Raw genomic sequence first — 144,179 nt, forward strand, 5'->3', positions numbered from 1 at the left:
GGGTACCCCAAGTCTTCTTGGAACTATTTTTGTTCTGCATATAAACTGTGTAAACTGGGCCCTTTGCCATTTTTCTTTAAGGTGACTCTTTTGCTGTGTTTTATTGTAACAAATAACAGCACCCGTCATAAGCTTTATAGGAAAGGAAATAGCAGTCCTTGACATCAAGAGAGATAGAGCTATAGCTGTGCACACAAGATATGTATATTGAGACTTCCTATGTCTTGACACTTAAATTAACTGAGCCATACTATTTTGGTATCCTCCATTCTTTTTTGGGTTAGCCCTGGCATGTCACTAGCATGATCTATGTGTGATGTATCCTGGCAATCTGTCTTGGCTGCTGTATTTCCTCTAATCAAAATTTTGGAATTCAATGTAGGTGGTTATAGAGATTCTAAACCTCTGTATTCCTTTAATGTAATTGAGGCCTTTTGTGCTTGCCCGATCTGTGTGTTGCTGATCCAAGCAATTTGCATCCCTCTTATATCAAATTTTTTATTTCACTGGAAGATCTTCTGGTGCTTCTATTGTATAACTGTTTTGCACTTTGCTTCATTTGATGAGCCAAGTGCTTTGTAAACCTCAATGGTGACTGAGTTTTTCTATGTGCACAGTTGGTAGAACTGGAACCTAGTGACTTCATTAGTTCGATTGATAAGCAGCAAAGGAACACACCAATTGTCTGCTAATATAAAGTCTTTCAGGGCTCTCAATTTTGAGGCTGCAGAAACTCCTTAATATCTGAATCTCGTAATTCTGCATTGTCTTCTCAAAATTTACTTCTTAACATATTTTTATCAGTTCAATAATGAACTATGTTGGAGATTTATGTAATCATTTTGGCTATAACTGGTACATCCATGGATTGGCTGCTCGAGGAGTACATTACTTGCATCGGCCCTGACCAGTGCTCCAGGACTTGGATTATGGCCCTTCCAGTATGTCATCTGCCTTTATTCAGTTTCATGTTTATAAAATAAGACTGGTTATGGAGCGGTTTAGAGAGCAGAAGAAGGACCTCCACTTGGTTTTCATTGACTTGGAGAAGGCTTATGACAAGATACCAAGAAATGTTATGTTGTGGTCTTTAGACAAACATAAAGTCTCATCAAAGTACGTGACCCCCATCAAGGGCATGTACAACAATGTTGTGACTAGTGTTTGAACAAACGATGATAACATAGATTACTTCCCGATTAAAATTGGACTTCATCAAGGATCCTGATCTGAACCCTTTGGTAGCCTCTTCACGGCCACTTCCCGTCCAGAAAGATCTCCCTACATAGTTTTTATTATCGCCATGAGTTAGTTAAATGAATAGAATATAAAATGATGGAATGTTCCAAAAGCTTCAATGTATTATAAGTCATAATAGTTGAAACTTTTAAAAAAAACATGAGTACAAGTTCATGATTTATATATATGTATACTTCATACTTTGACAATCTGGTATGAACCAAGTATCTCATGTACGTTGTTGTAATCACATAAACTCTTATAATTCTTGCGATAAACTGTTGCAAAGGAACTATTAATGGAGAGGGTGTCATCATACCTTGTAAACAGCACCAAATCCCCCATCACCTAGTTTATTGCTTTCATCAAAGTTATTTGTTACTACATGTAGTGATGACAATGATAACAGTATCGACTTGATGCTTTCGATGTCCTCGGCCATATAAGCTAGTAAATTTGCACCGATTTAGTTTTGAGTGCTTAAAGACCAAAAGTTATTGAAGCTTGATACCAAACTATACAAATAAGGACTTACTTCGGTGGGGAAGATTTGTTCCTTGAGATGTTCTCTTCTTACAGACAATCCATATGCAGTGGGCTATTACAACAACAAATACTATTGGCAATATAATTCTAAGAAGTTTGCCAACTGAATTCTTTTTACTTGTGATTTTGCCAAAAAGAAAATTTCAACTCCAGGTTTGTCTAGCAATTGATGTGTAGGCTTTCATTTAATTTGTTTGCTCACCATTGTGATGATGTTGTTCAATGTTACTATTACTAATTATATACCCCAACAAAACCTCCATGTTAATGTCATGAGACACTCTAGGGAAAAAGATACATTATAGAAATACTCACAATAATCACAAACATCCAACGTTTAATTTGTACACTCGAATCATCATGACAAACAATAGACATTGGATCTATTTTGTTGTATTATCAATTATTCATCTCTGCAACTATAAAAAATACATAAAGTAACCCTTAAATTTGCATCCACATCTGTCATTATGAAAGATATTTAAAATGACACTCTAAATTTGTATCTAAATTACTTACTTCTGTCATTATAAAAGATATCAAGGGTAGTTTGTAAAAATATCAGGGACTATTTTAAATTATCTTTTTAGAAACAAATTTAGGTATCTTTTGATAATGAAAGAGGTAGGTAATTTAGATATAAATTTTGGAGGCTTATTTTGAATTATCTTTTATAATGATAAAGGTGGATAATTTGAATATAAAATTAAGGGTTACTTATATATTTATTATAATAAAGACAAAGGTGGTTTATAAACAGAATAGATATAATGATTATTATGACGATGAACGATGATGAGTAGATCAGTATATACCAAATTAAATATCACGTGTTTCTAATTATTGTGGGAACTACTGGTATTTGTTGTCTTGTTTACATAGTGTCCAGTGTGCGTCCGGTGAGAATTAAGTAATCGAGTTATTCTAGAGGAATAAGCAATTAAGCACTCACCTCCGATGGTGCCAGGTACAACATCCGTCGAAGGAGCCGGCGCTGGATCGGCCCCCTCGCCGTTCATCTGCAGCTTCACCGTCGGGCTGCCGGTGTAGAAGTTCCCCGTTTCGAACCTCAGGTTGCATCGCGAACCGTCGAGCCTCAGGCCGATCTCCGTGCGGTCGATCTGCAGCACATCCAAACTTTCGGCCGCCAGCAAGTCGTCCAGGCAGCTCCGGCACTACACCGGCGATATGTCCCCCCGCGCACTGCGCCATGGACCAGATGCCGGCCGGGAGCTGCGGGTCGACCCCCACCATCTGCCCCGTAGCGAAGTACTTCCTCGGAGACGACGACGACGGGGCAGAGCTGTCCACCGCGTACCGCACGGTGGCGTTGAGCAGCCTGATGATGGCGCCGTCGTAGGCCGCGACGTCGATGCCCGCGGGGACGCTGTTGCCGTTCAAGAGGGGCACCATTCCGGTGTTGTTGGTGGTGGCGAGGAAGTCCGTGGGGGCGAGGCGGACGTAGCACTGGTTATACACGAGCGCGGCGTCCCGGGTGCCGTTGCACACCCGGTACACGTCCTGGACGGCGTTGGTGCCGCAGTCGAAGCAGTCGGTGGGGCTGAGGTCGCCGCGGCAGAGTATGAGCCCGTAGACGGTGTCCGGTCCTGCGCCGGCGGAGCCCGTCGCGAAGAGGGCGGGCGTGTTGGACGCGTTCGTCTGGAGCTTGTGGATGAGCTGCTTGATGTTGTTGGCGTAGGCGCTGCCGGCCGAGTAGTTGCCCGTCGGTGTCCTCGCACGTCCGCCACGAGCCCACCCACGCCTGCGCGGCGGCGGAGGGAAGAAGCGTGAGCGTGACGGCCGCCGCCAGCAGCGCGGATGCTGCTGCTGCTAGCAGGAAGGGGGTGCGAAGGGCGCGGCCGTGCATGGTGCACGCTAAAGGAGGAGCCAGAGCCAGCGCGGAGGATCGGTGAGCTGGATTGACGGATGCAGAGGAACTTACTGTAGCACGGAGAGGAGCTCAGAGAAGATGCACCATCATCAGCGATGCATGCGTGGCAATGGCAGCAGGCAGCTGGGTGGGTCTCCCTGTAATAGCGAATTGCTGGCGACCCTTGCGGATGCGTTCTCTTAGCGAGTTGGAGGACGACGATGAAATGGAAGCGAATTCCAAAATGCAAAAGCTGACGGAAAGAGGAGCTGCGAGTTGCTTGGCCAGTTTCGCAGAAACCTGACCAGAGCAGCTGCATGTGGCTGTAGCTTGCGGGGAAGAGAAGACAGCGGCGCGGCCGCTGGTGGTTTCTTTGGTCGCGGAGGCTGCTGCAGGTGGCACAAAGCAAAGAGAGGTCAAGTCGTAGCAACTGCTAGTCTGTATACACGTACGCACTCGTATAGCACGTAGAAATTCTTGTAAATAATGTCGTTGCGGGCGGACTTTGCAGTAGATCGAGTACTATGTTCAGAGTTGAAGCTCCACATCCACACCGTCAATGCAAGTCCGATCCGCGCCACCGTCGAATCGTCACCTTGAACCGGATCAAAGGCGCGCATGCATTCCCGCGACGCGATGCGACCCGAGCACCTGCGAACACGATACGTATACCTGACGCCATGGATGCTACTCACGTTTCTTCTTTCTTCCCCATTTGTTTGGCAGCGGAATCGTGTCTCTTATCACTATTACAAGAGTAACTGATACAATATTTGAAGAATCAGAGGGAGTTTAGACAGGGAATAGCAAGGAATCGGAGGTAGAGAGCAAGAACAGCAAGGGGGTCTCGGACGAGAACAGAGGTAGAAGACAAGTTCAGGGCTCAGGAGTTCAATTCATCGAATCATCGATAGCTATTACAGGAGTCGCCTTCACCCACATCTACTGACTTGGACTCAACCCAATGTGACACAAGGAGGCCGGAGATGTGCGTGCGGAGGGAGCCACCAACCCACCACTCCCGTAAGCGTTCGATTTAATCCTCCGCCACGCGTAGGCAATCGAGGCTAGGGGCGCATCGGCCGCCGAATGGACCCAGGGTCCATGTAATTTTTTTCCCGCCGAGGCACACCAATACTACAACACAAAGAGCCCCAAGGCCACCGTTGACTGAGACTTCAGTCCGACTCCTCTGCAGCGAGAAAAAGAAAAAAACGAGTAAATAGGGAACTGCTTGGCCATTTGCTCGAAATCAAATCCTGTGTTTTTTCTTCTTTCTTTTTTCAGAAATCCTATACAACACTCGAGTATTTTAGAGCAATCCAACACTCTGATTCGATCTCCTCTCTTTCCCCCCTCTTCTTCTCTAAATCCGGTGGCCTTAGAAGAATTTTTTTGGAAGGCTGGCTAGCCAGGCGGTGGCGCGGGAGAGACGGGCGAGGCAGAGGCAACGGTGGCGCCGCCGGAGCGGGCAGCGGGGGAGGCGGCCAGGCCAGGTTAGGGCGGGGGTGGCCATGGCCACGACAACGGTGGGGGGAGAAGGAAGAAGGTCACCGTAGGCGGTAGGGTCTCGTCGGAGCTCCGTGGCCATGGCTACGGAGCTCCATCGAGACCGTACCGCGTCGTGGTTGGGCGGTGGGAGGTGAGCGGCGGCGGCGTATCAGGAGGGAGGAAGAAGATATAGAAAAGATCGAGTGTGTGAAGAGCTCAAAACACTCGAGTGACAAGTAGACATATTCTTCTTTTTGGGTACCATTATGTGATTTTGCAACACATATATAGACATTAGAACAACGTACAAAAGGATGCGTTGTCTTACCAGAGCCAAACACTTACCATGAAGTTAGTGAGCTTATTAGAGTATCTGAGAATGGATAGCCGTCAAAAGATCTAGTTTCACAATACATGTTCAGCTTCTTATAGAATTACCATACCATGCAAATAATTATGACGAATGGAGCAACAATAGTAGCCGAATAAGCACCGTAAAGTATTGCCTAAAAAGAAACTCACAAATTGATGGTAAACATTGTACATACAAAGTACAAACATGTGACCAACAAACATTTTGGGAACTGGACAAAATTTGTCTATCCATTTCGGAATAAAAGAACACAGGTCATCATACTGAAAAGATGTATGTGGACTTCAACACCACTTCCTCTCTATATTGTACTTAATTGGTCTCCAGTATAAACCATTCAATCTCTGATATTCTGTAACAATACACAATGGACTCCCTCTAATCACGAGAACACAGTGGCACAAAATGTATGTGGACTTGTGGAGTTATTCTTTACTATTTTCAAATCAATTATTACAACAATGTGCTCTTCTTGATTATATAGCCGTGACCTTGACCCCTTGCATAAGGAATAAGTTCAGTAAGTTTCCACATGACCAACACACTAGCCTGTTTGTTTGGTCGTAAACGATCATGGATTATAAGCCAGAATAGTATTTTTCTCTCACACCAAACCAGCCAGCAGTAATAATCCACGATCGTTAAGTTTCAGCCGAAACGAACAGGCTGTAGGATAGGAATCATCTCCCTCCTTTTGCTTGCCCGGATGGCCGGTTCTAGAAACTAGACAAGACAAAGTTCAGTAAGTTGCTCCCCTTGATTACAACGATGGCATCCATTGTTTGAGTTTCATATTAATCACATTTAAAGAAAACTAGTACTGCTAGGAAAACGATGAACTATGAATTTCTTGCAGTATACATCTTGCATGTTTAATCCATCTAATAACATGAAAGGAACTACAAGATATGAATGTGCGGTTGGGAATTAAGATGTGCGACGACCGAGGAGAAAGGTATTGATCGAGAAAGAATAGCCTTGTGTGGGAAGACGTGAGAGAGAATAATCTGCGATCACATATTTGTAAGCAATGTTATGCATAACATGAAACAGTGGCTTTGCCGTGTGCCATAGACACTCGGCAAAGCCCACAAAACACTCAATAAAGATTTTGCCGAGTGTAACACTCGACAAACAGCACACTGCATCTACAGTGCCGGCAAACAACTCTTTGCCGAGTGTTTTTTTATCGGGCACTAGGCAAATACTTTGCCGAGAGCGACGACACGGAGACGGTCATGGCGCGTTTGCCGAGTGTCCCGGACCTGACACTCGGCAAACCTGCCTTCTTTGCCGAGTGTTAAATAATTGACACTCGGCAAACACTGGCCCAGAACGTACAAATATTGGCTTCTTTGCCGAGTGTCAAATCTCGGGCACTCGGCAAACCTGTCTTCTTTGCCGAGTGTCAAATACTGGACACTCGGCAAAGACTGGCCCAGAGCGTACAAATATTGCCTTTTTTGCCTAGTGTCACAGCACAGGCACTCGACAAAGAAGTCATTTTATTCCCATAATGCATAGAAATTTGCCACAGCGCATACACCAAATCTTAACATGGAGTATCACATGGTGTATGTGGAGAGTAGAAAAAGTTTCAAGGTGAGAAGAGAAAAAAAAATTATTATTTCATACAGTTATAGCTCAAATTCAATTTATATCAATTAAAATTCTATAATTGCACTTAATAAATTAAAATTATCAAACAGATCCAAAAAATTATCAAAATTACACATAAATCAATCTATGTTTTCTATTGTCTATACAAAAAGTTTTGAAGTCAAACCCCAATTTGATCGTCACTTTGACTTCAAATCTTACCGAATCTTTCTCAACGCTACGATTCTTCTTGTGAGATACCTCGGTTTGTAAACATCTACATGACAAATTGTGCGAAACCTTCTCAATATTTTACCACAGCCTCCATGTATGATATCATGTGATCTAGATAAATCTCATGATTTTCCGACTTCGTTTGTTTTTTTTAGAATTTAAAAACCATTCGGCCACACGTTCATGGTCGTGTTTCCTGAACAAGATGTTCAAAATTTCATTTCATTTCCCGGATAAGGCCTCACACTGTACTCAATAACATGAATATCATTTTTCTACTCATTTTATTATATTATTTGAATCACTTGCAGTTCAAATTTGACTTATACCAAAAAAATTCCTTGAAATACAATAAATTAATTAAATATAGCAAACAGATTCAGAAATATATCAAATCTTAACATGAAGTACCACATGTTGTATGTAGAGAGTAGAAAAAGTTTTCAGGCCAAAAGTGGGAAAAAACTTATTTATTTGCCGAGTGCAAAAAAAAACACTCGGTAAACTTATTTCTTTGCCGAGTGCTAGAAAAAACACTCGGCAAACTTAGTTTTTTGCCGAGTGCCACTAACGGACACTCGGCAAACTCCTAACGGCCGACACACTAACTGAAGGATGTCCACGTGGCGGTTTTTTTACCGAGTGTCTCTGTTTTGCCGAGTGTTGTTTTTTAGTTTGCCGAGTGTTTTTTTCCAGCACTCGGCAAAGAGTTTGTTTGCTGAGTGCCATTATTTTGTCGAGTGTATTTTTTTCAGCACTCGACAAAGAGCTTGTTTGTCGAGTGCCCGATAGAATGCACACGACAAATATTTTTACACTCGGCAAATCTGCTCTTTCCAGGTAGTGATGATTTCCCCATGTGGGTCATGCCTACTGCCTTCTACTTTGCCTCCATAAAGGACGATAGCTATTAGACTGGTTAGATGGATGGGAAAGATCTGTGTGAGACTGGTGTTAGAATGGCCAAACATATTAGTAACCATAATTGCAATTGGTATCTACTATAATCACACTTTGTGATGAATTGGACTAGTTGATCTAAACTACTATACATCAAGAAGCAAACAAGTAACAATGTGCTATTATCCACAAATACCGGTGATGTCTAGCAGACACATGCGCTGTAGTACATGAATTATAGGAGTAACATATGCTTCTATCCACCAAAAATGTGGGCCTCGAGAACTAGTATCATTGCCATTGAGCATCACCATGACATCAGACATCATTGGTTGGTCCACTACCCGAAACAACAGGTAAGCCGAGTGCAATAGGGTTTGCCGAGTGCAATCTATCAGGCACTCGGCTAACAAGCTCTTTGCCGAGTGCTGCAAAAAAAAACACTCGGCAAAATAATTGCACTCGACAAATGAGGAAAAAAACACTCAGCAAAGTTCAACACTCGGCAAACTAGAAACAAAACACTTGGCAAAACTAGGCACTCGACAAAGAAATATGTTTGCCGGAGTGTAATTATCTGGCACTCGGCAAAGAAATATGTTTGCCGAGTGTCCCCGATCTGGCACTCGGCAAAGATGTGGCTTTGCCGAGTGTCCCGATCTGGCACTCGGCAAACTCGCAACCTTATAAACTCAGAGCAGTGGCCGCACCGAACCCCGCCATAGACACTACTACAGATATCATTTGTAGGGGCGGCTCAAGACCATTTGTAGGGGCGGTTTGGCCAGCCGCCCTTAGCAAACCGTCTCTACAAATCATGTATTTGTAGGGACGGTTCCCAGACCGCCCCTATAATTTGATTTGTAGGGGTGGCTGTAGTACCAACCGCCCCTATAATACCTATTTGTAGGGACGGTTCAGTCTTCCCAGACAGCACATTTTTCCGCAAAAAAATCAAATTTATAATTCAATTTCGACTAGAACATTGTTTGTTTCCGCGTATTCCATCCAGCGCTCGCGTTGCCGAATGCCCCACGACCAATGTTCTGCTGAACGCCCCGCGACCAACGTGAGCGAGGAAAGTGAGATAATCCCGCCGAACGCCCCACGACCAACATTCTGAACCGTGTTCACTCAAGAGTATTATATATACTACAAGGACAAGAGTATTATATAAACTACAATTATATGTCCAATTCACAAGAATATATACAATCCATCATTAAATAGACATAATTCACAAGGTAAAACCAATGTCAAATTCCATACACATTGTTATCAACGTCCTAGAGCTAGCATTTCAGTCTCACGAAGGTGTTGGTACTGAGGATTTCTACCTAAGTCAGACTCTCGGTCATGGTAGGTGCCTTTGACGTGTACAATCTGGTCCAATATGAAGTTGCAAAGGTTGCCAACGAGCTCTAAGAGTTGGTCATCCTTGTATGGGTCTCTTTTCTTTTCTTTCTCTTGTTTCCACTATAAGAGAACAAGTTTTGGTTTAGTATTTCATACCATGTACGAAGTTTTTATACTACGGGTGAAGAGGTTTAAACTTACCCTTAAGGGGTGTCTCCTGTAGGCACCGGTGTTACTCATCATAGAACATATATAGTATCCACAATGTACACTCCCAGGCTTCTGCTTGGGGCACTGTGTGTTTTGCATATGAAAATGTTAAGTAATGCTTTTGACAGCCATGTAATGGAGTACTGAAGAAGTAAGTTACACTTACCGCACATAGTGTTTTTATAGCCAACTTTTCCTTCCTTGCTGGATCATGCCTTCCGTGATGTTTAGTGACATATAACCTAAATGCCATGTTCGAATTATTTTAGCAAATACAACTTGTTAGTATCCAAAAGTGAACGTTACAAGTATGTATACAAACATATAAGCTAATGAGGATTGTCGATACGTATACGTCTTGAGAATCGATATGAAGTCTTTGTATGTCACCGGGTCCCTATCTATTGAATCAAAGACCCATGCCATGCTCCTCCCAACATCGACGCCTATACAAATCCAGTGGTTGCTGCATAAATTTAATCATAGAACTAGATAAGCTCTTTTATATCGAATAAAATATATCGAACAAAGCTTTAAGTATAGAGTTAAACTTACTCGAAGTTGTATGGTAGCCATATAGTAGAGTGTTGTTGGAGAATTTTGAAAGCTAGGGCAATGTATGCCGCAACGTTAAGGGACTCTTCCCTTAGTTTTGTCGTACGGATGTGCTCTTTCTCCCGAAGAGTCTTTCCAGCAGCTAGCTCTTTGGCATCCAGTAGCCACTGTTTAGGGTAATTAAAATTTGTTTGTGCTATAGCTTGAGGGTCTATATACCCGGCTTTCACACTTGGCATTTGTTTGACAATGTGCACTTGCATTCTACAAATCACGGCGTGGGTTAGTTACAACAAAATTCAAAGATTACATTTATATCATATCGGGAGGACAAGGACTTACAAGCACCATGTGCGAATTAGATTCATCTCCATTGCTCCAAGATGAAAGCATGTCTGCATGTCATTGAAGTCAAAGACAATTTTCCCGGCTAGACTTCCAAATGTGCCGGTGGGGAAGCATGCTTGTATAAGGTCTATGCTCGTTGGGAGAACACGCAAGTACCAATCATGGAACCTTCTCATTCCAAGTGGTAGGCGCTGGATGTCCCAGTTTGGTAGGAAGGGCTTGCCTCTTTCATATGTTTTTGGGCAATCCTTTGACCATTTGATGGCATCAACATTTGGATACTGCTTTGCTGTTTGGTGAACCCCGTGATGTGACTTTTTTTTAACTTGGTTCTCAGGCTTGAACTAGTCATGGGAATACCACTTGGACACCGACGAGCCGTCTTTCATCAGAACATAAATTGGTCTTATGGTAATTGGATGCTTCTTTCGAAGTTCCCATTTAGGCACATCCTCATCTTCTTGTGCATCACCTTCTTTAGGAGGCACTCGTTGTTCATGTATCGGTTGTGCTTGTTGAGAAGACTGTGGCATCTCATCATGCACTTGCTCGGTATGAGCTGGAGAAGGCACATACTCGCTAGGAGGCGGGGAAAAATGTGGCATCTCAGGAATGTGGTGGTCGCGAGATGGTGAAAATATCTCCCCGACCTCGACAACTCGCTCCAAATTTGGGACAGGGGAGGCGGTGAAGAAGCAGTCAATATAATGTCCCATTTGTGCCAGAGGATGAACTGCCTCATTACGTCTCCGAGTAACACCAGCCCCTTGGGAGTTGCGTAGTCTATCCTCCACTGCATGAACTCGGGCTTCACGGTATACACCTCGACCCTAGTGTAGTCCGGTGGTATCTTATTATTGTGGTGTAAGCCACTGGGAGGATGTGCCACACCCATTGCCACCTCCATCACAATGTTTTGCTGGCCGCTGAGAAACACCAAGGTGCAACTAGTTGGTTTCCGTATGCGATCAATGGGGGTTGTGGCTGCAGTGGAACCTTGGCTGCTAGGAACTTTCAGAGGGCTACCAACTAATGCCAGTTCTCCTGGCGACGTCATTAATGTCTGTGACTTCGTAGATAGTCCTTGCTCCTCCAACGCCTTCACAACTAGAGCCTTTACTTCGAGCTCAAGATTAGTATCCCAGTCTCTGCCATGTTTCTTGTATATGTGCCTGTCCTCTTCAAATCCTTGCTTCCAGGTCATCCTTTTCCCTAGCCCCCTGGTGCGGCCTATGTGCTCCTTGTTTCCCAAGCCAAAGCTAAGCTCGTCCCTCTCTCTAGAAGGATTGAATGAGCCATTCTCCTTGTCTTCAGCATATTTCAGTATCCTTGATACTGCCTCTTGGGTCTCTGGCTTATCAAACTTAAGATTACCGCCAGATGATTTTGTACTCCTCGCATATATCCGATTCCTTGAGCGTACCTTCAAATTCGTCACATCGATATTCCCAGCAGCTGCGGCCTCTTCGTCCATCTTCCTAAACTGCTCTTCCTTGGCATAGTAGCCACCAAAGCCTAGATGATGGTGGTGTTTGTTCCCCTTCGCCAGCTCGGTGTTACAGGCACTGAGCTCCTATGCCTCTAGTGAAGTCTTCTGAGCCACGAGCTCCTCCCATTGACTAGGAGTTATTTTGCCAAACTCATTGAATGGGGTTAACCCCTTTTGGATATACTTCTTGTTGAGCTCCGACCTCTAATATCAGAATGACTCTCCCATCATCCTGAAAGCATTTTTTTACCAGTTCGTGCTTACCCTCCGGAAATTTATAATTGAGCTTCAGTTGTCTATCCCATAGTTCATCCTTTTTCTTCTCTGGTACCTCTTTCCAGTTAGGGATTGCTGGGTTTAATTTATCTCTTAGTAGGGCCCTGATCATATTACGAAATCGTCCTCTTAATTCCTTTGGCTCATGGATCTCCCCTGCTGGCCCGACCTCCGTTATCATATAGCATGCCTTATCTAGATATATATTTGCTTTTCTATCCCCTCGTTTCCTCTTAGGCTTGGTAGTCGTGGTTGTGTCTTGAGGTTGTGGAGCAGAGGCCTCAATGTCCGTCTCTATGGTTGTTGCCTCTGCTCTCCTTTCCTCTACTCCATCTTGTCCAGCGAGATGTCGCGGATGTCGACGTCGTCTTTTCTGAGTTTCAAGAGGGGCCTGTGTATACGATAGGTCAAAGTGTTAGCAGAGGTAACATAGCCAAAGCTTTAGCAAAATTTACAAGCTAAGGCTTTATCCCTACCTCCTCATTCGAGTCAAAATCCTTGTCCAAATCTTCCTCCGTTGGCCTCCTTCTGGCTTCACGTGGGAAAGGATCCTCGGGACTTACATATCCCTCTTCTGAGTCATCATCAGCATCATCCTCTTCTTCTTCGCCTTCAGCAGCCTCTCCTGCTTTCCTTCTGCCCCCCCTTCCTCCTCGTCACACTGCTCCTGAGTAAGCATCACTTCTAGATCCTTTTCTAACTCGTTATTGAACTGCTCCTAAGTAAGCTGGTCCTCTAGTGCTTGCTCCTCATAGGTTGGCTGCTCATCATGCTCGGGGCATCGGGCTACACTGTCTGGTGTCCACGACATTATTTCACGCTTTGTTCTAATAGATGCAAGAAAGTATGTTTTAGGTACACGAGAATGTATAAGAAATAAAAAAGGTCCATAAACCAAAGTAGTCCTATAAAACAACAATATATCAAAAAAATGAGTAGTAGCAGTAGAGGCCTCAGAAACATGTCAAACATCATTTGATCATAAACTTGGAGCATCAAGGCATCATAACAGAGAAGAAAGGAGAAGGTAATGTAGGAGCGGCTGCTAATGATGCCAAGTTTCTCATAAGTTCTTGATCATCAGCCCATATTCCATATAATGTATGGACTTGGACAATTTCATCATCGGCAAAATAAAGGAGAGGAGAGGAGATGGGAGATTTGGCAAAAAAAGCAACAGCTGCTTAACAAACATAGAGAGAAAAAAATGTAAAAAAAGCAGTTGCTGCTTCTCAAACATAGAGGATAGGAAATGTGGCAAAAATAGAGGAGAGGAGGGTAGAACAGGGGAGGAGCCGAGGAGGGTAGCAAGTTAGCAACTAGCGTGCGTCTGTATTTGCATGCCGTCTCTATAATCCCACCAAAACCTGCTTTGAACCAAAACAAACATGTGGTCTGTGGTATTTGCACCAGCAGCTCTAGAGAGGGAGAGAGGAAGCACAGCAAGCACCAGACAGCACCAGCAGCACCAAAGATGGAGAGAGCAGGCACAACAAAGCACCAGACAGCAGCAGAGAGGGAGCGAGCAAGCATAGCAAGCACCTGCCTTGCCCTATGGTAAGTCCTTCGGCTATTTCAAATCGACCCCGGAGGGCTGCCCGAAGCATAGAAGAGTAGCCAGAAAAGAGCAGTTCAGTTGAGCCAGAAAAGAGTGAGATAGAGACATAGCAGAGTAGTAAATATAGGAAAGTAGAGTAGTAGTAGTTAGGTAGTAGTAGCTGCACAGTAAAGCAAGCAAAAGAGAGGAATTGAGTATAGTAAGAGAGCAGTAGCAGTAGTAAGAGAGCAACAGCAGCATTGTAAACTGACCATAACTGGAGATTTACAAATCCAAATGACATGCAACAAGACAATTTAGAAAGCTTATGAAATTGGCTAAAATTCATTTTCAGACCTCAAGGCCTGATTCCAACTTTTACCAAGTCAAAATCACTTAACAACAGAAATATGTCTTCACAAGACAGAGAGCAACAAAACTGGACTCAAACTGAGAACAGCCATATCTCCTAAACTACTTAGCCAAATGCCACCAAATTTTAACACAAACTAGCTTAGTAAGTTAACTACAACTTTGGTACTCAAATGATTCCCAGTAAACACCATTATCAAAGCCTAATTCACCAAGTGCTAGAAATTGTCCAGAATTATAAAAATGCTAAAATTAAATATTTACTTATGTGCCAAATAAGATTTCTGACCAAACCAAGTGCATCACAAGTTCACACATGATATAAGATCACCAGAAAGTAAGGTGTTCACCACCAATTCATTTCTTTTAATGCCTTTCTTAATTTATTTAGTTATTTAAGTGGAATAATGAACATATATGAAAACTGCATAGTTTAATCTATAAAAATTACAGTTCATACTAATTAGGTATGGTCTCCTAATTAAGTACATAGCAGAGTTGTAAATATAGAAAAGCAGAGTAGTAGTAGTTAGGTAGTAGTAGCTGCACAGCAAAGCAAGCAAAAGAGAGAAATGGAGTATAGTACAGAGTAGTAGCAGTAGTAAAAGAGCAGTAGCATGGGTAAGAGAGCAACAATAGCATAGTAAGCTGACCATAACTGGAGATTTACAAATCCAAATGATATGCAACAAGACAATTTGAAAAGCTTATGAAATTGCCTAAAATTAATTTTTAGACCTCAAGGAATGATTTCAACTTTTACCAGGTCAAAATCATTTAACAACAAAAAAATATCTTCACAAGACAGAGAGCAGCCAAAATTGGATTCAAACTGAGAACGGCCATATCTCCTAAACTACTTGGTCAAATGCCACCAAAGTTTAACACAAGCTAGTTTAGTAAGTTAACTACGACTTTGGTATTCACATGATTCCCAGCAAACACCACTATCAAAGCCTAATTCACCAAGTGCTAGAAACTGTCCAGAATTATAAAAATACTAAAATTAAATATTTACTTATGTGCCAAACATAATTTCTGACCAAACCAAGTGCATCACAAGTTCACACATGATATAAGATCACCAGAAAGTAAGGTGTTCACCACCAATTCATTTCTTTTAATGCATTTCTTAATTTATTTAGTTATTTAAGTGGAATAATGAATATATATGAAAACTGCACAGTTTAATCTACAAAAATTACAGTTCATGCTAATTAGGTATGGTCTCCTAATTAGGTACATAGCAGAGTAGTAGTAGTTAGGTAGTAGTAGCTGCACAGCAAAGCAAGCAAAAGATAAACATATGTATCTTTATTTTTAAATGCACAAATAGATATTTTGCACAATTTTCTTGTATGATATATATGGTTCATTTGAGAATTCTTTGCACCGTATACAAGACCCGCGCCAGTCCCTTTGGGGTGACACAGGGCCGCCGCTAACCCCCTCCATCCCCATCCTTCTCTTCACAGCCGCCCGAGCACGTGGCCGGAAGGCCTCTTCTCTCCCTCACGTGAGCTTTTCCCATAGGCGGCGCAGGGATTGGACATTTCTACAGGCTAGCTACAGCTAGGTTAATAATATCCTTGGCCATTTCTTGCTTGGGAATAGAAGGCTGTGTTGCTCAAATATCTAAAGATAGTAAAGGGAAGTAGAATTTTATGTTGAGTTTGGCCTAGTGCAGGCCTTCTTTTGAACCCAGTTAAAAAATCATACCAGTCATTCACCAGCTGAAACAACCCTTTCACTAGGTCCTAGTGGCGCTCAAAATGTCGAACCAAAATATTATTATGAAAGTTTGTAGAGTATTGTACCCCAAACATAATGTATGTGGATAGTGAGTAGGCAAAATTAGATTCTGATTTAATACATTTGAAGTATGGGTTGCTAAATTTGTTTCTGTTGGCACATCTGGCCAAAAAAATGCTAGGAATTAGTGGCTGTGTGAAATTAAAATCCCATTTTATAGAACCTGTGGTCTGAGTTTTGATCATCACATAGGCCACTACAGTGTCTATTAATTTCTCTCTGTCAAAAAAACTAGAATTTCATTGCAGTAACTTTCAACGCAAACTAGTGTCTCCCATCCAAGATTTAGAAGAATTCTTTTTTCACATGAAGGTGTCCAATAGCAAATCACAGACTCTTACTACTCCCATCCAAGATTCCAATCATGAGAGGAAGGAGCCAAGTGAGCCTACCTACGGGGGGTACTCAATGGGGATGGGAGGAGCGACGGCAATGGCAATAGCGACAGGGAGGTTCGAGCCGCGGGGCGCACCGTGGGGAGTAAGGAGCCGCGCCGCGGGGGGACTCGATGGGGACGGGAGGAGTGGCGGCAGAGGGGGATCTTGACGGCGCCGACGACAGCGACGGGGAGGTTCGAGCCATGGGGCGCACCGCGGGGAGTAAGGAGCCACGTCGTGGGGCGCGCTGCAGGGAGGGAGGAGCCACGCCACGAGGCTGCCTCAACTTGTGGCGGTGGAGGGCCAAGGAGCCCCAAGGATGGGAGGGTCGAATGGGTGGCGGCATTGTGGAGGTGCCCTAGCCGCCATGGAGATGGGGCGCGGAGCGAGGCGTGGAGGATCAGGAACCCAAGCGGGAGCACCATGGGCGCCGAGGAAAAGGTTGGGCAGCCTAACGGCATCGGGAGGAAGAAGAGAGTGCCCAACACATTTTCACCCGTGCGCCCGTGGTTATATACCCTAGACGATTTGTAGGGGCGGTTCCTGATCCAGCCGCCCCTACAAATATTTTCTATTTTATTAAATTATTAATTCTGTATTTTTTAAATCATAAAAACACAAAGTAAATGTATATACTATCTTGTATTATTCTATATATGCACAAATATATATATAAAAATAATTGTAGTCATAAAAGTTGTAAACATAACTCAATCTTGTCATGTGACTACAATTTGAATTTTAAAACTTCAACTACAATTTTAGGACATTAAATGACCTAAAATGAAAATATTGTAAACATAAAAGTTGTATAACTCATCAACATATATAACTTTTATTTTGGTCATCTTGTCATGTGACTTTGTTTAAACGATTCAAAATTTAAAATTTAAAATTTTCAACTTGAAATAATATTTTGAAAGAGAAAATGATTTCAGCTGAAAAACTCATGAATACCAAAGTTGTAGAACTCATCAATATGTACAACTTTTATTTTGATCATCTTTTCATTTTACCAAATTTGAACAGTTGAAATTTTGAATTTCAATAAATGACAACTTCAAACAAGATTTTGAAACCTTAAATGATTTCAATAATAAAAGTCATGAACATAAAAGTTGTTGAACTCATCACTATCTATAACTTTTATTTTTGTCACTTCTTCATGTGCCAAAGCATTAGTAAACATTGTTCATAAATTCACATATGATTCATAGTTTCATAAACTATACGAGAGACATGTTGATTTATGAACAATGTTTACTATCACTTTATCAGATGAAGAAATGACCAAAATAAAAGTTGTAGATCTTGATGAGTTATATAATTTTGGTATTCATCACTTTTTCAGCTGAAATCATTTAATGGTTGAAAATCTCGTTAGAACTTATTATTTTTTAAAATTTGAAAATTTAAATTGCACAAACTTTGTCGAATGAAAAGAATGACCAAATCTACACAGTAACTTGATAGGGTATGATTTTAGAAAATTTTAGGAAAAAAATCATCACATTTAGAGCTAGTATGAGGGAGAAAGACTAGTTACAAATTTTACCCAGGGATTAAAAAGAAAAATCACAGTTGTTCATGATGATCAATGATGAACAAGTGTGATTTCTCTTTTTAATCTGTGGCTGAAACTTGTAACTAGTTTTTCTTCCTCATACTAACTCCAAATGTGATAGGTTTTTTTCCTAAAATTTTCTAAAATCATGCTCTATCATTTTAATATAGTCATCTATCTTTGTCACTAATTTTGAACAATTCAAATTTTGAATTTCAGAAAATGATAGCTTCAAATATGATTTCCAACCACTAAATGATTTTAGCTGTAAAGGTGATGAATATAAAAGTTGTTGAACACATCACTATCTACAACTTTTATTTTAGTCATCTTTTTATTTGACAAAATTTGAACAGTTCAAATTTTGAATTTCAGAAAATGACAGCTTTAAACCTGATTTTCAACCACTAAATGATTTCAGCTGTAAAGGTGATGAATATAAAAGTTGTTGAACACATCACTATCTTATACTTTTATTTTGGCTATTTCTTCATTTCATAAAGTGTTAAGTAATTTCATAAAGTTTTAGTAGTAATAGAGTAGATGTTGAAATAGATTCATCTGGATGTTGCAAAGGGTAGCCTCACACATATGCATAAATGCAGTCTCACACACATACATAAATATATAGTCTTATACACATACATAAAATATATAGTCTCACACACATGCATAAATGAAGTCTTACAAACACACACTTGCACAAACACTCCATGTTCAACAACTAGCTAGCCCGTTGTAACGATTTTTCCCTTGACACATTTTCGTTCCCATGGCAATATATCTTTGGGTAGGTTCTTTTTCACAACACTGATCTTTTTAGAAATGTCCGTGAATAGCGGCATCTCATCGTAGTTATTGTAAGCTTCAACATCGTCCACGCCATCAACTCCGATAATGTGTTGTTTCCCAGAGGCAATGACGTGCTTTGTCTTCTTCTTCGGGGGGAGGTTACTTTGTGGGTTAGACATATAGAAAACTTGTGCGACACGTGAAGCGAGCACCCAAGGATCTTCTTGGTAGCCTAGATTCTCGAGGTCTAGGACTCTCAATCTGATCTCGTTCAGTTGGTGTTGTTTGATCTAGCGGCATCAAAATAGGGTCACCGTTATATCTCTTCCATAGTCAAGTTCTCATATCTCTTCAATGATGCCAGAGTATTGGATCTTTCGCCCCAATCCATCGAGAGCCTCTATTTGAAAGTCGTTGTTTTGGTTCACATATTTATTATCCTTTGTGTGGGTATAGTACGTATACCCATTGATGTCATAAGCATTCCAAGATGTCACTTGTCTCGATGGCCCCTCCGCCAACCTACTGATGGTAATAGAGTCTATGGTTTCTCCAGGCGGTATGTTTTGGTCCTCCAACCATGTAGTTAGTCGTTGCTTATGTTGTTTCATGACCCAATCATCCAACTGACCATTTCTCTCTGCCATACTGATAGCCAAGTGTTCATCAATATACGGTTGCATCAGTTATGTACTCTGCAAGACACTGTAATACACCCGACTCACATCTCTGTAATCATGGTCGATGAACACTTTTCTACCACTGGTGCCCTTCCTAGCTAGCCTACCCTTGTGACAAAAATCAGGTTTACCAATCCCTTTCTGTACTTTTAGGTACTCATGACAGCACTCGATGACTTTTTCAGTACTGTAACCCTCTATCATAGAGCCCTCTAGGTATGCTCAATTATGCATGTATCGACTTAGAACCAACATGAACCGCTCGTAGGACCACATTTCATGCAAGTAGCAAGGGCCCAACGCCTGTATCTGATGAACCATGTGAATCATGAGATGTGGCATTATATCAAAAAAAGCAGGAGGTAAACACATCTCTAGTTGGTTTTGTGTCTCCATCACAAATTCATGTAGGTCACTCAGCTCTTGCTTACCAATCGTCTTCTGTGAGATCTTCAAAAAGAAGTAGCACATGCGGGTGATGGCTATTTTCAAGAACTCTAGCTTTATAGCCCTAATTGCAATAGGTAGAAACACTGTCAGCATCACATGACAATCGTGAGCCTTGCAGTGTGTTATTAACAAGTCCTTCATCGACACTAGCTTCTTCACATTTGTTGAAAACCCAGTCAGGGACTTTGACCCCCTTAGGAAAGTGCATATAGCTCTCTTCTCATCTGGTGTTAGGTTGAAGCACGCCAGTGGGCAGAGTGTATTTTCCATTAGCCTCAGGTATCGGGTGAAGCTGTGGCATCATGTTTAGCGGCACCATGTCTTTCTGTGCTTTTAGACCATACTTTGACTTGCCTATGTCCATCAAGGTAGCAATGAGACTCTCAAAGACATTCTTCTGTACGTGCATAGCATCAATGGCATGGGGGACCTCCAAGTTTGGCCAATAAGGCAGATACTAAAAGAAGATCGATTGTTTCTTGAAAGGTACGCCTTCGATAGGAAGGTGTGCTTCTATCTCTGTTCGTCCCATCTGGATTCTTCTTTCATAGACGACGCGTATGTTTTTCACCATTCTGTACATGTGTTCTCCGTTATGATGTCTCTCCAGAGGAGGTTCAATCTCTGGGGTGTTGTCATAAAATATAAAGAACAATTTGCTGTGGTACTTGTAACTTGTTTTTAAGAAGCGTCGGTTCCTTAGGTAAACTATCTTCTTGGATGCATCCAGGTACACCCATGTAGTACCATCCAAGCAAACCAAGCATCCCGTCTTCCCTTTGATCTGTTCAGACAAAGCAAACAATGCGGGGTAATCATTGGTAGTAACAAATATTATTGCTCTACATATGAAGTCCTTTCGGAATGCATCATACATCGGCTCCCCATGCCTCCATAGCCTCTTCATTTCTTACATCAAAGGCTCGAGGAACACGTCTATATCAATGCCTAGTTGTTTAGGGGCAGAAATAAGAATAGTGAGGAGAAGGTACTTTCTCTTCTGACACAACCACGTTGGGATGTTGTACATGGTCAAGATCACTGGCCAAGTGTTGTGGTCGCTCATCCTCTCATTGAAGGGATTCATTCCATTGGTGCTCAAGCCAAATCGTATATTCCTTGGGTCATCGCTGAATTCTTTGTGCTTCTCATCGAACCTTTGCCACTGACTACAATCAGCCGGGTGTGCAATCTTATCATCATCCACCTTGCGCTCATCATCCCACCATGTCATGAGTGCGGCTTCTTTAGGGTTTAGGAAGATACGTCTCAAGCGGTCAGTCACTGGCAGGTATCACATTAACAAGGCAGGAATTCTTCTCTTCTTTGCATCCTTGCCTAATGGAGTGTCCTCTGGGGGCTGAGATTCTTGAACTACCTTTTTTGTACCCTTCTTATTCCTCTTTTTCCCCCGTGGAGGCTTTGTCCCCACCGTAAAGGTCATTGTTCTTGTACCGGCTGGCCCCATACCAAGGATATTTATCCAATGACTTGAACGTTTTGCCATGAAAAAGTATACAGTGGTTGGGGCATGCATGGATTTTTTTCAACCCCCATTGTCAATGGACTTATGACCTTCTTCGCTTGGTATGTGTTGGCGGGAACTAAGTTTGGTTGTGGCAGCACCCATGACAAAGATGTAATTGATCATTGAAACTACAGTCTGACCAGCCGTACTTAGCCTTTAGGATTAGTAGCTCAAGCACAAAACATAGCAATGTCCAATGTGTCGGACAACCCTTTTCAACACCATACACAGTCTCCTTCGATGCTTTTGTTACCCTTTACAAATTTTCTAGATCCTTTTGGGCTATTTAGTAAAATCTCTGATCCAAGGGCTCGAATTATATCCTCCAAATTATCTTCATCCCCGACATGTGCTCCACCATCATTATTGGCACCATCTTCGTCGTTACCATCCCACCCACCAGCATCACCACCGTGGTCATTGCCAAACTCGGAATCCATTCGTGCATCAAGCTCTGCTGAATATTAGGATAGGGATTCTATGGTTTCGTCGTCATATTCCTCATCATCCTCGTCGTTAACAATAACCATTTCACCATGATGAATCTACATTGTGTAGTCCTTAACAAATCCTTGCATAATCAAATGTGATATGATGATAGTCACATCTGTCCATGACATACGGTTCTTGCAATCTTTACAGAGACAAAAATTGTATCATTATTCTCTGTCAATGTCGTTGCATGCTTCTTTGCGACTTCAATAAATTTATCCACCTCTTCACGAAAACCTGCCTTGAACCTTAACAACCATACAACCAAGAGTTCTTGTACTCCATCTTTTACAACAACAACAAAACAAACATTAAATGGCTACTTATTCAGATATATATAAAAATAAATCAAATTAATAATTACTTAAGAATAATTGTATATACTTCAGATATATATAAATATAAATCAAATATAATTACATGAAGCATACAAACACACCATGGTAGAGGAAAATTAATTAATGGTCCATTTATCCATAAATAATTAAAATACATATTCACTAATTTGCTTCATAAGTAGCTCAAGCACCATAGAAGAGAGAGAAAAACAAAACTCTAATTACTCACTAACCAACCATTAAAACTTAAAAAAAAGTGTGGAATAGCATTTTTTTACCTTCTACAACCTCTCCACCAAAGGATTTGAGACCAAAACCTTCCCCCCATTAGTAGAGCAATTTTTGGAAGGTGCCCAAGGCCTCCCCACCTTTCTTTCACGGGTTGGAGTGAGTGACCCGAGGAGGAAGAAGGTGCTGTAATTTTTTTATATGTGGGTCATTTGTAGGGGCGGCTGGTGATTGAGCCGCCCCTATAAATAGTAGGTGTTTATACGCGGAGCATTTGTAGGAGCGGTTCAATCACCAGCCGTCCCTACAAATACCAACACCGGGGCAGCTGGTGAGTGAGCCGCCCCTACAAATCAGACCCATTTGTAGGGGCGGCTCGTATCACCAGCCGCCCCTGATGTTCTATTTATAGGGACGGCTGGTCTCTGGGCTCCCGAGCATGCCACTATAGGGGCGGCTCCATCACCAGTCGCCCTTACAAAAAATTTGCCCCGTTGCTACAAACCGTCTTTCACGTAGTGAGAAGCAAGCGAAAGCGAGCCCGGGAACTCAGTTCGGACTTCGGAGTGGGAGGAGACTCACTGTACCTACAACAGCAGCACACAGCTGGTGAGAAAGAGAGAGGGAGGAGACCCAAGATTTCCAAGAAGAAGCGAGCGACAGGCAGAGGCAGAGGCAGAGGTGAGCACTCAGCAGCGTCCTTCAATCCCGTTCCTCTTCCTTCCTCGTGGAAAAATGCAGGTTGTTCTTGTTTGTTGTTGCCCTCTCCGCTCGCCGCATCGAGTGCTATCTAGTCTAGGATGGGAGCTCAAGAACTGGCCCGCTCGTTCTCCATGCCTGCTTCTGTTTATCCTCTGCCCCATTTTCTCCCTCTTTCTTGCTCTGTCTATCTGAATGGTTTGGTTTGATGCTTGTCATGTTTTTTTGGGTGCGCTTTGGTTTCAGATTCAAAGTTTGGGTTTTCTTTTCTCTTACTGCTCAGCTCAGTTTCATCTGCCATTCGTCCTGTGTTCTTGCTGCCCACACCCACCCCCTGCTGGAACAAGCGAGTAGCGAGTCCTTCCAGTCGAGGAAGGGGTTGTGTTCCGGCAACTAAAACCTTGCAATGCTACGGCAGCAGCGTGGTGGTGGTGGCGACAGGCGTGGTGGCGGCGGCGTGGTGGTGGCGGCGTGGTGGCAGCGGCGGGGGAGCCGTGGGCGGGCAGCGGTGGTTTTTTTATATTTTTCGAAAAGTCTTTATCGAGTGTCGATTTTAGCACTCAGCAAAGTCTTTGCCCAGTGCTCGACAAAAAACACTCGGCAAAGACAACTTTGCCGAGTCTTTTTTTGACGAGTGCGGTTGGCCGAGTGTAACACTCGGCAAAGGCTTTGCCGAGTGTTTTTTAGGCTTTGCCGTGCCGTGTGCCCAGGGCACACGGCAAAGCTACTGTTTCCTGTAGTGGTCCATGGGACTCTGTTGGAGGCACAAGAAACCAATGTTAACGCATATTAACTTGATAGTGATGATAGTGGTAACAATATTGACTGATTTCAAAGTCCTCGGACATATAAGCTAGTAAATTTGAGCCGGTTCAGTTCCGAGTGCTACCAAAAGATATTATAGCTTGATACCAAACTATACAAAGGACTTACTTTCGTGGGGAAGATTTATTCCTTGAGATGTTCTCTTCTTACAACCAATCCATATACAGAGGGCTATGGCAGCTACTATAGCAACAAATAATATTGGCAATATAATTCCAAGAAGTCTGCCAACTGACCTGTGATTTTACCAAAAATAAAAGTCAATTCAAGTTTGTCTGGAATTGATGTGTCAACTTCCTTTTGTCTTAGCTCACCATTGTGATGATGTTGTTCAATCTTACTACTAATAATTATGTGCCCAGAGGAACCTCCACATTACTCATTATGACACTGCGCTAGGAAAAAAAGATAAATCCTAGAAACTCTCACAATGACCGGAAAACATTCATCATTTAATTTGTACTCTAATCATCATCGCTGAAAATAGTCATGGGATGTATTTTGTTGTATTAAAAAATACCCACATATGTAATTATAAAAAGTACATAAAGTAACCCTTAAATTTGCATCTAAAGTACCCGCATCTGGCATTGTGGAAGATATTTAAAATAACACCTTAAATTTATACCTAAATTGCCCACTTATGCCATTATGAAAGATAACTTTAAAATAACCCTCTATCTAAATTACCCACATCTATCATTGTGAAACATAATTTAAAATAACCCTTAAAATTTATATCTAAACTGCTAATGCCATTATGAAAGGTAATGCAAAACCACTAATGTTAAAATCTAAATTACACACATATGTTATCATGAAATATAATTTAAAGTGAAGCATTTAATTTCTCTCTAAATTATCCACATAGGCCATATAAAACTAACTAAAATATCTTTTAAATCTACATATTAATACTAACATAAGTTATTGTGCAAAATAGTTCAATAGCCACAAAATACGTCAAATATATTTCTAAATTACACACTTCTACCACTATTAAACATCAGTAATTTAATTTTAAGTACTTTTGCCCAGTCTGGGCTTCATCTACTTTTTAATATAGTCGGCAGCTCTCCTGCCTGATTCGTTTCAAAAAAAATTAAGTGCTTTATGTTTTATAAAACAATACTACTACACATACTTCAATATAGCAAATTCAACATCTTGAGTGCCACAGGTCTAAGCTAGAATGGTTGTTTTATGCTATTGTACGTAGTAATTAGGAGTGTAGCCTAGTACCTAGAATCCTTTAATAAAAGCACAAATGGAAAAATGAATAAAATAGCACTAGAGTTCCAGCTTAATACGTTGATAAAAAATTGCAACTAACTAATAAGAGAAAAGGTTAAAAGCTAATATACAAATTCATAATCTAACATAAAGGGATGAAACAAGTGCTTATATAACTAGGTTTCAACTAAATACATATTACGCTAGAAGAAAAAAAGACCTAGAAATTCTAAATAGAGGACCATAAGGGAGCCTCCACATTAGTTCCCATGAGACGCCGTACTAGGAAAAAAACGAGATGAATGCTAAAAGTTCTCAAAAAATTTAGAAAGATACTCGAGCTAGTTAGTTAGAGCCACGCATGTCCAGATACGATACAAAGTGATGTGATCACTGAATAAATTGAGTCACAAGTGGTTCTGGTAACCATGTAATAAGTTGTATGTCACGTTGTAAGTGGTCACAATGTTGAAACAAGGAGATAAGAAATAGAAAGAGTTAGAAGAAAATACCCGCGCGTTGTTGAAGGATTTTCTTATAAATAAAATGATTGTATCGTTGCATGTAAGAGATATGTTGTCAAAACAAGGTAAGCTAATGGAAGAATCAAATAAAATGTTTATAGGAGATGTGATGGACATGTCTTATATGTTGATAGGCTGAAAATAGTAATTGCATTTAGTGGAAGATGTTGTAGCACTTTTAATGTGATGATGTGACACTTAGTGAGGTATGACATGTGGATAGATCGCATGTAGAGATTGAAAGATAATAGTGGGGTTTGTTTTTACAAAAGAACTAGAAAAATACCAGATGGTACCCTGGTTACGGTATGTATATGTATGAGCTTGCTTTGCATTTTATTTTATTGCATTAGATCTCATAAAAATCGGTAAGATAATAGAAGAAAAGCCAATAGAGTATTAAATCACATTATAGAATGATAGGATGATGAAATAAATAGCATATGTAGATGACTTATACATTAGATGGCACCCTTGGATGTTTCTAACCCTTTTGTCCACCAGTCACCTGCAACTCGGAGCTCACACCCAACAATTAGATCGGGTTAGAACCTAAAAGTCAACAAGCACAAGGTCGAAACAAATTCAAACACAACAAAGATGAAGACACAAAAGTGTTTGTTCCATGGTTTTGCTTCATTACCAAGGTTTAGCCTACCTACATCCTCATTGTTGAGAAAACCATAAATTATTATGTTTCGTCCAACCCTATCTCTTCTTCGAGTGATTGACAAAGATCGGGTTTGAGGGTTTTTGCTAGAGATGTCAGAGCAATACAAAATTTCCTAATCACTCTATAGAGCTTTGGTGCTTTAATGGGCGATGCCTAGCCATCTAGGAGCCAAGCTCTAAGGGTAACAAATTCGGTGTCTTAATTAACAAAGTAACGAGTGCTCAATGATGGAGATCTTGCTCACAACATTTTTCATTCACCATAGAGCATAATTTCTCAAATAATCACTCAAGAAACCAATGGGAATAGTTGGGGGAGAATGATATATAGTAAGCACAACCTTTTCCAATTTTCCAATGAGTAAGCATTTAAATACTTTTAAATTTGAAAGCCTGCGGGGCCTCTAGTAAGAGAAACTTTATAATTGAGAATTTAGTAAGAAACTATAGTGATTAGTGAGCACATTACACATCGTGGTGAATTCCATATTTATTTTGCAACTAATATACAACAAGCAATAGGTGTGCATTAGGCCTCAGCCAACACTACATGGCAGAAGGGTGTGAAATAGTACCCGAAGTGTAAGAGTAACCAGAGCTTGCATCTAAGAAAAAAGTTGGTCTTGCAGCAGCAGGCAGAGAACTAGTATCAACATCGTTGAGCATCACCATGACATCCGACATCTTAGGTCGATCCATGGGATTCTGTTGAAGGCACTGCAGGCCAATGTTAACGCATTTTAGCACCTCAGTCTCTGAGTAGTTTCTCCCTAGAGAATCATCTATAATCTCTACAAGCGTTCCCTCCGTCCAGTGCTTCCATACCTAGCATTGATTTCATGTGTTCACAATCAGCAACAATAATATATTGCAAGTAGTCTTACAGGCAAGATAGTGTGTTTATGGGCAAACACTCACAATGCTTATAATATCCTCATTTTGCTCGTCGAAGTAATGCCCAACATTTTTCTGTCCTGTTACAATCTCTATAACAAGGATGCCGAAACTAAATACATCTGATTTTGTGGAGTATTGTCCACGCATCACGTACTCGGGAGACATGTAGCCACTGCAACAAGAAGAATTAGCAACATGGTCAATTAGATTGCATTATGTATTTAAAGCAAACATTGAACGATTAACTACTAGATGATAATTATTGATTACAATGTCCCGACGATGTTGTTTGTGACGTCTCGAGTCTGATCTTGCCCAAAGAGCCTGGCTAGGCCAAAGTCACCAATCTTAGGGTTCATGTGTGAATCCAACAAAATGTTGCTCGCTTTCAAGTCACGGTGGACTATCTTCTTCTGAGAGTCTTCATGAAGATATTGCAATCCACGTGCAACACCTTCAATTATGTTGAATCGTTTCCTCCAATCTAGTCGTCTTTTCTCCTCATGATCTATATGGCAACCAAAATTTAAGGTTACTACAAGTACAGAAATGTTGTGTATATTCTTTGGGAAGAATATTTTTAGTACCAAAAAGAATATTGTCGAGGCTTTTGTTGGGCATGTACTCATAGACGAGCAACCTCTCTCCGTCTTCTAAGCAGAAACCCTCCAATCGAACAAGGTTCTTGTGATGAAGTTTGGCCACCAAAACTAGCTCGTTTTTTAGTTCTTCTAGTCCTTGGTCTGAACCCTTTGGTAGCCTCTTCACAGCCACTTCCCGTCCGGAAAGATGTCCCTACGTCGTAGATTTTATTATGGCCATGAGTTCATTAATGAACATAATATAAAATGCTAAAATGTTCCATAAGTTTTAAGTATTATAAGTCATAATACTTGATATAACTTTAAAAAAAACATGAGTACAAAGCCCATGATTTATATATTTGTTTGTTTCATATTTGGACAATCTGGTATGAACCAACTATCTCATCTACATTGTACAGCAATCACACGGACTCTTTTACAGAAATCTTGCTATAAACTTGCAAAGGAACTATTAATGGAGAGGGTGTCATCATACCTTGTAAACTGCACCGAATCCCCCTTCACCTAGTTTATTGCTTTCATCAAATTTATTTGTTGCTACTTGTAGCGATGACAGCGATAACAATATCGACTTGATGCTTTCAAAGTCCTCAGCCATATAAGCTACTAAATTTGCACCGATTTAGTTTGAGTGCTTAAAGACCAAAATGTATTATACTTGATACCAAACTATACAAAGGACTTACTTGGGTGGGGAATATTTGTTCCTTGAGATGTTCTCTTCTTACAAACAATCCATATGTAGAGGACTACGACGGCTATTACAGCAACAAATACTATTGGCAATATAATTCCGAGAAGTTTGCCAACTGAAAATTTTTTACCTGTGATTTTGCAAAAAAAAAATCAATTTAGGTTTGTCTAGCAATTGATGTGTCAACTTCGTTTTGTCTTGCTCACCAGTGTGATGATGTCGTTCAATCTTACTATTACTAATTTTATGCTCCAATAGAGCCTCCAAGTTAATGTCATGGGAAAAAAATACTTCCTAGAAATGCTCATGATAGCCATTGAATCTATTTTGTTGTATTAAAAATTACACATCTCTGTCACTATAAAAAATACATAAAGTAGCACCTAAATTTGCATCTAAATTGCCCATATCTAAACACCCTAAATTTATATTCTATTACCCACTTATGTGATTATGAAAGATATCAGGGGTAGTTTATAAAAATACCAGGGAAATTATCTTTCATAATGACATATTGTGAGTAATTTAGATACAAATTTAGGTAGTTATTTAAAAAAAATCATAATGGAAGAGGTAGGTAATTTTGGTATAATTTTTTTTTAGACAAGGAGGTTTGTTTTGAATTATCTTTCCTAATGGTAAAGGTGGATAATTAGGAGTTACATATGTAAAATTGGTGAGAATTAAGTAGTCGAGTTAATCTAGATGAATAAGCAATTAAGCACTCACCTCCGATGGTGCCCGGTACAACATCCGTGGAAGGCGCCGGCGCTGGAGCGGCCACCTCGCCGTTCATCTGCAGCCTCACCATCGGGCTGCCGGTGTAGAAGTTTGCTCCTTCGATCCTCAGGTTGCAGCGCGAACCGTCGAGCCTGGCGCCCACCTGCCTGCGGTCGAACTGGACGTCCCACCACTGCGCCAACAGGTCGTCCAGGCAGCTCCGGCACTGAGCTGGAGATATGTCCCCCGCGCACTGCGCCATGGACCAGATGCCCGTCGGGAGCTGCAGCTGCGGGTCGAGCCCCACCATCTGCCCCGTGGCGAAGTACTTCCTCGGAGACGACGACGACGACGACGGGGCGGAGCCGCTGTCCACCGCGTATTGCAGGGTGGCGTTGAGCAGCCTGGTGACGGCGCCGTCGTAGGCCGCGACGTCGACGCCCGCGGGGACGGTGTCGCCGATGAGGCCCACGAAACCGGTGTTGTTGGTGGAGGCGAGGAAGTCCGTGGGGGCTATGCGGACGTAGCACTGGTTGTAGACGAGCGCGGCGTCCCGGGTGTGGTTGCAGACGCGGTACACGTCCTGGCCGGCGTTGGTGCCGCAGTCGAAACAGTCGGTGGGGCTGAGGTCGCCGCGGCAGAGTATGAGCCCGTAGACGGCGTCCGCGCCACCCACGCCGACGGAGCCCGTCGCGAAGAGGGCGGGCGTGTTGGACGCGTTCGTCTGGAGGGTGTGGATGAGCTGCTTGATGTTGTTGGCGTAGGCGCTGCCGGCCGAGTAGTTGCCCGTGGTGTCGTCGCACGTCGGCCACGGGCCCACCCACGGCTGCGCGGCGGCGGAGGGGAGAAGCGTGAGCGTGACGGCCGACGCCAGCAGCGCTGCTGCTGCTAGCAGGGCGCGGCCGTGCATGGCGCACGCGAAGGGAGGAGCCAGAGCCAGCGCAGCGCGGCGCAGGAGGGAGGATCGGTGAGCTGGAGCGATGGATGCAGAGAAACTTGGCAACTTGGCACGGAGAGGGGAGCTCAGAGAGGATGCAGCATCACCAGCGATGCATGCGTGGCAATGGCATCGGTAGCCGGTACTAGTATATGATAGCAGGCAGCTGGGTGGGTCTCCATATAACAGCCACTTGCACTTTCTGACGACACTTGCCGATGCGTTCTCTTTGCAAGTTGAGGACGATCAAATGGTGAATTCCAAAAGGCAGAAGCTGACGGAAAGAGGAGCTGCAAATTGCTTGGCCGGTTTCGCAGAAACCTGACCAGAGCAGCTGCATGCACGTACGTGTTTCAACTTGCTAGTCCAGCCGTACTTTTTCAGCCAAAAAAATGGTATTTTTCAACAAATAAGCAATTCTTTTCAGCGCAACATGGCCCAGTCTCCGGTGACCAGAAGAGCTGCACTTGAAGCTGCTATCACGTACGGACATTAAAAAAAGGGTATAGCTTGCCGGAAGAGAAGACAGCGGCGCGGCTGGTGACTGGTGAGTGGTGGTTTCTTCGGTCGCGGAGACTGCTACTGGTCGCACAAAACAAAGAGAGGTCAAGTCGTCGCAACTGCTTGTCTGTATACACGTAGAGTATGTTCAGAGTGTCCGCGCCATCTTCGAATCGTCACCTTGAACACGAGCCCCTTGGGTTGGGCGGGGCAGCGGACGATCAACACGGCGCGCGGCGGCGTCAATGCGGACTGCGGACAGGATCAAGGCGCGCATGCATTCCCGCGACGCGACGCAACCTGAGCACCTGCGAACACGATACGCACTTGACGCCACACAGGCAGGCTGCAGCACACTGCACACTGCACTGCCTTGTGTTTGGAATTGGATGCTACTCACAGGCTACAGCGTTTCTTCCCCTTTAATTGGCAGCGGAATCGCGTCTCTAATTCCCCCGCATGGGCGGCCAAATCTTTTTAGTTTTTCCTTTTGGATGGAAGTCCCCCAGAACCGAACGGAACGCAACTTGTGAGAAGACGTGAGAGGGAATAATCTGTGATCACATATTTGCAAGCACATCAGCTACAATTTCCCCCTTTGGATGATGCCAACTGCCTTCTACTTTGCTTCAATAGAGGAAGATAGCCATCAAATTCAAAAGGCTGGATGTCTGAGAAAGATCTGTGTGAGATTGGTGTTAGAATGGCCAAACTTTTTAGTAACCACAATTACAATTGGTAACTACAGATCACACTGTGATGAATTGAACTAGTTGATCTGAACTACTACACATCAAGAAGCAAACAAGTAACAATGTGCAACTATAGCTCGTGCTATCTGGCAGACAGATGCGTAATATTACATGAATTATAGGAGTAACCTGTGCTTCTATCCAAGAAAAATGTGGGTCTCGCAGCAGGTGGGCAGAGAACTAGTATCATCACCACTGAGCATCACCATGACATCAGACATCGTAGGTCGGTCCATGGGACTGTACTGAAGGCACAACAAACCAATGTTAACGCATTTTAGCACCTCGGTCTCTGAGTAATTTCTCCCCAGAGAATCATCTATCATCTCTGCAATTGTTCCCTCGGTCCAGTGCCTCCATACCTAGCATCAGTTTCATGGGTTCACAATGAGAAACAATATAATCTAGCAACATACAAGTACTATTACATGTACGATATACAGTGTGTTTGTTGGCACTCACCAGGCTTATAATATCTTCATTTTGCTCATCATAGAAGTAATGCCCTGTGTTTCTCCGCCCTGTTACGATCTCTATAACAAGGATCCCGAAACTGAACACATCTAATTTTGTGGAAAACTGCCCACGCATCACGTACTCAGGAGACATGTAGCCACTGCGACGAGAAGAATTAGCGACATGGTTAGTTAGAGAGAATTATGTGTCAGAAAAGGGAGACTTAAATAATAGCTACTAGATAATAAAGATTGATTACAATGTCCCGACAATGTGTTTTGTGACATCTCTAGTCTGATCTTGCTCAAAGAGCCTAGCCAGGCCAAAGTCTCCAATCTTAGGATTCATGTCTGCATCCAACAAAACATTGCTCGCTTTCACGTCACTATGTATTATCTTCTTTTGAGATTCCTCATGGAGATATTGTAATCCTCTAGCAACTCCTTCTATTATGTTGAACCGTTTCCTCCAGTCTAGCTGCATTTTTTCCTCGGGGTCTAACAAACAATCAATTTTTTTATGTTATAAGTAGAGATGCTTAAAAATTATAAATTCTTTTGTAAATATTATTTCTAGTACCAAAAAGAATAGTATCGAGGCTTTTGTTGGGCATGTACACATAGACAAGCAATCTTTCTCCATCTTCTAAGCAGAAACCTTCTACGCGAACGAGGTTCTTGTGGTGAAGTTTGGCAACCAGAACTAGTTCGTTTTTTAGTTCTTCTAGCCCCTGACCCGAACCCTTTGACATCCTCTTCACAGCCACTTCCTGTCCGGAAAGATCTCCCTACAAAAAATTATTATCGTCCATGAAGTTGATTAAACGATACAATATAAATGCTAAAAAGTTCTAAAAGCTTCATGTATTACAATTCACAATAATTGAGTATGATTACTTTTTAATGAACTTGAGTTCTAAGTTGATGCTTTATAGTCATACTCTGACAATCCTTTGTATAAACCAATTGATGTATGTTGTCCAGTAATCATGCATATTCTTTTACATAAAAGCTTGCTACAAACTTGCACATGAGCAACTATTGAAAGGGTGTCATCATACCTTATAAACTACACCGAATCCCCCTTCACCAAGTTTATTGCTTTCATCAAAGTTATTTGTTGCAACTTGTAGTGATGATAATGATAATAATGTTGACTTGATGCTTCCGAAGTCCTCAACCGTATGAGCTGGTAAATTTGCGTCATTTCAAATGTCAGTGCTAAATAATAAAAGTTATTATACGGTCATACCAAGCAGCATATAGGACTTACTTCCATGGGTAGCTTTATTCCTCGAGATCTTCTCTTTTTACAAACATACAGGGCTATGGCAGTTACTACAACAACAAACACTGGCCCCGTTCGCTGGTCTGAAACTTGGCTGAAACTGGCTGAAAAACACTGTTCCGGCTGAATTGTTGTGAGAGAAAAACACTGTTCCGGCTGAAAAAAAGAAGCCGAACAAACCAAATATGGGGTAAGCCAAACAGGGCCATATGCAATATGATTCCAAAAAGCTTGCCCTCTGAATTATTTTTACCTGTGATTTTCCCAAAAAGAAACTCAGTTCAATGGAGCTCGATATTGTATCCAAAAGTGTAAAGGAATCTAGACAGAACAATGGAGCTAATACTAGTTGTTTCCACAATAGTGATCAACATACTTTGCATTCAATCCCTTACAAGATGAATACTAGGATTTTTTTTAAAAAAAAAGACAGGAAAATTATCAAAAGGAGAGTTTTGGCAAAATCAAGAGCACTACAATTTTATCGGGACACTTAAGTGAGAACACCAAAAAACTACTTCCTCAAGTCAATCTAGGTTTTAAGTCAAACTTTTTACCATAAGTATATAAATATCTTGAATTTATAGATTGACAAACGTCGATATTTACTTGTTTCATTGTAAAATATAGTTATAATAACATATGCATGTCTCTTTGTTTATAATATAATATACTTTTATATATGTTGTAAGTCAAAATTTCATATTACAGAGTATACGAAAAGCAAAGTACTTTCTCCAACAGAAGAGGAATTCAACAATCAAGTATACTAATACGAGTATGTAGTTTGAGTAGTTGTTTTTTCAGATGATTATCCAAAATTGAAGGCAATTGTCCTCTTTTTACCTGTGATTTTGCAAAAAAAAAGAAAATTTCAATTTAGGTTTGTCTAGCAATTGATGTGTCAACTTCCTTTTGTCTTGCTCACCAGTGTGATGATGTTGTTCAATCTTACTATTACTAATTTTATGCTCCAATTGAGCCTCCAAGTTAATGTCATGGGAAAAAATACATCCTAGAAATGCTCATGATAGCCATTGAATCTATTTTGTTGTATTAAAAATTACATACATAAAGTAGCACATAAATTTGCATCTAAATTGCCCATATCTAAACACCCTAAATTTATATTCTATTACCCACTTATGTGATTATGAAAGATATCAGGGGTAGTTTATGAAAATACCAGGGAAATTATCTTTCATAATGACATATTGTGAGTAATTTAGATACAAATTTAGGTAGTTATTTCAATTTTTTTCATAATGGAAGAGGTAGGTAATTTTGGTATAATTTTTTTTTTTTTGAGACAAGGAGGTTTGCTTTGAATTATTTTTTCTAATGGTAAAGGTGGATAATTAGGAGTTACTTATGTAAAATTGGTGAGAATTAAGTAGTCGAGTTAATCTAGAGGAATAAGCAATTAAGCACTCACCTCCGGTGGTGCCTGGTGACGGCGCCGTCGTAGGCCGCGACGTCGACGCCCGCGGGGACGGTGCCGCCGATGAGGCCCTTGAAGCCGGTGTTGTTGGTGGAGGCGAGGAAGTCCGTGGGGGCTATGCGGACGTAGCACTGGTTGTAGACGAGCGCGGCGTCCCGGGTGTGGTTGCAGACGCGGTACACGTCCTGGCCGGCGTTGGTGCCGCAGTCGAAGCAGTCGTTGGTGCTGACGTCGCCGCGGCAGATCATGAGCCCGTAGACGACGGCGGTGCCCGCGCCCGCGCCGATGAAGCCCGACGCGAAGTAGGCGGGTGAGGCGGATGCGTTCGTCTGGGGTCCAGGATGAGCTGCTGGGTGTTGTTGCCGTAGGCGCTGCAGGCCGCGTAGTTGCCGCTGGCGCCGTCGCAGCTCGGCCACGGCTGCGCTGCGGCGAACACTACGGGATACAGTAGCTCTGTGGAGTGCCAGGGGCACTCAGCAAAGGCCCAAAGACACTCGGCAAACGCTTTGCCGAGTGTAATACTCGGTATACAACAAACGGCATTATTTTGTCGGCAAACAGTAGTTTGCCAAGTGTTATTTATCGCGCACTCGGCAAATAGTTTGCGAGTGTCAATAAACACTCGGCAAAAGTAAACTCCCGGCACAAAAATGATAACGGGATGGCACGATGACGACGATTTTGCCGAGTGCACGACGGAAAAACACTCGGTAAAGCTTCTCAAGTTTGCCGAGTGTCATCTCCAAAACACTCGGTGTCAAGGCCAAAACACTCGGCAACGTTTACGCATTTTGCCGAGTGTCACGCCCAATATGCAGTAGCTGTGTAAACTGATATGAGAAGAGAGCATCAAAATGACACATAACAATTCACCAAATTTGGTAAACCCCTAAATTAATTTAATTTAGATCTACAAAATACTAATTCAACCTAGATTTTGGAGTTGGAGCTATGGCAAACGGGTCTGAAACTCTGAATTTACCAAGACAATGGCCGCCAGCTCCTCCGAACGAACCGATGGCCACGTCACCCAAAATGTGCCCTTCCGTTGGATCTCGATCTGTGTGGCCACGATTTGCTGAATCAGCTTCCAGCGAAATCAGCTTTTTGCATAAATCTTATTTACTTTCTACTCCTCCTCTGTAAAAAAAATTCTACTATAGTTTCCGTTGGAATCTAGCTTCCGCTCCACATTTTACTGCCCAGATATTTACATCGGCACCTCGGCTTCTGCCCGATCCGGCCTCACCAACCTTCTCTTCCGCACGTCTTCCTCCTCTTCGATCCCTCTCTCCCGACGCCGTCGGTGCCACGCCTGGAGCGGCCCGACCACGTCGGTCGCCGGCCCTCGGCGCCGCGGTGCCCAACCTCCTCCTCCTCCACGCTCCTCTCCTCCTTGCGGACCGGGGCGGCATGGCTCCATCTCCTGATGCTAACGGCTGCCTAGGGTTTGGCCTCTCCGCCGCCGCCCATCCGTACGCGGCCACGCATGGCCGCAGCGGCGTGGACGGCCATCTGCACGGCAGTCCACGGCACAGCCGATACCGGCGCAGCGGTCCACGGCGGCGGCACCACGTCCTCCAGCCTCCTCGTCGGCCGCCGCTCTCCACCTCCGATGCCCCATGGACGGGGACGGGAGGCCCCAGCCGAGGGCTTCGCGGGGTCCATGGCTGTTAGCAACAACCGCCCCCACAGGTACGCCGACATTTATAGAAACCCATACAAGTCTTTAGGCTTGTGCTTTGATCTATGGTTTTGTACAGATGAATACTGCTGTGAGTTTTGCCCTACCTTTCCTTGTTATGATCACTAGAATTATGCATCTTGCTGTATGATGAGTGCTGCGAGTTTTAGCACTACCTTTTCTTCTTTTGATCACTGGAACTATACAACCTGTTGTGGGGTGACATTTTTTAGATAGCGTTTCCTTTGTTGTGTGTTCACTTACTCTCAGAACATTTCACAAAAAAAAATGCCACCCCATACAAGTGCTTTTCTTCTCTATGAATCTGGTAATCCTTCCCCTCTATTTCGTACCTATGTTCATACTACCGAAGTTCTCATCATTAATTATTTTTTATGATAACATCAGGAGGCCATGACCTTGCTTCCTTGCTATGGATTGAGTATAGCAATGGATGAAGAGGAGATGGTCATTGGAATGAAAATAGTTGACAGAGTCTCTCAGATATCAGAATACCGTTCTGGTACTGCACTGCATGTTCGACCATCACCGGTGGGTTTTAGTTAGTGAAATGTTGTTTGTACCAATTGTTTTTTTTTGGATATGTCATGTAATGAGGCAAGTGGAGTTCTAGGTGCAATTCCAGAGAGTGGATGTGGGCATGGCGGTTGTTAGGTCTTTCAGATTTAAGTTGCTATATTCTCTACCTTGAATTCTGTTGGAAGTCAGGTGCAGTAATGTGGTGAGACTCTCACTGCATGCTTATTAGGTCTATTTTGCATGGTACAAGTTAATAAAAAAATAAGCTCCATCAAAGCCTTACCTTTACCGCTCAGAAAAATCACAAATCTGCATGATTTGTTGCTCTAAATTTTGGGGAAACATGCTAATGCCGTATGAGGTTTTGATTATGATAGTTTGCAATAATATGCATACTGTATTAAGATTGCTTATTTAAAGATTCAGGTTTCAGTAAGTTTGTCATATTGAACAAATTCCAGACACAAAAAATTGTTATTTAGCCTTCTCCAAAAAAAAAGGCTCCTGCCTATAGACCTACGCTGTTTTGCTACTTGCTTTGGTTTGCTATTCACTTTGGTCATTGCTGGACCTAGCAAGACAATGTGTTGCCCATTTGTTTGCAGAGGAAGCTCCTACCTGACATGACCTCTCATGTCAGGTTGTAGGTGAGTTTTCTCTCTATAGGAAATTAGTACCTTTTCTAACAAGACAACACGTTCCAGCCTATAACTTTCAGTTCGATATGTTTGGCACCATATTTCTGTTGCTGTCACTTAAATCGATGAAACCTATCTCAGTGAAAGAACTCTTCTAACATGTTCAATATAATGTCGTGTCCAAGATATTTCGGCATCATTCCCCTTCTATCTGGAATATCTAGATTTTTCTGTTTCTCTTCAGATGTATTTACAATTGGGTTCACATTGATTTCCTCTCTTACTACATTTGACACTCTTTGCACAGAATCCATTGTGTTGCACAAAATGGGCGAGCGACGAAGAGCAGGTACATGTTCCCCACTCTAGCAACTCTCTTTCTCTATCTATGTAGGTTGATGCTCTGTAAATCTCGCTTAACATTGATTTGATTTTTATCCAAAGACGAAAATATTAGCACGGTTTTGTCAGTACTTTTGATCTCTAATTCTTTGTGTACATAAGTAAATAATTTTAGTAATTGACACCTCGGTTTTGTCAGTATGGTAGCTTTTGCAAGTTGTAACTGTATGATTTTTTAGATATCAAATTTAGATGGAGCTCATCACGTGAACTTGAACATCAGCGTGACCATAACAATGTATTTTCCATTACTGTTGATTATTCTATCTTTCATTTCATTTGTATCTCTTTTATTCGAATGAGTATTTACTTATTTTTTGAAAGAATTTCTCTCTGCTGCACATGTAAAGCTGATGGTGGAATTGTTGCTACACGTGAGGAGGTCGCATATTTGATTAGATCCATTCACTCTTTATTGTTTTATTTTTCTGTAAAATCTGGGTGTAATTGCCTGATACCGCTGCACGGGCGCGCGAAGTTACAAGGTGAAAATACACTAGAGAACTTTTACTATGCTATACTATATCCTTCTTCTGTAGTTTCCTGATCATAGAGACCACACAAATGCAAATTATCTTGCTTTGTTCTCCGCATCTACGCCCACTTTTTTAAAAAACAATATAGCCTATATATAAATGCTTCCAGATAATTAACTTAACAAGCCAACGATCTCCTTTTCCGATTATTAGAGCAGCGACCCTTTGTGCAGTTCTGGCCCGTTCTTCTAACCGTTCGGCGCCCTTTTTCCTTAAGTGATGGTGCAAAGGATTAATGAGAGGATGGGGGATGCACTGGCATCAGTCCCCGTATATGATAGGTGCACTTCCTTGGCTCATGCTTCAGATGATGCCTTGGTTAACTTTGACAACAAAGATTTGCACGTGCAGGTTTTAGCTTTTAAAAACAGGATGGTGGTGGAGGATTTGACAGCAACACTGTGAAAATCCTGAAATGGAAGGTGTGCGCTTCTCTCCATTGATTTGCATTTATATGTTAGTTCTCGTTTTACCTAATTATAGTTCAAGGTGTTCACATAGAATCGTAGAGTAATTGAAAATGTGCTACTAAAGTACTGAGTATGCATCCTTTGTATATAATCCTTTACCTTTTTTTTGGGTCATCTTTCATTTTGCTGGCTACACATTTCAGTTTGTACAACCTAAAAGAAAAAAAAATGTATGAATCAAAAGACTTGAGGACACTAGCTACTAGATTATGAGAACATTCATATATGTAATAGTTTCATTAAGACTTAAGCAGATGGCTCGAGGGATCTTTTGTTTTCTGCATGAATGTAGTTATAGTTTTTGCTGGCTTTTGTCTTCTATAAAGGACTTAGGGCTTTCTATTTTTTAAAATCTTAGTTTAGGTGCTTCCAATTATGAATAAAATAAGAGCAGCAGACAAAGCAATTAGTATGTGGTGAGTGGATACATACAAAACTCATACGAACCTATCCTAGACCTCCGATTCTAGAAACCAAGTTTTTTTTTACTTTCTGCACTATGGTTCATTGACACTCGACTTTACTAAAAAGGTGCTTGTGCCCACCTGCTGGCCTGCCGAGCTCTCGGTTTAGATTTAGCCTCAGTGGATATAGAATGTGATCACATTATTTGTCTTTCAGATAAGCTAGAATTCAGCTTTATTCCTTGCTATTTCCTTTGCTCATTTCTGATGCTTTATATAATTTCTTTTCCTGGTTTTCCTTCAAAGATTCTTGGCACTGAGATGGCTTATCCTTCTGCACAACAAAATTGTTTTTTATTCCATGATTACGTTTTACAAATAGGTTTTACATCTAGCAACTTATATAGCATAGAAGTCATATGCAGCCTTGATACATACTGCCTTACTCTAAAACTAATCAAGGGCCTCAACAAAGGATATTTTCCTGTCACTTCTGTAAAGGGGTTGCTAAATGCAGCTACATAGTTAAAACATCTTTGTCTTGTGCCCTCCCCTTTGCATTGCCTTTGCTTGTGATGGACCTGTGTATTTTTTGGGCACTGCTTGTGATTAAATGTAACTTATGTCCAATTGCGCCTCTAATATAATGTTTTTATCCAAATTTATCTGTGATTTCTTTTATGCAGTTCTTCCCCGTTGTTCGAACCACTCAACGCCCTTTTTCCTTACATGAGAATGCAAGGATTAATGAGAGGATGGGGGATGCACAAGCATTAGTCCCTGTGTATGATAACGTAAACTTCATTGGCTCATGCTTGAGATGATGCCTTGATTAACTTTGGCAACAAAGATTCCTACGTGCAGGTTCTAGCTTTTGAAAATATATAGGATGCTGGTGGAGGATTTCACAGCACCAATGTGAAAATCCTGAAATGGAAGGTGTGTGCTTCTCTCCATTAATATACGTAGATATTGTATATGTAACCCCTTTTATTAGGATGGCAAAAGAAAACAAATCTCCAATTGAGTTTCAGTTTTATACGCTTTTACCTTTTGTAACCGGTTCATACGGAAGAATGAGCCATTTGCCAGTATAAAATAGGTGTATTTTTTACTCTGCTTTAGTTACATGAAGCTTCCATTACAGTATGCAAGAAACTGTTAGCAATGAATGTTGTATTCATATTTGGCTACTTTATATCACATGGAATAGTTTTTTGTGGTTCTGCTGTTAGTATCTTAATAGGCCGTGAAAATTTAGAGAACCTTCATGTCGCTATAGATAACATAGATCTCAAATGCCCATGCATTCTTACCTGTTCTTTTGAGCAGTCTTTGCTTGTTTCTCTTTTACTGAGTAAAATCTTGATGTACGACGCAGCTGTTTGTGTTATATTATGTCATCTATGCAACTCAGTTTACAATGTGGCCAATTGAACAATGTTATCGATTACAGGTAGATGAAGTGAACTATATATATGCCAATAAAAAAGGGTTATGCTATGGATACTACGAAACCAACAAGGTACGCTTCCAGCTAAGTGTCCCATCTACTACCGCTACCTCACATATTCAGAAACAATGGATGCCTATGCCTTCAGCAAAAATACATCTCAACCAGACTGCAGACAGAAACGCCGAGCCTAGAAGGCAACCGCTGGGATTGGATGAATGCAACAGAAGAATGATGTACATCAGCATCATCATGCATCGCCTATCACCAGACCTTCACCAGCACCACCACACATCGGCAGCGCTACTACCACCGAAGACAACTATTTGTGTACACCGGCTTAGAGATCAGCTACCGTGTATAGCTTTCCCACTATAAAATACTTATCCCTGTAATATATTTCAATAGACCTGTATAACCTCTTAACGTGCTACCGCGCGAGCGCGCGGAATCGCGCGCCAATCCACTAGTATATGTATATGGTCGTAGAACATCTATGCCTGCCAACCATCTACCACTACCAGTTCTGAACTGGAGTAGTGTTGTTCATTCTTTGCTATCTGTTGGAGTAGTCCACTAATTGCTATCTTAGGGACGTAGTAGAGTTTGTGGTTCTGTGGTTGATTGGGTTGACCAGAAACACATCGAGTCCGGATTTCCAAATCAAGAAAAGCAAACAAGACCAAGGTAGTGTGACCTGATACTAGTAGCTTAGCACACATGCATGTACTAACTGCTGCTCTCTGTCTGTCGCACTGCCAAACCACTTTGGCCGTCCTCGTCTAGAATAAACAGACTTTGACTTTCTCGGTACTACGGAGCTCGTATCCTACTGGCATTTGAAAAAAGGGAAAAGGAAGGAAAATGATACTTGCATGATGAAGGAACATGTATACTCCTGTACAGCGGCGGATCCAGAAAATATTTTAGAGGGGACTGAACAACACTGCTGCTCGATCTTAAGTCTCAGCCCCTCCTACACCATAGAACACTGCCTAAAAATTCATAGGGACTCTACAGTAATTTGCACTGATTCGGTTTGGGTAGGGGGGGGGCTTGAGCCCCCCCGCCCCACCGCTGGATCCGCCCCTGCTCCTGTAATTATATCAGATCCGAATACAAATAGGTTAAGCTAGGGTTTGGATGCTCAGTTTCGCGTAGCAGGAAGGGAAGGGAAGGGGTGGGCGTACTCGTCGCCGGCGAAGGGCCCGAAGAAGACCTGGCGAAGGGCGGCGGCGGCGGTCATCCAGTCGTCGCCACGAGAGAGAGCTTCGCACGCGGGGCGCCGGGGGCGAGCGGCGCCGGTGGCGGGGCGGGGCACCGAGGGCGGGCGGCGCTGGGGGCGGGACGCGCCAGGGGCGGGCGGCGCCAAGGGTGGGCGGCGCTGGGGGCGGGAAGCGCCAGGGCGGGAGGCGCCGGGGGCAGGGCAGCGATGCCGCGCCGGTGGCGGGGCGGGGAGGCGGCGGGGCGCGGTGGGGCTGGGGTTGGCGGCGTGCGGTTGTGTGCGGTGCGCGAGGGTGAAGGCCGGGGGTGTTAACCGATGGGGTTTTTTTGAAGGAGAATGCCGAGTGCCAAGATCTGGGGCACTCGGCATTATTTTTTTAAATGTTTCATTACGGCTAAATACTGGGCAGTGGGGCCAGTCGACGGATTTGCCGAGTGTCCCCTATATGACACTCGGCAACTGTTCTTTCGCCGAGTGGCAGGTACAAAACACTCGGCAAAATAAATCGATATTTCATGCTCCACCATCCTCCTTCTTCGTAGCGTGTTCTACTAAATTTGTTACGATGTAACTTAAAAATACCTTATCAAATTCACTCAACAATGCATATTTAATTTTTCTACGAATATTAATTCATTATTTCATGCAGTTATAGCTCAAATTCAATATATATCAATTAAAATTCTATAATTACAGTTAATAAATTAAAATTATCAAACGGATCTGAAAATTTACCAAAATTTGACGTGAACCCATCTATGTTGTCTATTACCTATACAAAAAGTTTTGAAGTCAAAACCCGATTCGACCATCACTTTGACTCCAAATCTTATCGAATCCTTCTAAACGCTACGATTCTTGTACGGAGATGGTTCTGTTTGTAAAGGTCATACATGACAAATTGTGCGAAACCTTCTCAAATTTTTTTCACGGTCTCCACGTATGATATCAGGAGATCTTGACAAATCTCGTCATTTTCAGACTTCGTTTGCTTTTTTTAGAATTTAAAAATCATTTGGCCACACGTTCGTGGACGTGTTTCCTGAATAAAATGTTCGAAAATTCTTTTTCATTTCCCGAGTAAGGCCCCAAAATGGACTCAATAACATGAATATGATTTCTCCACTCAATTTATTCCATTATTTGTATCACTTGCAGTTCAAATTTGACTTAAACCAAAAAATTCCTCTAAATGCAATAAATTACTTAAATATAGCAAACAGATGGAGAAATATATCAAATTTTAACATGTAGTACCACATGTTGTATGTGGAGAGTAGAAAAAGTTTGGAGGACATGAGAGAAAAAAAATTATTATTTTGCCGAGTGCCACTAAAAACACTCGGCAAAAACATTACTTTGCCGAAGTTTGGAGGGCATGAGAGAAAAATTATTATTATTTTGCCGAGTGCCACTAAAAAACACTCGGCAAAAACATTACTTTGCCGAGTGTAAACAAAAAACACTCGGCAAAAGTATTAATTTGCCGAGTGTCCAGAAAAAACACACGGCATACGTTGTCTTTGCCGAGTGTGTCTAACGGACACTCGGCAAAGTTCTAACGGCAGGGCGGCGCACCCAACGGTCGTCAGATGGCCGCTGCACGCCCAGCGCACGTGACTCCATTTTGCCGAGTGTCCGTGGTTGCCGAGAGTTTTTTTTGTATTTTGCCGAGTGTTTTATATTAGGCACTCGGCAAAGTTTGTTTTTGCCGAGTGCTATGTGTTTACCGAGTGTTTCATTAAATACACTCGGTAAAGTGGATGTTTGCCGAGTGTCCGATGGAATGCACTCGGCAAACCCTCAGGCACTCGGCAATTCTACTGTTTCCGGTAGCGGAGGGGGGGGGGGGGGGGGGGGGGGGGGAGCGTGGCGGCCGACGACGCGAGCAGCACTGCTGCTAGCAGGACAGTGACGCGAGCGACGCGGCCGTGCATGGCCGCGGGCGAAGGGAGGAAGGATGTGTGAGCTGGACTAGTGGTGCAGACAAACTTAGCAGCTTGGCACGGAGGAGCTCAAGGCAAGAGGACGACGCACCAGCGCGACGCATTGCGATTGTCAATGGCAGTAGCCACTAGGATATGGATATGATTGTTGATTGCAGGTGGGTTGGTGGTGTCCATGGCAACGTGATGTTGACGGTGACTTGCCGACGTTTCTTTTCCCTTTGGAACACCATGAGCGGCGAATTCCACCAAAAGATGACGGGCCAGGAGGAGCTGCACCTGCACTGCGTGCAATTTGCTTGGCCATCAGTTTCGCGGAAGCCAGACCAGAGCAGACCACGTGTTTCAGGTCGGTAATATTTTGATCGATTCTTGAGTGAGGCTGATGATAAGTTAGCTGGATGGATTAAACTAAACAAAGCCTGGGCCGTCGACGTCACCGGACATGATAGGGCAGTAAAGCAAAACGATAGCTTGCGGGAACAGAAGACAGCGGCGTGGCTGGTGGTTTTCTTCAGTCGCGGATCGGAGACGGCTGCGAGTTGTGCACAGAATAAGGCTTCGTTCGGTTGTTCCGGATTCATTCCGGCTATTCAATCACTGTATAAATTAGCCTATCGTTCCATGTGGAAATCTTCCATGCCACGATTCCGAGAAAAACGAGACCGGAGTACATGAAAATGTTGTACAGCACGTTCAATGTTCAAAGGTCCACATCCACATGAGCACATACCTCAAGAGTGCCGCGCCGTCGCCATGAATCCTGTACAGTGTTTGCAGCGCCCACACGAGACGAACCGCGGTGGTCCAATCGGGATCTGCCCTACGTGTTTGGATGCTACTACATCGTTTCGGAACCATGGCAAGAATGACACCCCTTGGTTGTCGTCTTCTCCCGCCACTTGGGCTCCGGGAGCGATCTTCCACTGTAGGAGTAGCAGCCAAGAGCATCGGGGAGACGAACAAGGCAGGCAGGCACGGCCACTCGCCACTGGCCACACTGCTAGTGCTCTCTCTGCCGTCTGTCTTTCATGGAGCCTTTCGCGTTGCGCTTGCGCACACCGCATATTTTCGACCTTTTGGCCCACTCCAGCCCAGTGCTGTCACGCCGCCGACCCGCCTCGGTTACTACTCCCCACTTCGGCCCACGAGCTATGGGTTGCTGCTTGCGAAGGTGTCCGCGCAGTGGCCCGGGCGACTCGAGGCCCACTTGTTTTTTTTTTTTTGCACAACAGAGGCCCACTTGTTGACTGCCACTCATCAGTGCAGCAAAACCATTTCGGTGTTGCTCAAAAACAAAAACAAAAAAAAATCGGAGAAATTAAAGGGAGTTGCAGGCTGCAGCAGAGGCAGGACGACGGCTTTATCTGCACGGTAGCTTCGCATCGCATGCATGATCATCGAACCACAACAAGTTTAATTTGCAAGTGCCAACACTGAAGTCGGCCTGCAGGGCATTCCATGCATATGCGGGCGCTGAACAGATTGAAAATAGATATAGTAAGAAACTTTTCGAGGATCATGCGAAGCACAACCTCGATCGAGAGTTCCACGCGATCTGCTGGTCCGGGAGGAACCAGTCACAATCAGTGGACCTGTGTAGTCGTGCTCACGTAGTGCAGCACCGAATCAAAGGCGAGGCGGGGAACCGAAATCACACTTGTGGCTCTCCAAGGTCAAACCATAAACATACCATCTTCCATTGACCTTGCAGCCTCAATGCAAAGATGGTTCACGCCTGGCACTAAACGTCTCAGGTTCAGTGTACAGTTAATCATTTCGATTCCGAAAATCATTTGAAAATTGAACAGAGCGTGAATACCCACCACATTCTCCAACTGGTAGTGTCTTCTCCCTGCTATAGGCATGTGTTTCATGGTCGGCCACAAACGCTACTCCGTTTGGCAAAGAAACGGAATTTCTTTCAGTAGGGGCTCCTGAGCCCCTCCTGTTCCCTCAAAAAAAAAAGAAAAAAAAGAAAGGGGATTTCTTTGCTGCATGTTCTCTGCCTCCCTATATATATGGTCCTATCAGCTTTGCTGTGGCAATATATCGCAGCACACGCTATATATCCAAAGGCATATATACCGACCCGACGCCGAAGCAATTCGGTCGACCACTCGAGGACACGGGGAACATGAAGATCATCTCCGGAACAGTACTGCTCGCCGCAGTGGCGGCTGCGGCGTTGGCCGCGACGGCGTCGGCCAAGGACTACACGGTGGGCGGCTCCGACCAGTGGGACACCTACATCGACTACGACAAGTGGACCGCCGGCAAGAAGTTCATGGTCGGCGACACCATAAGTGCGTAGACTACTCCGATCGATGCTCTCTTCATTCGCTTATCTGTACATTCCGATCCTTCCCATCTTGTGGCTGATGTGCTGGTGTGTAATACGTACGTACATTTGCAGCGTTCAAGTACATGCCGTACCACAACGTGCTGGAGGTGACGGCGGCGGACTACGCCAGCTGCAACGCGGACAGCCCCATCTCCACCCACTCCGGCGGCAACACCGTCTTCAAGCTCACCGCCACGGGCACCCGCTACTTCATCTGCGGCATCCCGCGCCACTGCCTCAACGGCACCATGCACGTCACGATCACCACCGTCCCCTACGACGCCGCCGCCGCGGCGGCGGCAGCTGACGACGCCCCCGCAAGCGGCCCCGCGCAGGCTCCGCTCCAGTCGCCTCCAGCCGACGCCTACGCGCCAGGGCCGGCGGGACACAAGCAGGGGGTGTTCCTGGGCGGCGGCGCTGCCGGGAAGTCGCCGGCGGGCGCGCCCAGCAACGCGCCGCGGTATGGGCAGCCCGTGGCCGCGGTGGTCGGGCTGGCGTTGGCTGCTCTGGTGGCCTTGGTCGCCTAAGCTAGCAACGTGCGCGTACCGGCACGCACGTCGTTGTAGTTTTGAGTTACTACTGTACCTGAAACTGGACATTTGTTACTGCGTACGTACACGCGGTATCTAAGTTGTATTTACCTTTAATATTCATTTCTGCTTCTTCTTTTTACTTTTGTCGTGTATTTACCAAGGTTTTAAATCTCCAGCTATATCCTCCGCTATCTCCGGCTATAGCTAAGTTTTTCTATATACAAGTTAGCCCTTAGTTGCTGTTATAGCCCGCTATAGCCGGTTATAGCCTGTTTTCGGATATAGAAAGCTAAATGGCTTAGCCGGCTATTTAAAACCTTGGTATTTACATTTGATATATGGGTGTACATTGTGACATTTACTTCTTATTATAATTCCATTTTGAGGCCCGCATTGCGGCATTGGTTATGCCGTCAGTGAATCCATTTCAGAAATATGTTGCAAGGCAGAACAGTATTTCCGAGTTCGAGTCAGATATAATATCTTCTTGCTATGTACAAGAAAACGATCTAATGTTTTCCAAACAGTTCAGCGATATGGATTTGGCTTTACAAAATCCAATGATCTTTCTTAAGCAGAAGAGAAGACTGATACCCAATATCATTTCAGGCAGAGGAACATGGTTAATGGCGGGCACGTCTAGCTTGCTAACAGGCGATCACGTTATACCAAGCACACAGCTAGCATGTAATGCGCATCCACGATGCTTCCACTTTCTACCAACACCCGCCATCAGTTTTCACATGTGAGGAACACGATACCAGCTCAGGTCCAAGAAACATATAGCCATAACCTAGTTAGAGCCACACCGTGGGTTATACGACAAACAGGCAAGAATAGGCATAAGCTAATCGACTAATCCTCATTTGCTTCTGGTCACGGAATTTATTCATTTATTATACCATATAATATACAAAGGGGCCATCAGACGACCCCATGTCACCATCCGACACATATAACCTTCCCTTCAGTTCTGGAGTCAACTACACCAACAACACTGCGTACCGATCTAGGTTTGAATCAATGGAGGGCAGCATCGCCTCTTTCCACCAGGATTTTGCTTGCTTACGCCACAGGAGGGCAAGACTTGGGGTCGTCAGAGGTGTCAACATCAGAAGGCGGCATGAACTGCCACATCGGGAATCCAGGGTAGCCAAGCACAGGCATCATCAGCTTGTGCCCGGCCGCTGCCGGCCCCTGGGGAGCAGCGAAGGCAGAGGCTGGGATCACCGGGTGGTGTGGTACCAGGCTTGGGCGGGCATTCAGGAACTTGATCTGCTGCTCCAGGCTCTCCTTCTCGGCCTTCAGCCTTTGCTTCTCGTCTCTCAGCTCATTCTTCTCAGCCTGCAAAAGCAAAGTACTTCAGGGTGAGATTGTTTTTCCTGATGAACAACCAGCAAAATCAAATGCCAAAACCTTGTGCAGTAAACGATATGCTGAATCATAAACCTCTATATATTTTATGAACACATATCCAAGCAAAGAAGTGTATACAGTAGAGCAAAGACTTAGCAAATTGACGTGTTGTCCATATTGTATATACAGCTGCAGGGTTTAGCCATTTAAGAAAAATGCATTATGTGGATATAAACTTGATACTGCAAGCAACCCAAAAGAAGTTAAACCACAAACTGCAGGGAGAATAAGAGGTGTACAAATAACTATTCCCTTTTTATTTGACTGGATGAATTAAATATAGATAAGAAAAAATGACCAAATGGGAAAAGGGGATCATAAATCAAGAAAATGAAACAGTATGAAGTGTGTAAACAACATCGCGTGCCATCTCCCATCTGAACAGCACCATTAATAACTTGGCCATATGAAATAGTATAGACCTTCAGCTCTTTAATCTTCTCCTGCAAACTCTCATTTGAGTCCTTCAGCTTTTTTGCTTCGCTACGCAATTCACCTACTACACGAATAGCATCATTCAACATAGCTGATTTGTCCATTTTAGGAGTTTTCCCTGGCTCCAAAATGGCACCCAATTCCAGGAATCTAACAAAAAGAACATCATAAGTACAGTTATAGTAACTAATACAATAATGCGACAAGAAAAAAAGATTAAACTATGAACTGAAATGCAATCATTGTCTAGCCAGGGAACATACCTCTCGTTCAGCTTGTCCCTTCTAATTTTCTCCCTGGATGCTTTTGTGCTTGGTTCTGCAGTACTTTCTGACCTAGGACTGGAATATTAAACATTCAATGATAATAGGAACACAAACTTAAAAATATATGGCTGCAATACGCGATACAAACTACAAAGAATAAAGATACAAACCGTTTATTTGTTGGTTGTTGTTTTCCCTGGCCACAATCCACAGAGCTACTGATTTCCACACTGCTAAAATAGAAGCCAATGTTAGGATGCCAAATATCAAGATAATGCACCATAATAAGCAGCAAGAAAACAAATAACATGGCATGGTAAACAAAATATTTATGCAAGAAAATCTAAGATAATAATGAGTAAATAAAAAATCACTGCTTGATGCATTTCAACTTTGATAATAGCAAGTCATAACCCTACAAACTACATCAAACGAAATATCCGTGGCTAGAAATAGAAGAAGAATTTACCATAGATAGCACACAATACAACTGTTTAAAGCAGCCAACCTAATACCTCCAAATTTCTCCAACTTAACATCAAAGATGAGCTTGTATGTACTAAAGAGCAAGCTCAATCAGACAGAATGTCAGTTCACAAAAGAAACAGAGTTGTCAAAACTCCAGCACAATATGGTAATCCTCTTCACACAAATCATGAAGGATTCAATTACAACAACTTGAGTGCAGATTCCATGTCTGCAATCCTTTTCAATCCAGATTATATTGACCAAAAAAAAGACAAAAAATCTATTCTTCCCTGTGAACAAGGGTAGTAACTAGCCATATAAAGATCCAACAATAGAGCAGCCAAGAGTTGATGGCAGAATGGGGACTGTATGTTTCTAACAGATTCTGCAAACTACTATCTCTGGTCAAGAATATTTGACACATTTGACTTAGAGTGGTCTTCCATACGTATCCTTGACCACTATTTTTTTTACAAAATAAATTCTTCAAATTTAAGAGATTTTGCAAGTATTTCCAAATAAATAATGTAATAGTTATCAATGTTTGTAGTTTCTAAGGTTTGACTAAATATTTTCACTAGCGACATGTTTTTTGTGACGGGGGTGAGTATAGATGACACAAAAGTGTGCACAAAGGCAACCATCTAGGCTAGATGAGGAGCCTTATAACACTACCTATATGCACCTACCCAGCAGCTGAACACAATAAGATGTGAACAGTCCTTTCCACCATGCTACTTAGAACTTAGGTGGGGTTTGGATAGGTGTTAGGATAGGGATAGGGAAATATAGCTGGGTAAGAAAGAGGGGGTATGGGATAGGGTTGTGATGTTTTATACCCATACCCATGTTTGGTTTGTCCAGGTTTGGGTTAAGGAAATGTTGTGGGGCAAAAAGAAGAAGAACAACAACAACAACATAGCCTTTCAGTCCCAAGCAAGTTGGGGTAGGCTAGAGTTAAAACTCACCAAGAGCCCCTAGTCACGGTTCAGGCACTTCAATAGCTGTTTTTCAAGCACTCATATTCAAACATAGATCTCTAGGTATATCCTAAGCTTTCAAATCTCTTTATTATTGCCTCCCCCATGTCAATTTCGGTCTTCCTCTATCTCTCCTCATATTATTAGCTTGGCTTAGGACTCCACAGTGCACTGGTGTCCCTAGAGGTCTCATTTGGACATGGCCAAACTACCTCAACCGATGTTGGATAGGCTTTTTTTCAATTGGAGCTATCTCTAGGCGATCATGTATATCATCGTTTTGAACTTGGTCTATTCTTTTGTGACCACAAATCCATCGTAATATACGTATTTCTGCAACACTCGGTTATTGAACATGTCGAATCTTTGTAGGCCAACATTCTGCTCCATACAACATAGCCGGTCTAATCGCTGTTCTATAAAACTTGCCTTTTAGTTTTTGTGGTAACCTCTTATCACAGAGAATGCCAGAAGCTTGTCGCCACTTGATCCACCCTGCTTTGATTCTATGGCTAACGTCCGCATCAATATCTCCATCCCTCTGTAGCATCGATCCCAGATACCGAAAGATATCCTTCTTAGGCACTACTTGACCTTTCAAACTCACATCTCCCTCCTCCTGTGCAGCTCCGCCAAAGTCGTATCTCATATATTCGGCTTTAGTTCTGCTCAATCTAAAACCTTTAGACTCAAGGGTCTACCGCCATAACTCTAGTTTCCTATTTACTCCTGCCTGGCTTTCGTCCACTAACATTACATCATCAGCGAATAACATACACCAAGGGATATCCCCTTATATGTTCCTGGTAACCTCATCCATTACCAAGGCAAAGAGATATGGGCTTAAGGCTGACCCTTGATGAAGTCCAATTTTAATCGAGAAGTAATCTATGTTACCATCGTTTGTTCGAACACTAGTCACAACATTGTTGTCCATATCCTTGATGAGGGTCACGTACTTTGATGGGACTTTATGTTTGTCCAAAGCCCACCACATAACATTTCTTGGTATCTTGTCATAAGCCTTCTCCAAGTCAATGAAAACCATGTGAAGGTCCTTCTTCTGCTCTCTAAACCACTCCATAACTTATCTTATTAAGAAGATTGCTTCTGTGGTTGACCTTCCGGGCATGAAACCAAATCGATTTGTTGATATCTACGTCGTTCCTCGCAGGCGTTGCTCGATGACTCTCTCCCATAACTTCATAGTGTGGCTCATCAACTTAATTCCCCGATAATTAGTACAACTTTGGATATCTCCCTTGTTCTTGTAGATTGGTACCAATATGCTTCTTCTCCACTCCTCAGTCATCTTGTTCGATCGAAAGATATTGTTAAACATCTTGGTTAGCCATACTATAGCTATATCCCTGAGACATATCCACACCTTGATTGGGATACCATCAGGGCCCATCGCTTTGCCCCCTTTCATCTTTTTTAAGGCTTCTCTGACCTCTGATTCTTGAATCCTCCGCACAAAGCGCCTGTTAGTGTCATCAAACGAGTCGTCCAGCTGAACGATGGTGTTCTCGTTCTCACCATTGAACAATTTATCAAAATACTCTTGCCATCTATATCTGATCTCATCCTCCTTCACCAAGAGCTGCCCCTCTCATCCTTTATGCACTTGACTTGGTTAAAGTCCCTTGTCTTCCTATCGTGAGCCCTAACCATCCTATAAATGTCCTTCTCTCCTGCCTTCGTACTCAAATATTGGTAACGGTCCTCATAGGCCCGCCCCTTTGCCTCACTCACCGCTCATTTTACAGTCTTCTTTGCCACCTTGTACTTCTCTATGTTGTCTGTATACCTGTTGTCGGTGCAGAAAGTGACCAACTAGTGAATATTTATAGTTTTACCGTACGTTGTGATCGGAGGTGGCCTAGCACTCAATGACACAGGATTTATACTGGTTCAGGTAACGTGGCATACGTCTAGTTTGGGTCGGTTAGTGACTTTATTCCTGAGCCCAGGTGCTCGAAGTTTGCTGTGGGGTTACAAACGAGAAGGAGGAAGAAGGGGTGCACAGGAGGTCCGATCAGCTCTGGTCGGAAGGGCCAGGGGCGACGGGAGCTACGCTATGAGTAAGTGTTCAAGTGTGTGCTTGGAGTCCGAACCCGGTGGTTCTGTGGTCGTGAGCTAGTGAATTTGATCGGTGCTTGTTATCCTCAAGAAGGGCTCTCCCTTTGTTGGAGGGGGCGCGTCCCCTTTTATAGATAAAGTGGATGGCTTTACAAGTGAGAGGGTGAGGGTACGTATGCTACCGAGCCTTGTTGCCCACGCCTACCGAGCCTTGTTGCCCACGTCGGTGGATATAAGATAATAGTAGGCGCCTACAACACTGTTGATGTCACTGTTGAATATCAGATGCATAAGGGAGGTCATGTTGCCTTTTTTAGGGATGGTGGACGTCGGTACCTGCAAATACTATTTGATGCCTAGAGGCATGTGAGAAGTCTCGCTATGTTCACCCGGTATGGTAAATCCTGGCGCCCATACCGCTATCGATGCCCAGAGGACATGGGGGGCCTTACCGTATGGGAGTTTTAGTAGCCCCTACAATACTGTAGAGGGAGATGTCGGTGCCTACAATACTGTTTGTGTCAGGGTGGCTGCAGAGTACTGTTCCGTATAGGGTATGGTCCCTGGTACAGTGATTTTAACTTGTGAGCCTTGCCTTGCTTTTCTCCGCACGTCTTCTGGTTCCCACTGAGCGGGCGTCCCTGGTCGGATGGCTCCAGTCAGCTCTGAGTGCGCCGGTCGGAGAAGAGCGGTGAGCAGGGTTCCTGTGAACCTGGGTCGGAGACGCAGGGTCAGAGTCAGAAGTAGTGTTTCGGGCCAAGCCTTTCGATCGGAGAGGCCGTCCGGAGGCGGCTGGAGTCGAAGCGAACGCTCTGGTCGGAGAGGTGGGCCAAAGTAGCCGACGAGCGGGTGTTGTTCCTCTTCGGCCAGACCTTCTAGTCGGTGACTGGACCGTTCTTCCGGCCTGTCGTTTTAGACTCTTAGGCCGAGCCTTGGCATGGAAGCCGATCCCCGAGGAACCCTAGGTTTTATGAACCCAACACCTGTCATGATACAAGCGCTTATAGCACTCCTTCTTTTTTTTAATAGCCTTTTGCACATCTTCATTCCACCACCAAGTGTCTTTTGAGTCGCATCCGCTCCCTTTGGTCACTCCAAGCACCTCTGAAGCAATCTTCTAAACGCATGTTGCCATCTTCTCCCACATGTTGTTTGTATCACCTTCATCCTTCCAAGAGCCCTCTTCAATGACTTTTTTCTTAAAGACCTTTGATGCCTCTCCTAATTTCCACCACTTCGTTCTAGCAACGCTAGCTTGTTTGTTCCCACGAGCTTTCACCAGAAAGCAGAAGTTAGCCACCACCAGCTTGTGTTGAGCAACCACACATTCTTCAGGTATCACCTTACAGTCCACGCATGTTCGTTTATCCCTCCTTCTTGTAAGGGCAGAGTCAATTTGACTAGAGTACTGGCCACTACTAAAGATCACTAAATGGGACTATCGCTTACGAAAAAAAGTGTTAGCTATCATCAGATCAAAAGCTATGACGAAGTCTAAGACTTCGTCTCCCTCCTAGTTCCTACTATCATATCCAAAACCCTCATGAACCACCTCGAAACCTGCACTTGATGTACCTACATGGCCATTAAGATCACCTCCTATAAAGAGCTTCTCGCTACTAGGGACAACTCTAACCAAGCGATCTAAGTCTTCCTAGAAAAGCTGCTTAGCACTCTCATCATGACCTACTTGGGGGGCATACGCACTAATTACATTTAAGACCATATCACTAATGACAAGTTTAACTAAGATAATCTTATCCCTTACCTTCTCACCTCCACCACACCATCCTTGAGGCTCTTATCAATCAAAACTCCTACTCCATTTTTATTTGAAGTTATCAATGTGTACCAGAGCTTGAAGCCGGTATTGTCCACCTCATTCGCCTTCTGCCCCTTCCATTTAGTCTCTTGGACGCATAAGATATTTACACGCCTCCTAACCATTGTGTCCACTAACTCTCTTAACTTACCCGTAAGAGACCCTACATTCTAGCTGCCTAAACAGATCCTAGTTGGCTCGAAAGAAAGAAAAAAAACAAAATTGACACCTCCTCGCTCGTGGACCCTTATCTTCTCGTCATCCCTTCCACTGGTGGAGCGGACATCATCGTCAACTCTGGCCTCCTACCTGGTGGACCGCGTGGCTGCTCTGGCTAGGGGTCCCGCAGCACCGGTGGCCGAGGCTCCCGCGGTGCTAGCAGCGAGGGCGGCTGGCCTCCTGTGCTGAGGGCAGATGGGGCTCTCGCTCCTCTGGTGGCGAGGCACTGCGGCTGGGCTTCATGCACCGTCAGTGGTGGGGGATGTACGTTCGATGATGACCATGCCCTCCTCCCCATCGACAGCAACAGCAAGTGCGCAGCGCATCGATTCTTCTCCTTCTCTTTTCTGAGCTATAACCCACCCCTCCTGCTGGGTATGGATCGATGGGATATGAACTCATCCTATCCCTAACCCATACCCAGTTCGTATCCCTTTTCTTATATCTAAACAAGGGTTAAGGTATCCATCTTCCATCATTTCCCATACCCACTATTGTTTTCCCACAATCCAAACGCCACCTTACAGTAAAGGTCCACTAACCCATCCAGTGTGAACCAATTCCTCAGTCCTCCCACAAGGCACCACTAGCAGAACCAACATAGAGTCCACACCTTCCACACTTCCACAGGGCCATGCTGATATAGTAAATTTGAAACAGAGAGGGCCCATGTATCTGGTTCTACTTGTTCTGTTGCACATACATGATTCATAATACACGGTCCAAAATCCCACCGTTCAGCCGCTTCATCGAACTCCAATTAAGCCATGGTCCATACAACAAACTACTATAAATACATAAAGAATCTACACATTTCTTGGCAACAAACCCGACCAAATGTAACCCAAAGCCATGAAATACATCACGGCCGAGGCCGAGCCCAAATCGGGACCATACTCCAGCAATTACCATGGGTTGGGAGCTGACGCGGCAATGATAGGCTGCATCGGCGCCTGCAGCGCCGCCGCCGCCTAGAAGAATCCCCCCGCGGGGGCTGCCGCGAAGGCGACGGCCACCGCAAGGTCGTCCATGAGGGGACAGTCGAAGACCCACGTGGTTCCCTCGAGGGAGGCCATGGCGGGGGATCGCCGGGGCCAGCGGCAGATGGTCGGCGTAGGCTAGGGTTCAGCGGTTGCGTCAGCCTTCAGGGATTGGGGGATTCGGGGTAGAGGGCGGTGGGGATTGGGGTGGAAGCGGTCGTGGGCTCCGACGCCGAGATAATGATTGAGCTCAACGGAGTTTCGAGTGATTGTGTGTGAGCACGAGGTTCACGAGTACGGATTATGGGCCGTGGGCTGTGGGCTAAATGGTTGGAAGGATATTTTATGGGAAAGGTTGCTTTCTTTAGGTCTGTTTGGGTCCTAGGGCTAAAAAAATAGCTCATCATGTAAAAATGGATTAAACATGGACTAATTTTAGACTAATAAGGGCTAATTTCATTAGTTATTATTAGTCCAGAATTAGCCAATATATATCTTTTCTAATTGCTATGCTAAACAATGGCTAATTATTAGCCTCCTATCCAAACACCCCCTTTATCTCCTCATAATTACTCCTTCCGACCAAAAGAATATACAATTCTCACATCATAACAAGTCACACAATTTTAAATTGAATCAGATCAATAAAAAAATATTAACATCTATGATAACAGATAAGTATTGTTAGAATAATTATAGAATATATGTTAATAGTAAATCTAATTAGACATAACTGTTGATATTTTTCCTATAAATTTGATCAAATTTTAAAAGGTTTAACCTGTCTAAAACCTAGAATTATTATTTTTGGATGGAGAGAGTATATGTGTGGTTTTATTTTTAGTCTATAACTTTAAAATCAAACATTTTACAATGTCAAGTTACAAACCGTTTAAATTATCTCCATATCTAGGATAAAGATGGTTTTAAAGAATGTTTTATTCTTTTAGTTAAAAATGGTAAATATCTAATAAGATATTTAAACTGCATAAAAATCTCTAAACTTACAAAAATGTTGATCAAATTCTAAAGATATATTGGGATATTAAAAACTCAAATAAAATATTTAAATCTCATGAAAGTAAACCTTCCAAAAAAATTATTTAGCTCTGGTAAAAACTGAAAATTTCCGAAAAACATTTCTAGTTGATGTCTAAATATGTTTTAAAAATTTTTATGACAAAAAAATGAGGTACAACAAACAAGAATGCAATATAGACTTAATGCTTAATACATTCATGTGGGTTCGATCTTGTGTTTTTGTTATGAGGTTTTCAAAGCATTTTCATACGTCTATTAGAATATTTTGAAAAATAAAATATGTTTTTTTAATGTCATAATCTACCTCTAGGATTTTCTTGGAAGTTTTAGAAGCTAGAGACATTTTTCATGGTTCAAAATACTAACTAGCTATACGGAAAAATGAACAAAAGAATGATGAAACCGCTTCTAACTTAGGGAGGAAGTTAATTTAAATAGTTCTAAGAATTAAGATGATAAGATGTCTAGTTTTAGAGTTTGAGAAGAAAAATCAGATCTGAAGGTAAGAAGAGGTTTTTCCTCTTTTATGGGCCTAATGTGCTACGCCTAGACTTTCTTTGTAATCTCATATGTAAAACGTTAGCCCCATAACGATCGTGATTGTTGAACCTTATAGAGAATGAAATGCATCAAGGTCAGTTCTTCATTGTACACAATGGGGGACGAGAAAAAGTATTTCTGATTAGAAATCATCTAAAACCTTTACATATATTGGGGGCATAAACATTTGCAACTACATAGGTACTTAGTCATTTTTGTTAAAACATAGTAAAGCATGCGGTCATAATCACACCTATCAACGATTATGGGGGGGGGGGCTAGGTTGAGAGATATTGGTATCAGCGATGTGCCTACCATGTCTCATACATTAAAATGAGCAATATAGGCATATATGGGTGGCGATTTAGTCTTAGGGTTGAATATCACTAGAGTATGCTCAGAACTTTTGTTTCTTAAGCTATGTGCCTATCACTTAGGCAGGGGCTGGGAGTTTGTTCAAGGGTGTGTATCAACTCGATATATTGCTTTCAGGATGTAGTAAAATCTTCTTTTTTCCAAAAAAAAAAAGTTTAATGAGACATGCAAGAGGTATAACCTTCTCCACTAAATATCTAAGCAATGCTTGGTTTTAGTTGGATATTAACTAAATATTCTCTCCATCCCAAAAATTAATACACATCTCACTTACTGATAAGTCAAATAATTTTAATTTTTACTTTTTATATAAAAGAGTACTCCCACCGTTCTAAAGTAAAAGACATTTTGACTTTTCTAGATATATTATTTTAACTATGTATCTAGGCATAGCGTATATCTAAGTGCACAACAAAAGCTATGCATCTAAAAAGTCAAAACGTCTTATAATTTGAAATGGATGGAGTATCAACTTTTGTATCTCCAAATTGGCTTGGTATGAAAATATTCCCTCCGTCCCTGTTTAAATCAACTTCTAGAAAGTTTAGGACAGATCAGTGCTATAAAAGAGAAGGCCACAATGCCGTTCATTACTCCAAGTTCCATCTTTTAATTGCACGTAAATCGGTGATGCCTCTTAAGTGTGGCACTAGTTTTTAATTTAAAAAATTACTACTCTACTCAACTGACCGCCACCAATTTGCTTCATGAGTTAGGTGTTGTTTCGAGGAGTATGTTGATCAACCTCTGGCGACTTCAAGGGAAAATATAAAAAGGCCATACTCTGGAAATGGATTTAATCTGAGATAAATCCTCAGCCTATAAATTAGTTTACTCAAGGGCGAAGTGGGTATATTGCATGATTGATTTAATGATACATGTTTGGTACCATAAATAGCAATATTTTTCTATATATTTAGTTAACTTTGGCATTGATTTGATTTATTGAAAAATGAGATGTGTATTCTTTTTGAACCAAAGGAGTAGTTCAAAAGGTGAGTCCGATGTAACAAATTTTCAATCATTGAGCTTGAGCCCGTCCTTGTTAAAGATGGCAACGGACAGAAAAAACCCGCGTACTTGCGGGCACCCGACCCGACGGGCGCGGATACGGTCATAAATCTGTGCCCGTGGGCACGGGCACGGGCACAGGTTGCTGCCCGTGGCGGGTGGTGGGCGTGGGTGCGGACATGAGATTTTTCTCGTGGGCGCGGGCGTGCGAAGCCACTATCCGCGTAGATATTACTAAAGATGGTAACGGGCAGAAAAAAACCCGCGTACCCGCGGGCACCCGACCCCACGGCGCACGGATACGGGCATGAATCTGCGCCCGCGGGCACGGGCACGGGCACAGGTTGCTGCCCGTGGCGGGTGGTGGGCACGGGTGCGGGCATGAGATTTTTATCGCGGGCGCGGGCGTGCGAAGTCACTATCCGCGCGGATATTACCCGTTGCCATCTTTAGTCCTTGTCCTCTGGGTCCTGCGTTTCCTTGCTCACCTAGTGTAAAATGTTACTATGTTCTTGTAGTGCCAGCATTTAAAAAAAAGGTTTAGCCTCAACAATACGACTTGAAACATACACATTTTGGTTTCCCGTTGAATCCACACCGTTGCTGGCGCTATCATCGCACAGAGCCAAAAGAAAATGAAAGAACAGACAACCACCGCAATAGTCACGGCCTCACTGGCACGTTCTCCGCGGCGGGACCCAAAGTTATATTATTACACACGAAAAGAGAATGCATGCGAAAATGTACGGGAAGAGCAAGGAAGACCTCTGATGAGAAACCAGAGGCACACGGCCTTTTAGAATTCTGTAGTCTAAAGTTTATTGAGCTAATGTTGAGGACAAAAACTTTAAACTACTTTAATTTACTTTTATAGTCTAAAGTTTTTGTGATATTGTCTAAACTTTAGACAACACTTTAAATTTTCTGTTTGGAGCCTCAAGAGCTAAATTAGCCTAACATAAACATAAGCTTAATTAGATATGTTTTAAGACACACGCACACTGCACATGCGGTTCACACGAACCACACCCTTCTGAAGGTCGCAACCACCAGCAGATCGCCGGGCTCTCATCTCTTCTCCGGCAGCGTATCATCGCCGACACGTCCCGTTCGTTGGTCTGAAATTTGGTTGAAACTGACTGGTTGTGTAAGAGAAATACTGTTCGGCTGGTTTGATGAATAGTAAATTGTGAGGGGGAACAGCCGGCTGGTCAGCGAACGTGTGTGTGTGAAAGAGAGAGTGAGTGTGTCACGCAGATGCCATGGGCCCGTGGCGCACCAAGCTAAGGACCGCCACTCATATATATGTATTAAATAAATTAATTCCAAACTCGCCAAAGCGACAAGGCATCCATTTCGAACTACGGCCACGTTTAGTTGGTCCCCAATTCGGCGCCGCCGGATTTCATGGAGGTACTGTAGGTACAGTAGCTTTTCATTTTTATTTGGTGATAATTGTCCAAACATTGACTAATTAGGCTCAAAACGTTCGCCTCGTAAAGTACAACCAAACTGTACAATTAGTTTTTTATTTCGTCAACATTTAGTACTCCATGCATGTACCATAAGTTTGATGTGATGGTGAATCTTCTTTTTGCATAGTGCCAAAATTTAGATTTTTGGTGAACTAAACCGGGCCTACTCTGAATTTGGCAGCTGAACATTTGGACGAGACAGAATTTCTAAGTACATCATGCTGACGGCCTCGCCGTCGTCTCAGGTGAAGCCGCAACAATGGGCTACGTGCCGGATCAGCGTGGCATCGTCCACGGCGCTTCTTCCGCCGTCACCGGCCGCCGGACGGCTTGTCGCCGTCGAGTCTAGGAGGAGGACGACGACGGTTGCCTCCGCCGCGCTTGGGCCTGTGGCCACCGAGCCCGCGGAAAGGTCTCCCGTGCCACGGGTGCGTGTGCGTTCGTGCATGCGCAGTTACTGCAATGTTTAATGCTTCGAGCTTGTTCACGGATCGCCTTGTTCCTCGTGGCAGCCTCCGCCACTGTTCAGCGACGAGGAGGAGGCGATGCTCCGCAACTACGTCCCGGTCTACGTCAGGCTCCCAGTAAGCTAAAAATTCCGTCAGAGACGCCTGCCAAAATCGATCAAGTTGCTTCACTGTGACACTGTCCAATGTCCATGACCACAACACGATGCATGCGCGTGTCAGCTGGAGGTGGTGACCACGGAGAACGAGCTGGAGGACGCGGGGAAGCTCCGGCCGCAGCTGCGGCGGCTGCGGGAGGCCGGCGTCGACGGCGTGATGGTGGACGTGTGGTGGGGCATCGTGGAGGGCGCTGGGCCGGCGCTGTACGAGCGGCGCGCGTACCGGGAGCTGTTCCGGATCGTGCAGGCGCAGGGGCTCAAGCTGCAGGCCATCATGTCGTTCCACGCGTGCGGCGGCAACGTCGGCGACGCCGTCAACATCCCGATCCCACGGTGGGTAAGGGAGGTCGGCGAGGGCGACCCCGACGTGTTCTACACGAGCCCGGGCGGGGCGCGGAACCAGGAGTACCTCACCATTGGCGTCGATGACGAGCCGCTGTTCTATGGCAGGACGGCCATCCAGGTCGGTCGGGCATTCACAGTGCTGATGGAAGCAAATTCATGTCGCTGACACTAGCTAACCAATCAAGTTGTGCATTGTTTACATGGCGACGACAGTTGTATGCCGATTTCATGAAGAGCTTCAGGGAGAACATGGCGGATTTCCTGGATTCCGGCCTGATCGTGGACATCGAGGTCGGGCTTGGCCCATACAGGGGAGCTGAGGTACCCGTCCTACCCGGAGACGCAGGGGTGGGTGTTCCCCGGCATCGAACAGTTCCAGGTAAACTCATCGTTCAATCTCTCTGACCGTCTGCAGCAGTTGCACTTGCACCAGTGATTCAGGCGCAATTACACTCCTGCGCAGTGTTACGACAAGTACCTGGAGGCAGATTTCAAGGCGGCAGCGGCGGCGGCCGGGCACCCAGACTGGGAGCTCCCCGACGACGCTGGGGAGATCAACGACACGCCGGAGGACACGGGGTTCTTCGCGGCATAGAATGATTCGGTACAAATAGAAAAGAAAGAAAAGAATCAAATAAATGAGATGAACCGAAACGAACAGAAACCCTAACCCTAGATCTGGATTCGGATGAACTCCGAAAAGAAAAGAAATCAAAAGAAAAGTGAAACCCTAACCCTAGAACGAATCCCCAACCCAAATCGGTTCAATCCGAGCACCAAAAGAGAACCAGAGAAGAAAACCAAAGAAAGAAGAAGAACAGTCCAAACCCTAATCCCTATCACCGGTTCGGATAAGAGAAAAAGAAAACCAAATTGGAGAAGGGAAAAGGGGGAACGGACCTACCTCGCCGTGCGTCGGGATGACCCTTCGCCGGCGCGGGAGAAGAAGGGCCGAGCCAGGGGCAGCTGCTCGCCGGGCTCGGCCAAGGGGGCGCCGCGGCCAGGCCGCTCGACGGCGACGTGCTCATCCGTTGGGGAGCACGCGCGCCGGCGAGGGGGCCGGCGACGGCGCCATGGCTGCCTCGCTCCACCGCCTTCGTCGCTCTCGGTTCGCTCGCTCGGTTGTGCTCGCTGTGCCGAGGAGAGAAGAAAGAGCGGCGTAGAGAGAAGAGGGAGCGGCGAATGACGCTAGGGTTACGGTGGCTCCGACGCGGTGCTGGTTTTGACCGGCCAAAACGACCGCTCGACCGTCCGATTGAATTCAACGGCGTAGGATGCACGGGCCGCATCACGGCCCAGGCGGGCGAGCGCGCCGCGGCGCTTTGCCGGCCCAGGCCCACGTTGCGGCCTGGTAAGGCAGCGCGCGAGAGAGAGAGACTGGGCCGGGCCACTGTGCCAGTTTTGGCCCAAGATCTGCATTTTCTTTTTTATTTTCCAGTAATTGCTTATTTCTAGAAAATGAAAAATAGCTCAAAGAAAATAGAAAAAGTAATTTTTCCCTATGGGTAAAATTCAAGAAATTGAGTATACGTTTTCCGCTGTTAAAGAAATTGTTGATTCTCCAGTTATTTTGAATCAACGTGATATTTAATTGGAGAAAAAGAGAGTTTTTCCGCTGCTAAAGAAATTGTTTATTCTCCAGTTATTTTGAACAAACGTGATATTTAATTGGAGAAAAAGAGAGTTTTTCCGCTGCTAAACAAATTGTTTATTCTTCAGTTATTTTAAACCAATGTGATATTTAATTGGAGAAAAAGAGATTTTGACATGATTATGATGTTGTTATTTTTTGACCAACGTTGTTAATAACAATATCGTAATTTTAAAGATTTTAAGCATTAATTCTATTTCTGCCCAACGGTGATGTATAATTAGTGTATAAGAACAATATCGTGATTTTAATGATTCATGCATTAATTATATTTCTGTCCAACGGTGATGTAGAATTAGTGTATACGAACAGTTGTATGTTTTGATTTTGACCAACGTTGGAATCAAGGCATGCAAATGGTGTTATTTTTATGTTAAGAAAAGGTTTGACCTGGTTTTCATCTTATCTAAGGTGGACTGGGTAGTCACCTCGCCGTGTTCCATAGAGTCTGTGGCACCGGTGAGGGAGACAAACGAGGATAATACCGTTTGGGCAACTAAAGAGAGAGATTTTGAAATCCTAAAAGATGTCATATGCCCTTGTGCATAGGAAGTAGGTCACTACCAACAAGAAATGTTTGGCTGTGATAAAGAACATGATTGAGTCTGCAATTGTGGGCTCAATCTCAAAGTGTGATATGGTCACTGAGTACCACGATAGAATAAAGAGTCAGTTCACTGGCTCTTCAAAGACATATGCTACCCAGCTGATAAAGCAGTTGGTGACAGAAAGTTAATCTAGAAATTATGGTATAAGAGAGCTCACGATGCGTCATCGAAATTATGGCACTATCATTTAGGCCATATTTTGAGGGGGGGAATAAAAGACTAGTTAAGAATAATATTCTTTCTCCATTAGAGCTCTCATATTTAGAACAATGCAGAGAATGCATAAAAGAAAAGTGTGTAAAGAAAATTAAGAAAGATACCAAACGAAGCGTAGGAATTTTACAGATTATTTACACAGATATCTGTGGTTAGTTTCCTATAAAGAGTGTGGATGGTAATGATTCATTCATAACATTCACAGATGATTACTCCCGTTATAGCTAAATTTATCCAATCAAAGAAAGAAAAGAATCATTGGATAAATTTACGATGTTTAAGGCAAAAGCTAAAAGCCAACACAATTTAAAGATTAAGATAGTCAGATCTGACCGTGGGGGAGTACTACGGTCGGCATACCCCATATGGCCAAGTTCGTGGACCTTTTGTAAGGTTCTTACAGGAGAATGGCATAGTAGCCCAGTATTCTATACCAGGCGAACCTCAGCAGAATGGAGTAGCTGAAAGACGCAATTGTACCCTGATGCATATGGTGCGCAGTATGATAAGTTACTCCACCTTACAGTTGAGTCTATGGATGGAGGTGTTAAAAACCGCCATTCATATTCTCAATAGAGTATCAAGTAAGTCGATGTCCAAAACACCGTATGAGTTATGGACAAGAAGAGTACCCTCACTAAACCACTTACGTGTGTGGGGGAGCCCTGCTGAGGCTAAAGTATTTAACCCAAATATTGGGAAGCTAGATCCCAAAACAGTGAGTTGTCATTTCATTGGCTACCCAGAAAAGTCAAAAGTTTTTCGTTTCTACTGTCCAGAGAGACATACAAAGTTTGTGGAAACGAGACACGCTATCTTCCTAGATGATGAATTGATGAGGGGGAGCATGGTAGCTCGAGAAATTGACCTTGAAGAGAAGCGGGTGTATGCTCCCACTCCAATCATTCATGAGCCAATTTTCTCACTATCTGCTGTCGTTGCACTGACAGTGCAAGATACTGTGGTGCCAGCACCTGTTGTTATTCCACCTGTAGCAACAATAAATGACGATGAGGAACCTGTTCTTTAGGATCCTATAGAGCCAATCGCCACAAATGAGGGGGGGCAACAACAGCCTCTAACAAAAGATGTGCCAAATGTGGAGGCCCCTAGAAGGTCTCAGAAAGTTAGAAAATCAGTTATTCCTGCTGATTATGAAGTGTACAACACTGAGGAATTTCAAATAGAGGATGATCCCACCTCATTTGAATAAGCCATAAAAAGTGATCATTCATCAAAGTGGCTTGAGGCCATGGAAGATGAAATAAAATCTATGAATGCCAATAAAGTTTAGGACTTGAAGATAATTCCTAAAGGAGCCAAAACAGTAGGCTATAAATGGGTCTACAAAATAAAACTTGACTCCCAAGAGAATATAGAGAGATATAAAGTGCAACTTGTGGCAAAAGACTTTATGCAAAGAGAAGGGATTGATTACAATAAGCCTTTTCTCTAGTCTCATGTAAGGATTCCTTCAAAATTATAATGGCATTAGTGGCACATTACGATTTAGAATTACATTAGATGGATGTAAAGACGGCATTTCTCAACGGAGACTTGAAGAAAAATGTTTACATGGCACAGCCGAAGGATTTTGTCATGGAAGGAAAAGAACGAATGGGATGCCGCCTAAAGAAATCCATTTATGGATTAAAACAAGCTTCAAGACAGTGGTACTTGAAGTTTGATAAGACAATAAGGAATTTTGAGTTTTAAAGAAAATATTGAGGACAATTATGTCTATGCAAAGTTTAAGAATGGGAAGTTTATCTTCCATGTCCTGTATGTGGATAATATTTTACTTGCTAGTAGTGATGCCAGTCTACTGCTGGAGACAAAAAAAAATTATCCTCAAAATTTGATATGAAAGATCTTGGTGAACCTTCGTTCGTTCTAGGGATCGAGAGTCACCGAGATAAAAGGCATAAATAGAAAAGATCTTAAAGAAATTCTGTATGCACAAATATAGTCCATCACCTGCTCTTATAGTCAAGGGCGACATATATGGGGATTTTAAATACCACAGGAACCAATATGAGATCGATCAAATGAAAGTGGTTCCATATGCTTTAGCTGTCGGAAGCTTGCAATATGCTCAAGTATGTACGCGCCTTGACTTGGCATTTGTTACCAGGTTATTTGGCAGATTCCAAAGCAATCCTAGAACAGAACACTAGAAATTGGTAAAGAAAGTTTTGCATTATTTGCAAGGAATGAAGGGCCTTATGATGACGTATAGAAGATCTAATTCACTCCATATAGTGGGATATTCAGATTCTGATTATGCGGGAGATGATATAAAATCCACGTCGGGATATGTATTCACTCTCGCAAAGGGGAGCTATTTCATAGAAAAGCTCAAAGCAAACCGTCACTACATCGTCCACAATGTATGATAGTTTGTAGCGTGTTATAAGGCAACGGGATAGGTGAACTGGCTAAAGAAGTTCATACCCGGTTTGAAGGTGGTTGACGACATCTATAGACCACTTAAGTTATACTGCGATAATAATCCGACAGTACAGTATGCTCACAACATAAGTCAAGTGATGCTACCAAACACATTGACATAGAGTATTATGTTGGGAAAGATAAAGTCCGAGATCAAGTCATAAGTCTTGAGCATATAAGTACAGAAAAGATGCTCGTGGATCCGATTACAAAAGGCTTACCACCCAACGTGTTCAGAGAACATGGTGTTCAGAGAACATGTAGCTAGCATGGGTTTAAGGGAAAGCCTAAAATTCCTGGACAAAAGAAGGCACAAAGATAAGTATCTATTTCAGAACAGAGTAGTGTGTTGTAGCTGTTAAATCTATCGGCAATGGACCGTGACGATGAGACATGCTCTATGCGCTAATCTGTAATAGAATGAACAAAAGTAAATGATATGAAATTGAAAGTAATGAGATCAAGGGGGAGAATGTTAGTTGATCTCCACCAATAGGCCCAACGGCCTATTGGGCCCTTGTCACTGTGCCCTGATCGGGGGCGCCCAACCCTAATACGGTTGATGGGTCCCTGTCGCACAGCACATATAAAAGAGAGGTGGGGATCACGGCTCTAACTACGAGGTTGGTCTGAGCCGTCGTGATCCACCACAGTAAACCTAATCCGATCAAAGGAGTGCTGCCAGCGACGGGAAGCCCACCGGCTCCGCCGTCGCCCCTGCAGGGTCACCACCGTCGCCACTGGACCTCGCCTGCATCGTCACCACGACGCCTACAACGCCATGGTACCGACGTCTACATTGCTACGACGAAACTACGCAAGGACGATGAGGCTTACCCTAGATCTACGGTTACATAAAGGTACGCTATGATCCTAACAGTACTTTCTCCGGCTCGCTCTGTTCATCGAGCGTCAGCACGGCACCATAGTCCATAGCTTCCAAAAAGTAGCAGCGCGGGCCTAGAATTTCCACTGCCCGATAATTGCGACCCAACAGTGCGTCAGGTATAATTGCATTTGCCTCCGCGCGAGGCTTGCCTGCCTGCCTGCTCGCGAACTGCAGTCGACAGGTGTCGTGATCCCAGCGATGGAGTTTCCGCCGGTGCCTGGCGGTGGTGTGCGCTTTCATGTGAGATGGTGCATAGACAATGCGGAGCCGTGTGGTTGTGGCCGCACAAGTGTCGCCGACGGAACGGCGGGGCCGCCGGGGCCGTATGTTGACTTGCAAGCTACACCCATGGCCCCAAGTGGCGAGCGGTGATATGGCCACCGCACCGGCCGGAAAATATCTCGGCGCAGATGTGGATGACAGGCTAGAACAGTATTTCATTTTGTTTTTTCACGCAAGCGAACGGCCCAGCGGTGTCGCCCTGTAACCTGTAGAAGTAGAACAAACGACGCTAGCCCCTAGCCTCATACTTTTTTTCTTCTTCTTATCTTAAGTACGGCCGTAGAATCTATTCGGATACAGACACACACCACCATACATGCACACCTCACACACACGGTATACGAATAAACCTATAACTATACCTAGACAACGAACGCAGCTGAAAGGTACTCGAAGATCATCAGACTCCGAGCGTGGCGGGCGCGTCACTTACCATTGTGGCACATCTACGCGAGAGGCAACTGAAATTAATTAGGAAACTACTGTTCCTGGGTGAGACACCGACGTCGAAGCCAGGCTTCGAACGCGGGCAGGCAGCGTGCTCAACTGCACCGCTTACCAACCGAGCCAGAGCTCGTTCTCCCCTAGCCTCATACTCATCATACCTAGCGATGGCAATGAGTCTCTAGTCAGTGAGTATCATCTAACCATATGGGTAGTGTTTGGATCTAGTGACTAAAATTTAGAAGGTGTATTGAAAAAATGTTTTATAGGGTGTTCGGATACTAATAAAAAAATAAATTACATAATCCGTCAGTACTCTACGAGACGAATTTTTTAAGCATAATTAATCTGTCATTAGCACATGTTTACTGTAACACCACATTGTTAAATCATGGACTAATTAGGCTTAAAAGATTCGTCTAGCAAATTAGTCGCAAACTATGTAATTAGTTTCGTAATTAGTCTATATTTAATACTCCATACATATGACCAAACATTTGATGGAACAACAACTAAAAGTTAAACCAAACACCACCTCATATGCGCGCAGGGGCGGATCTAGAACTAGGAAGATTTGATGTTACTAGCATTGTTATTATATATGATGGTTATATGTGTCGGTGCTTCTTATGTGTACAGTAATTTTCCACTCAGTTTGCAAAAGTTACTGTAACATTGTGAAACTGCTCCTCGTATCCATCATAAATTTTTTTACCTACACGGATACACTACACAAACAAATCCATGCTTATGAGCAGATGCAATTTTGTGTATATACTCATGCCCACACGGGTATAGTGGGTACCTACGAGTTGTTCGTGCCCAAGAAAAAAATTCAACGCATGTATTAAACTGTGATATATATATATATGGAAAAAAATTTCTACTCCCTAGGAGTAGTTACTCATTCCTCCTACCACTGTACTCCTGTCCATGCGCTACTACCCTTAGCGGGTCACAACCAATTAAACCCGATATAGCGTATCCAGTCATCCACCGAGTAACCGAGTAACCGAGTAAATAGTTTTTAATCATTATCTGTCCCTCCGTTGGACTCGCTAGATGAGACAGGTACGATCGACTTCTGTAAGGAAAATGGACCCTAGGCTCATTTACTTTGGATTTTGAAGTTTAATGACCAACACAACTAAATTGGATTAATAAATTTGCAAGTAATTGTTCTGTAGTTCAATAGGGTGCACGACGAGACTTGGACGAATGCGATGTGATAATCCGATGATCAACACCATAAGCAAGATATGAACCAAGATATCAAGCAAAGTCATCAGCAGCAGCGACCGGACGAAGATATGGACCAAGCAGGAAGCAAGATGCGAAGAAATGAGCTCACAAAGGTGACTGGATGCTGGACCGGACGCTGGTATAGCGACCGGACGCTTCGATCAAGAGGCTCGGCAACAGAAGGCGTCAGCAGCAGCGACCGGACACTAAACAGTAAAGCGACCGGATGCACCGATGGTACTGTTCATCATCACCGGCAACACATCTAATACTGACCGGACGCTGGCGGCAAATCGCTCGGACGTAGGACTACAACGTCCTATCGAGTACAGAAAGGTTCCAGAGCGACGAAATTACGATCGGACGTGTCTGGTGGCATGTGACTGGACGCTGGCAGCGTCCGATCAGTTGATCACGGCTTAACGGTCGGGACGACCGGACACGTCCGATCAGGATGACCTGAGCGTCCGGTCAGTAGCAGAAAAGCAGAATTTCGTCCCCAACGGCTACTTTCTCAGTGGAACTTATAAATAGACCCTCCAACCGGTCATTTAAGATGTGTGGAGCTGAGAAAACATACCAAGGGTGTTGATATACCATTTTAGTGATCTCCACTTGCATAATGGTTAGTGATTCATTAGGTGATTAGTGTAGGTGCTTTGCGAAGTGCTTAGGTTGATTAGACCACCGCTTATGCGCTTGCTCTAGGTTTGGGCCTAGTGTTTAGTGAGGTTTGCATACATCTTATCACTCGGTGCTTGCGCGCACCATTGTTGTACATTGGAGGGGCTTATAGTCTTGTGAGATCATATCAACCGTGTTTTTAGTGTGGTCGTCACCGTGTACCGGAGAGAATAAGGCCCGCGGCGTTTCGGTCGGAAGCTTGATAGTGAAGACGGTGGGGAGCATCCGGGAGATGCTTACCGGAAGGCACATCAGAGACCCACTTGCGCGTGGGGAAGGCCCAAGGCTATCCACGGAGTTACCCGATCGGGAGCTTGGCCTTTGTGAAGGATTTCTTGCGAGAGGCTCCAACGAGGACTAGGGGAAAGCTTGTGTGCTTCTCGATACCTCGGTAAAAATACTAGAGTCGTCAACGAGAGTTTGCATATCTCTACCTTGCTCTTTAGCTTCTGCATTTATATTGATTATATTACTCCTTTTGTGGTAGAGATAACAACACACTAGAAAAACCGTAGTTGCACATTTAGATAGTTTATCTTTTATATAGATTTTGCTAAGGTTAGAAAAGGAGGCCATAGTTTAGAAGTAGAATTTTAAGTTGCCTAATTAACCACCCTCTCTTAGGTGTCACGGTCCCCTATAAGTGGTATTGGAGCCGGTTGGCTCATTTTGGACCTTTGACTTAACCGTCGTTGAGCCGACGCTATTTAGAGTGGTTGAGATAGATACCTCTAGGTCTCCGCACTTTGTCAGCACTAACTTCTCCTACTATAAAGCTAGAATGGCTTGTCATCTTGAGGCAATAGATTTAGGTGTTTGGAGAGTCACTCGTGATGGGATGAAACCCATTAAGAATCCCGATAAACCCACAAAGAGTGAAGAAAAGGAAATGCATTTTAATGCTAGAGCTAAAAATTACTTGTTTAAATCTTTTAGCATGGATATGTTTAACCAAGTGTTCACTTTAAATACGGCATATGAAATTTGGTTAAAACTCCAAGAGCTCCATGACGGCACATCTAATGTTTGTGAGCAAAAATATTGTCTAGCTAAACAAAATTATGATTTATTTACAATGAATGATGATGAGCTTGTTCGTGATATGTATTCTTGTTTGAATCTAATTATCAATAAGCTCCATTCAATAAGATTAACAAAGCTAGATGATGCAGATATCATGAGGAAGATTATCTTTGTGCTATCACAAAAGAAATATGCAAGCATCATCACCATCCTTCACAACATGGAGGACTTGAGCACCATGACCCCGACCATAGTCATTGGTAAGATAGTGGCATTTGAAATATCATACAAGATGGGTCAAGAAGAAGCCTCTTCATCAAGCAAAGGCAAAGCTCTCGCATGTAGTGAGAAAAAAAAGATGAAGGGCAAGAAAGTTAAGACGAGCTCAAACTCCTCAAGTGAAGATGAAGTAGAAGATGATGATGATGATGATTTAAGTAATGATGATCAATCTTCCTCCTCCACCTCCGACCTTGATGAAGAATCAATCAAACTAATCAACAAGGTAAAGAAGATGATCCAAAAGCTCAATGTCAAGGGTGTGCCCATCCAAATTTAAGATATCATTTTCACCAATAAAAGAAATGAGCAAAGAAAGAGAGAATGCTATGGATGCGGCGAGTTGGGGCACTTTGTGGAAGTTTGGCCAAACAAGCCTACACCCAAGACAAAGAAGAAGGCGTGCAAGAACCAAGCCCTCGCATCAATAAGGTCATAGGATGATTCTTCAAGTGAAGAAGATCATCACAAGAGGCGAGGGTGCAAGCACTCATTATCAAAATCTTCTCGTGTGCGCCTTATGGCACGGGGTAATAAAAGTTCATCTTCTAGTGAGAGTGATAGTGATGATGAAATGCTTTCTTATGATAAAATTGTACAATAAAATCTTAATTATGCTAAAGTTTGAACTAGTCAACAAAAGAAGCTCGAAAAATTAAAACAAAAGCTAGATAGTTCACAAGAAGCATATAAAACCTTCCTTGAATAATATGAGACATTTGCTAATCTTAAAATTGAATTATCTACTAAAATTGAGCAACTTGAGGCTAGTGCAACAATAAATGCATGCACAATCAATGATGAGCAACTTGTAAAGAAAAATAAAAATTAAAGGAAAAGTTAGCTAGCTCACAAGATGTTTATAAAAATTTGCTTGCTAAAATGAAAACCATGCGCAAACATTGTGATGAGCTAACTAATAAAGTTACTAATCTTGAAGCCGTCGCTACAACCCTCACTAAGGCACCTAAAAAAAGTTCTATCTTTAACATGTCTAAAAATGATGCCTCTACTTCTTGTAATGATTTAAGTTTAGACTTACCCTTGTGCAACCAAATTTGTGTTGAAAAAGTTACGGTAGATACATGCACACAAGAAGTTGCAAAGGAGAATGAGCAACTTAAGCAAGAAGTGGCTTGCCTCACCAAGGACTTGACTCAAGTAAAAGGCAAGGCGAAGCAAGCCCAACTTCATCAAGATAACACTGTCAAAGGAGTGAAGAAGCTTGATGAAGAACAAACCATGGTTTACTACGTGTGCCACAAGGATGGTCATAAGTCCTATGAGTGCAAGGTGAAGAATGGGGGAGGAGCAAAGAAGAAAGAGAAAAAGCGAACAAGCAAGCTCTCCAACGCCTACACCAAAAAGGTGGACAAGAAGGCCTCCACACCTTATCTCTTGAAGAAGATGAAAAATGACAAGGTGGTGGCCATCAAGGTGAACAAGAAAGTCAATAATGGGGTCAAACGCTTTTGGGTGCCAAAGGAGATCATTTCCAATATGAAGAGCACCAAGAAGGTTTGGATCCTAAAAGGGAAGTAAGAAGTCTAATAGACTTTGGAGAATTTGGAGACTTGGCAAAGTATGGGTGTATTTCATGGGGTACATCATGATGGACAAGATCATTGCCAAGTGGGTTAGTGAATACTATAGACCCAAATTCCCCTTCCTATGTTAGGTAACTAGATTCAATTTTCTTCAAGTGGTACTAGATTTAATTTCCTACAAGTGGTATCTTTAAGTATCTAGTTACTTTTCATGCCTAGGTTTGTATTTGCATGCTTATATCTTTTGTCATGCATATACTAGGTATATCTTATGGTATGCTTGCTCAGTTTCATTCTTAACCCTTGGAGCAAACCTACATGGTTTAAAATTATTTAGGAGCACGGCACATGGCCTGTCTTTTGATTGTTCATCTAATATGTGCCAAAGTCCAAATTATAGATAATTTCTCCCGAATATCGCATTCGAAAATGACTCTCACATTCATGTGATGTCATCTTTCAAGTGGTATTTTTTATTCTAAAATCAATGTGCATGTTTCCTACAAGTATTTTATACTTGTGTGCACAAATTTAGAAAGAGGTTACTCTACAAGTTGAATGATTTGAGACTAACACCTTTTCAAGCTTATCATGTATGTAGTAGTCTTATTGCAAGGAAAATGGAGTCCTCGGAGTTAAGCATCATACTTCAAATATCCACCACCTTTTGTAAGTGGTAGAAATTAAATTGGTTTCCACAAGTGGTATTTCTAAACCGATATCATCATGTTGATTTCATTTTGATATTTATGTCTTCTCCATGCATTATATAGATTAAATTCCCTTGAGTAATAATTTACCAATTATGCATATGCTTTGCCTTCTACCATATGTATGCATATATTTAGGGGGAGCTTAGTCTATATAATGTGAGAGTCAAATTTTGTGACCTATTCCACTCTACATATAAAGGATCATAAAGTTTGATCCTCCCTTATGTTAATAATGTCTTTCTTTTCGGTGTTTGATTCCAAAGGAAGAGAATTGGTAGGATCAAAAGCAAGGCTTAAATCCATAATACCACATGTGATGATCCGATAATCAACACCATAAGAAAGATCTTCGAAGCACAAGAGAAGACTCAAGATATCAAGCAAAGTCCAAGCACGAAGATAGGAACCAAGCCGGATATAAGATCGTGAAGAAACGAGCTCACAGATGTGACTGGACGCTGGACCGGACGCTGGTATAGCGACCGGACGCTCTAATCAAAAGACTCGGCAACAGAAGGCGTCGGCAGCAGTGACCGGACGCTCAACAGTAAAGTGACCGGACGCACCGATGGTACTGTTCATCATCGTCGGCAACACATCTAGTACTGACCGGATGCTGGCGGCAAATCGACTGGACGCAGGACTGCAACGTCCGATCGAGTACAGATAGGTTTCAGAGCGACGAAATTACGACCGGACGCGTCTGATGGCATGTGACCGAACGCTAGCTAGTAATGTACACATACTTCTCTTACGAAGAAAAGTATATGCATATACTCTAAGTATAAATGCATACGTGCTTCTAATAGTATAAATACATACTCTAATTAATCTAGTGATACGTGGCTACATGCATGCATACTAATTAATCTAGTATGCCTATATACTCACTGTTAGTTTCGATGGATCTACTAAATTTTAGTTGGCTGTTACGATAAAAAAAAAAACTAACCACCGTGAGTCCGTGAGTCAAGGACACAGGACAGAGAAAAGCTAATTTATTAATAATTAATTAAATCACTTAACTCCGTGGGTCCGTGAGTCAAGGACACAGGACAGAGAAAAGCGAATTTATTAATAATTAATTAAATCACTCAAGGACACAGGAAAGAGAAAAGCTAATTTATTAATAATTAATTAAATCACTTAACTCCGTGAGTCCGTGAGTCAAGGACACAGGGCAGAGAAAAGCTAATTTATTAATAATTAATTAAATCACTTAACTAACTAGCGGATCCGTTTCTGTCCACAGTGACCCACTAATACAAAGGGAGTAACTGTTCCTGGGAGTATAAAAAATGCACCATATATATATATATATATGAAAATTATTTCCTACTCCTAAGGAGTAGTTACTCCCAAGTGTATATCTCTAGATTTATGGTGTATATAGCTCGACGAAGTGTATGTAGATAGAGTATATCATCATACTAGACAATCTAGGATACTATGTATAATAAGTATGTATGTATACTTAGAGTATATGGTTATACTTATTTTTATATGCTACTATCATAGTATTATATAATATATTAAAAAATATGTGCTCTTTTGAAAAAAAAATCACATAGTAAAGATCTAGAGTATCTTAATATTAGTATGTCAACATACTCAAACTGATAAATGAGTATGTACACATACGCAAAGTGATTTATTGATTATGTGAGTGATTACTCCCGGGAATATATAAAATGCACCATATATATAGGAAGAGTATATTCAGTAGGCAGCTACAAAATAAGTTATTTCATACCCACCTCCATTTACGATATTTTTATATACTAATTTACGATAATGTCAATACATATTTACGATAGTTGGGTTACTATAACACATGGAGATATTTACCATAACGTTACAGTAAACCACTTAGTATGGAGTTATTATAATATCGCAAATTAACATAGTAATTATCGTAACTCAACGTGGCTACAGAATAAGTTATTTTGTAGTCAGTTGCAGAATAGTAGTTCTATATGGGTAAGGCTATTCTGTGGCTGGCCATAGAATAACTTATTTTATAGCCACCTTGATTTACGATAATGTTTGTACTAATTTACGATAACATGAATATGCATTTACGATACTCGTGTTACTACAATTCACGGTGATATTTACCATAATGTTATAGTAAATTACTTAGTAAGGAGTTACTGTAGTCTAGTAAATTAGCATAGTAACTATCGTAACTCAAAGTGGCCACAGAATAAGTTATTCTATGGTCAGCTGCAAAACAGTAGTTCTCTCTCTCTCTATATATATATATATATGAGAAAATAATAGAACACTAAATATACAACGAATGTAATAGAAAAATTATATATATGCTGAGTATATATATTAGGTTGGAAGATGGCTTTATTAAATTATATAGTTGCATATCTGGTACATACATACCCATATGGGTCCAAGTAACCCATTAACCCAATAAATATGAAGTTTTGTCCATTAATATATTCATGAGTACGTAAATTAGCCCGCACTCATACCTTAATAATAGAGTAAAAAATCATCAGATTTCAGGTTACAGATAGACATCGAACCCTAACTCCGATATTTTCGGTGTGCGGGTGCGCGATTTGCGGCGATCCCAATCCAACACCAACCGCACTCAATGCGCGGACATCAATGTCGCGCCATTGGTGAACCCCAGGCGGCTGTCAGGATCACGCGCCTGATCAACAGATATGTGACCAATGTAATAGAAAAAATTAGATATAGGCCGCGTTTAGTTGCCGTTCGAAGCTAGCGCCGCCGGAGAGAGATCACTGTGGCGCACTGTAGCATTCGTTTGTATTTGGTAATAATTATCTAATCGTTGACTAATTATGCTCAAAACGTTCGTCTCGCAAAGTACAACCAAACTGTGCAATTAGTTTTTGATTTCGTCAACATTTAGTACTCTTTGCATGTACCACAAGTTTAATGTGACGGGAAATCATCTTTTTGCATAGTGCCAAAGTTTAAATTTTGGTGGAACTAAACACGGCTATATAAGAAAATAATAGAACAACAGGTGTGTAACGAATGTAATAGAAAAATTATATATATATATGTGTGTGTGTGTGTGTGTTGCCCCTTTTATAGCACTATATAGGTGTGCTGGTTGGACCATGTTTTGCAATATATTATGTTGAAATATGGCTTTAAATTATAGTTGCATATCAGGTACATATATAACCATTGGTTTATCGCCCTGTTCGTTTCAACTTATCAGCCTGGCCATGCTACAATGTTTTTCTCTCACAACAAACAGCATCAGCCGGCTTATCATCCGTAAAAACCATCAGCCGAACAACTTCGTAAGTTCAAGTAGAGCATAACCATACTCAATACTATGAACTTTTATCCATTAATATACTCATGGGTATGTAAATTAGTCCACACCCATATGCGCTAGTAATAGAGTGAAAACTCCCGTATACGCTAGTAATAGAGTAAAAGCTCATAGGATTTCAAGTCGCTTCAAGCTGAAGGTATATGCATTGGCATCATCCTAAGCCCTACCTCCGACATGGTCGGTGTCCGGGTACGCGATTTGCTGGCGATCCCAGTCCCACACCAGCCGCACTCAATGCGCGGACAGCAATGCCGCGCCACTGGACACTGATGAAGCCCCGGCGGTCGAGGTCGAGGTCGAGGATCACGCGCCCGTTACGATTTCGCCGTCGTACGCCTCGGCCGCGGCGTGGCGGGGGCGCTCTCCGTCCGTCCACACCGGCAGCCTCGCTTTCGCACGTTAATGCCCCCGCCGATTAGAAGATGCGACAGATTTAAATACGCGCATGCATGTGGAAAAACGATCCCGAGGTCGGTGACGGGAAACCACCTGGACCCGAGGCAAAAAGAGAGAGAGAGAAGCAGCTGCCCGAGGCCGAGGTTGAAGCCCAAAAGGCCTAACAAGAAATTGACGCCAATTTTCAGAACGGATATAGAGCTTCTGGTGCGCCCGAACAAACTTCTGTTGCGCCCCCTCACGCGGCAGGTACGTAAACGTAACAGATTCCGTTCCATGGCTAGCCGCAAGAGAAACCGCATGATCGTCAAACCGTCGGCTGCGAACCGCATGACATGGAGATACGAAACACAAAGAGAAGAGTACGTGCACGCATGGTTATTTTGTGGTTAGCTAGCATGCCAAAACTCGAGATAGAAAAGTAATAATTAAATAAACAGACATATAAGCTTAGCCTATATATAAACAACAATACACGGGACATTAAAAAAGCATGAAGTCAGTATTATATATGTATAAACATGCCATGCACATGGTATATACAGCAGCCCTTGTAATGTTCTTATAAGCCATGCAATATATTTGCAACCCCACTTTACTTTACAGGTGCCACTTTTACTACTCTGAATTTTTTTACTCGCTGCTGACCTGCTGTTACATCAGACAGCATTCATTCACATGTGGCAAACGAGGACAGAAAAAATGTGCGGAACGGATCCGATCTCCAAACCAAACACGCTGTAAATTTCTCACCTGTCTTCATCAGTTCAGCCCAATCAGGACTGCAGTCCGGACGAATGGCAGGCTCACGTACTGTACATAGCTTGCCAGCTCGGGATGGTATCCAAAAAAATCATCAGCTCACCCTGCACATGCGCTTTTCCCTGGGCGGCTCAACGGAAAGGATCGGTTTGCATCGCTGGAGAAGCGCTGCACGTCGCCGTCCAGATCGATCTCCCCTGCCTCCACTGTATAAATAGACCCCCCAAGCTCACCGCAGCATTCATCAAGCCCAAGCTCAGTGACCACTCACTAAGCAGAGAGCAAGCCAGTGAGGTCCCTGAGAGTGAGAGCGTAGCCAGCCAGCCACAATGGCGGGGAACGCGCTAGCCAACTATGTCCAGGTCTACGTCATGCTCCCGGTAAGCTGCTTAAGAATCATGCGATGCAACTGCAGCATTGTTAGCATACCGCTACCAGTATATATAACGAACAAACGAAGAGATCGACCTAAACGAATCATGACAATCCGAAAAAGGAAAGATTAAGCTGAATGATTTACCTTTTTTTTTTCCAACTCTTGGCTTCCGGACATGCAGCTGGATGTCATCACTGTGGACAACACGTTCGAGAAGGAGGACGAGACGAGGGCGCAGCTGAAGAAGCTGACGGAGGCGGGCGTCGACGGGGTCATGATCGACGTCTGGTGGGGGCTGGTGGAGGGGAAGGAGCCGGGGGTCTACGACTGGAGCGCCTACAAGCAGGTCTTCAAGCTGGTGCAGGAGGCCGGGCTCAAGCTGCAGGCCATCATGTCGTGCCACCAGTGCGGCGGCAACGTCGGCGACGTCGTCAACATCCCGATCCCACAGTGGGTGCGGGACGTCGGCAAGGACAACCCCGACATCTTCTACACCAACCGGGAAGGGCTGAGGAACATCGAGTATCTCACGCTTGGGGTGGACGACCAGCCTCTCTTCCATGGGAGAACTGCCATTCAGGTCAGCTCACTTGAAACTCTTCTCACCTCTTGGTGTAGCTAGCACATGCGGAAGGGAAGAAACATGGTAAATCAGGCCAACTTCTCTGATCTTGACGTGTGAGTGTGACCTGGGGTCGGTCTCTTCTCTGTCTGTGGCAGCTGTATGCTGATTACATGAAGAGCTTCAGGGAGAACATGGCAGATTTCTTGGATGCTGGTGTCATTGTGGACATTGAGGTGGGACTTGGCCCTGCTGGTGAGATGAGGTACCCCTCATATCCCCAAAGTCAGGGATGGGTGTACCCAGGCATTGGAGAATTCATAGTGAGTTCTCTTTCCAAAAACACATATTCTTCCGGGGTTTTTTTTTGTTACAAAACAAAAGGGGATTCGTCTCCATGTGATGAACAAAGACACTCTTAATCTTGGTCCCTGCGTTGATTTACAAAAAAAATGAAGAAAAAAGGGTATAAAAGTGATTAAATCAAAGAGACACTTGAATAAAGTAACAATTTGACTGATCAGGCCAGGGATGCCTTAAAAGTCGTACTGTGCTTGAAGCAAAGCCAAGACCACAATTAAGAACAAAACCGGATGAAATCAAATGCTTGATAAACTGATGACAAGGAATAAATAAAACGGGCTTCCTTTGAAGAAAATGAAATAAAACACGTGCCAACTAATATAAATATGTCATTACCAGCAGAGGACTACACTTTAAAGGCTACAATTGTTAATAAAGCAATAAAATAAAACTGCAGTGCTATGATAAGTACCTGCAAGCAGACTTCAAAGCAGCAGCAACAGAGGCTGGGCATCCTGAGTGGGATTTGCCTGATGATGCTGGGGAGTACAATGACACTCCTGAGAAGACCCAGTTCTTTGCGGATAATGGAACATACCAGACCGACAAGGGGAAGTTCTTCCTCACATGGTACTCCAACAAACTGATCAAGCACGGTGATAAGATCTTGGATGAAGCAAACAAGGTCTTCCTGGGATGCACGGTGCAGCTGGCAATCAAAGTAAGTACCATGATGAATAACACCTGGCTTTAATTTTTCCCATGATTTTAAAGTTGAACAAGTCTTTGCATGTAACAATAATAAAGGTACAAGGTTTACTAGAGGCTACAACACAAACTAAGAACTAACCTATGGGTGATTGAAACATAGACATCACATGTGCTAATATTTGTTTGCAGGTCTCTGGCATACACTGGTGGTACACGGTTCCAAACCATGCGGCTGAGCTCACTGCCGGATACTACAACTTAGATGACAGAGATGGCTACAGAACCATAGCACACATGCTAACAAGGCATCCTGCTAGCATGAACTTCACTTGTGCTGAGATGAGGGACAGTGAGCAGAGTTCAGAGGCGAAAAGTGCACCAGAGGAACTGGTTCAACAGGTTTTAGCCATCGGTCACTTGTCTGTATTCTCCTTTAACGGATCACAAAAGGCACTTCTCAATTATTAACAAAAAATTCTGGTGCAAACTATAAAAAATGGCAGGTGCTGAGTGCCGGATGGAGAGAGGGCCTAAATCTGGCATGTGAAAATGCACTCAGTCGATACGATGCAACAGCTTACAACACCATCCTCAGGAATGCAAGACCCCAAGGCATCAACAAGAATGGCTCTCCAGAACACAAGCTGTATGGATTCACCTACCTCCGAGTATCTGATGAACTGTTCGAGGGAGACAACTACACCACTTTCAAAACTTTTGTCAGGAGAATGCATGCTAACCTGGTGAGTAACACCCTTGAAAATCTAGACGTTCATAATTGGTTTGAGCTACACACTGACAGAGTATATAAAAATTATTTCAGGATTATAATTCAAATGTCGATCCTGTTGCACCATTGAAAAGATCAAAGCCAGAGATACCAATTGAAGAAATCCTAGAAGTAGCACAGCCAAGATTGGAGCCATTTCCCTTCCAGAAGAACACAGACCTACCAGTATAAACATGAAGTAAGCCTATTGTCGAGCAGTAGGCTAGTAACTAAATAAAATGCTGTGCGGAGCATATTATGGTCACGTATTGCACCAATAATCTTGTGTTGTTAAACATGAGGCTTGATGATTTTCTGATGAACTGTAATACCCTTGGCCTTCCTGTTGTTGTATGTATTTGGGCCAATGAATAAAAAATGTGGCTTTGTGGGTTATTTACTGTGTCCAAGTGTTTCAAATAGTTCTACATGCACAATCTGCTCACCATAAAAATAAATCATTGCACAGCATCAAGAGAATAACAATGGTTCACAAAAAATAATCAAAACAAGTAGTTGGCTGTACAAAGTGATGTGTAACCGAAATGATGTTATCATGAAAGAATAAATAAAATGTGCTGCGAAACTAAGAGAGCACCATGGTTGTAGATTATTTGGACCATCTATTTCCTATGTGTCAGTTTTATGTACACAAAGAGACAACAATCCGGAATGCAATATCTACATTGGAAAGAATACAAACCTTTCATGTAACTGAAAAGATTAGTTTGCTTCACCTCAACACCAAAGCCAAAGATGTCTCAAATTTGCAGAAAACGTGTTGTGGAATCATGCAACCGGTGCTCGAACTTGAAGTAAAAAAAAAAGGATCGAACTAGAGGATTGACGGATCGACCGCTTGGTTAGTGGGGGGGGGGGGGGGGGGGGGGGGGGCGGCATTGAACACCCTGCCAATCCAGTGCTCAAACTTAGACACACAAAGCCTTAAATAAAAGCCAGATGACCTGACATTATTTGTTGGAAAAAATACTACCAGGCCCGCTCTCCTAGAAAATGCTACCAGATTTGTCAGCAGACTCGTCAAGAGAAGTACGTACAGGAGTTGTCTTTCGAGTGAAGAGAGAAACAAAGTAGCAGAGCAACAATAACAACCTGTTTTCATCCAGATCGGTGAGCTCGCTAGGGCCATACATGATACATGCTATTTGATTACTGATAGGGCAACCAAATTTAGGCTACATGAATCATCCTTGTAGGTATTTAACCAAATGGAAGGAAGAGTGCCAGGGAGGAACACCTGTAGCTAGAGCAGAAAATGGGTCTATCAGAACATGTTATATGGCTGATCCCACCCAAGTTCAGCAAATCACAGAAGTACAACATGGAGAAAATAAAAATCCCTACATATTGTGGCTCACACATATCCGTGCCAGATATCCGATTGCTTTTGATACTGAAAATCTCATATAGCAACTTGAGCGTCACAAACAATACGCAATACGGTGTGTGGTATGCTGTGACTGAAGGTTAACGCTACTGCTTCAGTTAAGCGCCAGCAGGCCACAGTGGTCAGTGCGGCCACGCACGGGCCTTGACTTGGATTTAATTGATTGATGGATGGAACTACTCGCAACTCATGATTCAGTTAAGCGCTAGCAGATTGAGCCTGGGACCAGCGCGGCCGACTAACCTGCGTGACTGGCGTGGGCTCGGTAGCGACTCGCGAGCCCGCCTGCGCCTTCGCCCTTCCAGCTCCGCGCCCACCACTGTACGCGGCGCTCAGCGCTCGAGCCGAGCATCGGAGGCGGCGCTGCCGCCGCAACCCGCCACTGCGAGAAGGCAGTGGAATAGAGGATTGTTCGTCAGGCTCAGCCGCTCAGGCGGCCGGGGCCTGCGGTCTGCCGTCTGCCTCGCCACTCGCCGGGCCCGATCGAACGGTCCGGGCACCAAAGGGGAGCATCGGCAAATCATCCGACGGCTCCAGCCGTGTGTCGTTTCTCAAGTACTCGTAATATTCTTTTGCTAAAACTATTTTGGCGCATGTGCTGCACAAAAGGTTGATGACAATTGACACCAGGGCCTTGCTTTAGATTGCAATTTTTTACAATCTGGATACTGTAGCATGTTTCGTTTGTATTTGACAAACTTTGTCCAATTATAGACTAACTAGACTCAAAAGATTCGTCTCATGATTTACAACTAAACTGTGCAATTAGTTATTTTTTTTACCTACATTTAATGCTCTATGCATGCGTCAAAAAATTGATGTAATGGAGAGAAAGTGAAAAAAACTTAGAATTTTGAGGTCATCTAAATAAGACCCTGATGCCTATTTGTAAACCTACCTATTTTGACGAGTCGCATAAAACAATATTTTCCTCACTAGAACGTGTTTCATTGACGCCATGTATACTCCCATCCATCAATCTGCGTGGTATATGAAAACTCAGCATGTAGACTTAGAGTAACGAAATCAGTAGGGCTTGTGCTTGTAATTAGTTCAATCCACATGACCACATGTGTCAGGGGTAGATTGAGGCGAAAATTAAACTAACTTACATCCCGATACATATGAACTAAGTTGAATACGATGGATTAAAAACAAATCATAATGAGTTTTGGGCTTGAGATGCTCAATCATATGCTTAGGGCTTTGGCAAGACTAAGCCCGAATTTGTAAGTATACATCATTCATCCCAAATTGTAAGTCATTTTGTTTTTTTATATATAATTTTATTTTGCACCTAGATATACTCCCTCCGTTCCAGAAAGAATGTAATTCTAGCACAGTGTCATGTTTTAGTATCTTAAGTTTGACCAATTATAGATAAAAAAAGTATCAATATTTATGATATCAAATAACTATCATTAGATTAGTTACGAAATGAATTTTCATCATAAATTGATTTGGAGTAATAAATGTGAATATCATTTACTAGAAACTTGGTCAAACGTAAATCACTTTAACTGGCACGTAACACGTAGTTGTATTCTTTTTGGGACAGAGGTTGTACATTATATCTATATACGTATTTTTTATGTATCTAAAAACGTCAAAATAATTTATAATTTGAAACAGAGAGAGTAGCAACTAGTGATCTAACTTAGGCCGTGGCTTGACATTCAGCTCCAATATAAAAACATAATATACTCCATTCATTTTTAATATAACATTTGCTTTATTTTTGAACTAATTCATTTTTCTCTAAACGTTACATACTACTCCCTCTCTCCATATAAATAGATATAACTATGGGATTTGTGCAAGTTAAACATGTTTAACTTTTATCAAAGTTATGAATAGTATTAATATTTATGTCTCTATTTTACTATAAAAGTGTATTTCATAATTGATTTAATGGTACTTATCTTGTATCATAACTAAATGTTAGTACTTTTAAATATAATTTTGTCAAACTTCAAGTCGTTTAACTCATCATTTTGCAAAAAAAAAAAAAGTTGTTTAACTCATGAAAATAGTGAGAACTGTTTTTTTTTTTGGAGTAAAAAACCGAAGGGAGTATGTCCTTTGGGAATTGGAAGCATGGGGATTTCCTTTTTCTCGCGGAGGAAACTAGTTGAACTCCCGTCCTTATTGCAAGAAAGACAATGGGATGTGGAGATTGGAGATGAGGGGTCCTACATCTGGGGATCAAACACTTATAACACAAAGAAAGCATACTCTCAGCTTCAGGGATCTTTAGAAGCCTCCCCCTTTTCAACTGGCCCTGGTCCTCCTACAGTTGTGTGCTATCTGCTATGCAACAGAGGGACTGAGGAAACATGTCTATTTGTTTTTTTGAATGTCCCTTCAGTAGTGATTGTTGGAGTTCTCTATCAATACATTGGGACCTTACTCTCCAATCACTGGATACGTTGATAGAAGCAAGAACATCTTTTGGTAGTTGCATCTTCATCAAAATAATGATCACTGCCTGTTGGGTGATATGGACCATCAGAAATAGAGCTTTATTCGGCAATAGGACCCCCAACATGCATTCTTGAAAGGCAAACTTCGAAGAACTTGGCCTGGTTTATATCAAGGCCAAGCAAAAGTTGAGAGGAGCTCTAAATCTGTGGAGAGAGATAATTTTACATAGCTTTGGTCTTTCTTTTTTCCTTTTGGCTCTTTGAGCCCTGTAACCTGTGTATTTTGTACATTCTTTCTGTACATACTTTCTTTTGTATATATGCAAAAATATAAGTAGGGGCATCTCCTACTGACCCGTAAAAACAAGGGAACGGAGAGCGCTTCATATGAAATTTGTATGTTCCAGTTCTACAAGCATGCTCTAAACTAGGTTTAGTACTAAGGCACTTGAGTTGCAACTTTTTTGTCCAAATATGCGAAAACGTTCCTTGTGTTATTTTTTTTAAGTCATTCCTTGTGTTATTGACTGCTGCGACCGAGGGCATGCAGAGAGTGATCGCGAGCACTGGCTGACACGTGTCGGCGCCCCATTGGCAGTGGCGCAATCCTGAATGGAGGCCGCAAGTGATTCACGCGGCCACATGGCGGTCACACAGTGGCCATCAACTTATCCAGTCAGATAAGGTGGCGCCTGCAACTGCGGGCGACATATATCTTTGCCACGCATGACTGCTCGACCGACGAAGCGCACTCACGCAGAGAAAAAGCTCGGAGAGCTGAGATGGCACAAGCCTGCATGGCGTCGATGACGGGCCTCTCGCAGGGCGTTCTGCCCAGCAGGCGCGCTGTCAGCAGGGCCAGGGCGGCCGTCGTTGCCAGGGCGTCCGCCGAGGGCGAGGCCGCAGCGCAGGCGGGCCGCCGCGCCGTGCTCGGGCTGGTGGCCGCCGGCATCGTCGGCGGCGCCTTGTCGCAGGTGGTGCACGCCGCGCCTGTCAGTCCCATCAAGATCGGAGCCCCGCCGCCGCCCTCCGGTGGACTCCGTGAGTGCCTGCCTGCCCGCGCCTCATATAGCTTTCTTCTTTCTTTGATACTATTATATACGTAGATGCTTTCCACCAAACCCTTTTATTTATATATATATATATATATATATATATATACATCTCTCGAATCTTGATCGCGAGTTCAGAATCGTTTGGAGCTGTTCTGTAAGGCTTAGGGTTTAATTTTCAGCATAAAAACATTTAAATTTCCTCCACGATCGACAACCACATGTTTGCCCCCAAAAGATTTCATCTGACGTGTCCACTGCTATGGCGCACAGCCGGGACTGAAAACTCTGACCAGGCGAGGGACTTCGACCTCCCCTTGTCGGAGCGGTTCTACCTGCAGCCGCAGACACCGGCTTTGGCGGCGGCGAGGGTGAAGACGTCGGTGCAGGACATCATCAACCTCAAGCCGCTCATCGACAAGAAGGCGTGGCCGTACGTCCAGAACGACCTCCGCCTCCGGGCCTCCTACCTGCGCTATGACCTCAAGACCGTCATCGCATCCAAGCCCAAGGAGGAGAAGAAGGTCCTCAAGGAGCTCACCGGCAAGCTCTTCAGCATCATCGACGGTGTAAGCTAAACCCCATTGATCACTGATCTATCTGGGAGCAATTCAATTTTTGACAAGAACTGTGGAAATAACACGGCAGCTTCTCTTCCCGTTTTGGCAGCTTGACCATGCCGCGAAGATCAAGAGCACCCTAGAGGCCGAGAAATACTTCGCAGCAACCAAAGATGTGCTCGGCGATGTTCTCGCCAAGATAGGCTAGATGGAAGATAACAAATGGGCTAATAATGGCCATGTAATTTCGGACTTGTGTTTGTTCACATGGAGCCGGCAATGTACCATTTTCTGTTGATATTATATCAGCATTCAGCAAGCACTTAACTATGATGCTATCCTGAGTTCTTGACAAGTACCGTTGCGAGCTAATGCAACAACCAGAAACAGATACCAACAGCCTTAATCAGAAACAGATACCAACAGCCTTAATTCGTGATCCCGTACATTGAAAGTTCGGCATCTGAGGTACAAATTGGTCATGAGATGAGTCTCAGCATAACAACAAGCGTGTCATAGTTATCCCAAAAAGAACACCAGATCACTCGACCCTACAAACTAAACTATCGATGAATTCATTTTGGTATTTTGCTAATCTTCAAGAAAAATAGGAATGGAACAGAAATGAGCTAGGATGTCAGGCCTCTAGCCAATTTAGCATTGATGGTGCATTCATGTCAAGCATTATTATTTCTGACAATTCAGTTAAGCTGCAGAAAATAGATAGATTCTACAAGACAAACTATCTCTTGGGTTTTCAATAATTGTACAAAATTTCCACCACATAACAAGTGCTTACAACAGCAAGATGTATTGATATAGAAATAGAACATACGCTGGCTTAACATACACTGCTGCTCTCGAAAATGGGGGTATAGTTAGTGCACAAGGAACTTTCCCCAGTTTATATCAAGTAGTAAGCCTTCCGTTATTTGCCCAGGGACATCCAATGATTTGCTGCCTCCTTTGATCTGCAAGAAAACCAAGTCACCTACATTCAACTTCGTGCTAAAAAGGGATTACCACAAGCATATAGGATGCCTGAACTCTTATATATATATATATATATATATATATATATAGATAGATAGATAGATAGATAACTGGACCTACGAGGGTATGACCACCCCCAAGCATTGCATTAAGAAGAAGACCTTCTCACGCAGGCCCAGAAAACCCCCGAACCCCTGCCCCACCCTTACACAGCGGCACCGTCGCCCTGTGAGAACGGGCCGGCCCTTAGACCTGTGCTTTGGCGTGGGACAGACGAGTGGATTTTTTTAACCCCAGCCTGAAATTCGCTCCCACGGGGAGTCGAAACCAGGACATGAGGAGTGCCGCCGGGACGCTCTAACCAGTCGGACTAGAGGCCCTTTGGCATATATATAGATAACTACAACCAGGCCTGCAGCAAAAGAGCAAAACTAAAATCAGAGTGAATAGTAATCAGCAGAAATAGTCATTGTGAAGACGCATTATTTACTATCACAGAAGAAAGGCTTCAAATATCAAGGGGCAAAACAGCTGCAGTAGTGAAGGAACATCCTATCTGGATCAACAAGGAAAGTGAACACAGTATAAATCAAATGGACTTAACTTCGTAATTATGATTAGTCTTCCAAGAAAATACATATGATTAAAATGCACCAGGAGTCCCTAAACCTGTTTAGGGGTGTCAACTAGGTCACTAAAGTATTAATTTGCATATCTGGGCACCTAAACTTGCTAAGGGCTTCATTCGAGATCACATCTCTAGTTAGTGTTGATCAGCCTACTTGGCATCCAAACATCTCCCTCTCCATGTTAGCATGCCACACGAGCAAGTATATGCTGATTAATGATATTTGGACATTGAGTGACATAAATAACAAGTTTAGGGAACCATATCTGGTAACATGGACCTATGTTACACCCCCAAACAAGTTTGACAATCATTGCTGCACTTTACTCAATCCATATCTTAGGTACTGAACAAGTGATGATAATTTCAGAGAAAAAAGGTCCAGAATCATATTTACCTTTCAAGAAAGGCACATAGGTTTAGGCTCAGACTTTAGCAGCAGCATCAGATACCTCTTCCTTTGTATCTGTGGCTTCACTCGTTTGGTCATCACCAGCACTAATTGCTTCTAGCTGCCTTTGCTTTGCCAAAGCTCGTCTTGCTTCCCTACGAAAGTCCCTCTTGGCAGCACGAACCTCGTCAAAGCCCTCTTTAATCTTAGCCTCTTCCTCAGGAGGGAAGAAGCCTACTTCCATTTCGGCCAAATCTGAATACATCTTTTCAATCTTTGCTTTCCACACTATCCCCATCTCAGTATCCATTTTATTGTAAGGTGTCTTCAGGAGGTATTCATCTATCCCACCAGCTTTGTCAATGCACCGAAGTGCATGTGTGGTAACCTTGACTCTAATGTGCCGGTCATGAATATAGCTGAAAAGACGCTTCTCCTGAACATTTGGCTTCCATGATCGCCTTGATCTAAATAAGCAAAAGATAATCCAATAAGATGATTATAAAAACAATATCATAGCCTCAGATTTGCAAGGTATAAATAAATTCCGTCACTACCAAGAAATTCTTAGTGAATGTTATTGTCGTGGAAATTCAACTAAAAAGGAATCATTTTAATGTCATACTGCAGAAGTTCATATTCCAGCCTAAGATTTAAGAATCTGCCACTTTAAATAGATAAGGCAACAATGCAGGTCTTAACATTATCTCTATTAAGAGATGGAAGTGTAGAGGCCAGAATAATCCCCAGATATATCTAGTGTAGAATGGGCCCACAGACCCAAACCTATGTGCTTCAGTGATTGGGTCAATCAACCAGCTGAGTATGGATACTGATTTAATATATCCTATCAAGACATATTCCTCCGAAAAACTATTGAATTACATGTGGAGACAAAAGGCAACAGATACAAATGGGACATATTATTTATTTATTTATACGTGATGAAAAGCAGATGAAAAATAATGTTGCACTGGATGTTTGGGTGTGTTGTAACTCTCTTCTTTAATGCAATGAATGTTGCACCGGATGTGTTAAGACTGATGGCAAGATCATGTCATCGTGAGATAATGAGTTGCAAGGTTATGGGATTATTATTCTCAAGATGGCTGATGGTTTTAACTTAATTGGAGGAATCTATGAAATATAATCAAGTCGTGTGGTGTGGCATTAGGGCATGTTTGGTCCCTGGGCAATCCCCTTGCCACGCCTCACTAAGCAAGGATCACTGTTTGGTACCAAGCGTGAGACTCACTTTGCCTGGCAACCTCACCCAGCCGGGCAAGGAAATCCTTGCCCGTGCAGAAGAGCCAAATCCGCTCTCCTGCACAAGCAAGGTTGTGCCACGCATCATATGCTCTCTCGCAGCGGTGGAGCTCAGCCTGAGCTTGAAATACCAAAACAACAAAATTGAACTGTTACACAAAAGGAAGCAAAAAACGATGCCATGTGGCCTAGATTGAAACACAAATCAATGATCAAGTGGACAAATTGTAGAGATTGGAGAAGATCGCTGCCCTGCTAACATTATCGGGAATCAGAGTCTTCAGAGGGATGCGCAAGAGCCAGTGAAGCACATGGGAAAGTTGAGGCGGCGCGGATAACGGAGGCACGCCGGTGTCATGCTGCTGGCCATGCTTGTCGTCATTCCCGTGCTCACGTAACCATGGTCAGGTTTTGGTGCTGCATTTCATTTGGGATTTGATTTGGTGGGAGGTTGAAGAAACGGGAAAGAGGAGAAAGGGGGGTGAACAAGGTTAGGAACCAAACATGACAACGTTTTTTGCCACACCTTGCTCAGCTAGGTTGGGCAAAGGTTGCCTACAGTCTGCCTAGCCTACACTAGCAAAAGATCCAAACACGCCCTAAACGGCAGGAAAAAACATGCTGGCACAGTGCCACCTCATTCACCCTTTCAAGAATTTACACTAACAGAAGGGAGTACAAAGTAGGCCCATTTTCTCTTGTGAAACAAGCTTGGAATTGTAGCTCCCTATGTTAACATCAATGGCAACGACTAGCAATTTTGTTGCATTGGACAGACCAGAAATTATGTTGGTTTGGACATTCGAATCATCAAGAATATATGATCCAAACTACCAATGACAAATGTTCCCAAAAGTGCCTGAATCGCTATCAATTCTTCCATTTCTCCAGGAAGTAATAAGGAAATTGTTTTGGCCAGACAAGTAAAACTTCCAAAAATGGTAGGACAGATGGGAGGGGGAAATGCATCCCTGCTCTCCCAGATAGTGGTCACCTTCTATGAAATTTGAGCATTTATCTTGAAGGACCAATTCTTTCGGTTATTTGCTCCAGCCTCGCATCCAGATCGATGCATCCTAAGTTTCCCAAAACACTGAAACCGGAGTCTTCACCATCCAACCCGCTAACTCTAAACGCAAATCACAAAATCTGAACCATTGTTTCGGAAACCGAGCATCTTAATTTCTCCAGACAGCGTCTGGATCAGGACAAGGGGGCAATGGATTACGGAAGTGACGAGGAGAGATGGCTGGCTCACTTATTGCCGCCGTCCTCGGAGACCTTGTTCCCGAACCGGATGTGTCTCCCGGCGAAGATGCCGCGCTTGGCCCGCCCCATGACGACATTGCTGTCGGGCAGCATGTCCTTCACCGACTTCATCAGCTCCGCCGGCAGCTTCCCCTCGACGCCGACGCGCCGCACCACCTTCTTGTACATCTCCCGCGCCCGGAACGACATCTTCCCCTTCTCTAGTCCTCAGCTCACCCTCTTGCTACGACGGCGGCGCCGGCGGGCGGTTGCCTCGCGAGGTTTTGGTGCCTAGGGCGGCAGGGGGCGATGGAGTGCTGGACGAGGGACGGAGAGAGAAGATTCCACTCGGCTGGCCGGTATTGGGCTTTGGGCCGTTTGTATCAGTGTTGGCTGGGCCACGGATGTAAAGAAAAATGGTGAATGGGGCCTAATAAGTTCCCGGCTATATGAAAATTGTTTTTAAAAATGTCCAAGAGAAACAAACTGAGATAATGCCCAGGAGAATTTGGTGATATAAAAAGACATAAACCAATTATTTCCAACCTACACAGAATAATATTTTACCTCGAATATCCATAAAACGATCATTACTTTATCAGGTTCGATAAAAAAAGAAGAAGAGAGAGTAGTATTCAAGTAACCGAAGGAAAATCAGAAAGGATCATGATATGCCTTACAAAGAGAAATCGATATGGTGCCTTTTTTGTCCATCACGAGGGAGAGGGTTACGTTCCATATCTGTAGCCAAATTTAGCTATTTTAACAAATAAGTGGGGTGAGCCTAATAAACACTATGGACCTATTTGGATCATGATTAGATTATTATACTCTGGTTTATGCATAGGATTACCATAATCAAGATCATGGATTATAGTAATCAGTGTATTTGGGTCCCTCTGGATTACGGTGATTGATTATGGTTGGTTGAAATGAGAAATTTACATCTTATCCTTTAGTTTGGCAAGTTGGAGAATTGGTTGGAAGCAAGTTAAACTTTTGGCACTCATATTCCCCTATAACATGGTCTCTCTTGGATCATGGGATTATGGTAATCAAGGGTTTTAATTCTAAAAATCCTTTATATAATCAATATTTTTTATCAAAATTAATTATATAATCTGATTATAATCACATGGTATAAAACAGGGCTTAAGTCCACAATGTGTCGGCAAATGCAAAGGTTGGACCACTTCCGATAAAAGGGTAAATTGAAGCAATGGTAATAACAAAATAAATTTCCCTCCAACCAACTTAGCCGTCAGTCGATCCACTTTAGACAAGTGTCGGTAAATGCACTAACCTTGGTTTCAAAATGGAAGTTGTTTTTGTTTTGTCCCGGACTAAACCATTTTAATTTTGACCTACTTTATTTAAAGAAAAAACACAAGCACTTACAAAATCAAATTGGTTTCACTAAATCCACATAAAACATGGTATTCATTTGTTACTGTAAATATCAATGTGTTTTTTTTACATAAAAAGCATGCCATATATGTTCAAGTTTGGGACAAAAACAAAGAAGGCTTATATAGGTCCAAACATAATCCTTGTGACCCTGTGCGAGCATGTAAGGATATTAAAGCATTTAAAATTTGTTTAGATTATAAGGTATTCTAGGTGAATTAACTCTCTCAAGCCATCAATCATATGTGTACCTACCATTTGTGTCTATCATCCGACTCAAAATACGGTGAGAACAAGATCTATCTTCAGTGAAAGGAGGGACATATGTCATTTGTTTTATCCTATAGCCTGTCCTAAAATTGGTAGGATGGGATGGAGCACGAGAAAGGGCATCGCGTCAATGTGTCAATGCGTGGTGAATTGTGAGCCCAGGTGACATGTGTTAGCAATATGTGTAGCATGCGGCACGTGTGCAGCTGTCTCCACCTGTGTGTAACACCAAGTGGTTTTACACTGTTTGTATGAGGACCGTATGAAAATCAGGTGGAGGCCTTGTTTATTTCCAAAAAGTTTTCTCAAAAAGTGCTATAGTAGTCATTACATCGAATCTTGTGATACGTACATGGAGCATTAAATGTAGACGAAAAAAAACTAATTGCACAGTTTGATTAAAAATCGTAAGACGGACGTTTTGAGCCTAATTAGCCCATGATTAAATACTAATTGCTAAATAAAAACGAAAGTGCTACAATAATTAATTCCTAAATTTCACCCAACTAAACAAGGCCGAAATATGAATTAAGCACCTGTGATCGGCAAAAGTTTGAGAGTACTGCTTATGGCACCCGGTGGTAGTTTTCTGCACTGCTCGTGACACGGAATGTGTAAAGAAAAAACCAACAGCCTTTTTTATTGACGGGTTCATATCGTTACTTGTTCGTAAAGAAATACTACTGACTAATTTATATCAAAGAAAAATACTATTCTAATTAAAAATTTACGATCAATTACGATAAGCCACACCCAAACCAACGAACCCAGAACACACAGCGGAGCGGAGGGATAAATAAAGAACACCAAAAGCATTAAAGCAGAGACCGGACACGGGAGGCATCTCTCTCAAGTCACAACAGTTCATTTCAGTCTCAGCACTGTCACACTGCGCCTCTGTTATCACTTCTCGGCATCCCAAGGCACAGCACAGGGCCGGAGAAGCTAACTAATTTATCAGCTAAATTTTTCTCTCATAACAAAACAGTTTCAGTCAATTTATCAGTCGACTCGGTGGTCATCTGCCTCCTGGTCGACGTCGCCGCCGGCGTGCTCGGAGTCCATGCTTGCGATGAGCGCCACATATTCTTGCATGCATCCTCCACTCCAACACGCGGAAAGGAAATAAAGGGGAACCTTGCTCTTCAAACAAATAACGCTCGATTTTTGCTTTACTGACAAGCGATTCCTGTCGTGCCTCTTGTGTTGAGCAGGATGGTCCTCGTCGTCGCGCTCGCGCTGCTGGTCCGCGGCACCGGTTCCTCTCCATCGGCGGCGTCCTCTGCTTCGTGCACGCGCTCTTCTGCGCCGTCTACTACGCCTCCGCTACGCACGCGTAGTTCGTTTCTTACCCCTCCATGAGTGTATCGTGCGTGCTCTTGATGATGCTTGCACACAAGACATATACGCCTGTATTGCGCAACTAATCCACATATCTTCCCCACCGTGGGATCAGATGGGCATGGGATGTAATTTTGCTCGTTTCTCGAACGATCATGCATGGTTGGTACTTGGTCGCTCGTCATTGCAGGCATGCAGTGTGCAGTATGTATAACATCTCGCCATCGTGTTCGCGAACTGGTATGCTCGCCGTACGTGTCAGTGAGATCTTTCAGGAACTCGATAGCACGATGCTTCCACTGCTCCACAATGGTCTGGACCAGCACGATCAAAGAGTGGGTCGAGTTGACACAACATTCACGAAAAGTTCAGGTAGCTCCGTGTGACTTTTCCGTCCGGGATCGCCATAGGTATAGGATGGAGGCGGCCAAACGGGAGGTATAGGATGCACCACTGTCTAACCGTGTGTGGAGGAGAAAGGAGGTAGGTGTTGATGCCTTGATGGTGGTGTAGGAAACAAGCACCCGCTGGCATGATAATTACCACTGGTGAAGGGGCGGGAGAAGAGGGAGCTAGGGGACACCGAGAGGGGAGCAGTGGTGAAGATAGGTGACAGCTACGGCGTTGGGAGATCCTAATGATATGGAACATGTCGGCGAGTGAATAACATATGGACTAGGACTCCTTGGAAGACAACGTAAGTGAAACAATTATGATTTGTGGATGTTATCATTTAAGTCATGCATTTTTCCTTTGACTGCCTAGTTTGGGGCTAATGAGGATATGTACACATGCAGGTGAAGTAATTGCCGACATGGTGCACTGGGAGCAGATCCTAATGATGTGCAATAGGTCTACTTCTAATAATTTGTTTATGGTATTACTAAGAAAATCTTCAACCAATCTCTGTGTTTCCTTAACCTTTTTTTTAATATGATAACTGGATGGATAAGTCATGATGCACATTGACACACTTAAACCATCTGCAACTCTTTTTAGCATTAATACCAGTGAAAATTGATGTCATAGTTGTCATAAGCTAACTTAAGTTTGTTGTTGCTGTAATGTGAAGGTACCTATCTGTGGACATAAATACCTAGCAAAATTGTGTTAAGCTTTGTGCAGGACAATTCGAACCCAAGAACGGCCCCTTAGTCCCAATAGCTTCCTTTGTCACCAAACTGCTCATATCTGTTCCACCTAATCAAGAGACCAGAGTCCACCTAGATAAGTTCCTTCTACTATTTGGCATGTACAGAAAATGAGGACATGTTTGAATTCTTAGTTTTTACGTTAGTCATCAAGAAATTGAAGGGAAATATGCAGCTTATTTGATTTGTCTATAAGAATACATGCAGAATTTGAGTAGTAAAGACTAGTCAATACAAATTGTTGTATTTATGAATAAATGGATGGCCAGTGACTCAGTTGGTTTGAAATTGGCCGCCATTGTTATGTCCAGCTGAGTTCTTCGTTCTAATGTGCATAGAGCAAGTGGGAGTGAGTGACTGATGATGACAAATGTTAGTTATTTCTATCTAACAACAATTGATGCACACATATGCAGGAATGCATGCAAACAGCTAAAACACGACGGTTGTTGATCCATCCGTAACATGGAGTTTTTTTTGACCTCAAGGTCGCTCATCCATCTGTAAGCTATTGTTGAGTCGAATTTGATCTCTTTTTACACATTCTGGTGGCCAATATATCAGAGTTCTTATAGCTATTGTTGTGTCGAATTTGTACACGAGTTATCGTCTTGCTTGGAGCGAATAGGGGGGAGCTCAGTCAGCTCTGAAACGCCAAGGCATAAACTGCCTGAGAGGCTCATAAGCTGATTTGATGCCATTGGTTGCAGACTTAACACGGGCTTTGGTTTAGCTAAATTGGTTATTTGTGTTCATGTATCTGATGGGTTTGGGTGAAATTATGCCCAGCAGCAGTATGATCCATGGTTAGGAAATTTCTTTAATTCAGCATGTATTGACTGGTGTTGTAAACTGTTTCATTGATACGTAGCACAATCAGCCAGCAACTGGTGGTGTTTGAATTTAAACTCGAATTACATTTAATGCTAGTGTGGGGTCATTTTTTTTTAATTGGATTGGTTGCTGATTCAGTTGGCTGATACTGCTGCTGTTGGCTGGTGTTCGCACCGTTCCAGGTTCAGCACCAGCCAAAAAATAACAGCCAGCCGAACGGGGCAGATCTATGCATTACGGGAAAAGATCTTACTGCATCGATAATATGTAGAAGGGAACTGCTAATGGTTACCGCAGAAGTTATAATTTGTTTTCCAAAAATTTGTAAACCAGAAAAACAAATACCACACCTACCACGTATTGTAGCACATCATAGCGCGGGATCAGGACAGTTGCAGCTTGCCTCGTGTCCCACTCCACGGCGTGACTCCTGTCGGCCTACCGTGAGCCGACAGGCCAGCGACGGTGACCGCACGGCACTCTTTCTCCAACTCCCATCGGACGGACGGTCAGGATCGATCCCCCAACGCAACCCCCACCCAGCCACGTCACCGATCCGCGCCCTCCCGCCCCATTGGCTACCCGCACCTATATAAGACAACCACCCACCGCTTGCCGTCCTTGCTCCCACCGCCGCTCCCTCCGCGCTTTCGCTTTTTCCCGTCCTCCCAAGCCTTCGCTTCGCTTCTCGCTGTGGGCGGATTCCCTCTGCTCCTTCCTCGTCGATCCACTAACGAGGGAAGCCATGGCCGGGAGAGGTAAGGCGATCGGCTCGGGCGCCGCTAAGAAGGCCATGTCCAGGAGCTCCAAGGCCGGGCTACAGTTCCCCGTGGGAAGGATCGCCAGGTTCCTCAAGGCCGGCAAGTACGCCGAGAGGGTCGGCGCCGGCGCCCCCGTCTACCTCGCTGCCGTGCTCGAGTATCTCGCTGCTGAGGTAAAGAAGAGTTCCAATTTTGCGGCTATAGTCTTCGATTTGGTTTTGAGCACTGGAAAATTTGGGTCCTGGGGTTTCCCTCTTTTTAATATATATACATAAATTGGGGTTAATTGCCGAAATTACCTGGATTTGAAGTACAATAATTGGGGGATTTCGGCTGACGATTCAAATTTGGGCGGTCTATTTGCTAGTATCAGTGGAACCAGTGAGAATTTTGACTAATCGTTGGGGGTTCTCTCTCTGTTCGTGCAGGTTCTCGAGCTTGCCGGGAATGCGGCTCGTGACAACAAGAAGACCCGCATCGTGCCGCGCCACATCCAGCTCGCCGTCCGCAACGACGAGGAGCTCTCCCGCCTGCTGGGCACGGTGACCATCGCTAGCGGTGGTGTCATGCCTAACATCCATAACTTGCTGCTCCCCAAGAAGTCCGGCGGCGGCAGCGCCAAGGCCGCGGCTGGGGATGAGGACTAGATCCCTGACCACGCCTTTCTTCCGGTGGTGGCACCTCCTGTGGATGCTGCCGTATCTACTTGTGCTTGTGAAGTAGTACGTTCTAGACTCGCCTTAGGTGTTGCGTTGCAGTTGGGGGATGTGTGTTCCAGTGTAACACTGCGAAACTAGGTTACTCTTGTGCTTGCTAAGGATTAGTTCTGTATTTGTTGCTATAAACGGTGCATCCTTTGGATGGCTGGTTGATCAAACCTGGTATTCCAATTTACATTTCGTGTTTGGATCGATTCAAAATTTTAGTCTGTCCAGCTGAAATTCTGAAATGTTATGCTGTGCAGTTTTGAATTTATTTCTGAGATTGGCATAGAATCAATCGAAGAATATGGTGTCCTCTGTTATGGGGATTTGAGGTCTCAGCAAGTGGTGATTGCTGTGCATATGAATGTGCGAGCATTCAGTCATTGCCAATATCAGACGTGAAACATTGCCTATCTCAGACGTGAATTTCAGGACTGCAGCAAAGATTTCAGTAATCTGAGTATAGTGCTTTGACATGAAAATGAAGACTGATTTGAAAGGAAGCTGTTAGATTGTTGGTTGCATTCTTTAAGTTCTAAAGTTTCAGTGGATCTAGTGCAGGTTTCATGATGCGCAATAGTTTTATACGGGCAGTTCTGAATTTTTGCTCGAGATTTCAATTACCTCGAGAATTTGAAACAGTGCTATGCCGGGAGACATTTTGATATTTGACATCCAATTTGCGAAGAACACTTGGTTATGGTTATGGCCTGAGCTAACATGGGCATATTTGCACTCCTCTAGTCTCGTAGATGGATAAAGCCAACAACAAACTACTCTGAAGTTTTTCACCAAGAGAAGGCTCTCAAGTTCCGTATTTCCCATGAGAACAAGGCTAATAAGAGGATTATCACAGTTCGTTTTTCACCAAGAGAAGGCTCTCAAGTTCCCTATTTCTGCTGAGAACAAGGCTAATAAGAGGATTATCACAGTTCTTGGCTTGAGTTAGCCGAGGACCATTCAGCTGCAGCAACAGCATAAATGATGGACCAAACTTCTTGTTACACTCTGTGTCGGTCTGTTTGGAAGGGTATTGTGAAATCACAAACAAAGCCATCGGATTCACAAGTCTGCGCTGCATTTCTCTGTGTTTGGTACATGTGTACAGTGAACAGAAGAACAGTATTAGTCAGACTACCTCCTGCATTTACACCGGCTCTAAACTAGAGTCAGTTTTCTTCCGTTTCCTCTCAATTGCCCATTTTCCTCCAGTCACACCTTTCAGATAGATGCTGTCTCGACCATGAGCATCCTTCTTGCTCGATGGGATAGAGTGCCAAACAACCCCCTTGGCCAAGAATGCCAGATCAGGTTTGATGATTTGCCGCAACCAACACAACAGTGTAAAGTCAAGCCAGGTGCCCAGGTTTCCCAATTTGATTGTCGATTAGTGAATGGCCAAAATAGCGTTGATTTATCATTCCCCCATCATTTTTCATTTATTTTGTATCACCACACTATTGTTTGGAAAGGGTCAATTCAGTGCACTTCGAAGGGGAAGACAACGGGTTCCTTGATTTGATATACAGTTAATCATCTTCATCAGAGCTTGAGCTTGAACTATATGCCCTTTGGTCTTGAATTGCTGGGAATAGGTGGCGCCTGGGATCATTGAAAGATGCTTGGGATGGCTGAGGGGTCTTTGTTTTCTTTGGAGCCACTTTTGATGTTTCTTTCACCTCTTTGCAAACCTTGTCCAGCATTGCAAGGAAATCTCGAACTACCACAAATAACCGCAGGCCCTCGTCCTTCCCTGTACTCCCATGGAAATAATCAACAGTGCCCCGGACCAAGGACCGTATTTTTTTCTCTTCCTCTAGCAACAAAGCAACATCCGTCTGAGACTGCTCTGCGAAATGCTTCAGCTTGTGGTGAAACCCACTGTCTTCATCCAGACTTTTCATGCTCGTGTTAAGGAATTCATTGGTTTTGACAAGCTTGTGGCCAAGGCTTGCTACTGACATTGTCAATTGATCTGCATCCAGGATTGCTGCCTTCCTGACATTTTGTAGCTCATCACCTAAATTGGATACAACTTTCAGCCCAAGTTGTTTGTAATCATCTTCAGTTTGCATATTATTACCGTCAGTATCATTGGCATCCACACTGGATACACTGCAATCCTGCTTTTTTGCAGCCCTTGTAGCACGGATACCTTCAGAACGAATGATTTCTTGAACTACAAAATGTAAAAGTGTTGTCTTCCCATCAGTTCCTTTGACATCAGATAGCTTAAGGAGCGTGTCAAGTTTAAAAGCCTGAGCTCCTCCACGGAATGTGCCGACATTCATCCGGTTTCCTGTTTTAAGGACCGCTTCAAGCAGCTTCAAGAAAAGTCGGCTGTTTTTAAGCTCTTGGCAAGCCACCTGATCAGGAAATGCCAAGAAAGCACCGATAAGAACATTGATCAATACAAACAGTAGAGTTTGGAAGGAGCTTATGCAAGTTGTCTCAACTACATATTAGCTACAGGAAAAAAATTCAATATCCACTCCTACAGGTGTGCACAAATAGTGAGCAAAAGAATCAGTCTAAGAAAACAAAAATAAAATTAATACATCAGTGTCATATATAATGTATAAATTGAGAGGTTACAATGAATGTGTTATTACCTCTAAAGTAGCAAAAGAATGTTTCACATTTGAAGCTTCCTCTGGTAGATTGGACATGAAAAGTAATGCATCCAGGCGTTGGAAAATATATGGAATATCAATAATTGCTTTTAGGAATTGTTCTGCAGGACCAAGCTGAGACAGTTCCCCAGTGTACAGTCGGAGCCTAAGCTCCTCATCATTGCTTGGGGTCCACTTTAGTAGGGTGTCTATCAAGTCCGGTGGAAGTTCATTTCCTACAAATTAGCAAGGGCAGTGGGTGAAATAAAATACAGCGACGGGAACAGTATATCTCAGAGGAACCATTTTGGTTGGTTGCATATGAAAAGATCAATGTTCGATATTTGGAAAAATGCGTTAACACCTTAGCTCAGAAAAAAAAGAGTAGTCTCTAATATTTATATTTAGGTTATGGAGGTGAGGTCAAATTAATATAGTCATGTAGCAACGTCACTATATCCAATATTACAAGAGAAGTTCTAAACCAGAAGATGGAGAAATTAAACATCATTGCAGCATAAGTGAATACTATTACTTAAAAAAAAAACTGTAGAGTTACAAGACTATATGCATTAAGAGACCTATGCATGTAAATGATCAGTAATGGCAGAAAACCTGATTTTACCTTCCTTAACTGCACTACATACTTCCTCTGGTGAAACACTCAGAGCCCTTAATGATATCGCAAGGTTCTGTGCCTTCTTAGGGTCAAGTATCCTCACAAATTGAGGAACATCCTTAGATAATAAATCTTTCTTGCCATCACCGCCTGTTTTGTCCACAGAGTTAAAACCAAAAAGGCTTTCCATCTTACCCTCATTAAACCTGCGAACCATTATAGGTAACTGGTGTGATCTTGCAACATTGAGCTAGCTGAGGTAAATAACTGTAAAGGCATCGATAAACTTACTGGAACGATCCAGACTTGAGGTGATCCCACACCATAGACTGATTAGCATTTGCTGTTACTTTATCCCAAAAGAAGGGCTTTAGCTTTGTTTTAGCTTCATGAGAATTTGCGCCATCGTCCACCTTATTGCCTGATTTCTTCATAAGCGGTGGTGGACGTGTTTTCGATGAACCAGGCATTGCTGGTGGTGGTGGGCCGGTAGATTTTGGTGGCGGTGGAGGTGCAGCTTTTGGCTGCGGTGCGTCTTTTGGTGGAGGTGCAGCTTTTGGAGCAGATGGTGATGAGGGTTCTGGGTGAAGAACTGGAGTAGGTTTTGAATGTGGTGCAGGTGCTTGAGGAGTTGATGAGAGAGGAGCCTTCAGAGAGGTGCAGGTGCTTGAGGAGTTGATGAGGGAGGAGCCTTCAGAGGTGCAGGTGCTTGTGGAGTTGATGAGGGAGGAGCCTTCGGAGGTGCAGGGGCTGGAGGTGGCATAGCTGGTGGAGCTGTTGGTCTTGATCCTGGGACAGAACCAGTAGAAGCAGCCATTGGTTCAGCCAAACTGTTGTAGACTGCTGGGGTAACCTCAGTTTTAGAGATTTCAGATGAGCTTAGTTTGACATTGCCATTTTGGCCAGCCTCTGACTTCAGCGGCAGTGCTCCCAGCTTGTTGATATCAATTGGGTTTCCTTGGGAAAACTTAAGAGAAGCAGCTACAAAATAAAGCATGTAAATCAATACTAGAAGACAATGGCACATTACTCCCTACACTTTTTACAAGGCTTTGACCAACAGTTACACCATCAATATTTCAATTATGTGATACAAAATTATAATTGTAAATATTTAGTACAAAACTAACAGCATCAATTTTGTGGTTGGCCAAAGGATTGTCCTAATGAAACGAAATGAGCATCATAATTGCAAACAGTACACTGGAGAAAGGTGGGTGGGTGTATTTCATACCAGACAAATTACTCAGGTTCAGAATCAGAGGCGGTTTATTATCCCTTACATCAGATGAAGAGGCCTGGTTTGCACTGGTAAACACAGCAGCATAAGCAGAGAAGAGCTAACAACGCTATAGCAGACACAGCCAAACCAATGACAGCAATGGTTGGCATGCCACTGTTATCTTCCTTTTTGGCCACTGTTTTTTCAGTTTGGGGCACCGTCTTTTCTTTGGGTGTTGTTTCTGACGGAGGATCTGGATTTTTGTCAGGTTTTGTTGAGAAAGGTTCCCCCAAAGAATGTGATGGATTTGATTTCACAGCTGCCGGTGGTGCAGGAGTTGCCGCTGCACCTGGAGATCCTTGAGCCACATCTCTTCTTAACATGGCAAAAAGCATTTTAATATAATCAATAGGCAAGTTTTTTGCACTCTCCTGAGCAGCAACGACAAGTGGATGCTTGCTCAAGCAGTTCAGCAAAGTGTTCTTAATTTCTGGAGACAGTGCTTTGCTGACATCTACAGTTTCAGGAGAGCTGTCCTTAGTATCTTTCCCAGAGAGCGTACAGAGAATGTCGAATACGTGGTTGTAATTGAAATGTTTTCTAACGTCTTCAAGAGATCCCCTGTCTAGCCCGCATGAGGTCCATATATGCTCCACCTGTATGTAAAGTAAAATGTCACTATGTCAGTATATGCAAACTATGCAGTACTAGATCTATTGATATAACAGGCAAGCCGTCCACAGAGTGACAGAAGTAGCACGAATTACCATAAAACACGACCCTTTAGAAACTAACAATATTTATACCTTTAAATTTCAGGTGGACAGTTTGTCCCGTTGTAAATTATTCCGTCCATTTTCATTTTACAAGGCGTATTAGGATTTGGGGAAGTCTTTCAAGGAATGCTTTCACCATTAATTTATCTTGGAATCATTCTCAATTACTACAAAACCATGTGAAATATGAATCTAAGGATGTATCTTTCGTGCACTAAACATACATTTATTTTTACTAATTGATGGTCAAAGTTTATAAAATGTATTTAAAAAAAGAAAACCTAATATGCCCTACATTATGAAATGGAGGGAACATTTATAAGTTAATCAAACATTAGTACAATAATTACTTATAATAATCACAATTTTGCTAAGAAACAACAGACACAAAATATATCTAGCATTATGAAACAAAAATACTGAAGCAGCATTCTGCTGAACCAATGCAGTGATGCACAATATTAGCACAGTAGCACAAAAAATAAATGGTACTGTTCTTTTTATTGAAACTTCATCTTATCGACAGTTAAAATCAAGGTGCTACAGGTGTCCAACGGCAATATGAAACAAGAATCAGCGAAATCATGGACAGGTTTGAAAATACCCATCAAACTTCAGCGATCTGATAGCTCCTCTTTCAGGCACCATGCATGCCCTAGATAAGGAAACTGCACGTATATATACTCTGTGACGAATTAATCCTAGGCTCATCTATATACTCCATAAAACGTAGGTTCCATTGAGCAGCCTTGACACCCTCTGCATTCCTACCAACAGGGTATCTGATGCATGCCTTGCTGTGAATTTTCATTTTGTAACAGAATTAAAGAACTACTTTGTGCACATCACTAACACGTGTCACCACTACCGTGCCAACACCTCCACCAAAAATACGCCACTGTAGTGAGTATAACTAAAATATAGGAACCTATAAAAGTTCAATAAAATAGAAAGAAATAACCTTACCAAATCGTCTACTTCTTTGACAAGGGGCGGTGTCAAGGCTGGCGGTGACAAGTTCTGTGCTGCAACGAGGAGCTGAACGGAGACGAGGCACAGGGCCAGGAGCCATGCGCTCCAACAGTGCCTCATCTTTTCTGCCTCCTACACTACCGTGACCATGTCAATGCAGCTGCCCTGGGAAATGCAACATCAATTCTTCTCCCCCCTCAGAAATTTCTCGGGATGGGATGGGACCACAATCCAGTGTTTTGCAACAGCCCCAGAATGCCACCTCCTTTGGGGAATGCATGCATGCAGAACGCGTGAAATTGGAGCAACAAGAGAGCTTGTGCAACGGACACCTAGAGATGCTCGGAGAAATGCGCGAGCTCAGGCGAGGAAGCTCAGAAGGAATCACAATCGTGGGGGAGTTTCGGGGGCGACCAAGGCAAAGATCGGCATGCAAAGCCGCAATGCGCCCGCGAAATCGAGCGAAGCCGGCAATGCAGAGCCCCCTTAGCTGCAATGCAGAGCCCCTAGCCTCGATTCCCAAATCCGTTAAGAAATTGAGCTGAACAAATTGGGGGAAACAAAAATGCAGATAATCCAAGCCCAGGAGACCGCGCCAACGTCCCCCTAACCAAAAACAAAAAAATTCTAGAAAAGTTGCAGCACCAAATCCGCGGCAAAACAAGGAATTTGGCGCGCGATCCGGCGCCACCGGGGACGTGGAGGCGATTTCTTTCGCTGCCTGCTCCCTCTTTTCTCGTGGCGTCTCTCCCCGAAACGGGGGGAGGAAGAATGGAAGAGGGAGAAGGTGGAGGACGGTGGAGGTCCCCTTGGAAAATGGGACGAACTTTTGCTACTTATATATTGAGGCTTTTACACGTACGTCGTTAAAAAAGTTTATAACTACACATGGAAGTCATTAAAAAAATGTGACTGCACATAGATGTCACTGCTCTAAATTTCTTTTGTCTTACACTGCTATTCCGTCCTTATTCTGTTTGTTTTTCGCCATTTGGTAGCCCTTAAAGGTAAGATCGACCAGTAAAATTGTCCATGTTGCCCTTGGACGGTGGCCGTCCATCCTCTGCCTGCCTGCTCCGCTTGCGCGGCGCGTCTGCTCTAGGGGAGATCCGCCAGAGATTGAGGAGAGGTACGGAGGCGTCGAGGCCGGGGAGCGGCGATAACGAGGGATGGACGGCCACGGCGGCGGGGCTGGGGGCCAGCAAGCTAACGCGGACGCTGTCCTCGCTGCTACGCTCGCCCACGGTGCCAACTGCTCCTCGTTTCCAGGCTGTGGTTGTCGAGGACCCGGAGCTCGACGACAAGAAGGCCTAGGCGCACCCCAAGGCCCCGCCGCACCGCTTCCACCCCGGCGGAGGTGGCTTCGACGGCCCCGACCACCCGATGCTAGTCCTCGCGCTCCCGCTCGCCTTCCTGCTCCTGCTCCTGCTCCTCCTCCGCGGCGGCGGCGACAGCCACCACCTCGCCCTCCTCGCATCGTCCGCGACCGCCGTCGCCGAGGGTGCAGGGTGGTGCCAGGTCCGGGAGCGTGGGGCTAGGCCACCGGGGTCGCCTTAACAAAGCCAACGACGAGCACGCGGGGCAGCGCCTGAAGCCAGTCGTCGCGGCCGATGTCCGGCGGCAGCGCACTCATGACGTGCTCGAGCAGATGCTTCTTGCTATAGACTGTCGTCGACACGCCGTTGTGACCATCGAACACCTGGCGCGCCAGATCCAAGCAGTGGAGGGGCGTCAGATCAGGGCACAACAGCAAGAAAAGAGAGAGGAAGATAGAGAGCAGCAGCGGAGAGGGAGGGGCGGGCGGTTGGTATGTACCGTGAAGACGGAGAACGCCGATGCGGGGTCCCCAGGGACGCGGAGGTAGTCGGGCTTGACGAGGAAGTTGTCCTTGCCGCGCTTGGTGAAGCTGGTGTGGCCGTAGCGTAGGGCCGGGCGCTCAGAGCCCCCCGCGTGGAGCTCGTGGTCGATGAGTGTGGCTAGGGGCAAGCGCCGGCAGCAAGCGCCTCTCCCTCGTGGCGGTCGCCATTGCCACCCAGTCTCAGTGGTCACCTTCAGACTTTAGCTGGCACCTACCGCCTTGGGTTCGGTTAGGTCCTTGGAAGAAGACAATAGGCAGAGGCCACCATTCATGGCGCGAAGGAAGGCCGCGACGAGGTGCGGACGGCTGGGATCCTAGATTGCGCAGCTAGCGGTGCAAATCAGAGGGGATTGGTGTGCTCTCGATAGCGGCCGGGGTTCCTTCCTAGGAGAAGAGGAGAGGAGCAGAAGAGAGCGAGAGACAAGAAAACTAACGTGGCGGTGAATCGTAGTCAACACGATCTCCACCATTCAAGGGCAACATCGACAATTTCACTGGCCGATCCCACCTGTAAGGGCTACCAAACAGTGAAAAACAAATAGAACAAGGACGGAATGGCATATAAGGTAAAGAAGTTTAGAGCAGTGGCACCTGTGTGCGGTCACCTTTTTAATGGCTTATGTGCAATTACAAACTTTCTTAATGGCATACATGTAAAAGCCTCTTATATAATCCAGCCATCCATCCGCGATTTGGTGGATTAAGCAACCCAATTGGGCCGCACGATTTATCGTGACCACCGCCTAGCCCAGTAATAATAAAGGATTTCGTGGACCAAATTCTAGCCCAGATTGTCGTGTGCCTTTCGTTTGGATTTTAGACGGCGGGAACCTGGGCCTCTGACATTAGTCCGTTGGTCCAATTCAACTGGCTTGGATTGGACGGTCTGGTCCGTTGTCACCTGCTCTATGCCACATGCCCCATCTGCTTGGATTCTGCGCCGCTAGGACGACTCACCCCACCCACACCGTCTAGTCACCCACTCCCATGCGGGCCCACGTCATCCGAACATCACCAGCGAGAAGAGAAGAGGACACCGAGGTGAGGCAGCAAAAGACGAGAAGAGATATGCAACGCCCTATCTACTTTTGAAACATCCAAATGAAATATTTACAACATACATTTTAAACAGTTGAGACCCTTGCAACGTACGTCTGAAACACTTGTAAAAACACCTGAAAACTGCTTGAAAAGCCCTTGCAAAATATATGCAGCATCCAGATAAACACACATGCAACATGTGTGTGAAACATATATAATATCCAGATAAACACACTTGCAACATACGTCTAGAAAAACAGATGAAACATTTAGAACAGACGCTTGCAACATACGTGTACAACCATTGCAACATATGCAACATCTCGATCTAGTTTTGCAACATCCATACGAAATACTTGCAATATACTTCTGAAACACTTGAAATATACTGCTTGCAACATGCACTTTCAAGCAGTAACATCTACTTGCTGCTTGGACGAATAGAGGCCCGTCGATGTGGAGCTCGACGCTAGCTCAGAGCTCGATGCTGCTGGAGTGACGCAGGGGATGCTAGTAGGCGGGTGGCTGGGCACAGTCTGATGAGTGGTTGCGCTGCTCTTGGCAACATGGTGGGCGGGTGCGGTCCCCTCAGCGAGGCACCCCTAGTGGTGTGATGGAGGGGAGGCAGCCTCGGGAGCCTGCTATTGATGCTGCTTCTCCTCCGTCGACGGTAGGAAAGGAGAAGGGATGGTGAGAGTGGGAGGCGGTGGCGGCGGCACGGAGGAGGGAGAGGAGCAAGGGGCAGGGAGGAGAGCGAGGCCAGGGAGAGCACGAGCAACAACATCGGAATGGGGAATCGACATCCTTTTTTTTGATGGAGAAGCCACTGATGGGAGAAGGCAGATTGGGCGGAAGGGACATGGACAGGAGTGGGGAATCCTGCATCCATCCTTCCAGACGACTTGATGAGAGCATTATCATTTTCTTTTCCTTGTTTTTGACATCTTGTTGGAGGACTCGGTTGGTCAAAATGTTGCAATCCCCTCATTTGCATTCAAAACTGATTCAACACTGCTGCATATATTATTGGCTAATTACTCCTCTAATAGTGTACTAGGAAATATGTCCCTACATTCTAATGGAAGAAAATTTTCTTCACAACTTAGTTGAGAACTCACGTGATAATTTGACTTATGACTAATGTCAATTATTTTGAAATTTGATGGCTCAAGCATAACACTGACACATAAAGTGACGAGTTGTTTAGTTGGGAGAGTTGAAAAAGACTATCCCAGACAACATCTTGTTATGATTTGGGTTGCAAGGAGAGGTTGCCGGCATATACGCATGGTGGGGAGCACGGCAGCGCCGCCTTAGAACCGATCAACACCAAAAGGAAGAGGAAGGATCGGAAACTAGGTTTTTCTCATTGCTGTCCGCCCAACCGCCCACATAGCAGGTTTTTAGTCTGAGTACCAAAATGATACTAGGCCAAGCCCATGAAATACACCCCTACGACATACAAGTCGTCTTACAGGCCCATTAGCTAGTGCAACCCAACACTATGCATGGCATAAGGCCCATTCCATGACAATCCCTCCTCCTTAAGCTACAGCAGCATCCTCGCGATGTCATAGTCACCATGGCCAGAGCCTTAGGAATGAGGTCGGAGATGGTAGCAGCTGGTTCCCAGGTCACCCAATGCATCAGACAGGACTCCCGCTGCATAAGCAAAGAAGGAGTAACATGACGCCCAACTAGACTTAGACGTTCAGCCAATACCTGGGAGGGTGGTAGAGTGTCCTATAGTGAGCAGTAATGGTAGTTTAGCATCAGTGGACAGAGACACATCCTTGAGGCAAGGCCTTCTTCAGTTGAGAGACATGCAAGACTGGATGAATTTGACTGGTGGCTGGAAGTTGGAGCTTATAAGCAACCTTGCCAATAGTTTGTAAAATTAGATAAGGGCCAAAATATTTATAGCTGAGTTTGTGATTGGATCTGCGCTGAACCGAGTGTTGAATATGAGGTTGCAGTTTAACATAAACCTAGTCACCCACAGCAAAAGTTCTTTCTTGGCGATGCTTATCTATCCTGATGTTGCATGCGCTGCTGTGCCCGAGCTAGATTCTATTGGATGTGCTGCATCATAGTATTTCTGGACTGAAGCCAGTCATCTAGATCAGAAACTATGCAAGTATCAGTGGTTGTGATGCCGAAGTGTTTAGGTGGATGGCCATACAAGGCTTCAAAGGGTGTGTGTCCATGTGCTGAATGATAGGTCGTGTTATACCAAAACTCAGCCAATGGAATCCATTATGCCCACTTCTGGGGACAGGGAATGCACCATGCAGCTGGAGATAGGTTTCAAGGCATTGATTCAATCGTTTGGTTTGGTCGTCGGTTTGTGGATGGTAGACAGAACTCATATTGAGTGTTGTTTCTGTTTGTGGATGTTAGGTGTTAGATTTTCCTAGAGCCTCCAATTAAACAATCCTAGCTCCAAGCCTCCAACCAAACAATCCCAGAAAGCTAGTTATTATCCAACCAGTGGAAGACCCAGGGCCCTAGATTTTTGTCGCATTGCATTCGGCTGAAAGCTTAAAAACACGTGATCTCACTGGCTGCTAGAGTTTCGTCTAGGCTCCATTGGAGCGTTGGGTCTGCTACTGTATCCAACAATCTATTGTCCATCTCATCCCAGAAAGAAAAGAATTTGTCCCACCGTCCCTATGACTTGCTTGAAATTTCTATCTCTATTCCATGTCAAAATCTTTGGTGACCCATGACGATCTGAACTCTGAAAAGAACATAATTGATAAGCTTTAAGGATAGCCGTCAGCAACAAAAAAATTGAGCAGAATGTACACTAATGGAATATACTTCTAATGCAGAAACCACACAACTTTGAACATCCCTTGTCGAAACATTGAAAATATTAACATCAATCACATTCATTCTGTAGACTGTAGGGTAGAATGAACAAACAGGCACGTCATATGCACACGAAAGGAAACAACATTGGTTTTAGACAGAAAACACAAATGAAACATACTTGTGCTTGCATATTTCAACTTGTCTATCTTTCTCAGACAGATAGCCGCCATCAAAATATCAGTGGCATACCATACTTCATCTTATAGCACAGTGGAAACTTGCAGAATATACAAGTAATCTTAAGGATTCAGACACTAGAACTAAAAATATAGTTTAGTTCATATGGACAGCAAGTCAACAACCTTATCTAGAATGCATGTTTAGTATAGCCAATGCAATGACCAAAGGTTACATGGCCAATAAGCTTTAAAATGTTTAAGAAATCAAATAGCCTAATAGAATGTGTGAATATTATTATTGATAGATAAGCCTAGTGCTAAAGCACTTGTATCTTACTTTTTCTATACTTTTACCTTCCTTTGCTTCCAAGCCTAGTGGTAGGAATATGCTCAGCATATACTTTACTGGTTAGAATATGCTGTAGCAAGTGGGAACCCCCTTACCTATAAAAGGCAAGGAGAGTGTCATTATAAAAATCAAGCCATTGCATTTCCTTCAATCCAAGTGGCCAAGGGCCAAGCTGCTCTCTTGTAGTTCCCAAATCTGAATCTAAGATCTATTTAGGCCAACAATTGGTATTGGAGCCTTCCATTCTTGAGTGAGCAGAGAGCCATGTCCACCGCTAGCTAGATCGCTAGAGCCCATGTTGCTACCAGGCATCAGGGCCGGAGCAGGAGTCGATGACCGCACGATGCGCCTTGCTGCTATAGAGGCAGCGGCTGTGGCCTAGGCCACGATGGCTGTAGCCACAGCGCTGCGTGCTGAGATAGAGCGGAGAGGAGCCGGAGCCAACGGGAGGACGGTCCCGCAGCCTGAACAGGGTGCCGTTGCTAGTCGCCGTCACTAGAGCGGCATCATGGTTGCCGTGGGCGCTCCCTAGTGCTATAGATGGTCTACCACAACTCTAGAGCAGGAACGCCATGGTCGATGCTCACCAAGTCGAACTACCACGAGTGGAGCCTGCTGATTAAGGTCAAACTACAGGCTCGACGGCTGTGGGAGGTGGTCCACGTCGGTGGCGTTGACTACGACGATGATCACCGAGCGCTAGAGGCACTATGCACCGCCGTCCCCACCAAGCTTGGTGCTTCCATCGCCAACAAGGCCATGATGAAGCTGGCGTGGGAGTCGATCGCTGCAGCACGCGTTGATGGAGATCGCGTACGCCGGGCAATGCTGTAGTGCCTCCGAGGGGAGTAGGAAGGCCTCGCCTTTCAGTCTGGTGAGCAAGTCAAGGACTTCGCTATGCGGCTGACCAACCTGATGGAGAAGATGGCGCGCAACGACAACACCAACCTCACGGAGGAGCGCACGGTGGAGAAATTCCTCCATTGCATGCTGAGGAAGTACGCGCAGATCGTCATGTCGATCGAGATGCTCCTCAACTTCGAGCAGCTCACCATCGAGGACATGGCCGAGAGGATCAAGGTGGTGCAGGACCACAAGGAGGGGCCTCACATCGAGCCAAGCACCACCGGAGGCAAGCTATTGTACACGATGGAGCAGTGGCATGCCTTCGAGAAGAAGAAAGAGGAGGAAGGATCTGGACCATACAGCTCCTCCAAGTAATGTTGTCGGTGTCCTCATGGCGGCAAGAAGAAAGAGGGAGAAGGGGCCTCGAGGTCTAGGTAGGCACTGATGGCGGCGCCACCAGCGAGTGCAAGGTGATACCTACAGCAACTGCTGGCAAGACCGGCCACTAGGCCAAGGACTGTCGCCTTCCTCCACACCGCGGTGGGCAGGCTCTCGTCGCTGCAAGCAGGGGAGGAGGATGCTGCTCTGTTCCTAGTGCATGGGCACATCGAGCCGCAGCGAGAAGTAGAGGAGGGGTGAAAGGTCGAAGCTTTCCCCTTTCTCCAGTCTGTAGGGTCGAGATGGCGAACTAGAGGGGGGTGAATAGTCCATTCTAAAAAATAATTCACGCCGGCTAACCGAAACAAATGCAGGAATTAAAGTATCAGGTCTAGCTAAGACTACACCCATCTATCTTAATTCTCAAGCACCTTAAAAGATCCTAATTAGGAAACAAAGGTGCCGGGCTAGCTAGAGCGCTCACCTAAACAATTCTAGAAGCAAGGTCACACAAACCTATGCCACTAGTACTTCAAGCAATGGGAGAGCTTCCTATATAATCTAGCAAGCAAAAGCACAAAGCTTCCTAAGCTCACTAGCAAAGCTCAATAACAAGGCAACTAATGCCAAATTAGAGAGCACAAATTACTTAGCTACACAAACTAAGCAATATGACTAACAAGGTTACTATAACTAAATTATCCATGCAAGGGAGCTACTTATATGCTACACAAACAAGAAGGTAACTAGCAAGCTATACAAGCAAACTAATTACAAGAGCAACTACACATGTATAATGTATATGAAAGTAATTGCAAGCTTGTGTGACTGAGGATGCAAACTAACAGGGAAGACAAGGATGGCATGATGATTTTACCCCTGAGGTTCACATGCTTGCCAACACACTAGTCCCTATTATATCAACCACTCATTTGGTGGTTCGGCGGCTAATAGGTATCACACACCTAGTCCACCACAAGAGGTGCCTGCAAGAACCTACCCACAAGTAAGATAACTCGATGACACGCTCTACTAGAGTTGCTCTTCATGATCCCCATGGGATGAGCACAATCCCCCTCACAAATCCTCCTTCGGAGCACCACACAATCTTCTTGCATGCTTCAACGGAGTCACAAGCCACCAAACCATCTAGGAGGTGGCAACCTGCCAAGAGTAACAAGCACCACCGGCTTGCAACTTGATCACCTAGTGCCACTCGATGCAACCTCACGATGAAATCGCACTAGAATCACCCACTCGATCGGATGATCACTATCAATCACAAGTGAGTTAGAGGACTCCCAAGCACCACCACACAAGCTACCAGGGCTCTAGTGTGCTCAGCTATCGGCCGAGGCCAACTAAGACTCCTATTTATAACCCCACAAACAAATAGAGCCATTACCCCTTCATTAGGCTTACTACGCACTAACCAGACATGTCCTGACAATGTGACTGGACGTGTCTAGTCATAGCGTCTGGTCACTCCTTTCGTGCCACGTGTCCCATTCAAACGAGCATAGCCGTTGGTGTGGCAGAACCACTCGAAATAACATGCTTTCTGATGAGGACATGACACTCATGCATATGACCATGTTTGGCACATGGTATGGAGGGGTAGGAGGTCAGCAAGGGTGTCCAAGTCAAGAAGGAGGCCCAAGGCTAATTCAGTTCGAGTCTCCGAGGTGGAGGCCTAAAGCAACTCAAGTTCGAGTCTGCCTCGGTCTCCAGGACCAGTCTGCCTTAAACTGGTCACCCAGGACGCATCAGGACTCCGTTTTCGACGATCCACATATGATTCGAAAGCTAATTTGATAAGGAAGCCAATCCAAGTGGTCTAACATCAAAAGACCTTTATAATCAATGGGAATCAGTCAAAACAAGTTAGCGTCCAGAATCTACTAGGATGCTGCGACACCATCTTTTGGTCCGTTGGACCGTGTATCGTGTTTGGGCCCATTAGGGGGCATGTCTAGGGTAGGCGATGACCCTAAGACCTTTATAATCATATGCTACCACTGTTATTAGGTTTTAGGTTTTGCTTAGATTAATCTGTTAAGAATAATTTTGCCGTTCATCGGTTTGTGAGACCCCAACTTCGTGAGATTAATCATTCATATGCAATTTGGTTGCTTTCTTTCTTGTTCTTGCTTGTGTTCTTCGTTGTGTAGGAAAGGATTAGCCTTCTTGGTAAGGTCAATCGGATATGTGTCACGGTTGATAACCAAAGAAGTTGTGGTGCTAAGATTGTAGGGTTCGATCTTTTAATCTAAAGCCGGATCGATGTGTCATTCTCCGCCACAACGATAGTTACCTGTACCTAACGGAAGATCAGGATTCCCATTCCCATTAAGTGGTATCAAAGCTAAGCTATGCCATCAGGTTCACATTTATCCCCTAGTTTTGAGTGTTTCACATTCGTCTCATAGTCCAGTGCCATGTTTTTTTTCCTGTCCTAGAACCTTCCGCGCCATAGCCTTTGCATATTTTGGTTTTAGTGTCCGTCATGTTGAGTTTGTATCCTGGTCAAGGTCTTGTTGCTGGTTAGGTCATGTTAGAGTCCAGTTCGTGTGTTTCCCCCCCCCCATCATTTCCATCAAATCCTTACTGTCGTGACCAATTTTACGCACATTGTTCCTGTTTTGTTCTATAATTCGGAACCAATTCTTAAAATTGGTCTAGTTTTCGTATACAAACTCAGATTTTGACGTTCCATATATCAAAATCGACTAAATTTTTTTTTGGATCTGTCTGCCGGGGTTAAATTTTTTTAATTTGGTCAAAAACTGGTCACAAGATCCTCTTTTTTGTGGTCACGAGCTTTTTGTCGATTTTGAGCACGTCTTCTAAAATTTTCACAGTCCACGTCTTTCACTTGTTTAAGCTCATATTTTCTGTGATTACTTCTTTTGTGCTCCTAAGTGAAAGAAAATTATCAAAAAAATAAAAAGAAAAAGTTGAAATTTTCCAAAAAAACAACGACAACCCAAAAAATAAAAAAAGAGAGGAACAAAAGAGGAACAATATCTAGAGGAGCACATGGAGAACGCCAAAGTGAGCTGTGTTAGCGTGTGCTGTCTTGTTCCTTGTTTATGTTGCTGTTGCTATCCACCATATTTGTTTTTCACACACCTGTCACCTTGCTATCCACCATACTTTTTTGTCACACACCTAGTATTTGAAACATTTTAGACCAGCAACGAGAACAAGTACTTTGGACTATAATTCAGTATTACTTTTTGTTACTGACTTGTGTGCTAGATATACATATTATTCTTTATGTGCCTTCCAAACTCCATAAACTCTTTAGATCAGTACAGAAAAAGAGCTTTGCGATCTCAGTACCACTGCCTCACAGGTATCATGAACCAGCCACCGGTTGTACCACCCACTACTTGCGTTGGTAAGAACTTTGTAAGAGCTTGGTAAGACGCTTCCACTTACTATGAAAAGTGACACCATGACAACCACACAGTCATTTGATAAGGATAATACTTTTGTGTTGTCTTTTGCTGTCTTCTAACAATAACAGGTTGTTCGTATCCACTGACTTATGATGGTATAGGTGCTGATGAGTATATAGGAGTGGGAAATTACCATAGATAATATATTTGCTACTCGCTTTATATGTCCAAGGAGAAAGGTAAAAAATGCAGCTAGTGTTTTACGATATTCTACTTTATCTTGGTGAGAGTCTTTAGATCTTTCTGATAAACCTCAAACTTGGAATGATATGAAACTCCTTATACGAGAAACCTTTGTTAATCCACCTTCTATTTTGACTTTATATGCTGAGGTGCGCCATTTAGAGGAAGAGTCTGTTGTTATTCCTCTTGCTATGACTAACCTTCTATAGGATAATGTCCATAAGCAAGAGGATGACATGAAAAAAAATAAGGAGCTCACAACCTTATATGCAAATTTAGAACCATCACTTCATAATGCACCTATTACTTCTGCTGAGAACACAGGTAATGCTCATGGTGCTACACTCATGGAAGGTGAGAAATGTTTTAATGTACTAAATTTTTCCACAAACCATGCTATCATAGAGCAATTGTTAGTGGAACCCTCTCTTGATTTATCACTGTCCCATGATAATTTGCTTGAAGTTTCTTGTGATAAAGATGTTGATGATGCTTCAATTTTACATGTTTTGGAACCAGTCACTTATGCTGAAAATAAACATGTTATTCATATTGCTAATAAAACTGATGAGTTCAAACTGTTGTCTTCTTTATATACTTTGGGTTACATTGAATTTGATGTTTTGTGTAACCTAGATTGTTTGGAGAAGAGCCTTTTTAAATATGCTGATTTGCCTTAGTTTTCTAAACACACATATCATGTTATTGGATAAATATAACAACAAGGGACAATATATGATACATCGAGTATACATTCAGTAGTAATATGAATTTTTCTTTTATTGTACAAGGTTATGATCGTTTAGAGGGCAAGCGATAATAATACAAACATTTTCTCATATTCCTCAAAGAAACAAGTTCACTTCCAAGAAGGGGAGCATTGTTGGTGGCTACCTATGTCTGCTAGACCATCTATTCCTGCATTAGCTTTGGTTAGTTATAATCTTTTATAGGATAGTGTTGACATACATCGTGTGCATTCGGATCATGGAGTTTACATGCTTGCTGAAATTTCTTGGAAACATGGTCATGTTCCTTCTCACATTTATTTCAGTTCCCTTTGTCTTCGCAACCCTGTTCTTCTTTATGTTGTGTAGGATTACTTTCAAGCACAATCGACGCCGAGGATGGCTTTTCGTCAAGAAGGGGAGGATGATGAGGACATGACACCATACATATGACCATATTTGGCACATTGTATGGAGGGGTAGGAGGCCAGTAAGGGTGTCTAAGTCAAGAAGTAGGCCTGAGGCTAATTCGGTTCGAGTCCCCAAGGTGAAGGTCCAAAGCAACTCAAGTTCAAGTCTGCCTCGGCCTACAGGACCAGTCTTCCTTAAACTGGTCACCCAGGACGCATCCTAGACTTCCGTTTTCGACGATCCACATATGGTTGGAAAACTAATTTGATAAGGAAGCCAATCCAAGTGAACTCGCGTCAAAAGGCCTTCAGAATCAATGGAAATCGTCAAAATAAGTCAGCGTCCAAAATCTAGTCAGGGTGCTGCGACACCGTCTTTTGGTCCGTTGGACCGTGTATCGTGTTTGGGCCCATTAGGGGGCGTGTCTAGGGTAGGCGATGACCCTAAGACCATTATAATCATATGCTGCCGCCATCATTAGGTTTTGAGTTTTTCTTAGATTAATCTATCAAGAATAGTTTCGCCGTTCATCGATTTGTGAGACCCCAACTTTGTGAGATTAATCATTTATCTGCAATTTGGTTGCTTTCTTTCTTGTTCTTGCTTGTGTTCTTCATTGCGCAAGTAAGGATTAGCCTTCTTGGTGAGGTCAACTAGGATACATGTCATGGTTGATAACCAGAGGAGTTGTGGTGCTAAGATTGCAGGGTTCAATCTTTTGATTTGAAACCTGGATCGGTGTGTCATTCTCCGCCTACAACGATAGTTACCTGTACTTGACGAAAGATCGAGATCCCTGTTCCCATTACTTTTAGAGGCGCTCAGTCTTCCACTAGACACTAAGCACCTCAAAAGTGAGCTACATCGGATAATTCCGTCGAGTACACCTCAAGGGAGAACTCAAAACAATCCATGTTTTACATCCAGAATCCGATAATGAGTATGAGTTTACAATACTTAGTCTATTTCATACAACAAAAGTTATTGGAAATTATTTATTACAATACCTAGAGTTTAGAGTGCGATAATGAAACGGTGGAATAAAAATAAACATATTGCGGAAATGATACAAGGATCTAGTCTGTGCCCACCAGAAGGATCCTCCACACAAGAGCCACTCCTCAAGCTGCACCTGCAATAGGGGTAAATAAACCCTGAGTACACAATATACTCACAAGACTTACCTGACTTGTGGAAATAGTTTCCCGACTCTCAAGGATATGATAGGCAATATAGGTTTGCTGTTTTCTTTTTGTTTGCAGAAAGCATTACTAATAGTTCATCCTTATAGTCAAGTTTTATTAGCAGTCATGATTACTTCATTAGCTAACCATTCTAGGCAAGCACCTGTTCCACTTTCAAGCAATGGTTGAGCAATAAGAACCAATTTATCATCTTTCATATTCTAGTTCTTACTATGGTGCTAGACCATAGCTAAGTCATACTGTCTCATGGAAACAGCAATTCGCCAACCAATGTATCCCAGCTGGGTACCCCGAAGCACATGCCCCACTTGCGCCCTAGGCACAAACAAGACCAACCCATTCCACTCCTATCATGAGGTCCAGGTCCCCGTCCAAACTTAAACTCCAAGCCCCCACACTTGAGACCTGGTCTCAATATGGTGCTTAGACCTCCACCTTTCCTTGTCTCCAATTAGTTGGTCCGGAAAGAGCCAAAACCTATGACAAGAGCATAACGAGTCTTCCCACTCCCATAAGCAAGTATGTGCTTAGGATAATAAGTCTGTGACCTGACTACTATCCACAGCAATAGACGGTCCTCAATCGACACAGGACTAGGGAAAATAGTGTAACCAAGCTAAACCCCGTAGCCATGGGACACAACTCGTCATACCCACCATAACCCTATACCATATTCCTGCTCAGTCTCCATTTTCTTTTCATCATTTTATTATGAGAGTAATAATAATCACCTATTGTGAGTAACAATAGGCTACTCACTGCTACCGAAAGCCTAAGCATAATAGCTACTCGAACTTGTACTAGTAGGACTCATAGGACAGTTATATCTATGCATGTGTTTCCATAAAATTCCTGTAACATAAATGCACATAACACATATAAACAGTGATAATAAAAAATAAGGGGTTATGCACCGGGGCTTGCCTTGGGCTAGCGCGGTGTTAGCTGAGTCAGTCAGTGGTGGCTTCGAGACCTCCTCCTATATGAGAATCTCCTCCTCATATTCCTCGATGATCTCCTCAAACTCATGATCGCCGGTGGTCACTAATCTCCGCCAACTCATTCTCTACATGCATGTGATGATGATGCAACACTTATCATTTAGGCAACAATAACTCTTAAACTAAGAATACGAATACTAAGCTACTAAGCTAGCTCTAATAACTAAGGTACTAAGCTAACTATCATCTTTACCAACCAAAGTGTTGGGTTCAACTAACAAACACCTATCTTTATAAATGAAGGATATATCTTTATTTCTACTAATGATTTAATGTATATTGAAATAAAGAGCATTTAACTACCCTAATGCTTAGTCTATTCTAAAGCTATAAAAATTACAGTGAGCACATAATAATACAATAAAGTTACCTATAAAAATTTTAGGACTAAAGCTATCACCAATTTATCATGAAAATTCCTACAATGATTCATTTTAATAATATGAAGCACTTTCAAATGATTTAATAGCTCCTGGTATCAATATCTATAGATATGAACTAAATACACCAACAAATAGAGCACAATTTTATGAACCTAATAAAATTTATTTTATAATTTTTGGACACCTACATGATTTTATGTTAATTGCCAAAGATTAGCTACGAAATTAAATTAGAAAACTATTTCTAATTCCTTATGAAAAATAAAAATGAATTCTCCTACGTGGCCCACACGAGCGGCCCACTGCAAAGTAGCGTGAGCGCGCAACGACCCACGGTGCAGCCTACACTGAGGTCGGCCCACGGCGAAGAAGCCTATGTGCGCTAGCACTTTTGCAGAAACATCCCCGCAGCTATCCTCTATTAACATGACAACTATGCACACTATTTCTACAGATAGTGTTTATGCAAGAAGGCCCTTGTATTAACCTATCTTCACATCGGAGAGGATCCCCGATGCCTCCACGCTCACCCGCGTAGCATTGACTGGCACTGGGCCGCTACTGTCGGCCAACTGGAGACTCCCTCGACCCATCTAGAGGACCGATGCTGCACCTACGGGCCAACGCACAACCATGGGCAGCGATTCAGAGACTAGAGACGAAGTAGGGCGACTTCTCCACATCGATGGCAACCTGCGGTGGCAATGACAATGTTTTGGTGAGCCACAGTGCTAAGGGAGCAGTAGAGGTAGCGGGTGAGCATCAGGGTCTCACTAAGGACCCAGGTCGAGGCGATGGTTTGGCCGGAGATGCCTCGAGCAAGGCTGGCCATGTACGCGTGGTGAGCTCGGTGACTGAGCCATGATGGACATGACCGTGTCAGTAGTGTTGGAACAGCGGTTGGGTATGGCTTAGGTGCACATGGCGAGGAGGGGTTCAAGATGAGTCTAGCGGTGCAGCCAATTTGGCCAAAGGTGGTCAGATGGAAGCTGCCCTCGGTGATGGATGGACTCAGCCTTATCTTCACGGTGGTGGGAGAAGCTCAAAAATTGAAGCTCGATCGGGCGCCATTCAAGGCGGGATGGGGGCGGGTAGCTAGGCAAATGGGTGGTGGAGCCAGCGACACGATGAATCGGGCGATGGTGACTTCTCCCTGCTTGTTTTAGTGGTGCGGCTCAGTCCACAATGATAGTAGTGAAGAGAGAGGGGAGGCGGTAGGTTAGAGCTCAACTCATCCTCGCCTTGGTGGGACACGAGTGGCACGATTAGGACACACACACGTAGGCACTACATATAAGGCATGCGTGTGTCTGCAATCAACACGGCATGAGCGACTGTCGTGCCTTTATGGGCAAGGCGACAACAGGTATGGCCATGTGCCGATGCCATGGATATGCCAACCGTGTGTGCAGCAGCGGTAGGGCCACCGGTAGGGCGAACAGCGGTGTAGAGCCACAGGGGTGTATGGATGCGACGGCGAGACGACGATAGCGTAGCATGGCCGTGGTGGCACCAATGGCGGCAGCGCGAGGCAGGGCAGCGGCTCGCTGCTACTGGCCTTGGCCAAGCCCAGGCGGTCTCGACAAACCCAGCATGGTGGCACAGGTGATAGTGTGGGACATGGCCATGTGCGAGGCATGGGGTGGCCGCACAGTGACCGTGCGCACGGCACCAACCATCCCAATGCTGTGTCGTGCACAAATTTTAAAGCATCCGTAAAAACTAAACAAATGATCCTGGAACCAAGCCACCTTCACCATGCTCAAGAGAGCTTACTAGGCTACCAGCCCGAGCTAAAATATAACACCTTTTCTTAACCTGATTTTGCAAAATAAATTACCAAACATGGCATTGTCTAGCTGTCTATACACTTAAAAATCTTCTAAGTCTATGGGCTGAATTTGATTCCAAGTTGCATTTCTAAGCTATTAGAAATATTGGCTAGCAATGTTATTTTTCTATAGCAAGTATTTCATCGTCATCTACAAAGTTCATACTCCAAACTTTATTTAACTGTCACATATATGTTCTATAGTATTTTTGTTCAATAAAAATTGGTTTACAACCCTACTTGTTAACTATATGAGTTATGGAGTAACTTTTTGTTTAACACTTTTATTGATCATTGTAATTGCAATGCTTCATCTATGCACTCCATCACATGTACTAACACATAAATATGATGCTTATGACGTGTCTTAGTAAATGATTTAGGGTGTAACACCGAGGGTGTTACAGTTGGCATCCAACGGCTAGCTCTAACACGCGTGAACACCACCTGATCGGACACTCCCATGCGGAGTCTGATCACCTCCGTGCCACCTTACTCAGCACCAAGACCAGATGCACCACTACGTGACCTGATGCTCAGCCAGCTAGAGTCTGATCAACTCTATTAAGGATCCAAAGACAAAAAACAATGATCGGACATGTCTGGTACGCTCGACCGGACGCGCCCCTGCATTCGATTGTCTCTGGATCAACTTATGCGCGCCATGCCACCATGACCTGATGCATGAATAGTGTTCTACCTGTGTCTGGTCACCTCCATGAACCTGAGTCTAGTCACACACCTCAGCTGATCACAATAAGGCTAAATACCGGATGCGTTCGGTCGCAATTCCGGATGTGTCCGATCATGTCTGCGTCACCTGCCCAAGTCTAGCACACCGGACGCATCTAGTCTTAGTGTCGAACGCGTCCAGTCACCTCATGACTAGCACGATCAACTCCTTTTCTTCACTAACTTCAACTCCTTAGCAAATGTGCTAATGCCACCAATTGTACACCACCATGTGCAAGTGTGTTAGCATTTTCATAATCATTTTTAAGGAGTTAAACACTCAATTCACCATGCCACTCGATCCTAACATGTATGCAAAGTTAGATCACTCAAGTGGCACTAGATGATCGATATGCAAACAAGTTTGCTCCTCTTGATAGTACAACCATCTATCCTAAACTCGATCATAAACTTCTCTACACACCTATGACCTAGTGAAATGAAATGCCCTAGGTTATATCTTTGCCTTACAGCATTCCATTCCATCTCCTCCATCGTTGATTCAACACATGCACTAACTAATCACCAAATGATATGATCCACTTCATATCATCATGTGACCGTATTGGTTCATCGATCTTGACTTCACTTGCTCTTTGTCGGTGTTTCGAGTAAACACCAATGAGTAAATTTGTATTATTGCGTGTTGGATCTGGATGGTGTGCTAAAAGACACAAGGTTTATACTAGTTTGGGTAGAATGTCCCTACGTCCAGTTTGCGGTTGTTGCTCATGTTATTAGCACCGAAAGCTTCGTAGTAGGGATTACAAACTGGGCGAGAGAGGGACATGTCCCAAGTCTCTGTTGGAAAGGTTGAAAGGATGCTAAGAGCTTGGTTGCTGCTCAGCTGTGTGTTATGTGATGCGTGGTATGATCTATCGATCCCTCTCTTTAGTGGGGTGCCCTGCCTTCTTTTTTATAGACCAAGGGGAAGCAGGGATTATAGATGGGAGAAAGGAGAAAAAACTAGAGGCCAAGAAAGTCCTCCGAAGGTGCCTAGTCTTCCTTTTCCTCTGAGCCAGCCCTACTAACACAACAGATGGTGCCAAGGATAGCTCCATGCTGAGCATCTGTCCATTGATGATGCCACACTCTGGCTCAATCAGCAAGTGGTCACGTCCCATCTCACCTCAGAGGGCGGTGCAACAGACCGGGGTATTGATCCACAACCCTATGGGGAGCAGATGGCGCAATGACTGCACGTCCATCACTGTAGAGTACGCGAGTCTCCTCTTGGACCATAGTGGATGTCATATGGTTCCATCAGGATCCACACTCGAGGTCCAATGGGGGTGGCCACAACACTGTCAAACAAATGTCGGCGCCCACAACACTGTTCGGGCTCTGACATACCTGGAAGGGTCTTAAAGCATTCGTCTTGTCATATCCTGTTGGTACTTTCCTATAAGCATGTAGGGTATGGTGCAGGGTAGGGTCCTCGGTATTGCGGTTGACTTGAGTGTCCTACCTTATCTGCGCGTGTAGTTATGCAGGAGTAGCGCGCAGACGTCGGGCGAGACAGAGTCAGCCCTCGGATGTTGGGCGAGGCAGAGCCAGCCCTCGAACATCGGGCGAGGTGGAGCTAGCCTTCGGACATCGGGCGAGGCGGAGTCTGTCCCCGAACATCAGGTGAGGCGGAGCCAGCCCCCGGACATCGGGCGACCCTGGGGGTCGGGCAAGACGGAGCCTACCCTTGAACATCGAGCAAGCCAGAGCTAGCCCCTAGATGTCGAGCAAGGTGGAGTTTGCCCTCAGACGTCGGGCGTGGCGGAGCCAGCCCCCAGACATCGGGCGAGGTGGAGTCTACCCCCAGACGTCGGGCGATGCGGAGTCTGCCCCTGGATGTTGGGCGAGGTAGAGCTAGCCCCTAGATGTTGGGCGAGGCGGAGTCTGCTTGGGGCGGGGCCCATGGTCCTGGTGGACGGATGAGGAGTGACCTAGTAAGCAATGTAGTCACACTCTTGATTGTGCAGATGAGTCAGCGTTCGACGGTTGTTAGCTCCTTCGCTTTGGGTACCCTAATATTGGTCCTCAACACTCTTCACCATTGCCTCGGTCCATCGGTGTCAAGTCATCACTCAACTTGCCCTTCACACTTGAAACCAGTCTCTCAAGCCAAGTCTTCTCTTGATCTTTTTCACATTGATCACATGACTCCATGTCTTGTCTCATATGCAATGAGCTTCTTCATCACATGTGTGAGCCTTGCAACAAATCCAAGTCATCTTCACCGTCATGGCATGAGTTTCTCACACACATATACTTGTGGACTAATCACCTGTGTATCTCACTCAAACACATATTAGTCCACCTAAGGTTGTCACTCAATTACCAAAACTAAACAAGTACCTTTCAACGTCGACTGGCTCCACACATCTCCACCTCAACGAATCATGCACCCATGCCTTCCTCAGCAAAGGCGCAAACGATGACAAGATTGACGGCTGATATCTTGACACTGGTTCCACACACCACATGACTAGTTGGTGCGAGTTCTTTTGTGACCTGGACTCTAGCGTGAAGGGCCCCATCAAGTTTGGTGACGCCTCCGCCATCAAAATCATGGGAGTCAGCTCGATCATCTTCAAGGCCAAGAAGGGAGAGCCTCGCCTCCTCACCAACATGTACTACATCCTAGCCTTGAGGAACTCCATCATTAGCGCCAGGCAGCTGGATGAGAATGGCTCACGGGTGGAGATCGAGGATGCCGTGTTGCGTATCTAGGATAGAAGCCACAGCCTTCTCGCCAAGGTGAACCGAGGAAGCAACCACCTTTACATGCTTTATGTGTAGGTGGTGTACCCCCTTTGCCTTGCTGCATGCGCGGAACAATGAGGCATGGCGTTGGCATGAGCGCTTCGGGCATCTTCACTTTGAGGCCCTAAAGCAGCATGGCAAGGAGGAGATGGTCCATGGCATGTCCTACGTCGGCCACATCGAGCAGTTCTGCAACACCTATGTGGTGACCAAGCTAAAGCACCAGCCCTTCCTGCGTTAAGCCTCCTACCGTGCCACCGAGTAGCTCGAGCTGGTGCATAGCGACCTCTGTGGTCCATTATCACCGGCCACTCCTGGAGGTTGGCTCTACTTTCTACTACTCGTCCATGATGCCACCCGCTATATGTGGGTCGTGCTACTCAATTCCAAGGCGGCAGCTGCAGATGCCATCAAGCACCATCAGGTAGCCGTGGAGGAGTGTGGCCGCAAGCTCCAAGTGCTCCGCACGAACAATGGTGGGGAGTTCATGGCGTACTACGCCGATGAGGGGATTCAGCGCCACTACTCCGCACCCTACTCATCGCAGTAGAACAAAGTGGTCGAATGCTGCAATCAGATGGTGGTGGTAGCGGCACATGCCCTCCTCAAGCAGCGTGGTATGCCAATAGTCTACTGAGGGGAGGCCATGATGACCATCGTACACCTGCTCAACCGCTCGTCGACCAGTGCTCTCGATAGCAAGATGCCTTATGGAGCCTAACATGGGCGCAAGTCGACGGTTAGCTACCTACGCGTCTTTGACTGCCTCGCCTTCATCAAGGAGCTAAACCACGTCGGCAAGCTCGATGATCGTAGCTCGCCGGGGGTCTTCATCGGCTATGCAGAGGGGGCTAAGGCCTACCGTGTGCTCGACCTAGTGACACGCAACGTGGAGTGGCGTGCGATGTTGTGTTCGATGAAGGATGTGGCTGGGCATGGGACAAGGTGGTGGATGATGGGTCGGTGGCCGCGCTCTACGACTTCACTGTCGAGTATGCATGGGTGGGAGGTGCTGAGGGAGCACAAGGTGCATCCTCATCAATGTATGGGTCTTCATCACCAGCACTGACCTCTTCATTAGCTCCGCCGTGCTCACCATCACCACATTCGGGGGAGCTTGGCTGCCCATCAGCAATGGTCGGCAACCCATCAGCGATGGTCGGTAGCCCATCAACGTTGGTAGGAAGCCATCGGCAGCAGTGCCGACCTCTCTAGCACCGCAGCCGACCTCTCTGGTGCACCAGCCGACCACTCTGGTATCTTCTATTTCACCTGCTGTGACACTAGCGCACGTTGGGTAGCCGAAGATTGAGTACGCGACGCTGCTAGAGGATGATGAAGACCCCCTGGATGCCTACTATGACGATGAGCCCCTCTGGTTCCACACAACAACGAACATCCTCGGAGAGCAGTCTCCACCGGACTAGCCTGAGAGACTCTTCGCCTAGCAACATCTGGCGCATGCTAGTGAGCCGACAACTTATGCTGAGGTGTAGGGTGATCCGGCATGGCGGGTGGCAATGGAGCAGAAACTGTACCTAGGAACTAGTGCCACTACCTGACAGGCCACCGCCCCATCACCCTAAAGTGGGTGTTCAAGCTCAAGAAGGATGAGCTGGGCGTGGTGATCAAGCACAAGGCGCGACTAGTAGCACGCGGCTTTGTCCCGTAGGAGGGGATCGACTATGACTGATGCTTTCGCCCCTATAGCGTGTATGGAGTCAGTTCATGTCCGCCTCGCATTGGCGGCTCAAGAGGGGTGGCAAGTCCATCACATGGACGTGAAGTCTACCTTTCTCAACGGCGACCTCAAGGAGGAGGTCTACGTGCGCTAGCCACCTGGCTACGTCGTCGCTGGAGAAGAAGGTAAGGTGTACCACCTATGCAAGGCACTCTATGGTCTGCGCCAGGCACCATGCACCTGGAACGCGAAGCTCGACGCCATGCTCAAGAAGATGGGTTTCAAGCAGAGCGTGCATGAGGCGACGGTATACCGGTGGGGCAACAGACGCAACGTCTTACTGGTCGACGTCTACGTCGATGACCTCATCATCATCGGATGCTGAAGAACAGAAGGTGGAGGTGTTTAAGGCGCAGATGAAGAAGGCGTTTGACATGAGCAATCTCGGCCTCCTGTGCTTCTACCTCGGCGTCGAAGTATGCCAGGACGCCAGCGGGGTCGCCCTATGCCAAACTCACTACGCCAAGCACATCCTCGAGCTCGGCGGCATGATAGGCTACAATCCAGCCCACACCCCGATGGAGGAGAAGCTCAAGTTGAGTCAGGAGAGCACGGCGGAGGTCGATCCAACCCATTACCGAGGGCTGATCGGGAGCTTGCGCTACCTGGTCCATACCCGGCAGGACATCGCGTTCGCCGTCGGATACATGAGCCGGTTCATGGAGCGGACGACGATGGAGCATCTACTAGGCCGTCAAGCGAATCCTGCGCTACGTGGCGGGCACCCTCGACTACGGTCTCCACTATGGAAGGGCCCCCAACACGGAGCGGTTTGTCGACTACTGCGACAGCAACCTTGCCGACGATATGGACACCTAGCAAGAGCACAACCGGGATGATGTTTTTCCTCGGTGATTGCTTGGTCAGCTGGCAGTCCCTCAAACAGAAGGTGGTGGCCCTCTCAAGCTGTGAAGCGGAGTACATCGCCACCACCACTACAGCAACTCAGGCACTATGGCTATCAAGGATGCTGGCAGAGCTCCTTGGCAGGAAGGTGGATGTGGTTGAGCGGAAGGTGGACAACAAGTCTGCTCTAGCTCTGGCCAAGAACCCTGTCTTTCATGAAAGAAGCAAGCACATCCGCATCAAGTATAACTTCATCAGTGATAGCCTGGAGGACGGGAGCATCAAGGCCAGCCACATTGCCACTATAGATTAGCTAGCTGATATTCTCACCAAGTCGATGGGGAAGTCCAGGTTCTAGGAGATGAGGAAGAGGATTGGGCTACAACAGATCACCTTCCAGTACTCGGCACAAGGCTTAGAGAGAGAATTGATAGATAAGCCTAGTGCTAACGCACTTGTATCTTACTTTTCCTGCACTTTTACTTTTTTTTTTGGCTTCCAAGCTTAGTGGTAGGAACATGCTCAACATCTACTTTAGTAGTCAGAATATGTTGTAGCAAGTGGGAGTTTCCTGCCTATAAAATGCAAGGGAGGGTCGTTGTAAAAACTAAGCCAGTGCATTTCCTTCAATCCAAGCGGACAAGGGCCAAGCTTGCCCTCTGGTAGTTCTCAAATATGAATCTGAGATCTATTTGGGCCAACAATTATCTCCGTAACACAAGCATATCGACTTGTGCAGCAAATGGTTAAATAAAAAATAGCACTATTTGCAGCTTATAGCAGAGGGAAGTCTCAAATTGGTCGGTCAACAATACATTGTTGTACAGAGCAGAAACCTGATTTTATTCAAGCAAATTGACATGTCTCCTATATTCCAGCGGCGCTAAGTATCTATAAATGCTTACAGATATGTTGTCATCACCAGTTTAGACATGACATCAAGATAACAAGCTACTGATTCCAAAACAACACAAGCAAGAAAATTATAAAATAACTCCACGGCCAATATATCTTTGACCGCAGGGAGAACCCTGCTTAATGATAAGAAACCAGACCATCGAATGACAAGGTATTATCCTAATCAAGACCCACCAAGGATCAAACAACAAAAGTAGTTATCCTATTTATTTTACAAACGCCCTTAAATACTCTTTTATTATTTCTTATATTTTCTTTTAATTCTCAAACATTTCCATTGGTTCTGCACACAGATATGAGTAAATGGCCATAAGAAATTTTAAGAATTTAGTAGCATGGCAATCTATCCTAATTAAGGACCTACCAGTAAATTTTATTTACCTTTGGTCCCATATATAAGTCCATTTAAGTTTTTAAACCTTTTTAGCTTTTAACACCAATACCTAAAAAATCATATAGGTTGAAACATTATATTGATGTTAGTAGATTTATTATGAAGCAAACTTTCATAATATGTAACTCTTTTTTATTTAAAATAATGTACCTTTGTAGGTACTGTTAGCGACATCCATGTCAATATCATAATGGACTTATAGGATCATATTACTCTAATACTTTATTCTATATTCTAATATGATTTTCACATTCTAATTTAATAGTTCAAATACAATATTCAATATTTCTATGATCATGAAATATCGACCTTCCAGATTTTATAATTTTTAAGACACGAAAGCTAAACACCGGGGAATTTCCGTCACCGGGACTAAAAGTTTGAGGTTCAGTTGTTCCTGGTTAGGCTATCATACAAATCGGTTTACTTCATTTAGAACTTTCTCTGCTGTGCTGTACACTAGCAGCAAGATGCATGTGCTGTTCACCTTTTGTTTGCATTGCTGAATCCCAGGAAAGATGCATGTGCAGAGCTATTTTGAAAGCACTGATCCCCACAACACTAAACACAGCTCCATGTTCAATGGTTCAATGCATTTTATAATAAACAGAGAAGAGTATTGCAATTTGTGGAGTCGATCAGGAGCAAATTCAGAATAGAGAAGCAGCACCTTTTTCCCTTGTACCAGACGGAGACATCTTCAACCACTGTGGGGGTCGGCGGTGTGATGCGTCTACCCAGGGGCTGGGCAGACGAACAGCAGGCGCTGCCTGCCCGGGATTCATCTGCCTTTTTTGAGGGTACAATCTATTCGCAATCACCCTTAGAAACCTGTGGCAGCGAGAAGAGCGCAACGCGCAGCGGCGGGGCCGCGCAGCATGCCATGTAGGGCACCTGTGGCGGCGGCGACGGTGCCGCCAGTCAATTGGTCGTCTCGCCGGAGCGCGAGCGACGTGGCATTTTCGATGACGGAGAAGAAGATGCAGTATGCGCCGAACCTGCCGGCGACGCGAGGCGCGTTCTGCCGGACAGCGTTGACGGCGCCGGCGAGTTGGGCGCCGCTAGCCGAGGCCCGGAAGCCCTTGATGAAGTGGACGGCAGAGCCGCCCACCAAGCTCCACGAGAACAAGTCGCCCACGAAGCCGATGTAGCCATAGACAGGGGCCGGGCATATATCGTACGCCGGCGTACGGCCCATCGGTTAGCGGCCTGTCCGGCTGTCCCAGTCTCCGGTGGCAGGGAAGCTTGTTCTCAAGGCGAGGGACCGTGTATGTGTGTCTGCGGGCAGCGATTTTTTAATATTAAAATAAATTTATATATAAAAAACGAATTAACAAGTACCAAACCAAATAGATGAATTATAAAACAATACATTACATAATATATTTATTTAATACTCCCAAAAAATAGGTATCATTATTAGTATATAAATATCGATATTAAGAGCTGCCGGTAAGCAGGCAGAATGTCCTCTAAATACAAATACCTAAACTTATTTGACCCCTATAAAACATGTCCTCAAAATCTCATGATTGTTACTGTATATGCAGCAGGCAGAATTTGAAAAGCCTTGGTAATCGTGAATTCGAGAGTACGTACATAGATTCAGACAGGTGCGATTCTCTCTAAAAAGAGAGGCACAATGCAGGAAATCACTGAACAAGCACAATTGCAGGGAATATTGCCATACTCGGCCCGCATTCAATCTGTCGACGCTACCTGCTAGCTTACCGGCCCATGTTCATATCTGGCCCGCGTCATGACGTGAAGTTGCAACTTCCAAGTCGCCGATAGGGCTCCCGGAGTCCCGACGTTGCTTTTCATTTTCATTTTTTTTTGTTCTCTGCCCGTCAAGATGGCTTCTTTTATTATTTTTTACTGTTTCAAGATTTTATTTTCATTTTCATTATATTTTCCTTTCTCTCCATTACTTGTATTTAAAAATGTCCCTTCATCACCCCTTTGTTCCTATTGTTTCCTTTGTTTAAAATAGAAGCAATAAAGGCCTAGGGATAACATTGCCTCTTTTATCTATTTTTCCTTTCTTTCCGTTTTAAATTGTTGTTTACTAATGGTTTTCTCTCACTCTCTCTTTATTATTTCCATTTCAAATGTTCCATTGTCATGCCCAAATTTATTTTTTGTTAGTTCCTTTTATTTATATTTTTTATTTTGCTTTGTTTTATTTGTTACTTCTTTTTATATTTTATCGTATTTTTCATGATGGTATAATATTTTTATGAACATGGGTCATCTTCCACATGATGCTAGATTTTCTCCCCTAAACATAGAACAATTTTGTTGTCAATCTAAACAAGTTGCACCTAGTATATAACTTTTTTTTCTTCTACTAATAAAAAGCTAAATATAACGAAGATAGTCTTGCAGATGATATGCGATATGGTTAATATGCTGTTGAAAGTTTGTAACTATTTAAGGAATTGTAACTACTTTAAATGAAAAAAAATCAAAACAAAATGTTGTTAATCTTGTCAAGAGATTTAATTTTCATAGGATGGAAACAGTAACAAAAAAAATCCCATTTCTAGGTGCTCATTTTCATATGGTTCCCATAAAGGTGATATAGTTTCTGATTATTATCATATATGAATTTAGTTTTAAATTTCTTTTATAACTATATTATAGTTGCCACGGGATAGTTACACTTTGAAATCAGGAAAATTTCAATCAACCGGCAAGGCGGCAACTATTTCCATATAGATGATATTGTACCGTTTTATCCCTCCTTCCTGCTATGTATAAAATTAAACATATATGGTTTATAGGGTGACAAGCAAGTGGTGGTTAGTATGGTGTTGAAAGTTTGTAACAATTTCTAAGCATCTTAATGAGTCAAAAGATTAAAAAAAAACTCAAAACTAAAAAGCCATAGATCTCATCAAGAGGTACAATTTTCATACAAAAATCATATTCATTTTTTTTTTCTAATAAGGTATGATGATAATCTTGTCGTCACGCGAGTATGGGTGGCATAGCAAAATAGAGCTACCACGCTAGCGAGAGTGACATGACGGTTTTCACATAGGATATGTGCAGGTAGAGACCTCTTTTGTGCTCTTGCGTGATATACATGTGCCACACGCCCACACCCATACCCATACCCATACACATGATGCGATATAATAGTGATTTTTCCTCTTCATTCTGCCTGGCACAGGAAAAAAAAGATTATAATCTACAAATGATTTTTGGACAGGTCATTTTCAAAATATCAGTTCAATTGTATTTAATAAAACAAAATTAAAACCGGAACCTCACCGGCACATGTTTTTTTTAAGCCTCTCGTCTAGTATAGCTGTAGTATCTTATACATGCACGAACACACACCCACGCTACCCACACATATCACAGTCACACCACGCGTGCAGAACTCGACCTACAGCTACATAGATCGGAAGACCGTTCGATGGAACGGGTGCACGCGAACAACACCCACCGACGGGACAGACGCCTGGTTTTACACGGGCCGTTTCGTCCGGTCCGATCAGGCCTTGTCTTGTCCTCTGCTTCTGCCTTCTACCTTCTCGGCAGACGCCAGGGGAGGGGGTGCGAGCAGCTCAAGGACCAAGACCAGGACCAGGACCAACTGGGAGGAAGAGGAAGGTTCAACGGAAGCGCTGCTCTTGCAAATGTCTGGAAGAGAGCGATCTCGCCTTCTAAAAAAGGTTCCACCGTCCCAGTATCCCAACGTGCACGTGTTTAATTTAAGCGCGTGACATCGATCCCCGGCCTGCCGACTGAGCACATGCGTCATGTAGCCTGTAGGTATGAACCCACCCGGCAGGCATCGCTAAAAGTACTCGTAGTAGCTTCCATCTGATCACCCTTCGCCACAGTCCCAATCCTATCCAGCACGACGATCTATATCTTGACCTTGGTCCAAGGGAGAGGCGCCATGCGTATCGCACGAAAGCGTGGTGGCCGGATTACCGGGCGCTGATCGTTCACATCTCCATGGTCACACCACACGCAAGACGCAACTAACAGCTCAGCGAGTGCACCGAGCAGCCCGGCGACGGCTGGCCGGACGGGGAAACGGTCGTCCGCTGAGAAACTTCTTCCTGGGTCCTCACTTTCACGTCAATGAAGCGAGTAATTGTTGCACTCTTGCAGAATATATGCACACCGGCCGTGTCGTCTCGTCACTACCGGACAGAGCATCTTTGCCGAGGGCCCAGGGCACTCGGCAAAGGCCTAAAAGCCCTTGGCAAAGAGTCATTGGAAAAAAATTTAACGGCAAAGAGGCTCTTTGCCGAGGGCCAATTATCGGGCACTCGGCAAAGCATTTTTCGAGGACCAACGGCGGCGCTCGGCAAAGAAAAGCAGCCGTCAACGGCGCTGCTCCGTTGACGGCGTCTTTGCCAAGTGCCGACAGTTTAGGCACTCGGCAAAGATATTTTTTTATTTTTTTTCAAAAACTCTTTGCCGAGTGCCACGGCGGCAAGGCACTCGGCAAAGACATTTTTTTATTTTTTTAAAAAAACTCTTTGCCGAGTGCCTCCCTAGCTTGGCACTCGGCAAAGATTTTTTGCTTTTTTTTAAAAAAAAAATCTTTGCCGAGTGCAATGTCCTGGCACTCGGCAAAGTTTCTCAGCTTTGCCGAGTGTCATGACCATTGCACTCGGCAAATCAACCGAAACTGTAATTTTTTTTTTGTTTTTTGCATTCCACCGACACAAACAGTTCAAATATATATCACATGTCACATATATATCACAAACATCACAATAATCACATATATATCACAACGAAACCATTTTCACACATTATATCACAACCACAACTCAAATAACAACATATCGCAACCACAAGTCAAATATCACAACCACAAGTCATAAATTCACAAACACAGTCCATCAAGTCAAAGCACAAGTCACAACCACAAGTGAAGCTCAAGTCCAAGCACATGACGAAGCACAACTCCTCAAAAAAGCGGCCTATGACACGATGGTTCATTCGGTGACGCATTAGCGGGGTTATTCGAACCCGCCGACGGAAGCTGCAAAAAGGATAAGAGGTTGCATGTGTGAGATTCATCTAGTAAGTTTCTATGTGAAGCATTGGTGTATGTCATAGCTAGTGTAAGCATGTAGTAAGTTTCTATGTCAAACATCTAGTAAGTTTCTATGTCAAGCATCTAGTAAGTTTGTATGTCAACCATGGTTGTATGTCAAGGAAGCATCTAGTAAGAGTGAATTTTCATACTTACAGGAGTGGCTGTAGGAGTAGGCGGTGGAGGTGCTGCCAACGGCAAAGGTACACTCCCTTGCTGGACACTCCGCATGAAGGCCTCCATTTCTTGCATCCTCCTCTCCTGGGCCGCGAACGCTTCCCTCTAGGCCTGCAGTTGCGCGCTCTGAGCCTCGACCATGAGCTTCTGGGCCTGCAGCTCGGCCTGCAATACAAACTTCAATGTTTCAGTAATGCAAATGTAACTTAGGTGTGCAAAGATGAACGTACGACGAGTAAAATAGGACGTACCTCGAGAGCGTCGACCCGCTGCAGTGACGGACTAGGCCGTGGGCGTATGGGCTGGCTGGAGCTCGTGCTCCGTGCTCAGAGCACGTCGAGAGAGGGAACAGTGGTGGAGTCGATGGCGCCGTCTGCAATCCACAGCCGCCCATGCTTCTTGCCTCCTCCTAGCCTCATGATGGTCTCTGCATCAATGGGCTCAGTGCGCACATCGTAATCTTCCCCATGGACCTCCCTCACCTTTGAGGTGTACTCTTGGACCTTAGTGTGCACGGTCGGGTCGGAGTACACCTCGCGTGGGGCAGACGGGTCGAAGGAGATAGAGGAAGACGCCCTACCCATGTGGGACATAGCCCACGCAGAGAACTCCGAGACCTCCACGCCCGGGTGTGCAGCCTCCTGCGAGTAAGACGGCAAGATGGTGAGAAATAAGGCAGAACTCAGCGTCAAATAAGATAAAAGAAATCACTTACATATACTTGTTTGTAGGCTGGGAGGCTGCGGCTGCCTTGATGGTGAGTAGCACCTCGCCTCAGCAGACACTGGTCCCGCTGCCTCACGTGGTTCTCAGCAAAGTCGTTGGACAACCACCTGTCCACGATCATCTCCCAGCACAAGGAGTGGGATCGGCACCACCAGAGAACCACCTACAAGTCATCGATTATTTGACATAGAAAAAGATAAAATTAAACCGACTTAATCTCAAAATAAATCATTATTAATGTTTTTCATCTACCTCAAGGTACTGGGCCCAGGACAGCTCCACCTGTCTTGCATCAGGCTTGCTGATGGACTGCTTCAACACCACGGCGTAGTAGTCTCTGTGGGCCTGCACGCGTGCCTCGTGGTGCATGTCGGTGACGTACTTCCTACAGGCGGCGGCAGCCACCTGATCCGCCCGGGCCTCAAGTCCTTCTTCTGGCTTGAAATACATCTGCATACAAAACCGATGTATCCATTCATTATTTCAATAAAAGACTTGCCCAATGAAAATGTTGTGCGAGAGAGACTTACTCAAAACTCTGCCAGTACCTGCTCCTGCTTGTTGCGGTACATGTCGTCAGGGGCCAACTGGTACCTGTCCCACGTGTAGGCCATCTCCCGCACGTCCTCGGACACGTTCACAAGGTCGGGGGTCCATTCATTTTCGCCAACATTGTAACGAGGGAGTAGATTATGATTGCTAGGAAGTTTCGGCTTGTAGTATAGTGTTGTGAAGTTTGCCACCTCCTCCCTTAGACTTGCCTCTGCAATGGAAGCCTCCATTCTGGCTTTATTTGTACATTTTTTGTGAAGAGTCTTTAGATATCTCTCGATTGGATAGCACCACCGGGCTTGCACGGGCCCCCCAAACGTGCCTCAGACGGGAGGTGCACAATCAGATGCTGCATGGGCAAGAAGAAGCCGGGTGGAAAGATCTTCTCCAGCTTATAGAGCAACACAGGTGTCGCTTTTTCCAAGTCCTGAGCGATGGTCCGAGATACCTCCTTGGCACAAAGCTGACGGAAGAAAAAGCTCAACTCTGCCAGCACTTGCCAGACATGTCAGGGACATAGCCTCAGACCATCGCCGGAAGAAGTCGCTCAATACATATGTGGTAGTCATGACTCTTCATCCCGTTCACTCGTAAAGTGCCTAAGTTCACTCCCCTGCTCAGATTCGCTGCATATCCATCTGGGAACATTAACGTCTTGATCCATTTTAGTACTTCCCTCCTTTGATCAGGTTCCAAGACGAAATTGACCTTAGGTCTTTTCCATTGTTTGTTTCGGCCACTAGGAGGCCGCATCTCTTGCTTCGGTCTATCACACAACGTCGCTAGGTCCACTCTAGCCTTAACGTTGTCCTTAGACTTGTCAGTGTTCATGAGAGTTCCCTAAAGTGCCTCGGCGATATTCTTTTCGGTGTGCATTACATCAATGTTATGTGGCAGAAGAAGGTCATTGAAATAGGGGAGCCTCGTCAAGCCGAACTTATGAGTCCACATATGTTCCTCACCATATCCCACAAAACCACCTCTTTCATTGGGCACAAGAGCATCTATCTGAGCACGCACCTCAGCACCACTCTTCATGCGCAGTTTAGGGTCTATCACTGCAACACCTTTCGTAAAGTTCTTGATGTCTTATCTGAATGGATGGTTAGAAGGGAGGAATTAATGATGCCTGTCGAACGACGAATACTTGTCACCCTTCTTCGACCAAATGAACCTCACAACTTCCTTGCATATTGGGCACGGGAATTTCCCGTGGACACCAGGCGGCGAATATCCCATACACCAGGAAGTCATGCAGGGAGTAGTGGTACCAAACATGCATCTTGAAGGATGATTTTGTAGCTCAATCGTATGTCCATACCCCCTTCTCCCAAGCATCGATCAATTCATCAATCATAGGCTTCATGTACACACCCATATTACTCCCTGGGTGTCCAGGAATTATCAACGACAAGAAGACGTTATGCCGTTGAAAGGAGATGCTAGGGGGGAGATTCAGGGGGATAACAAACACATGCCAACATGTGTATGGTGCAGACAACTGTCCATAAGGATTGAACCCATCTGTTGCCAGCGCGACACATACATTACGAGCCTCAGCAGCTTTGTCAGGATGTTTGTCATTAAAGTACGTCCATGCTTCGGCATCGGACGGATGCACCATCGTCCATGGCTTGTACCATACACCTTCTTTATGCCATGTCATCTGTTTCATGGATTCCTCGGTCATGAAAAGTCGTTGGATCCTCGGCACAAACGGAAGGTGCCGTATGACTTTCGCGGGGATCGTAAGCTGCCTCTTCTGGCCATCTCCAGAGTCTACCTCCAGGTACCTTGAGGATTTACACTTTGGACAGTACTTTGCATCCTTATGATCTTTCCTAAATAAGACGCACCCCTTCGGACAAATATGTATCTTGTCATATGGCATCTTAAGCATATGAAGTAGTTTCTGTGACTCGTGCAAGTTCTTCGGCAGAATGTGCTTCTCCGGTAGCATGCTGCTAAACACGGCCAACATCTTATCAAAGCCTTCGTGACTCAGATTTAACTCGGCCTTCAACCCCATAACATGTCCAATGGCATCCAGCTGAGAAACCGTTGTACTCTCATGAAGGGGTTTTTGTGCCGAGTCCAACATTTCGTAGAAGGCCTTAGCGGCTTCCTCCATCTCCTCCTTCTCACGTCCTTCTGCGAAGTGAGCTTGGTGAGTGTCATCTAGCATGTCTGCTACTCCGGCATCATCATCAAAAGCCTCGAGGCGTGGTCTCACCACCTCCGCTCTTATACGATCTGCTTCACCATGGTGGATCCACCGGTGGTAGCCAGCCGTATAACCATTGTACATAAGATGTTTACCCATGGTCACCTTGTCTACCCTTCTGTTGTTGTCACATTTGCTATAGGGACACCAAAGTTTAGAATGTCCTTTAGCTACACCCGAGCTCCATGCATGTTCCAAGAAAGCATCTATCCCATTCACCCACTCAATGTCAAAGTCACTCCTGCTTCTCTGGCCCGTGTACATCCACTGACAGTCTTCCATCCTTCCACATATACAGAACATAGTAATATAACCATCAATTACATCTACGCGGTGCTCCTACTCTCTAATAGGTGAGGATAGGTCCTAATCCCACCCGCGGATGCGTAGATGAGGTTAGTTTCCATGCTCCGCTCCCTATCCGAGATAGAATTTCGGCAGCACCTCCCCGCTGTTCTCCCGATGCACGTCCTGCAAGGGAGAGTGTGTATCTGGAGAACAACAGGGGTGATGCCGAAACACCATCTCGGACCGGAGCGGACCATGGAAACTAACTTATCTACGCATCCGCGGGCTGTCCAAAAAACGTGGACAATCCAAAACAGATACGGTCGCAGATATACAAAGATCTGTATACCTCCAACCGTATCTTTTTCGGACGGGAGACACCTAACTAGGTTACGCGACCAAAGACCACATACGGATAGAGGGGTTATACCTAGGGTGCCAGTGAGGTCAGGGTAGCGGGGCGGTGGAGAGTCAGTGCAGTGGCGAGTCGACACGGTGCAGAAAGACCCGCAGCACCGACGAAGACGATCGGGGTCACCGAGTCCCTCCCATAGGTCCTCCTGCAAAAAAGGGCAAAAATAGTTAGTGTCGACTCAAAATTTCGGCAGCACCTCCCCTGCACGGGGAGGTTCCCAAAACCTGCAAAAAACATGGCACAAAGGCCAACAACCACATATATACCAAACATGAGCACGAAGGCCAACAACCACCAATATATCAAGAGGAGCCATGTATTTTAGTTCTCTTAACATTCAGATGAAAGTATTGAAGTAGTACAACAACAATTACTACTAACCCTACAACTACTACTAAAACTACTACTAACAACTACTTAACTACTAACAGTACTAATACTAAGAACTACTTAACTATTAACAACTACTACTACTAACCACTACTACTTACTAACTACTACTATTTACTAACTACTACTACTACTACTAACCCTACAACTAACACTACTAACTAATACTACTAACCACTACTACTTACTAACTACTACTATTTACTAACTACTACTACTACTAACCCTACAACTAACACTACTAACTACTACTACTAACACTACAACTAACTACTACTAACTACTAACTACTACTACTACTAACCCTACAAGGGTAGGGCTTACCTTGGCGACAAGAACGACAAGAGCGAGGGCCGACGACGATGGCGGGGATGACCGCAGCACCGCGAGGATCAACGGGTGGTCGGAACGAAGTGAGGATCGACGAGCGGTCGGGTCGACACCTTCCTCTTCTTCCTCCTCCCCTTTCTCTTTCTTCCTCTTCCTCCTCCCCTTATCTTTCTTCCTCTTGCTCCTCTCCTTCTCCCTCTGCTGGCCGACCGCAGGGGCGCGGGCGCGGGGCCGCTGGGCCGCCGGGGCCGGGCGAGAGCGCCGGCCGAGCGCCGGCGAGCTCGGGGCGCGGGCGCGGGGCCGCCGGGGTGGGGGCGCGGGGCCGCCGGGGCGGGACGGGGGCGCCGGGGTGGGCCCGGCAGGAGCTCGCCGGCCGGAGGGGGACGACGGCGGGGGCGGCGCGGGCGGCCGGGGGCGGCGGCGGCACGGCAGGGACGCGGGGGCGCGGGGGCGCGGGTGGGAGAGAGGAGGGGGTCGGTTGGGCCGGCCCATTGTGGGCCTTTAGGTTAGAAGCTTTGCCGAGTGCCAGGCCCAGCGACACTCGGCAAAGTTTTTTACATTTTTTTTAAAAATCCTTTGCCGAGCGCCCTGTGACCTGGCGCTCGGCAAAGACAGTCTTTGCCGAGTGTCAAGGTTGGCACTCGGCAAATTAAAAAAAAATTATTTTTTTCTCCCCATTTTTTCTGGGCCTTGCTACAGTAATTGAAACTCCATTTCAAAATTTGGGACAATTTTGAGTTTTTTTACTATATTTCCTTAATTATTTTTGTTTCGTTGAATTTTTTTGACTATTTCAAATTTGAACTGCATGTACATGAAATAATGGAATTTGGTCATTCAAAAAATGGTATTCATGATGTTTGGCGTATGTTGAGGCCGTATCTAGGAACTCGCATGAAATTACGAGCATCTTGTTATCGTAACATGGCGATGTACTTGCGGTAAAAGTGTATTTAAATTATATAAAATCCAAACGAAGTCCGAAAATCACAAAACTTGTTGAGGTGTCTTGTTATCGCATGTGGAGGCCGTGGTAAAAAATTGAGAAAGTTTGAAGCAAGTTGTGACGTCGGATGCCTAAAAGCCAAACATCTCCACAATAAATGTTTGGTTTTTAGGCATCCGACGTCACAACTTGCTTCAAACTTTCTCAATTTTTTACCACGGCCTCCACATACGATAACAAGACACCTCGATAAGTTTCGTGATTTTCGGACTTCGTTTGGATTTTATATAATTTAAATACACTTTTACCACAAGTACATCGCCATGTTACGACAACAAGATGCTCGTAATTTCATGCGAGTTCCTGGATACGGCCTCAACATACGCCAAACATCATGAATACCATTTTTTGAATGACCAAATTCCATTATTTCATGTACATGCAGTTCAAATTTGAAATAGTCAAAAAAATTCAACGAAACAAAAATAATTAAGGAAATATAGTAAAAAAACTCAAAATTGTCCCAAATTTTGAAATGGAGTTTCAATTACTGTAGCAAGGCCCAGGAAAAAATGGGGAGAAATTATTTTTTTAATTTGCCAAGTGCCAACCTTGACACTCGGCAAAGACTGTCTTTGCCGAGCACCACGCTCGGCAAAGGATTTAAAAAAAAATTGCAAAAACGGTTAAAAAGTCTTTGCCGAGGGCCTAACGGTGATGCCCTCAGCAAAGATTGACGGTAGAAGACGGATATCATGTCAGGCGGTGTTGCCGAGGGCCGGCCCTTTGCCGAGGGTTTAGCCCTCGGCAAATAATTATTGTTGCCGTGTGCTTATCTCTGCCGAGGGTCTGGCCCTCGGCAAAGAGTCTTTGCTGAGGGCTGTTCTTTGCCGAGGGACAGGCCCTCGGCAAAGACTCTTTGCCGAGTGTCCGATTATTTGCCCTCGGCAAAGGGACAGGCCCTCGGAAAAGATGTTCTGTCAGGTAGCGCGTGGCACTTTACATTTACTTAACCACCCTCTTTTAGGTAACTATTGACACTACTGCCTCTATTCCTCATCAAGTTATAGTTCGCTTAGATTTTATCCTAAATTAAACATCTTTTTATTATTATTGACTAATAATAATTTATAAAAAAAATGTGGTAGCACCTACGACGTCATATTAATTCCATTATTAAACCTTCCAGGAAGTATACTGTATTTTAATAGTGCATTTATTTAGACTTATTATACATATATTAATGTAGCTTTCTAAAGACTTTATCAAAGTTAGTGAAGCTTGATTTGGGACAAAATTAAACTATAATGATACAATAGCACTCTCAGGGATACCAAACATATAACAATCGGACGTCTGGTGGGGCATGCTACTTTAATATTTGTACATACGGAGTATATAACAAAGTGTAGATTTACCATGATTGATCATAACAAAATAATAAAATTTAAAAAGTATATATATAAAACGTGGAACACAAAAGAGGGCGGCGCGATGGATAATTGGATAGGCATGACGATGGCGCCTGAAGCTAATCATAACCACACGAGCGAGGCCATGATCCGTTCCGATTCCATCCTCAACCTCCGAAGATATGTTCAGGACCGGATCGGAATTATATCTGACGTCTGAGAGATGTCACGCCGATAATGATTATATGAGGACGTCCGTCCCTAAACTCGTGGACCATGACTCCTCACTCCCATCCTGCGACCCCCCTCCTCCCCCACGCTCACTCGCTCCCGCTCCGCCCGCCCGCCCGCCCGCCCGCCCGCTCGCTGCTGCCCGTGCCGTGCCGTGCTCCGAGCCTGTTAGCGCCCCGGGACAGACGTCGTACCCGTGCCCAGCTCGCTGCCGCCCCGCTCGCGTACGCTCCCTCCCTCCCTCCCTCCCTCACTTCCTCCGCGACCTCCATTGCGACCCCGCGCTCCCCACACTAGACGAGGACAACGGCGGCGGCTCCGGCGAGGTAGGTCGTTCCTCCTCTGGATCTGAGCCCTCCTCCTCTTCCTCTGGATCTGAGGGATGTAACGGTGGCTAGGGTTCCAGCGACCTCTGTGGTCCTATTTTCTCCTCCCTCCAGCGAGCTCGAAGGTGATGGCCCAGGGCTTGGAGTAGCCTGCACCTCGAACCCATCCCCTTGTTCTCTGTAGACCTTTTTTTGCTGGAAGGGGGATTTTTGAATGTTGCAATAGATGATTTTTGAATGTTGCAATAGGTAATTTCATGTGTTGCAGTAAGGGAGTTCTAATGTTAGGATTGTTGCAATACAAGATCTTAATTGTTGAAATTGTCTTTTTCAAATGTTGTAGCACTAAAGGTGATTTGAGATGTTTCCATTTCCATGTTTCATGGTTGATTTTGTGACGTTGCTACTGTGTTCAGATGTTGCAGCACAAATTTTTCAATGTTGCATTACATAAATTCTGATATTGCAGTACATATTTTTTGATGTTGCACTACATAGCTTTGCGATGTTGCAATATTTATATCCCGATGTTGCACTGCATAGTTCACATATTTTTGCTATGTTACACTCTTGAAAGTGTTTCATGCTCCTGGGATAGGGGCGCGGTGTGGGACAAGGGGCGCACGCGTGGATGGCGGCGTGGCGGGGGAGGGGCCGCCGCGACTGGCGTGGGCGAACACTCCTGTCCGGATTGGTTAACTCGTGTCGCTCCTATCCGCATTGAATCGAATCGTTACATTGGCCTGGTCAGGATCGGACGGTTCTTGGTACGACAATCGAATGGCCCTGTGGTGCGTCCGGACGCTAGGTGGGTCGATGTCACATCTCATCTGATCGGCTCGATTGACATGTCCGTGGCTGCCACAAAAGCGGCGACCCACCAGGCACCAGGGCGATCGAATGGCCCTGCATCTGGCCATCTGCATGTGCGGACGTACGCACGAGCGACCCGGACGCCGGCGGCTGCCGCAACCGCAAATCATGGAAGACACGCGCCGCGGTGGATGGGATGGGGTCGGTTGATGCGGTCGCGTCACTTCACGCACCGCGATCTCTTCCTGCTCTGATGGCATGGCCCGCGCGCTCCAGTGCTTGCCTGCGGGCTGCGCCGTGCCATGCTATCCCACGATGACGCAACCACGCGCATTGGAGCCCTCCGTAAGTGCTAGTAGCCGCAGGGGCCTCCGGCCTACATTATTGCCGCACGAAGAGGTGCACATGCAAGTTCTCCACAGGCATATATACTACTCTAAGCATCCACCGGGTCCTAAAGTAAGTGGTGAGTTTTGGTGGTTAATAATAACCATGTCGTTATGGCTAATGTGTGTGTTTTAGTAACGGGTTTGGATGTTAGCTTGGCCACAAATGTATAAAAAGGATGTGTCCTCAATGTGGATGGGAAGGCGATCCAGAGCTTGGAGCGTGTTCTGTATGAACGTATTTGGATGTTAGGTCACAGTACAGGAGAAGAATGTGTCTTCGAAATGCTATTAAGGACTCAGATTGAAGGTTAAGAATCTTTCTAGAGTCAAGTATGGTCAATGTGGGGAAGAAATGTGCTTATATAGCAAAAGTGAAACTACAATGTAGTCGATCTACAAGCCTATCATGGTTATCTTATTATAGACATAAATAAAAGAGTGAAATCCATTGAGGGTCCTTGAACTTGTCACGTGTTCTTAAATAGGTCAATATACTTCTAAAACCAGATTTTCGGGTCCATGAACTTGTTAAATGTATCATCAGAAGTCCAAGCCGGTTTTAGAACAATGGCTGCCACCGTGTCTGCTCAGTGCAAGTCCCTCGCCAAACGTCAACCCCGTGCTCGCCGTCCGCCACTCGCGCTGCCCCTGTCCTGCGCTAGCTAGTCGCTGCCCCTAGGGCGAGGGTGGACAGAGGAGCGTCACACGACCTTCATGGACCGCATGGAGAGCTCTCCTTCATGGCGAGAAAGTGGGCCATGGACTGGATGGTGACCATGGGGTTGACCTCGGCGACGCTAGGCAGAACGTTGCCGTGGCAAACGTAGAGGCTCTCGGCCTCCCAGTTCTCGCCGCGCGCGTCCACAACGCTGTCCCAGGTCATGGCGCCAAACAGCAGCTACCCGTCTGGTGCATCGTGCAGCACTGGCTCCGTGCCTCAGCCTTCGACTGAGCCCGCGTACTACGTCCACGCCGTCCAGGGTCTAGCACGGCTCCACGGCGCCCCTGCACGCGAATCGTTGCCCGTCAATGAGCTGTGTGCGTGTGCCGATCTCAGCTCTGCCCAGCCAGGACGCGCAGCTTGCGATGCAGGCCCTCGCGCGTGTTCTCCCGGTCCGTGGCGTCCAGCGGTCCAGGTGGTACGCGACCCGCCGCTCACTGTGCATGGTGCTTGCTGGAACCGTGGTCCCTCATCACAATGGAGAAGAGGTACGTGGTGCGGTCGCAGTCGTACCTGAGCATCCGCCCCTTCATGATGCAGCCTCGTACGTGCATCTTGCCATTGAGGTCCGCTGGCATCGTGTACGGGAGCTAGCTCCATCCACACGGCCGCACCAAAAGCAGTTGGGTGGAGGTAGAGGTTCTTACCGACGTGCTGGTTGCTGTGTCCGCTCCCACGCAGCAGCAGGCGTCAAGAGTGATCGGCACGCCGAGATGGTCGACCTGGCGCACACCTCCAGCGCACATCCTCGTGATCACCGGGTTGCTGCTTCTTGCCAGTTGCCACCAAGCTAATGCATTGCTTCGCCCTGCCTTCCTCACGGCGAGTGCCGTTACGCTCCAGCAGCATCTTCTCAGCCTCAGACCCCATCAGGATCACGCCATCACGGCGTCGTGGCTCACCGTCCACCCTCGCTGCGGGGCCGGTGGCTAGCTAGCATAGGTGAAGACAGGGGCGGCGCAAGCGGCGGACGGCGTGCGCGGTCAGTCAGGGCCTTGCGCAGTTGCACTGAGAGGACACACGGTGGAAGTCGTGTGTGCAAAACCAGGGTTTCAAAACTGGTTTGGACCTTTGATGATACATTTAGCAAGTTTAGCGTAACATACCTGGTGTTACGAGCTTGCTTAGCACTGAGATTTAGGTTCGAGGGGGATTAGCCAAACAAGTTTTCGAGTTTTAAAAATTTATAACGCACGTAAAATAATAAGCGAATCCTATGAGACTCACTTTTTTGGACTCAAATAAATATCCAAGTTAACTTACTTGGTATGTAAAAGTGCTAATAAAAATCCTAACTAGAAAAATGGGATAAGTCATTTTAATTATTTGGCACGAAAAACAATTTATATAAACAAAAATAAAATATAACTTGTGTGTAGTACTTAAGTAAAGAGGATAAGCAAGTGGTGTAGTTGAAGGTGTAACTTTAATTTGTGATAACAAATGTTGTTAACTAGTGTTCTTAAGAGCTCAAAAAACAAATTTGACGTTAAGATAAGCTCTTTTCGTTAAGTCGGCAAACACTTGAACTATTGTTAAAATACCATTTTTGGCGAATTATATTGAGCAAAATAGTTAAATGGTGCTTAAATGTTTTGCTCCTATGGGTTAGTATGAAGTATGGACTATTGTGTGAAATACTTGTTGGTTGAAATTAATAAGGTTTAGACATTTTAAAAATTATGGCAAAAGTGTTAGTGGTTGTTTAGTTCTAACTGAACTCTTGCACTTTTCTAAATCCGAAAAGGATTGTAGACGACGATATTTTAGCAATTGAATTCTAGCTAAAACACTTAAGCACTAGCTCCATGATTTCGTAGTGTTAGTTGCCTCTAAGTGAGTACTTTAGCATGGTGAAGTCCACGGATGAGTTGGAGTTGTCGTGGTGTCGTAGTAATTGCCCTAACTTTGTTAGAACGCGCTGTCGATCTTATTTCGGGCTTCGGTCGTGAACTGGCGTTTAGCGTGATGAGCTCCTGTTGGCACCTTTCTATCTCCCTCGATGCTCACTCTCCGGCCATTCACGTTGCTCGGACGAGAAGCCCTTAGTGGCTACTAGAATC

General features: G+C 44.3%; 6 protein-coding genes, 3 long non-coding RNA genes and 5 pseudogenes across 14 annotated transcripts in view; 7 read left to right on the forward strand and 7 right to left on the reverse strand.

Moving 5' to 3' along the window:
• LOC136550248 (uncharacterized) overlaps window positions 1-445 on the forward strand; it is a 1,936-nt gene extending 1,491 nt beyond the window's left edge. Inside the window, exon 2 of the long non-coding RNA XR_010782185.1 lies at window positions 1-445. This exon is cut by the window's left edge and continues 379 nt beyond it. This is a non-coding gene — a long non-coding RNA (uncharacterized lncRNA).
• Window positions 446-22,313: 21,868 nt separating this feature from the next.
• On the reverse strand, window positions 22,314-30,653 carry LOC136552478 (cysteine-rich receptor-like protein kinase 10). 4 transcript variants are annotated; one of them, XM_066544051.1, is made up of 9 exons: window positions 29,535-30,584; window positions 28,798-28,935; window positions 28,587-28,714; window positions 28,094-28,301; window positions 27,777-28,014; window positions 27,528-27,678; window positions 27,185-27,434; window positions 24,289-26,445; window positions 22,314-22,338 (listed from the first exon to the last, which is right to left on the reverse strand). In XM_066544051.1, exons 1-8 carry the CDS (start codon window positions 30,433-30,435, stop codon window positions 26,399-26,401), a joined length of 2,061 nt encoding a protein of 686 aa, XP_066400148.1. In that variant the 5' UTR covers window positions 30,436-30,584; the 3' UTR covers window positions 22,314-22,338; window positions 24,289-26,398. The 4 variants fall into 4 exon arrangements, with proteins under 4 accessions (XP_066400148.1, XP_066400147.1, XP_066400150.1 ...); XM_066544050.1 differs by having other exon boundaries at window positions 28,587-28,717; XM_066544053.1 differs by lacking the exons at window positions 22,314-22,338; window positions 24,289-26,445 and having other exon boundaries at window positions 26,511-27,434; window positions 29,535-30,653.
• Window positions 30,654-31,673: 1,020 nt separating this feature from the next.
• Window positions 31,674-36,322, reverse strand: LOC136549014 (cysteine-rich receptor-like protein kinase 10; annotated as a pseudogene).
• Window positions 36,323-36,432: 110 nt separating this feature from the next.
• LOC136552481 (uncharacterized) lies at window positions 36,433-38,574 on the forward strand. 2 transcript variants are annotated; one of them, XR_010782825.1, is made up of 4 exons: window positions 36,433-36,594; window positions 36,992-37,135; window positions 38,069-38,401; window positions 38,488-38,574. It is a non-coding gene; the product is annotated as an uncharacterized lncRNA (long non-coding RNA). The 2 variants fall into 2 exon arrangements; XR_010782824.1 differs by lacking the exon at window positions 38,488-38,574 and having other exon boundaries at window positions 38,069-38,450.
• A 1,723-nt stretch (window positions 38,575-40,297) lies between these two features.
• Window positions 40,298-41,491, forward strand: LOC136552480 (uncharacterized). The gene is made up of 3 exons (XR_010782823.1): window positions 40,298-40,512; window positions 41,030-41,098; window positions 41,195-41,491. It is a non-coding gene; the product is annotated as an uncharacterized lncRNA (long non-coding RNA).
• Window positions 41,492-46,334: 4,843 nt separating this feature from the next.
• Window positions 46,335-47,068, forward strand: LOC136552482 (chemocyanin-like). The gene is made up of 2 exons (XM_066544055.1): window positions 46,335-46,503; window positions 46,614-47,068. Exons 1-2 carry the CDS (start codon window positions 46,335-46,337, stop codon window positions 47,066-47,068), a joined length of 624 nt encoding a protein of 207 aa, XP_066400152.1.
• A 1,071-nt stretch (window positions 47,069-48,139) lies between these two features.
• On the reverse strand, window positions 48,140-55,838 carry LOC136552483 (transcription factor ILR3-like; annotated as a pseudogene).
• Window positions 55,839-60,645: 4,807 nt separating this feature from the next.
• Window positions 60,646-61,749, forward strand: LOC136549015 (beta-amylase Tri a 17-like; annotated as a pseudogene).
• A 15,966-nt stretch (window positions 61,750-77,715) lies between these two features.
• LOC136549016 (beta-amylase) lies at window positions 77,716-86,175 on the forward strand. Its single transcript, XM_066540334.1, has 10 exons — window positions 77,716-78,061; window positions 78,239-78,637; window positions 78,778-78,942; window positions 79,380-79,643; window positions 79,823-80,032; window positions 80,137-80,376; window positions 80,457-80,591; window positions 84,914-85,274; window positions 85,559-85,854; window positions 85,955-86,175. Exons 1-10 carry the CDS (start codon window positions 78,011-78,013, stop codon window positions 86,051-86,053), a joined length of 2,220 nt encoding a protein of 739 aa, XP_066396431.1. The 5' UTR covers window positions 77,716-78,010; the 3' UTR covers window positions 86,054-86,175.
• A 315-nt stretch (window positions 86,176-86,490) lies between these two features.
• On the reverse strand, window positions 86,491-90,705 carry LOC136552484 (large ribosomal subunit protein bL28m-like). Of its 2 annotated transcripts, none has more exons than XM_066544056.1 (3): window positions 90,382-90,704; window positions 87,864-88,324; window positions 86,491-86,816 (listed from the first exon to the last, which is right to left on the reverse strand). In XM_066544056.1, exons 1-2 carry the CDS (start codon window positions 90,579-90,581, stop codon window positions 87,892-87,894), a joined length of 633 nt encoding a protein of 210 aa, XP_066400153.1. In that variant the 5' UTR covers window positions 90,582-90,704; the 3' UTR covers window positions 86,491-86,816; window positions 87,864-87,891. The 2 variants fall into 2 exon arrangements, with proteins under 2 accessions (XP_066400153.1, XP_066400154.1); XM_066544057.1 differs by lacking the exon at window positions 86,491-86,816 and adding an exon at window positions 86,896-87,394 and having other exon boundaries at window positions 90,382-90,705.
• A 5,291-nt stretch (window positions 90,706-95,996) lies between these two features.
• On the forward strand, window positions 95,997-97,029 carry LOC136550256 (probable histone H2A.2). The gene is made up of 2 exons (XM_066541760.1): window positions 95,997-96,308; window positions 96,564-97,029. Exons 1-2 carry the CDS (start codon window positions 96,120-96,122, stop codon window positions 96,780-96,782), a joined length of 408 nt encoding a protein of 135 aa, XP_066397857.1. The 5' UTR covers window positions 95,997-96,119; the 3' UTR covers window positions 96,783-97,029.
• Window positions 97,030-97,170: 141 nt separating this feature from the next.
• On the reverse strand, window positions 97,171-103,834 carry LOC136550249 (formin-like protein 11). Its single transcript, XM_066541748.1, is given in 8 exon segments — window positions 97,171-99,205; window positions 99,452-99,687; window positions 100,077-100,276; window positions 100,362-100,723; window positions 100,726-101,051; window positions 101,305-101,371; window positions 101,373-101,948; window positions 103,035-103,834. Coding segments are annotated over 8 exon segments (2,730 nt in total). The 5' UTR covers window positions 103,161-103,834; the 3' UTR covers window positions 97,171-98,368.
• A 23,918-nt stretch (window positions 103,835-127,752) lies between these two features.
• Window positions 127,753-128,300, reverse strand: LOC136549017 (mitochondrial import inner membrane translocase subunit TIM17-3-like; annotated as a pseudogene).
• A 13,807-nt stretch (window positions 128,301-142,107) lies between these two features.
• The window catches only part of LOC136549019 (long-chain-alcohol oxidase FAO2-like), a 10,574-nt pseudogene continuing 8,502 nt past the window's right edge, over window positions 142,108-144,179 (reverse strand).

This window comes from Miscanthus floridulus, chromosome 4 (assembly GCF_019320115.1).
Source record: "Miscanthus floridulus cultivar M001 chromosome 4, ASM1932011v1, whole genome shotgun sequence".
NCBI classification, from domain to species: domain Eukaryota; kingdom Viridiplantae; phylum Streptophyta; class Magnoliopsida; order Poales; family Poaceae; genus Miscanthus; species Miscanthus floridulus.

Coding starts and splice junctions, on each gene's coding strand:
- LOC136552478 (XM_066544050.1), bottom strand. CDS start 30,435: ATGCACGGCCGCGCCCTGCTAGCAGCAGCAGCGCTGCTGGCGTCGGCC. Junction 28,718..28,797: donor AACAAATATTCCCCACCCAA/GTAAGTCCTTTG, acceptor GTGCAAATTTAG/TAGCTTATATGGCTGAGGAC. Junction 28,302..28,586: donor GATTCGGTGCAGTTTACAAG/GTATGATGACAC, acceptor TCTACGACGTAG/GGACATCTTTCCGGACGGGA.
- LOC136552482 (XM_066544055.1), top strand. CDS start 46,335: ATGAAGATCATCTCCGGAACAGTACTGCTCGCCGCAGTGGCGGCTGCG. Junction 46,504..46,613: donor CATGGTCGGCGACACCATAA/GTGCGTAGACTA, acceptor GTACATTTGCAG/CGTTCAAGTACATGCCGTAC.
- LOC136549016 (XM_066540334.1), top strand. CDS start 78,011: ATGGCGGGGAACGCGCTAGCCAACTATGTCCAGGTCTACGTCATGCTC. Junction 78,062..78,238: donor AGGTCTACGTCATGCTCCCG/GTAAGCTGCTTA, acceptor CCGGACATGCAG/CTGGATGTCATCACTGTGGA. Junction 78,638..78,777: donor ATGGGAGAACTGCCATTCAG/GTCAGCTCACTT, acceptor TGTCTGTGGCAG/CTGTATGCTGATTACATGAA.
- LOC136552484 (XM_066544056.1), bottom strand. CDS start 90,581: ATGTCGTTCCGGGCGCGGGAGATGTACAAGAAGGTGGTGCGGCGCGTC. Junction 88,325..90,381: donor TCCGAGGACGGCGGCAATAA/GTGAGCCAGCCA, acceptor TTGCTTATTTAG/ATCAAGGCGATCATGGAAGC.
- LOC136550256 (XM_066541760.1), top strand. CDS start 96,120: ATGGCCGGGAGAGGTAAGGCGATCGGCTCGGGCGCCGCTAAGAAGGCC. Junction 96,309..96,563: donor TCGAGTATCTCGCTGCTGAG/GTAAAGAAGAGT, acceptor CTGTTCGTGCAG/GTTCTCGAGCTTGCCGGGAA.